This window comes from Callorhinus ursinus, unplaced genomic scaffold (genome assembly GCF_003265705.2).
Source record: "Callorhinus ursinus isolate GAN/ISIS: 27379988/994484 unplaced genomic scaffold, GSC_fseal_2.0 scaffold18, whole genome shotgun sequence".
Classification (NCBI taxonomy): domain Eukaryota; kingdom Metazoa; phylum Chordata; class Mammalia; order Carnivora; family Otariidae; genus Callorhinus; species Callorhinus ursinus.
The window spans coordinates 21,245,134-21,387,170 of record NW_027397080.1 but is presented as its reverse complement, the minus strand read 5'-3'; the positions used below and the strand labels follow the sequence as shown (position 1 = coordinate 21,387,170).

The 142,037-nt window shown below is 50.0% G+C and overlaps 2 protein-coding genes across 4 annotated transcripts in view; one reads left to right on the top strand and one right to left on the bottom strand.

Annotated features, from left to right (window-relative positions):
- The window catches only part of ECE1 (endothelin converting enzyme 1), a 113,551-nt gene extending 104,565 nt beyond the window's left edge, over positions 1-8,986 (bottom strand). The window contains exon 1 of one of the 2 annotated variants that reach the window (XM_025855654.2): positions 8,609-8,986. In XM_025855654.2, the coding sequence (XP_025711439.1) occupies positions 8,609-8,611 (3 nt within the window). In that variant the 5' untranslated portion in view covers positions 8,612-8,986. The remainder of the gene's footprint in view (positions 1-8,608) is intronic. The other variant, XM_073903238.1, reaches the window with a different exon arrangement.
- A 70,672-nt stretch (positions 8,987-79,658) lies between these two features.
- On the top strand, positions 79,659-134,813 carry ALPL (alkaline phosphatase, biomineralization associated). Of its 2 annotated transcripts, none has more exons than XM_025856436.2 (12): positions 79,659-79,829; positions 116,815-116,981; positions 120,101-120,220; positions 120,575-120,690; positions 121,836-122,010; positions 122,794-122,969; positions 126,093-126,236; positions 128,109-128,178; positions 130,287-130,421; positions 132,325-132,516; positions 133,020-133,139; positions 133,814-134,813. In XM_025856436.2, exons 2-12 carry the CDS (start codon positions 116,921-116,923, stop codon positions 134,077-134,079), a joined length of 1,575 nt encoding a protein of 524 aa, XP_025712221.1. In that variant the 5' UTR covers positions 79,659-79,829; positions 116,815-116,920; the 3' UTR covers positions 134,080-134,813. The 2 variants fall into 2 exon arrangements, with proteins under 2 accessions (XP_025712221.1, XP_025712222.1); XM_025856437.2 differs by lacking the exon at positions 79,659-79,829 and adding an exon at positions 105,906-105,924.
- Positions 134,814-142,037: the final 7,224 nt, after the last annotated feature.

The window sequence follows — 142,037 nt, the reverse complement described above, 5'->3', positions numbered from 1 at the left end:
TTTTCTTTCCTTTCTCTGAAGTGATCCTTCTGGTTGGCTGGGTTGCCTGTGTAGTCCCTCTCCTACAATACATCTCCTTAAGGGCAGGGATTTTGCTGCCCCATCCACTTTGGTCCCTACAGTGAGGTGGGACCTCATTTTGTCCTTACAACTTGGCAGGTGAGGATGCCAGAGTTCACAGAGGTAGACTGACTTGCCCAAGGTCACACAGCCAGGAAGTAGCAGGAATGAGACCCAGGTCTGCCTGATGACCCAGGCCATTTCTGCAAAGCCTCCATGGGTGACACTCTCACTGCCGGGGGCCTACTTTGGGGGGCTCTCACCCAGAGAGGACTGATTCACAGTGGGGCTCTTAGCAAGGGTACCAAGAATGAAGGGCCTGTCCCACTTCCTCAATGGTCCTTCCTCAGAGATACTGCCGGGGCTCACCAGTGGGGCAGGCACAACCCTGGAGGGGAAGAAGCATGAGCGAATGCCTCCCAAATGAGGGGAGCCCATCAGACACTGGGGAGCTGGGGTAACCTTCAATCCACCCAATGTTGTGTAGAAGGGGAAACTGAGGACAAGACAAGGAAGGGCTTTACCTAAGGTCACACAGACTGGTCAAGCCTCGTGGCCTAGGGTCTCCACACCCAGGAACCCCTCCTTGTGATGAGAAATGAGAAGTAAGACCCAGAGCCCAGGTTCTAGGAAGAGTGCCTCCCAGAGCTGCCAGGCCCCGAGGGCAGGGGCAGGGCCAGCAGAGTGGATCTGAAGCATTAAGACAAAGAAAGGTCTCAAATTCCTTCCTTCTTTCAGAAAAGATTCATCAAGAGTCTACTCAAGGCTAGACCTTGGGCCTGTCGGCAGAGGTGAACAATACCCTGGGAAAATGGACACATCCCTGGAGAACCACCCGGTAGTTTCTCCGAGAATGAAAGACACACAGACCCTCAGACCCAGCAGGCCCCCTCCCAGTACCCACCCCCTGGGGAGAAATGAATGTGTAGGTCCACCGAGAGACACACAGGAATGTCACAGCTGCCCAGACAGGAACGTCGTCCATATGTGTGCATCTGCCCAGAGGGCCGCCAGGCAGCCTGCAAAGGAGCACATTCTGGAACGTGCAACGACACAGGCAAATGGAAAACCGGTCACTGTTGACTGGAGCTGAAGGAAACCAGACCCAAGAGTACATATTATGAATTTGTGCAGATAAAGTTCAAAACCAGGTGAAATTGGGGTGACAGAAAGCAGATCAGCAGCCACCTGTCGCAGACAGTGATGGAAGAGGGCACCTGAGAACTTTCTGGGGAGGTGGAAATGTTCTGTATTTTGCTCTTAGGTGGCAGTTATGCAGGTGTATAAGTTTGTAAAAACAACTGCACAAGACGTGTGCATCTTACTTAAGGAAATTACACCACGACTTTAAAAATGCCCAATCTTGCCCTTAGGAAGCACACAGCCCCACAGAACAGGACTGGCAAATGGTTCTCATGACCATGATCATAAGAGAAGCTGATATCGACGGAGCCCCGCTGTGTCGGGATTGAGCCGGCTTCTTCGGGTAACACTTCCAACCACTGCACAGCAGAGGCCCCAATATCTCCACGTCAGAGTGAGGAAAATGAAACTCAGAGAGGTGACGCGGGGCATCCAAAGGGACACAGCAAAAAGGAAGGGAGCGGTCCCCACCTCCCTGTTCTCTCCGCCCCACACCGTGAGGTCGCTGGTCCCCACGTGGCCGCCTCCTCTCCGGGGCTGAAGGGAACAGTGAGTGTGGACTGGACTTCTGTGAACGAGCTGCTTAGGAAATGAGTTCTTCCTCCGCCTTCCGCCCCCTCCCTCACCCCCTCACTGACACAGATCTCTGAGGTCAGTGCAGCCCTGGCCTTCCGCCCGATGACAAGGAGCCCCAGAGGCCGGGCAGCTGTGTGTTGGGGGCGAGGGGGGTTGTTGACCAAGGGGCTTTCTCTACTCCTGGGCTCCCCCTGACCCAGCCTGTGGCCCCAGAGGGCCGGGAGGGCTTGAGGTTAGAAACCCCACCCTTGGCTCCAGCTCCCAGGTGACGTAACCCAGCGTCTGGACTCTGAGAATCATAAAATGTTGGTTTGGAATAACAACCACCACCACCATCACCACTGCTTACTCAGTTCTTATCCTGTGCCAAGAGCTAGAGCTTGTTTCATGGATCCTCACCAGTGTCCCCCCAAAGTAGGTAGAGTTAGGATCTCATTTTACACAGGAAGAACCAGAAGCTCAGAGGGGTTAGGTGACTTCCCACAGCCTCACAGTGAGGAAGTGGTGGCACGGGGATTCAAACCCAGGTCTGCCCCGCTTTGGGCCTGTGCTCGGAACCAGAGCATCATGCATGTAATCCCGCCCGTTATGGCCGAAAGCCCCCCTGAGTAGGTCCGTTCCAGCCACATGGCGCTACAGACGGGAGAACTAAGGCCCAGGAAGAGAGAGTCTCTTGCTCGGAGCCACATGAAAAGTTTGTGGCAGGGCTTGGCCGGGAAGCTACATTTTTACCCTTGGCCTGGCTTTCAGTGACCAGAGCCCCGGAGCAGGCCACATGCACCTGGATGGGCAGCGTGTGGGACGCAGGGAGGCCTGGTTCCAGGCAGAGGTAAATATTGACATGGTGGTGTTTACACTGTAACCCTACTCCTCAGGGCTGCCTCACACCCGGCCTGTCCCCGCCAAGGAGGAAATGGAGCTTGTGGGGAGGAGCATGGGGGAGGAGGCTCATGGGCCAGGGGCTGCTCCTCATGCTCCCTGGGGCCAGTGGGCAGGAAGCCTGGCACATCTTCAGGCAGGGGGCTGCCGCGGCCCACAGGGTAAGGCCAGGAGCCTGGGAGATGGCAACTGAACTGGGAGTCACAGGCCTGCGTTTCAGTCCTAGCCCTGCCACAGACTGGCAGTGGGACCCAAGAACAGTCGGTGAATGGGGAGGAAAGGGCCTGGGTAACTGTCAAGGGCTGTGCAAAGGTGAAAGATAAATAACAACATTTCAGCCTGGTCAATGTCTGGCCCCAACCATCTCCCAAAGCCTCTGGCTGCTACCCAGCAGTCCCATCCCTGTCCCCAGGGGCCTTTCCTCGGAAGGCAGAGTTCCTGCTGAAGTGGGTGGCAGCTTGGAACCAAAGCCAGAATCTTGAGGAATCAGGAGGCTGCTGCCTGGTTTCAGTCCCTAGTTCCCTAAGTGATCTCTGAGTGTCAGCTTCCATAGCTCTGTGCCTGGGATAAATCTACTTCCTGGGGTTCCAGTGAAGGTCAGAGAGGTTTACATTTAAGTGCCAGGCACATGGTAGGTCCTCATTTTGCCCCTCGGTCTTCCCACCTATGAAATGGGGAAGTTGAATCAGATGGTTAGAACGCAAGCACTCTACAGTTTTAAGTTCTAGCAGCCAGGGCCTCCTCTCTGTCTCGGAGCCCTGAAGTTAGATCCTCCCTCAGCTAATTTCCTGAATGTTCTCCAGAAATTTGTTCCTCTGTTGACATCTCCCCCAAGAAACGCCCCCCCCCACCTCAAGGGCTCTGTGGGGAGGAGGGAGCTGTTCCAAGGCTTGTCAGTGAGCCAAGACAGGCCTGTGGATCTTTTTGCCACCTCTGCCCTTGGGGATCCCTGGGGAAAGGGCAGAACTCCGAGGCCCTAGACCCCCAGTGCCACTCACTGACTGTGGAGTTATATCAGCGTTGGTCATTCATTAAACTTCACCCCCACCCCCAGACTATAATTCCTTAAAGACAGAAGAGTATCTCCTTACTTTCATTTCTCTAAAACGTGGCACCTAGGAAACATACCATCCCACTAACTGTTGCCATAGGAAGCACAAACACCACCTCTTCTGGGAAGCCTTCCCTGATACATACTCATGGCCAGGGTGACTCTGGAACTGTGTCCCCAGATTGGCACTATCATCTTCTACCCGGGTTTAGAGCTGTTTGGAAATTTCGTCCTTCTCATTAGACCAAAGTTCCTTGAGGCCAGGAGCCCCACTGGTTGTTTGTATGAAAGGACGTGGGGAGGATGGTCAATGTCCACAGGGAAAGGGGCTTTGTGCGACCTCCGGGGCCACAGCCTCCCCTCTCTTCACTGCCTATTCTGGGCAACATGTTGGGGGTATGGGGTGAGGTAGAGGGGACAGTAACTAGTATCTAGACCACCAGTGGCCCTCCTAGGACTACTCCACCTGCTTCCTAACTGGTTTTCCAGCTTCCGGCCTCACCCCTCCTACCCTGAAGCAGCCTGCTGACCGTCTCAAAACACAACTCTGACCACATCACTCCCCGTACTCTAAACTCCAGAGTGGCTCCCCACTGTCCTTAGGATCGAGGCCCCAAATCTTTAACAAGCCCCTCCCTGCATGCACCTGCCCGGGCTACCGCCCATGCATCATCTTCTCAGCCCCCAGACACCATAATTCCTGAAAGCACCATGTTTGGTCCCAACTCTCACCTACTGCTCCCTCCGCCTGGAACTCATTCATCCTTTAGACCATGCCTTCTTGAGACCACAGCTTTAATGCCATGTCCTCAGGGAGCCTTGTCTGATCTCCAGGTGAGGTTCCCCTATCTGTTCTCCAGCACCCCGCATGTCTCCTTGGCAACCGCAATTGCACTGCTAATTTCCTGCTCCTTATCCGCCGGTCCGCCAGACTGTGGAAAGAGAGATCTATCGCTCACGCGGATGGCAGCCCTGACACCTGGTACCGTGCCAGGCAGGCCTGTTTGCTGAATGAACGAATGAACGCAGCACTCTGACTGTGGCTGGGGTGCTTACCTAGCTGACGAAAAAGAAAAAAATGGAGTGGAAATACAAAAAGTCGTAAATCTTTGCCAAAGGCTCCTCCCTCACAGTAGACATCAAAGTGTGGACTTTAGCCAAACGGGTTATGTCGTGGCCAATGCTTGAAACTTTCTGCTGAACCCACCTTGGAGGCAGTCCTCTGACTACTCAAATCTTGCTGCTCCCCAATGGGGCCTGGTCTTTCCAATTCTGTCTAGGAAACAATCTACTTCGTCGTTAACAAAAATTAACGACACAACTGCTTACCAAAAATCTTCGCAATGTCAGGAAAGCTGAGTGACTCAGGTACCAGCGTAGATGCTGACCCACAGAGGGAAGGGTACTGCCGGGCTCTGGGAAGCCGGAGCGAGCCCAAGCGGACAGGTGCAGGGGGCATGTGGCTGGCCTCCCATCTTCAAAGAGTAATACCTTCCCTCAAGTTCTTAAGCATTTCTACATTGTATCCTAGATTATACCCTCATGATATCCTGCCAAGGAAGCAAATCTGCCCCACTTGGTAGGAAAGGAGGTGCACAGAGGGGGAAGAGTTGACCCGAGGTCACACAGCAAGCCAGTGGTATACCTGGCGTGGTACATCTGGCGTTCAAACCCAGGCAGTGGACCCTGTCCTCAACTCAGCCACTTAAGTAAAGATGATTCCCAACCCTCAGCCATGGCTTTAAGCTCAGCCCCTCGGCTGGAATGTGGAGGAACACTCTCAAGCCGCCACATCGGCAGACAGGGAACATTGGGTTGGGCCTCCTCTCCCCCAACCTGTCTGCCTGGTGACCCTCTAAACATACCAGAGGCTTGTGCCTGCTCTGACCCCATCTTGTTGTGTGACCCTGGGCAATCTCCTTCACCTCTCTGTGCCTGTTGCTGCGTGGTATGAGGACAACTGAAGACAGGAGATATAAAAAGCCTTCTCAGAACCTTCATCCCAAGCCTGGGCTGGGGGGTCCAGTTGAGGCCTTTAAGAACTGCACTGACTCCCCACCAAAGAGTTAGAGCCCTGGGTGGGGAGCTGGGGACCATCAGGGGACACTCAGCCAGGACAAAAGGAAATAGCCCACCCCCTCTCCAAAGGAGCCCTGTTAGGAACCTGGGGGCCAGGGGAAACTTGGCCACGCTGGAGGGGATGGAACGCGGGATTTGTTTAAAACCCACGGAAAAGGAGATCCAAGGAATAAACTCCTTAGCAGCCCAGAATCACCCCCACCTCAGGAATGAGCACAGGGACTAGTGTTTAGGGGAAACCAAAATGACAGGGAGGCCTGACATCAGCCTCCACACCCCCACACCCCACACACATGGTGGGTCAATAATCCCCAGTGGCGCTCCAACTCCTTAGCCCAAGCGTTCGGCCATCTGGCCCCAGCCATGTCCCTTGGCCACTTTCTCTCCTCTTCTCTGGCTCTCTCATGTCCAGGCGCCAGGCAAGCCCCAAGAGTGTTCCTCATTGTTCTCCTGCCCCTGGTCCTCTGTTCACAGAGGTTCCCCTCCCTGGAAGTTCTTTCCAATTCAGATGCCACCTGCTCAGTGAAGCTTTCTCTCATCTCTCCAGCCAGGAGGAACTCCTCGCCATGATATTTCTGCCTCTTCCAAAGATATGCCATCTGGCCTGAGGATCCTTACAGACATTTATGAACTGGCAGAAGCTCCCCTAACACTGTGTTGATGACAGTTTTTCGTCCTTAGCATAGGGTATATAGTAAGTGTTCAATAAATCTTCATTGGATGGGGCGCCTGGGTGGCTCAGTTGGTTGGGCGACTGCCTTCGGCTCAGGTCATGATCCTGGAGTCCCGGGATCGAGTCCCACGTCGGGCTCCCTGCTCGGCGGGGAGTCTGCTTCTCCCTCTGACCCTCTTCCCTCTCATGCTGTCTATCTCTCTCATTCTCTCTCTCTCAAATAAATAAATAAATAAAATCTTTAAAAAAAAATCTTCATTGGATGATGAACAAAGGAATGGTTTTCTAAGTATCACTGTCCCCTTCTTCTCCCTTCATGATAACCTGTAATTCTTCTTCCCAACTAGCAAATAGGTTAGATTCACACAAAACTTCCCAATTTGAGCTTCAGTATGTAAAGAAAGGAAATAAAGCTGCATTGGAGCAAACACTCTCACTGGGTTATCTCACCAAATTGCCACACCAACCCTGCAAGCAAGACCTTCCATCTCTTCTCACAGATGAGGAAACTGATGGTCAGAGGTGAGCGTTCAACTTGATCCAAGTCCCTGCGGGAAAGTGGGAGAGCCAGGCTTTGAACCTGAATCTGTTTGATACTAAAGCCTGGAAGGTTTCTCAGGTTGTAAGACTCTGAAAAGTATCTCCAAGGCAAGGTGCCCTCTCTCCTGCTTTGGTGGTTTCTAAGGAGGAAAAAGTTCTCTTTCTGAGTAACTTAGGTCAGGGTGGGTTTGAAGGCATAGTGAATGATATGACCTCAACGTCTCACCCCCTTTTATTACTTGTATGCGGAGACCTTAAATCAAGGACCAGGCCACAGGGTGTGAGCTCCCTGCCACCAGAACTGTCCCGGGTAGAGCATTCCAGGGGAGAGATTCCTGACCAAGGAGGTAGGCTGGGTCCAAGACACAATTTCATTATTACTTACTCTGGACAGGCAAATGGCAGAGGGGGAGGCAGATGTTGGTGGGGAAAGGAGAGAGGAGGGAAAAGGGATGTTAGAAGGGGACTCCGGTTCTGGGCAGAGCAGAGGTTGGTCCTGGGGCATCACTGGGGGGCTCTTCACACCTACAGGGGTCCCATCTTGCCCCCGCCTGGTCCCTTTCCGGCTTGACAGCATCATCACAGAGAAATGGAGGTGGCTGTATCCCTGGGACAAGCAGCCATCATCACTGGCACATGCCCATCTCAGGCACTACCTGGTGACTTGTACTCAATTCACAGGACACAGAACAGGACTAGGAGAGAGAATCAGAAGGGCCTGTCCAGGGGAAAGCAAAGAGAAGTAGGTGGCTTCCACCCCCATGATGCAGAAGTGATCATCAAGCCCTAGAGAGATTATTGAAAGGTCCAAGCTTTCCTTCAGAGAACACACCTCGCCCTAAAACAGCCCCAACAAGCCCAGCCTCAACCAAAAGGGTTTCTTTCCTGGGGCTCCAGACACCCCCATGAAATCCCCTTGCCAAATCCCTTCTCCCTGGTGTTGCTGACCAACCCCCTCAGCAACCCCCTCCTCTGAGGACCCATTACTGGGAGATGCTGAGGAGAGCGGATCACTGAAAGCAGGGACCCCAAGTGTTCCCTGGTCTCTGACAGCCGCCAACCTAGCTGCCTCCACTCTCCATTCCCTCGGGCCATAGTGGGATAGGCAATCCCCGAGCGCCTCGACCTCTACGGAACCCTCAAAAATGAGCTAGGCTCGGCCACCCCCGACGCCCCAAGCCCAGCCTCAGCCCCAGACCGACCTCGGCATCCCGGGACATTCAGGTCCAACTGGATCCAGCCGCTCGGAAATTGTGCCCGACCCCAGCATCGGACCCAGCCCGGATGCCAGGGGTCTCCACTCCCTGCTCGGACTTCCGAACGCCCCAGACTAGAATTGCACCAACTGTCCCCGAACCGAATCGGCCACCCCGAGTCCTCCAAACTCGGCCGGGGCCAGCTGCCCAGATCCAAGCTGGGCGCGGCGGCCTCCGACGGAACCGCGGCGGCGCCGCCCGGCCAGCCGAGCCTGGCCCGCGCGCCCCCCGACTCCACGCCTTCCGAGCGAGAGCCGCAACCCGCGCCCAGCCCCCCGCGAGCCCGGCCGAGTCCCACCGCGGCGCGGCCGCCGGGGCCGTAGAGACGGGGCCGGGCGCGGCGGCACTCACCATAGCTCGCGCGCTCCGCTCCCGCACCGCGCCGCTCCCGCACCGCGCCGCTCCCCGGGCCCGATCCCGGCTCTCGGCTCCCAGCCGCGCTCTAGGTACGGCGCGGCTTGCTGGCCCCGGCCGCGCGCTCGGCTCCCCGCGGGCGAGCGCGGCTCCGGCGCCTGGTCCTGGGAAGGCGGGCCCGCCGAGCGGCCAATGCCGGGGCGCGGGGGCCGGGCCGCGCAGCCAATCACGCCCCGAACCCGGCCTCGGCCCCGCCCCCTTCACCTCCTTAACCCCTGGCGCGCCGGGCAGGGAGCGCGGGTGCGTGCGGACCGCGCAGCGGGAGCGGGCGGGGCCCCGGTCTGCGGGGTGCGGAGTGGGGACCTCGCCGAACCCGGCTTCGGGGGCAGGCGGAGCCCGAGGAGCGGCTCAGCTGCGTCTGGTGCGCGGCGCCGGGAGCCTCGGCGACCTTTGTCTCCTGCCTGGCGCCTGCTCGGGAGTGTGACCCAGGGCGCTGCAGCTGCGCGTGTGTTTTTGTGGTGTGTGTGTGTGTGTGTGTGTGTGTGTGTGTGTGTGCGCGTGTGTGTGCGTGTGCGCGCGCGCGCTGGAGGGGAGGAGTGTGGGGAGGAGGACAGAATAAGAGGGGGAGGGATGGAACCCGCGTGCCTGAGTGTTTATTTGTGACGGAAGGACAGAGAGTGACTATATTTGGGGTTTGTTACTTGGAGCTTCCGTGTGTGCGTGTGTATGTGTGTGTGTCGATGTGTGTGTAAGAGAGAGGGGCAAGAGAAGGCGGTGAGAGGGAAGCAGAGGGAAGGACCGACGGCTCTCCGTGCCCGTGAGTTTTCTGTGTCCAGGGTAGAAACTGTCTCTGCTGGGTGCTGTGTAAGAGAGTGGAGGAGGAAGAAGGTGCAAGGGTGTGTGTCTGTGTATTTGTATGATGTGTGACCTGTGCGTTATGGGCCTGTTGCACATGCATGGCCCTGTGGTGGAAAGAGACTTTGTATCCCTGTTGCAAACAGAGACCAAATCCCTGTGGTGTTGTGATGTTGCGGGTGCTTGTGTTGGTGAGCACACATAAGGGGGCATGGCTGTGATTTGGGACACTGTGGATGTAGCCTAGTTTTTGAGAAAGAGAGGTGAAAACCTTGTGTGTGCTGTGAAAGTGTTTCATTTGTGTGACTTTGTGATCACTTATATTTGTGTTGTGTCCAGAGAGAGAAACCAATGTGTAAGAGGCATGATGAGTGTATTTTCAGGAGAGACAAAGCCCTCCGGGTGGAGATGAAGTCTGGGCTTTTTGAAGGAGGTATAAGCCTTCATAGGGCAAGAAGGAATGGGGGGGGGGAATCTTGCCTATCGGCCATGGGATTGAGAACAAGGGAGTTGAACTGGCAGGGGACAGGTGGATTCTGGAAGAGAGGAGGGAGTGTAGGAACCGCTCACAGCAGCCCCTGCTCCGGAGCTGGCTCACATCACTGTGGGCACACAGGAGAGAGGAGATCTAGGCACATAGTGCCAGGTTCCAATGGGGACCGTCCCTTCCTGGGCAGTGTGTGTGGCTACCTAGAGGCGGCGGGGGGCTCTGTGGAAATAAATCTCCCCCCTTCCATTCAATAGCACTCTGAATTCTTTAATGTGGAGGGAAGGACATACGGAGGAGGGTCACTTGTCAAAATTCACAAAGCACGTTGAGTGCAGCAGACAGGAAGCGGGGGGGGGGGGGTTGGGCCCTGCCCTAAAGGTGACCAGACCTTCTCTGTCCCAGACACTCTCTCCCTCCTGGAGGTTGGGTAACACACCATCAGCTGCCCAGTCCGGGGCTAGCTTCAGATTCCTGACCAAGCGTCTTCCTGGGAATTGTAGCCTAATGCCTGGAAAGACATTCTGAGATCCAGGGAGATGCAAAAACGGAACCCACTTATCCTGTCTCCCCTTGCCAGCAGTGTGATTGTGACGGATTCCCTTCCCTCAGTTTTCTCCTCTGTAAAATGGGATTTGTCATTCCTGCCTCCCCTCCCCATACTTATGTGAAGACTTACCAACTTAATGTACATGCAGGTCCCTTGTAAACTACAAACCACTGGAAAATATTAAGCATTGTTCCATTTATATAAAGTTCAAGAATAAGCAAAATGAATCTATGCTGTTGGGAGGTCAGGCTACTATTACCTTTGGGGAGGGAATAACTGGCAAGGGGGAACCAGGGGCACTTCTTGGTGCTGGAAAGGTGGTTTCAGGACCAAGGGGCTGGGTACGGGGATGTGCTCAGTTTGTGAAGCTTCCTGAGGGTCTGTATATTCTTCAGACACGCATACCTTGGAGACATTGCAGGTTTGGTTCCAAACCACCACAATGAAATGAATACCACAATAAAGCGAGTCAAATGAATGTGTTCGTTTCCTAGTACATATAAAAGTTAAGTTTACACTATACTGTAGTCTATTAAGTGTGCAATAGCATTATATCTAAAAAAAAACAATGGTTGTACTTTAATTAAAAGATACTTTTGGGGTGGGCTCCTGGGTGGTTTAGTCGGTTAAGCCACCGACTCTTGATTTCGGGTCAGGTCGTGACCTCAGGTCGTGAGATTGAATCCTGTGTCGAGCCCACATCGGGCTCCAGGCTCAGCGCAGAGTCTGCTTGTCCCTCTCCCTCTGCTCCTCCCCAGCTTGCGCTTGCTCACTCTCTCTCAGATAAATAAATCAAATCTTTTTTTAAGAAAGTAAATTTAAAAAAAGATACTTTGGGGGTGCCTGAGTGGTTCAGTTGGTTAAGCACCTGACTCTTTTTTTTTTTTTTTAAGACTTTACTTATTTGACACAGAGAGAGGCCAGCGAGAGAGGGAACACAAGCAGGGGGAGTGGCAGAGGGAGAAGCAGGCTTCCTGCCGAGCAGGGGGCCCGATGCGGGGCTCGATGCAGGGCTCGATACGGGGCTCAATCCGTAGGACCCTGGGATCAGGGCCTGAGCCGAAGGCAGAAGCTTAACGGCCGAGCCACCCAGGTGCCCTTAAGCATCTGACTCTTGATCTGAGCTCAGATGTTGATCTCAGGGTCTTGAGTTCAAGCCCTGTGTTGGGCTCCACTCTGGGCATGGAGCCAACTTTAAAAAAAGGTACTTTATTACTTTATTGCTGGAAAATGCTAACCATTACCTGAGCTTTCAGCAAGTCATAATCTTTCGCTGGTGGAGGGTCTTGCCTCGATGTTGATGGCTGTCCACTGATCAGGGTGGTGGGTGCTGAAGGCTGGGGTGGCTGGGGTAATTTCTTAAAATAAGACAACAGTGAAGTTTGCCACACTGATCGGCTCTTCCTTTCATGAATGATTTCTCTGTAGAATGGGATGCTGTTTGATAGTATGTTACCCACAGTAGAACGTCTTCCAAAATTGCAGTCAGTCCTCTCAAACCTGCCACTGCTTTATCAACCATGTAATATTTCTGTACTCTTCTAAATCCTTTCTTGTCTTTTCAACAATCTTCCCAGCACCTTCACCAGGAGTAGATTCCGTCTCAAGAAACCACTTTCTTTGCTCATCCAGAAGAAGCAATGTCTCATCTGTTGAAGTTTTGTCACAAGATTGTAGCCATTCAGTCCCATCTTCGGGCTCCACCTCTCATTCTAGCTCTCTTGCTGTTAATACCACATCTGAAGCTACTTGCTCCCATGAAGTCCTGAACCCCTCACAGTCATCCATGAGGTTGGGAATCAGCTTCTTCCAAACTCCTGTGAATGTTGATGTTTTGACCTTTTCACATGAATCATGAATGTTCTTAATGACATCTGGAATAGCAAATCTTTTCCAGACACTTTTCAATTTACTTTGCTCAGATCCAAATAATTTGGATAGTATTAAAGAATCTTCAATATTAAATAAGCATATTAAATAGCATTAAATAATCTTAAATAATAACACCTGAAAGTCAAAATTACTCCTTGATCCAGGGGCTGCAGAATGGATGTCGTATTAGCCGGCTTGAAAACAACATTCATCTCGTTGTCCATCTCCATCAGAGCTCTTGGGTGACCAGGTGCATTGTCAATGAGCAGTCATATCTTGAAAAGAATCTTTTCTTCTTGAGCAATAGGACGCAACAGTGGGCTTAAAACATTCAGCAAACCATGTTGTAAACAGATGTGCTGTCATCCGGGCTCTGTTGTCCCCTTCGTAGAGTGCAGGCAGGATCGATGTAACATAATTCTTGAGGGACCTAGGATTTTCAGAATGGTAAATGAGCATTGCCTTCGACTTCAAGTCACCAGCTGCATGAGCCCCTAACAAGAGAGTCAGCCCATCCTTTGAAGCTTCTAAACCAGGCTTTGACCTCTTCTCTCCAGCTATGAAAGCCCTATGCGGCATCTTCCCATAGAAGGCTGTTTCATCTACACTGAAATCTGTTGCTTTAGCATAGCACCATTCTCAGTATCTGAGCTAGATCTTCTGGAAAGCTGGCGGCAGCTTTTATGTCAGCTCTTGCTGCTTTACCTTGCACTTTATGCTATGGAGACGGCTTCTTTTCTTAAGCCTCACGGATCAACCTCCGCTAGCTACAGACTTTTCTTCTGCAGCTTCTTCCCCTCCCTCACCCTTCATAGAATTGAAGAGAGTTGGGGCCTTGCTCTGGATGAAGCTTTGGCTTAAGGGCATGTTGCTGATCTTCTATCCAGGTCACTCGCCCTTTCTCCTTACCAGCAATAAGACTGTTTCGCTTTCTTATCATTCCTGGGTTCACTGGAGTAGCACTTTTAATTTCCTTCAAGAATTTTTCTTTTGCATTCGCAACTTGGCTACCTGGTGCAGGAAGCCTAGCTTTCAGCCTATGTCAGCTTTCAACATGCCTTCCTCACTGAGCCTAGTCATTTCTAGCTTTTTATTTAAATTAAGAGACATGCGACACTTCCTTTCACTTGAACACTTTGAAGCCATTGTAGGCTTGTTAACTGGCCTAATTTCAATATTGCTGCATCTCAGGGAATAGGGAGGCCCGAGGAGAGGGAGAGGGACCGGGGAATGGCTGGTCAGCAGAGCAGTCAGAACTCACACAACGTTTATTGATAACTTTTGCCGTCTTATATGGGCACAGTTCATGGTGCCGCCAAACAATTACAATAAACATCAAAGATCACTGATCGCAATTCACCATAACACATATAATAATGAAAAAGTTTGGGGCACCTGGCTGGCTCAGTCAGAAGAATGTGCGACTCTTGATCTTGGAGTCGTGAGTTTGAGCCCCACGTGGGGTGTAGAGATTACTTAAATAAGTAAAACTTTACAAAAATATAGGGAATGGGGCACCTGGGTGGCTCAGTCATTAAGCGTCTGCCTTCTGCTCAGGTCATGATCTCAGGGTCCTGGGATAAAGTACCACATCGGGCTCCCTGCTCAGCGGGGAGCCTGCTTCTCCCTCTCCCTCTGCTCCTGCCCCCTGGCTCGTGCTTTCTCTCTCTCTCTCTCTTTCACTCTCTCTCTCAAATGAATGAATAAAATCTTTCTAAAAAATAAAAAAAATATAGCGGCACCTGGGCGGCTCAGTCAATTGAATGTCCGACTCAATGTTGGCTCAGTCTTGATCTCAGGGTCGTGAGTTTAGGCCCTGAGTTAAAAATTAACTAATGAATTAATTAATTGATGAAAAAGTTTGAAATCTTGCAAGAATTACCAAAATGGGACACAGAGGCACAAAGCGAACAAATACTGTTGGAAAAATGGCACCCATAGACTTGCTCAACACAGGATTGCCACAAACCTTCAATCTATAAAAAACAAAAAAACAAAAAACCCATGCAGTTATCTTCAAAGCACAATAAAACGAGGCATGCCTATATATTATATTGCGACAACATGTTCCAAAAACAAAAAAGAGAGGTCGTGTGTCCTAACCACATTTTCCTCAGTCACGCAGTGGGCATTCTGAAATGCTCCATCAGTGAGTCAGGAACTGGGCTAAGCTGTGGGGAGACAGCAGGGAGCAAGATTGGATGCTGGCTAATTCACTCCCCAGGCCGGCAGCAGCGGAACCAGGATCAGAAACGAAGCCTCCAATGGTGTGGCCCAAGTCCTTTCCATTCCACCAGTCTCTGGTCTTAGGCTTGCCCAGGGAAGAACAAGGAAAAAGGTTTGCTGTGAACTCTGACCCCATCCCCCAACTCCTTTGGGGTCCCCAGAGCTCACCTCCTCTAAACAGTGTTCTCGGAACAATTCTGTGTAGTAGATGCCACCCCACCCCACATTGCAAGTGAGAAAAATGAATGTTCAGAGAAGGAAAGTGACTTCCCCAAGGAGGCACAGCTAGTCGGAGAAGATTTGCTCCTTTGCCAACATTGTGCCGCTGCTTTGGCATTTGTGGGCAGAGACATGCGTGTTTGTACGGCAGGAGAACATGTTTCCCTTGTTAGATTCCTATAGATTGAGAGGTGAGGGGTGTTTCCTCCAAATATTCATTCAGGTCTCTGGGCACTGTGAAGGCTCAGTCAGAGCCTCAGGGCTCAAAACCCTGGTGGAAAACCCAACTTAAACTGGAATACCGAGGTAGAGCTAGCTTTAGGCATTGGATGCCCTGAGGAACTGACATGAGGTGGTCAGGACTCAATGTCACTACCCATCTCTCAAGACTGTTTTCCTCTCTGCCTGCCTCATTCTCTTTCCTCATGATCACAAGACACCTGCCAGCAGGTCCAGGCATGCATCCTAGTCTCTCAGCAACTCCAACAGGAATAAGGACTCTCTTTTCCTAACAGTTCCAACAAAATTCCCCAAACTGAGTCTCATTTGCTCTTATTGAGACATGTGTCCACTCCTCTGCCAATCACAGGGTTCTGATTGGCCAAGCCACAGTTAGTGAGGGCCTCAGAGGTACCTAGCATTTGAGTCTGGCTGTGGTTTCCAGTCATCTCAGCTTCAGGATTCACCAGAGTCCAAGAAGAATGCCCCAGAACTTGTGGAGAGGCTTACATTGCACAGGCCTTCAATAAAGGGTAAGGATTGCTATTGGCATTATTCTTCTCTGTTTTGCCTATGTCATCATCTTGTACAGAATAGATGTTCAGTAATGTCTAGTATATACTTGGTGCCCAAAGAATCCTTAGCGGTTGACTGATTTCGTGTGTGTGTGTGTGTGTTTTCATTGATATCGTGGACCAAGTCAAATAGGGTCCAGACAAAATGGACAGCCCACAGGCATGCAGAAACAGAATGAGACTCGTAATAAGGGCTTTAAATTTTTTATTTTGTTTCTTCTTCCGTAACTGAACAGCTACTACAGTCTAGAGCTCCCAGAGAATACCAGACGCTCCAGAAACAGACTCTCCTGATGTACACAGACCAGCCTGTCAGAGAGGATAGTCAGGAAGGAGCCCATTAGGATGCTGGCAGGGGAGGAGGCAGGTCGAGCTTGTCAGACCCAATTAAACTATTTCTAGACTCATCTAACCCTGCAGAGAGGTCGCCTGGGGACAAGGATGTCCCAGCCTGACCCCTACCCCTTGGGCCACCAGCTACTCTAATTCATGGGCAGTGTGAGTTTCTGTGAGGAATTGGAGGTCCATTAAGACCTGACCAACAATAGGTGCTATTTATCAAGTATGTGCCGGGCCCCCTACTGGGTACTTCAGGTGATTTAAATACAACACCAACAGAATATCTTTTGGACACTCACATTAACCCTGCGTTTGCTTTACCTTTTCTACTATTTTCTGCCTTTGCCCTGATTTCCCTACTTAATTTCAAAAATAAAATAAATCTGTGTTTTTTCTGATTTCAAAGCGAATGAGGGGCGCCTGCGTGGTTCAGTCGGTAAGTGTCTGCCTTCGACTCAGGTCATGATCCCAGGGTCCTGGGATCGAGCCCCGCATCGGACTCCCTCTCCCACTCCCCCTGCTTGTGTTCCCTCTCTCGCTGTGTGTCTCTCTGTGTCAAATAAATAAATAAAATCTTTCAAAAAAAAGCGCAAATGAATACATGCTCATTTTAAAATAATGCAGGGCGCCTGGGTGGCTCAGTCGGTTAAGCCTGGGTGGCTCAGTCGGTTAAGCGTCGGCCTTCGGCTCACGTCATGATGCCAGGGTCCTGGGATCGAGCCCCACACCAGGCTCCCTGCTCAGCGGGGAGCCTGCTTCTCCCTTTCCCTCTGCCTGCCACACCCCCGCTTGTGCACGCTCTCTGTCAAATAAATAAATAAAATAAAATAAAAAACAATGCAAATAATGCAGAAATGAATACCATAGAAAAACGTCCCCCATTTGCCACTCCTCTGATATTAACCCCAGCTAATTCCTTGATGTGATTCTGCCTTGAGCTGTATTAACCGATGTGTGTCCATTTTGTGAAAGGAAACACATTACCCACCTGTTCATAGCCTCCCCTCCTCCCCTGCTTTGAGGAAAGAAACTGTAGGTCAGGCAGCTGCAGCCTGGCTTTATCCTGCTGATCTGGGGAAGGGGTGGAGGGAGGGGGGAGGAAGCAAGCCTAGGGGAGCAAGGGTGGAGATGGCTGGGTTGAAGAAGATGGAGAGATGCTGGTGCAGGGGGCCAGTGAGCTGAGAACCAGCACAGACTAGGCTTTGAGGGAGTCAGAACACAGATTTGGGGGCCACTGTGCTGTGCAGAGGGTGAGAGGGAAAGCCAGGAAAAGAAAGAGAGGGAGAGAAAAGTGAATTTTAGCAAGCTTTATCGAGATTATAAGTGAGACCTCCCTTAGCATTTTCAAAAGATTTGAATACATATTTAAATTGCTTTTCAAAGAAAATTTCCTTTTCAATGTTTTTTGGGAGGGGACCTGGCGTTCCTAATTCAATAGGAGGCTGAGACTAGCCTCAAGGTGGTCCAGCTTTTTCCCAGATTAATTTTTTATAAACAAAAATTGAAATTATATAATAACAATAACTGCTAAAGTGTATTGTCTATTTACTCTATGCCAGGAACTGCACTAAATACTCTTCCACATTAACATATTGAATTCTACAATAACTAATGGGGGGGCAACTACTAGTATCCCATCCTACAAACGAGGAAGCTGAGGCTCAGAGTGGGGAAGCAACTTGCCTGAGGTCACACAGCCAGCAAGTGGGGATGCTGAGATGAGATACTTGGTCAATTATTTTAATCTTCTGGTAAATGTAATTGTTTTATTTGGGATTTGGGGGGGGTTTTGTTTTTGTTTCGGTTTGTTTTCTTTTAAGATTTAGTTTTTAAGTAATTTCTATACCCAATGTGGGGCTCGAACTCATAACCCCAAGATCAAGAGTCGCCTGCTCTACTGACTGCGAGCCAGGTGCCCCTGTGCCCACTCCCCCCAAGCAGTTTCAAACCCCTTTCTGCTTGTGACCAGGTAGGGATATACATAAACAAAGGCAGGCACAGACTGCCACTAAAACCGCCCCCGATTCCTTGCAGTGGTGTCGTGAGATTTGAACTGTGTTGGAGTCTCAGTTACCCGGACACAAATTCACAGACCCTGAAGGCTGGACCTGAACAACATATGAAAAGTGATCTATTCCAGTCCCTTTTGCAGTTTATGAATCTCCTTGGCAGGTCCCCCCCCCCCCCCCCCCCCCCCCAGGTCACCTGGCCCAAATCTGAACACCTCTGCTGATAGGAGACCCACTACTTTTGCAGAGCCCAGAGAGAAACAGCTGAGAAACTAGGCCAGGCTGGAGCAGTGAAGCAGAAGAAATGCCTGAGAATTAGCTGAGAAGAACACAGGGAGACCGCCAGAGGGGCCAGGAGTGCAGAGAGAGTGAAAACCATTTCCTCAAAGGCTTCCCTGCCAATAGCAGCACATAAGAGTGGCCAAGGTGGGGGAAGGTGGATCAGGTCGGAGGGAGAAGATGGCAGGACCAAATTAGCAATGATGATTGGTTACGTGGAGAAGAGGTTCTTGGGGCTAAAGATATTTGACCTGGTGGAAGGTCAAGGGCGCTAAAGAGGGAGTAGCTGAGTGTGAAGGAAGGAGCATGCAGGTCAACAAGGAAGGGAAGGGTGCTCCAGCAGTGGGAAAGGCCTGTGTAAAGGCCGGGACATGGGAAGGGAGCAGGACCACAGGAAGAAAGTTCCATGGCTGGAGCGCCTAAGGCAGTAAGGACAGTGGTGGGCTGGGGAGAGCTGGGCCAGGCCTCACCACTCAGTGAAGTGGCTTTCATCCTTAAAGCCTGAAAACTCCCATTCTCAGGAGCTTTCCTGGGGAGCTAGGCTCAGACGCAAGGCCGGGCCTGGCAGTCCCAGGCCAGGAGCTCTATCCCACACTTGGGTGTCTTTGTCCCATGTAGCTACCACCTTTGGGCCAGTGGTACAGGTAAGAGGGCAGGAGAAAGACATGGATCCAGGGGCCCTTGAAGCAGAACTGGCCTGCTCAGCTCTGCCGACTCACGTGGGAACTCACCAGGGGCTGCCCAGACAGGCAGGGCCATAGATGAACACTCAGGGCTCCAGCCAGGCCAGTGGGTGGGCCGGGATCCACAGAAGGACCATCTGACAAGGGCTGGGGACCATGGGATGAGCTTCCACTCCAGAGTCAAACTCTCCAAATAGATTCTGGCCTCATGTGAGTGAACCTGGACCAGGCTCTTGTCTTAACTTCATCTCTAAAATGGGAGGGATATTATCTGCCCTGAAGGCGTGTTTTGAAGTTTAGGTGAGTTAACAATGCAAAAGATTTAGCATAAAGTAGTTAGTAAATAAATGCTCATTTTCCAAATCCGGGGGCTGGGGGGAGGCCCTGGATGCCACTACCCGTGGGCCGCACACTCCCTTCCGTGTCTCGAGTCCAATTAGGGCTCCCACACCACGTCACTGCTCACGCAGTACCTCCTACTCTGTCTTGCCCAGTCTGTTCACTCTGTGCACTCTGTCGATCTCCCCTGTCTGACCCCAGCTCTGCAACCCCAGAAACAGGAACCAGTCTGGGATCGGTACCCGATAAATGTCTATCAAACTGTACTGAAGTTTCCTGCTGGGGAATGCAAACTGTTTAACGAGCACCCCTGCCCCCCGCCGCCTACCCCATCTTGTTTAGCCTTCACATAACCCCTGTCTTCATAGATGAAGATCCTGAGGGTCAGAGAGGTGAAGTGACTTGCCCCATGTCACACAGCCTGTAAGTGACAACCCAGGATGGAACTCACCTCTCTCTGATTTCAAAGATCCTGCTCTTCCTTGTGGCTCCAAACATGCTCACTGCAGGTCTTCTACGTGGAGGGCAGAGTTCAGAGGCTCCAGCTGCAGCTGCAAAGGGCAGGAGGACCTTGGGATGGAGACTGTGACTCGGAATTTCTGGGCATCCATCTCCTCACCTATAAATTGAAGGGGTTGGATCAGTGATTCTCAACCTTGGCAGCCTAATCAAATTGTCCGAGGAGCTCCTAAAATGTACCACGGCCTGAGCCTCACAGGTGAGTTAAACCTGGATCTCTGAGAGTGGGTCCCAAAGCTGACAGGACTCCCACATGATTCGGTTGCACAGTCAGGGCAGAAAACACTGAACCAGCCTCTCCCTGAGGCCTACAGCAAGAAGCCACTCTGTCTGGCAGGGCTTTGGAACCAAGCAGATGTGGGTTCTAATCCCAGATCAGCCCTTCCCCATACACCAACATCACCTAGCCGAGGAGGAGAGTGAGGCTCAGGGAAGTTCAAAGCCACGCAGCTAGGAAGCGGCACAGTGGGGAGCTGAATCCATGTCTTCCCTCAGGAACATTAGGTCCTGGACAGGTAGAGCAGGTGCGGGCGGGTCCACTAAGAGCCTGTGGCCCCCTTGGCACCCTGGACTGCCCACACCTGGGCAGGGCACATGGGTGGTGGTGGTGGTATAGGCGGGGGGGTCCTACAGCCATGCCTGCCCCGTGACTCACAGCTCGGGCAGCATGAAGTCACCCATACCCCAGCCATCTCACCTAGCACGTGTCCAGGCACCTCTGCTAGCTGCCATGTCCCACACCCAGGGCAGCGACGGGCCAGTGTGGACAGAGCGGGCAGCTCATGTGTGGCTGGGGTGTTGGCACTGCCTGTGAGAACATGCTGGCCCGGAGGCTGATGTCAGCTTAAGGCACAAGCGGAGCTTGTTTTACACACCCACCCCAGGGCGCCTGGGGGGCTCAGTCAGTTGAGTGTCCGACGCTTGATTTTGGCTCAGGTCATGATCTCGGGGTCCTGGGATCGAGCACCGTGTCGGGCTCCGTGCTCAGCGGGGAGTCTGCTTGTCCCTCTTCCTCTGCTCCTCCCCCCACTCTCTTTCTCCCTCTCTCTCAAATAAAAAAAAATCTTTAAGCACCCACCCCAACACTCATGTGCCACGTGGTCTTAACAGGTCAGGGCACTTTTGTGAAACGCTACAAAATGGGAGTAAAAGCACAACTCACAGGCTCCCCGCCAGGCCCGTGACCACGCCGGTCCCTCACCCCAGCACCTTCCCCATCTCTCTTCCTTGCAGGCCTGAGTCCCACGGTCATCCTTCAAGAAGCCTTCTCTGGCCCCCCTCTCTGAGGAGGCTCCCCCTTTCTTCTCTATCACTGTTCCCCCGTCCTTCCTGCATTCCATTCATCAGAACTTATCACTCTGGGCTTAGCTGTCCATGACTTCCCTACTGTCTCTCTCCAGTTAGACTACAAAGCCTACAGAGGTGGGGACCACCGTGTCTTTTGTGTTTTGTCCTGGCTCTTCACAGGGTATACCTTACATGCCACAAAATGCACCCATTTTAAGTGTATAATTCAAGGATTTTTAGTAAACTGATGGAGCTTCATGAGCATCACCAGCAGCCAGTTTTAGAACTTCCATCACCCCGAGAAGTTCCCTCGGCGTGCCTGCGGGTCGTTGCCTGCTTTCCCCCGGCCCCCAGGCAGTCACCGATGGGCTTTCTGTCTCCCTGGTTTCGCCTTTTCTGGAAGTGGCGCACACACACACGGAACCACACGGTATGGGAGCTGGGTCTGGCTTCTTCGCATGGCGTCTTTGAGCTTCACCCTGCTGTCGTGTGGCAGTGGGTTGCTCCTTTCTATGGCTGGGGAGTATTCCTGGCGTGGATGTGGATTTGTCTACCCATTCATTCACCTCTTTGATTTTTGGATTGCTTCCAGTTTTTGCCTGTAGCATTGTGCTGCTATGAACGTTTGCTTACAAGTCTCTGTGTGGACAGACGTTGCATTTCACTCGGGTACGTACCTCGATACCTGTGAGTGGAATTGCTGGGTTATATGCTAAGTGTATGTTCAACTTCTTCAGAGACTACCCAGCTGTTTTCCAGAGGGCTGTACCATTTGACATTCCCACAGCAATATATGAAGTAGCACCACGTCTTTTTTTTTTTTTTTTTAACCAAAATATCCTCAGGATGTAGCCTGACTACCTGGCAAATAGTAGGTACTCAATAAAGTGAATGAGTAAAATAAACCCTGGCTGAATCAGCATGTGGTCAGGCCCCTGCTAGGAGCCTAGCACTTTCCTGATCACAGTCCTTAGGAGGCTGTGTGAGGCTCCGAGTGGCTATCCTCCACTGGAGTTGACATTAAACCAGCTGAACTCTTTTTTTTTTTTTAAGATTTTATTTATTTATTTGAGAGGGAGAGAGCACAAGCAGGGCAGAGGGAGACGGAGAAGCAGACTCCCCGCTGAGCAGGGAGCCTGATGCGGGACTCGATCCCAGGACCCTGGGATCATGACTTGAGCCGAAGGCAGACGCTTAACCATCTGAGCCACCCAGGCGCCCCCTAGCAGAATTCTTTCTACCAAGGCTACATGGGTGGAACCCCTATCCTCATCCCCAAGAAGGACCCTTACAGAATGATGTCTTAATACAATGCCCTGGGCTCTCTGAAAGATGATGGAGAAATTAACTCCACCCAGGACAGAGCATCTCTGCCCTGTCCGTAAAAGGCTGCTAAAGAAATCATCCCAAACACAGGTCCACACGGCAGCGCCTATGTGACAAATCATTCTTGTACTGTAACACCGGGGTAAAGCATCTTTCCCATCTGAAATGGCCTTCGTTCTTCGATCAGGAATCGGAGACTATACATTATGTTTCCTTTTTTTGCCTTGGCTGAGAGGATGCTCCGAGTAGCATTCGGTTGACTGTGAGCTCCTGGAGGGCAGCGGCTGGGACTGCTTGCCTCTGGTCGCCTGCAGCCAGCACAGCCCTGTCCCAGGGAGCTTTCCCAGCAAATGTTCGCTGGGTAGAATGAAATGGAAACACAGGAACTTCATTGACTTAGAACACTTTATCAAGTATTTCCACTGGTCCATGTATTTTTTTTTTTAACGGTCTGTATGTGTAGTTTCCTGTATGTGCTGTAAATGTTACTTAGTGGCATATAAATTGTGAAAGAATAATAATGAAGAAAACAGAGTTCCTGGTATTAAAATGTTTACATCTGGAGGGAAAGATAAAACACAGTCCAGTGACTGCAGAGGAAATGGGGACGTGATGGACGCCATACAGCAGTCATTAAGGGCTAAGGAGTCCATGGGTCAGAGTTTGGCATGGGGACCAGGAGAAGGGTCAGGAGAGGCAAGGGTATTAAGGACAGGTAAGATTTCCAGAGGCCAATGCTTGTAAGGAGTTAAGTAGGCTAGATTTGTGGGAAACAGGCCCTCTTACTCTTGTAGGAGGTGGAAGTTGGTGGAAGGAACAGTAGGTTCAAGAATTCTCAAAAAGAAAAAAGAGAATTCTCGGGACACCTGGGTGCCTCAGTCAGTTAAGCGTCTGCCTTCAGCTCGGGTCATGATCCCAGGGTCCTGGGATCGAGTCCTACATCAGGCTCCCTGCTTAGCGGAGAGCCTGCTTCTCCCTCTGCCTGCCGCTCCCACTGCTTGTGCTCTCTCTCTGACAAATGAATAAATAAAATCTTAAAAAAATCTGTTTAAAAAAAAGAATTCTCGGGGAAGTTGGTCTTGAAAACACATATCCCTTTTGATCCAGAAATTCTACCTTTAGGAATTTCTCCTACAGAAATAATTAAAGATATGCACAAAACTGTAGCTATAAAAGATAGTCCCTCGCAGAGATTTTATTGGAACTAATTATGCCTATCATAATTATGCTGAGAAATTTTTGGCAGGATCTCTATAGCCACTAAAAATATACTGATGGGGTGCCTGGGTGGCTCAGTTGGTTAAGTGACTGCCTTCGGCTCAGGTCATGATCCTGGAGTCCCGGGATCAAGTCCCGCATTGGGCTCCCTGCTCAGCAGGGAGTCTGCTTCTCCCTCTGACCCTCTTCCCTCTCGTGCTCTCTAGTTCTCATTCTCTCTCTCTCAAATAAATAAATAAAATCTTAAACAAACAAACAAAAAAATATACTGCTGTAGGATATTTACTGAAATGGAAAAGTATTCATGATTTGTGGGTGAATTAAGCAAAAGGAAGGTTATGATATTCCATGTGCCCTTGTGCAACTCAGCAATGCTTTCTTGGGTATTTATCCCAGAGAGGTTTATGTTCCCATACACAAGAAGACTTGTACCAGAATGTTCTGCAGCATGGTTTGCAAAAGCAATCATTAGTGGAGTAAGTAAAGAAGCTGGTCTAGTCATTCCCCAGAATCGGGGATGGCATATGAATGAAAAAACAAAGGTGACAAGGATCAACACGAACATATCTCTAGAACCTAATGTTATAAGCCCAGAAGCAAGTTGCAGAAGGATATAAGCAGAACTCTGCTATTCATCTGAAGTTTAACAATATCCAAAACATGCATGGGAAAGATAAGCCCCAAACTTGTGAGAGAGGCTGACTTGGGGTGGAAGGGGTACCTGGGAGGGACCGCAAAAGAGCACCCAGGGGGCTTCAACCATATCTGTTAGTTGTTATTTTTTACGGGGGCGGGGGGCTGAAGCAAACAGGCTAAAAATGTTAATATTTGTCAAAACTCAGTTGTGAATATAAGTGTATGTTATAGTATTCTCCATATTTTTGTTTGCTTATCATACTTCATTTAGAAACCAACATTCAGCAGCCCCTGGGTGGTTCAGTCGTTCAGTGTCTGCCTTCAGCTCAGATCGTGATCCCGGGGTCCTGGGATCGGCTCCCTGCTCCGCGGGAGGCCTGCTTCTCCCTCTCCCACTCCCCCTGCTTGTGTTCCCTCTCTCACTGTGTCTCTCTCTGTCAAATAAATAAATCTTTAAAATAAATAAATAAATAATAAATAAATAAATAAATACCAACATTCCGGGGCACCTGGGTGGCTCAGTCAGTTAAGCGTCTGCCTTCAGCTTGGGTCATGATCTCAGGGTCCTGGGATCAAGTCCCAAATCAGGCTCCCGGGCTCCCCGCTGAGAGGGGAGTCTGCTTCTCCCTCTCCCTCTGCCCCTCCCCCTGCTGCGCTTTCTCTCTTTGTCTGTAATAAATAAAATCTTTTTTTAAAAACCCATTCATGGGATGCCTGGGTGGCTCAGTCGGTTAAGCATTTGCCTTCAGCTCAGGTCATGATCCTGCAGTCCTGGGATCAAGTCCCGCGTTGGGCTCCTTGCTCGGCGGGGAGCCTGCTTCTCCCTCTGCCTTCCGCTCACCCTGCTTGGGCTCTCTCTGTCTCTGTCTCTCTGACAAATAAAGAAAATCTTAAAAAAAAAAGTAAAAAAAACCCCATTCATTATGTTTTGTTAATATAAATAGATACGTGGAGATGGGGTGCCTAGTTGACTGAGTTGGTAGAGCATGTGACTCTTGATCTTGGGGTTGTAAGTTGGAGCCCCACATTAGGTATAGAGATTACTTAAAAATAAAATCTTAAATATATATATATGGAAAACTAAAATTTAAAGAATACCGTATATAATAGCAAATAAGCAGTTAATCATGATTATTTCTATGTGATGAGATCACCATTTTTATTTTCCTATATCTGTACTTTCTGATTTTCCTATAAGTGAACAGGTATTATTTGTGTAATTTATTTTATTTTATGTATTTATTTGAGAAAGAGAGAGAACACAAGTGGGGGGAGGAGCAGAGGGAGAGGGAGAAACTGGCTTCCCACTGAGCAGGGGGCCAGAGGTGAGGCTCCATCCCAGGACCCGAGATCGTGACCTGAGCTGAAGGCAGACACTTAACAGACTGAGCCACCCAGGCGCCCCCACCTGTGCAATGTTTTAAAATCTTAAAGAAAATAAGAGTCTAAAAACCCTGCAGGGAGGGCATTCTGGGTAGCGACAACAGTAGGGCCAAAGGATGGCTGTGGAGAAACTCCTAGCACATTTGGGCACCAGATAGGGGAGGGATAGGAAGAAAAACCTCTGGAAAGGGGCACTATACAACACGCAGGACTTGGGAGCCTCAGGATGCCCAAGGCTCATGCAGGACATGGGGCCTCAGACTGGGCTCTCTGGCTACTAGGAGCCTCGGGTTCAGTCCCAGGAATCTGGCTCCACTAGGAGTTTAATAATTGCATTTTAGTGATAATGTAAAAACAATGAGTATAAGAATAGTCTGGCTCCTCCGAATGACCCAGGCCTCATAACCCAGAGGTGCCAACCCTATTTCAGTGCCCACGTTGGTCTGTGCTCAGGGCCTGGTGAGTGCCAACAACCCTACTTTAATTGTTTTGGGCGGGTGACAAGAGAAAGAAGCAGGCCTCAGCTTGGCCAGTTTATTTGCCAGCGCCATGAGCTCAGCCCTCGGGCCTGGTAGAATTCCAAGGGCCTAGGAGATTTTCAGACCCGAAAAATAAGTGTTATTGACCCTAAAACAACAACAACCAAAATAACACACACACACACACACACACACACACACACACACACAAAAACTTCCACAGAAGAATTGTAAAAATAAATTCCTTCAGTGACTGGGTTGTTCAGTCAGTTGAGTGTCTGCCTTCGGCTCAGGTCATGATCTTAGGGTCCTGGGATCGAGCCCCGTGCTGGGCTCCCTGCTCAGCAAGGAATCTGCTTCTCCCTTTCTCTACCTCCTGCTCGTGCTCTCTCTCTCTCTCTCTCTCTCTCAAATAAATAAGTGAAATCTTGAAAAAAGAATAAAAATTTTAAAAATAAAAGAAATAAAAATGAATTCCTTTTTAAAGCAAAAAAATATTTATATTTGGGGCGCCTAGGTGGTCCAGTCAGTTATATGTTGGATGCTTGATCTCAGCTCAGGTCTTGATCTCAGAGTTCTGGTTTCAAGCCCTGCACTGGGCTCTGTGTCAGCGGGGAGTCTGCTTGTCCCTCTACCTCTTCCCCTGCTCTTGCTTTCTCTCTCTCAAATAAGTAGGTAAAATCTTAAAACACACACACACACACACACACACACACACACACACACACACACACACAAAACCAGTCCCGGTTAAATCTTAAAATATAGAAGGATGACACTCCCACAGCAAGGGAGGCCAAATGACAAGCCCATGTACTCGCCTGATGAGAGGACTTCCCTTGCCCAAACGGGAAAAGAAGTGGCCCGATGGAGTCAGCCCACACAGCTTTGTAGAAACTCCAAAGTAAAAACAAAAGCCAACAGAAAAAAAAACACAATGCACTAGCAGAGCCAGTAAAACCCTCATAATTCCAAGGCGTGATTTCGATTCCACAAAGCATCATCACCCAGCACACGAAACGAAGGGCATTCATCTGAACGTTAGGTTTGCAGCTGTGTTCGTGACTCATCTGCAACTTGGTCTGATGGTTGTACCAAAGCCCGAGGAGTTTGTACCTCATTTTCTGTTGTCAGGAACAGCATAATAAAAACAATCCCACTCCACACTGTCTGGCGGGGAGGATCTCCTTCCTTTCTGGGAGAGCCTATTTATATATGGCTCAGGTTTGGGAAACACTGGGAGGGGCCCAGGGACCTACTGAAGGCTGGGGGGGGGGGCAGGCAGGGCGAGCTGGCCGGAGCATGGCTTCAGGGAAATAAATGGCTGACGGCACATAATATATCTGTTCTGGTCCCGGTGGGTCCCGGACCCTCTGCCATGTCGAATCAGTACATGGAGTCCTCGCTGCATGTTTATTGAATTGAGGGGGGCCGGAAGGAAGAAGCTGTTCCTCCTGTCTTCAGACCCTGCATCCAATCCACCCCTAAATCATTCTGCTCTGCCTCCAAAGCAGATCCAGCCCCAGCCCCTCCTCCTAGCCTCCACCACCCTTCCCCTGGGACTGCATCCGTGGGCTCCCCACCCTCTCCCCGCTCTGCCCTTGTCTCCCGAGAGCCTCTTCTCTACCCACAGAAAGAGGGAGAGTTTTAGAGCCTAAATACTCTGCTTCAGCGGCTTCTCACCAAGTTCAGAATCAAATTCCAACTCTTCGTGGTAGCCTAGCTCTACCCACCTCCGCCCCTCCCCGGCCTCCATTAGTCTGTTTCAAGGGTTCATAGCACTTAAACTGCTGCCTGGACTTCTCCTGTCAATGTACGCATTATTCTTTCATAACCCAATCTGCAGGAGATCTCGAGCCCCCGGGAGGGCAGGCCCATCTCTGTCCTGTTCACCCGGAAGAGGGCCTGGCACACTGTAGGTGCTCAGTAAAAGTTTACTGAGTGAACCACGAGATCACATTTCATACTGCTACAATGGCTCCAAGAAATAAAAGGTGAGGATGTGGGGAGCTGAGAGCTTTGATACCTTGCTGGTGGGAACGGGAAACGGTGCAATTTGAGTTCATCAGTCCTCAGAAAGATTTCACATACAGTTACCATATGATCCAGCAATTCCCGTCCTAGGTACAGACGTGAGAGGGATGAAAACATATGCCCACACAAACACTTGTTCATGAATGTTCATAGCAGCACTGTCTATAATTGCCAAAGAGTGAAAAATGCCCAAATGTCTGCCAGCTGACAAGTACATAAATAAAATGTGGTATATCATTACAATGCAATATTATTTAGCAACAGAAAGAAATGAAGTAATGATACAGGCTGTAACACGGACAAACCTCAAAAATACACAGCACTAAATAAAAGGAACCAGACAGAAAAGACCACTATTACATGATTTCATTATATGAAATGTCTAGAACAGGCAAATACATAGAGACAGACAGAAAGTAGATTAGTGGTTTCCAGGGTGTGGGGGTGGGGGGAGGGGGTGGGATGGGAAGTGACCACTAATGAGTATGGGGTCTTTTTTTGGGATGATGCAATGTGGCCTTAGAGTGGTGACAGCTGCACAACCTTGTGAATATACTAAGAACCACTAAATTGCATTCTTTAAAAAGGTGAACTGCGGGGCTCCTGGCTGGCTCAGTCGTGAAGCTTCTGCTTTCAGCTCAGGTCATGATTCCAGGGTCCTGGGATCGGGCCCCACAGTGGGCTCCCTGCTTGGCGGGGACTCTGCTTCTCTCTCTCCTTCTGCCCCTCTCCCCACTCATGCTCTCTCTCTCTCTCTCTCGCAAATAAATAAATAAAATCTTTTTAAAAAATAAAAAATAGGGGCACCTGGGTGGCTCAGTCATTAAGCATCTGCCTTCGGATCGGGTCATGATCCTGACGTCCTGGGATCGAGCCCCGCATCGGGCTCCCTGCTCGGCGGGAAGCCTGCTTCTCCCTTTGTCTCTGCTCCTCCCGTTTGCTCGCGCACGCATTCTCGCTCTCTCTCAAAATAAATAAAATCTTAAAAAAAAATAACAAAATAAATACAATTACTTAAAAAATAAAATAAAAATAAAAAGATGAACTTTATAGTATATGAATTATAAACAAATTGTATACAAAGGTTCAGAGCAGCATCATTCATAATTGCCAAAAAGTAGGAAAAAACCCCAAATGTCCACCACCTGATTAATGGACAAAGTATGGTCAATCCATACAATGAAATGTTATTCAGTGATAAAAAAGAAATGAGTACTGACATATGCTACGGCCTGGGTGAACCTTGACAACTTGATAGTAAGTAAAAGAAGCCAGTCACAAAAGACCACATTCTTTAAAAAAAAAAAAAAAGTTTTATTTATTTATTCATTTTTAAGATTTTATTTATTTATTTGAGAGAGAGAGACACGGCGAGAGAGGGAACACAAGCAGGGGGAGCAGGAGAGGGAGAAGCAGGCTCTCTGTGGAGCAGGGAGCCCGATGTGGGACTCGACCCCAGGACCCTGGGACCGTGACCTGAGCCGAAGGCAGACGCTTAACAACTGAGCCACCCAGGCGCCCCCCCCAAAATGTTTTAAAGATCTTATTTATTTATTTGAGAAATAGAAAGAGAGTGCATGAGCGGGGTGGCGGGTGGGGACAGAGGGAGAAGCAGGTTCCCCGCTGAGCAGGGCTCGATCGCAGGACCCCAAGATCATGACCTGGGCTGAAGGCAGCCGCTTAACCGACTGAGGCACCCAGGTGTCCTAAGACCACATATTCTATGATTCCGTTCATAGGAAATGTCCAGAGTAGGTAAATCTATAGAGACAGAAAGTAGATTGGTGGTTGCCTAGGGCTGGGGAGGGAGAGGAGCAGAGGGTGGAGGGCTGGAGGGTGATTGTGTGGGTACAAGGCTTCTTTGGGGATGAAAATGTTCCACTACAGGTTTATGGCAAAGGAGGCACAGCCCTGCAAGTGCGCTAGAAATCCTATTGCCCACTTTAAGTAAGGGCGACTGTTCATGGCCTATAAATTCTACCACAATCAAGTTATTTTAAAAGTTTATTGAATGAATGAATGATCAAGCACGAGGCGGATAAGGGAGGGAAAACAACTGAGAAACACTTCCCCAGGTCTGGACACAGCCGATTCCCTAAGACACCCCAGCTGTGGACCCCAGGGCACCTTTTAGTCCCCTTCTCTCGCCTCTTTCTGCTTCTCTTTGAAGCCCCACACCCCCAACCCCAAGTCTGAGATTCTGGTGGCACCAGGCCGGCGCTGGGCTGGCAAGGGACCTGCCAGAGATGGAGCACAGCTGCCCCCTGGTGGTGAGCTGGAGTGAGCACTTGGGAATGCGCTCAGCCTTGGGAAAGGGGCCGGCATCAGCCAGCTAGGGAGGCCTCGGGGACAGGCTGGGGACAGGAGAAACTTCCAAATGCTTGGAGGCAGGGAATACCATGATGACGCCTAGGACACTTGGCTAAGTTTCTGAGGCTGATATCGGGATTCATAATTATTAACGGACGTTTCTCTCTGTTTCCTCCTCCTCCCACAGGGATGTGGGCACCAGGAGTGCAGCAAAGTGTCTGCTGGTTCTTTCTGCTGCCCCAGCTTCCAGCACGGTGCCTGGCCGTTAGTCGGTACTCCACAAAAGTGTGTGTGCTGTAGTTTGTTGTAGTAGAAAGAACAGATGGACAAGCCAGGGTGTGAATCCAGGGTCCACCTTGCTAACCCAGTGACTTTGGGGAAGTCACGGGACCTCAGTGGGGATGGTGGGGGAGCACTGTATCCAGGGGGGTCTACAGACCTGGGGTGAGAGCCCAGATCTCCACTGACTTGCTGGGGGACGTCAGGGAAGTCCCTTTACATTTCTGGCTTCTATTGTACCCCCCTTTAAAAATTGGGAGAGTAGGGGCGCCTGGGTGCCTCAGTCGTTAAGTGTCTGCCTTCAGCTCAGGCCATGATCCCAGGGTCCTGGGATCGAGCCCCGCATCGGGCTCACTGCTCGGCGGGGAGCCTGCTTCTCCCTCTCCCACTCCCCCTGCTTGTGTTCCCTCTCTCGCTCTGTCTCTCCCTGTCAAATAAATAAATAAAATCTTTAAAAAAAATGGGGAGAGTAATACCTTTACCTCTGCTCCTTGGATCTCTTTAATGAATATGTACTAAGAACCTACCACGTTGGCCGTCGTCCTAGTGCTGGGTTCACAGAGAACAAAGAGCCACACCTGCCTCTGCCGTCAGGGAGCTTATATTCCAGTGAACAAAGCCAACAACAGCCAATTATCACACACCTAAACATATTATAAATGGAGACTGAAGTTTAGAAAGCACTGGCAGCTATGGGCGAGGATAGAGTAGGTTAGGCCCAAGAAACCTCCTCTGGAGAGGGACATTCAAAGTGAGGCCCAAGGAAGGTGAGCCTTGGTGAGAATGTTCCAGAGATGTGTGAAGGCATTCAGGAGGGAAGCAGCCCCACCACCTGTCATGGGGTGTCACGTGGAAGCCAGAGCCATCCAGAGAGAGGCAGGCAGGGGGGGCCAGATCACGGGGTGGCGGGGAGAGGGCCTAGCGGGCCACCTTCAAGATTTGGATTTCATCCTAAGTGGGACAGAAGCATACGAAGTAAAGAAATGAAAACCCTCCTTCCCTCACCCACTGCCTCACCCCTTCGGATCCAGTCCATACTGAGTCAACTATGGAGAAGAGACCTAGCTGACTGAAAACTCCAAGCAGTTTGGCAGTTTGGCTCCATCGACCTTATCATTAGCCACCTCGGGAATCAACTTTCCAAAATAACCTAGAACATTTGCTAGGGCCGGCATAAGGTTCTAATTGCTGCACAAGAAATGACAAAATGTTGGATCCTCCCTTTGTGGCAAAAAAATGGAGGATTTGGTTCAACCCGTGGTTCCTAACCCTGGTGAGCCTGTCAGAATCTCCAGGGGGAAATTTAGAAAGCAGCAATACCTAGGACCCAAGTCAGAGTCTCCTGGGTGTGGAGTTTGAAATCTGTATTTTAACATGCTTCCCAGCTATTCTAACACATTAGGCCCATTGAGAGAGAATCTCTGCTCTTTACATATAGTGGGATACTTTGCAGGAAAAACAATATTACAGAAATATACCCCCTGAAGCCCATCTGTACCCTATTGGTCCTGTTCTATTGCTCAGGGATTAAAAGTAGTCTGCAAGGGCGCCTGGGGGGCTCAGATGGTTGAGCATCTGCCTTCGGCTCAGGTCATGATCCCAGAGTCCTGGGATCAAGTCCCGCATCGGGCTCCCTGCTCCTTGGGAGCCTGCTTCTCACTCTGCGTCCCTCTCTCTCTCTCCGCCCCCCGCCCGTCTCTCATGAATAAATAAATAAAATCTTTTAAAAAAAAAGTAGTCTGCAAAATAGTATAGGAGTAGATCTTCCTCCTTTTGTTTGTTTGTGTTCTTGGATTTTCCATAAGAAGCATGGGTTGCTTTGGTAACAAGCAATCAAACGTGAGAAAGAATGGCAGCAAAGCCTTTGTGGGGGAGGGGATAGGATGACTCAGATACTTCTTGGTGTGATCATTGTGTGGCCAGGTGGAAAGATCGGGTATCACTCACTCTATCCTTCGGAGATCGAACTGACCCCCTTTATGCGACCTGCCTGCCTGAGGGGCTGGTGAGCAGGCGCAGATGTGGTCTCATCCTGGTAGGCACAGAATCAAGTCCGAAGACAGACATTAATCAAGTCATTGCATGAATGGGTTGAATTACAAGGTAAACTAAGTTTCTGGTAGGAAAGAAATGTGGCTTTTTTTTTTTTTTTTTTGGCTGGGCATGGAGCCCAATGAGGGGCTTGAACTTACAACCCCAAGATCAAGAACTGAGCTGAGATCGAGAGTTAGACGCTTAACCTACTGAGCCACCCAGGCACCCCCAGACATTGCTTTTTGAGAAGGCTTATCATAGAACTTGACCTAGACTCCAGAGTCATGTAGGGCCCTGCTGAGGAGGTGACCTCTGAGGTGAGATCTAAAGGGTTAATATATTGTAGCTAACTAGGTGAAGGAGTGAAGGTGGGAGGGAGCCATCCAGACAGAGCAGGAACAGCATAGGCAAAGGCCCAGGGGTGGGAGAGAGTCCAAAGGGGGGTGTGGGTAGAGGCTCTAAGAGACACTGGGGAATTACCAAGGGCCAGAACATGTGCCTTGCTGGCTGTGTTAAGGTTTGGGGTCTTGATCCAAAGAGCAACGGAAAGCCATCAGTGTTTCAAATTCAGAGATGTCATAATCTGATCTGCACTGTGACACGGACCCCTCTAACTGCTGTGTGGTGAAAAGTCTGGAGGTCCCCCCTCCCGCCGAGGCAGTGCTGGGAGGCCAGACAGGATGTTTTCTCATAAAAGCCTAGGCCAGAGATGATGGTACCTGGAGTAGTGCTGGAGATGCTGATGGAATGGATGGTACCTGGTGTTGGACTGCATATTGAGGTGAGGGCGAGGGAGCTTTCCAGGATGGCTCGCAGGTTTATGGTGGGGAGGATCGTTTCGAGAATCAGGCGGGGGGAGATAGTGAGTTCCATCAGACAGGTTGGGCTTGAGGTATGTTTGGGGCACCCAAGGGGAGATGGGGTACAAGTGGCTGGATGTTCCGACCTGGGGTTCAGAGGAGGAGCCAGGCTAGCATGGGGTCCTCAATCTTGGCATTGCGGACACTGAGGCAGGGTACTTCTTCGTCGTGGGGGCTGTCCGGGGTGCTGTGGGGTGGGTAGCGGCATCCCCGGCCTCTAGCCACTAGACGGCAGGAGCACCCTCCCTCGCGGTGGCCATCACAAAGGTCTCCAGACCTTGCGGAAGGGCCCTGGGAGGCCCAAGCCATTGAGACACCCTGGACTAGACGAGTACATTCGGGAGTCATCGGCAGCTACGGGGGTGTGGCCTCGACAGCCCGAGGAGAGAGAGAGTGGGATGGAAGAAGAGAGTGCAGGACCCAGCGCTGAGGAGCACCTGCGGTTAACACCAGCTACTGTGCTGCAGGGTGTCACAGGAGGCCAGGAACAGAGAGGGTCAAGAGGTGGGAGGAGGACCAGAAGCCAAAAAGTCAAGTGAGGGGGTGTTTCCGGAAGGAGCGGGTAGCCAACAGCGCCAAGTGCTGCCAAGAGACCTGGAGTGGCCTGAGCCCGAGCGATGTCCGATGTCCGTGGGGTTTGGTGACTTGGCCTGTGCGGTGACCTCAGGGTGCTTCGGTGAAGCTGGGGGAGGGGGCAAAAACCCCAGCGGCCCAGGCTGTAGAAGAATGAGGAGGAAGAAGGGAGGGGAGCGCAGTGAGTGAAGACAGCTCTTCCTGAACTTTTGCTGGGAGGAGAAATAGGGGGGTAACTTGAGTCCTGGGGTGGGGGTGGGGAAGCGAGGTTGTGTGCCGGCACTTTTAAGATGAGAAAGACTTACGCATGTTAAACATCTGGGGACCGCCTGGCTCGGAGGGTGGAATGTGCTGTAGGGAAGGGGATAATGAGGTGAAGACAGGAAGGAATGGGAGCGGGGTCTGGGACCCACCGGCCAGTGGTGGGGGTGGGAGGGGGGCTGGGGAAGGCGGCAGGTGTGGGCGGTTTGAGGACCCCCAGCTGAGGGGGGAGGCCTACAGGCTGGGTTTGTGGAAGGAATGTTGAAGGCATGGAGCAAATGGAGAACCTTGATAACTTTGATACCAGGTTGTGGAAAGTGGGAGAGAGGGTTTAAGGAGATGTATTTAAAGAGCCTGGTGCAGTTCTGGATCCTAAGGAAGAGCCAGGTTATGAACCGCTCTCCTCGTTATTCTTTGTAGGGGGTTCAAAACTGTCCTACCCCTTAGTTAAGGGGCTTGCCATCTCTGTCTTAGTTTCCAGCATGTAAAATGGTGATAGTAACAGAACCTTCCTCATAAATTTGCTGTGAAGATTCAATTAGATAAAGTGTGATAAGTGCTTACAACTTGTAAGAGTTGCACACAAAGAGTGGCCCCATCTCTGGGCCTAGAGAACCTGTTAGGTTTTATAACAGACTGACCAGCAGGGGGCAGCATGACCACGCAGGGAAGGCCTTGCTCCGTGACTTTAGGTTAAGGCACCTAAGCCAGCAATGCTGCAGACTCCAGGGGGGCCCAGGCCAGCATGGAGCCCCCTTTGGTGGGGGATAGTGTTAGGAGTGGGGTGGGGTGCCCCAGCTCAGGTGGGATGGGGAGCAAGCAGTGTGAGGGCTACTGGCGTGTCTCCAGCAACAGTAAGGACAGCTTTGTGAGCAGAGGGAACAGCCTTGATGAGCCAGAAGGAAAATCAACAAATTGATACTAGCTATTTCCCCCGCGCTCAAAGCCAGACCAGGCTGGGTGACCAGGGATATTCTGGGGGAAACGGGATAAAGAACCCAGTCCAGCTTAAGAAGGAGCCTTGCTGGGGTGCCTGGCTAGCTTAGTAGGTGGAGCATGTGACTCTTGATCTCAGGGTTGTGAGTTTGAGCCCCACGATGGGTGTAGAGATGACTTAAAATCTTAAAAAAGAATAAAGAAAGAAAGAAAGAAAAAGGAAGGAAGGAAGGAACAAATGAACAAATGAACAAATGAACGAACTCGGGCGAGTCTGGGGAAAGAAAGGGAACTGTGCTGGCTTGAAGAGGGCAGAGTTCAGTCTGGGCTTTGGGCTGGGAGTTGGGAAGTGAAATGACTGTGAGGCTTTGCAGGATGGGAGTTAGAAAGCAGGGCGAGGACCTGGGGCCGAGAAGTCCCATGGGGCTGGGGGTGCCGAGGGAGGAAGGATGGGGAGAACCAGTCAGACTCCCGGAGGACCAGGGCCAAGGACACAACCTGCTGTCAGAGTCTCAGACCCAGCCGCCAGAGGCAGGCTGAGCTGGCCTCACCTGGCCTCAAGTCCTCCTTTGCATAAATGAAGCCTCTGTAGACCCAGGGAGGTCTTGGGGTGGGGACGCTGCCCTCCAGGCTTGACTCCCCTGCCAGTAAGTGGTAAGGCAGCCTCTTCTTTTTTCTCTTCTTTCTCCCAGGTCCCTTTGCTCCCCTGCCTGTGGTCTCAGAGGACATATCACCCCTAGCCTATCCTCTCAGGCATGGAGGATCCATACCAGGCTGCAAATGTGGGCAAGACTGGGATTACAAACAAGGCCAAGGCTGCTGTCTGTAGACCATGCTCCCACCATGTCCTCTTCTCCTTCCCCAGATTCTATCTGTGCCTCTGAAGCCTGGCCTAAAACCCCAGGAGGCTGCCTGAGAACGATAAAGGCCTTAATGGTTCAGGATAGAGCAGTGCTCAGGGCTGCCTGATCCCATGCCCTCATTTTACAGAGGAAGAAACCAATGCCTAAGATCACAGAGGCGAAGTCTTGTAGCAAAGCAAAGACTCAAATTCGATATCCCAGTGTTCTTTTCCCTGATTGGCGGAGCTAAGAACAGATAACCATGTAGTGTCTGGAGCATTCTTGCCTGACAAAAGAGCCCAGGCTGAGTGTCATCTCCAAGAGGAATCTTCTTCAGGACAGAAAATGTCCCTAACCTACCGTGTGATCTTTGTCAAATCCATCCCTTTCTCTGGGTATCAGAGTCTCAACTCTAAAGTAGGGGAATCAGAAGGGAGGTGGGGGGCTGTTTAACACATTTTATTAGGTGTTATAATCTTACTTCCAAAATTGGAAAAACAAACAAGACAAGAAAAGAAAATTACAGGTTCGTTTTGCCTATGAACATAAAGACGAAAGATAAAAATCCTAAATAGAATCCTGGCTGACTGAATCCTATGTTTTTTGTTTTTTTAAATTATGGCCAGGGGCGCCTGGGTGGCTCAGTTGGTTAAGCATCTGACTCTTGATTTCAGCCCAAGTCATGATCTCAGGGTCCTGGGATCGCCCTGCATCGGGCTCCATGCTCAGCAGGGAGTCTGCTTGGGATTCTCTCACTCCCTCTCCCTATGCCCCTCCCCCTGCACGTGCTCTAGCTGTCTCTCTAAAATAAATAAATAAATCTTCAAAAATATATATTAAAAAAATTTGTTTGGGCTCCTCCCCCTTGGGCTCCTCCCCCTCCTTGGGCTCTCTCTCTCTCTCACTCACTCTCTCAAAGAAGTAAATAAAAATCTTAAAAAAAAAAATTAAAGAATACTGGATGGTGCAACTTTACAGCCTGGCATGAGGGACGTTGGTTTCTTTCCTTTATTTTTTATTTTTTTGAGAGAGAGAGAGCGAGAGTGCATGGGGTGGGGCCGGGGAGAGGGATGCGGAGGGAGAGAATTTTAAGCCGACTCCATCCTGAGTGTGGAGGCGGAGGCGGGGCTCCATCCCAGGACCCTGAGATCGCGACCTGAGTGGAAACCATGAGTCGGAGGCTTCAACTGACTCTGCCACCCAGGCGCCCGGGGACTTTGGTTTCTAACTGTGCTCCACGGAAGTTATAGTAGGGACAGCCAGATTACCTGGGCTAAGATAATGCAAAACGTACACAAGGTAGACAGAAGTGGAACCATCTGAAAAAGGAAGATCTGCTTTCTTGGAGTTGTTCACCATCTTGCCTTTGATCCCACTTGCTAGAAATGCGTGGCCTGGCCCAGCAGCCCTGGGTGCACATAACTCCGTTCAAGAAGTGTGACCCGAGGGCGCCTGGGTGGCTCAGTTGGTTGGGCGACTGCCTTCGGCTCAGGTCATGATCCTGGAGTCCCGGGATCGAGTCCCACGTCAGGCTCCCTGCTCAGCGGGGAGTCTGCTTCTCCCTCTGGCCCTCTTCCCTCTCGTGCTCTCTGTCTCTCATTCTCTCTCTCTCAAATAAATAAATAAAATCTTAAAAAAAAGAGAAGTGTGACCCGAGTCACACACTTCTGGACCACCAGCAAGGCGCTTCCTGAGATGCTCTCTCGTGGTTGGTCATGTCAGTGAATAATGGCCCTTAAAGACATCCACCTCCTAATTCCCTGTGAATATTACCTTCTGTGGGAGAGGAAATTTGCAGGTTTGAGTTAGTTCAGGGTCTTGAGATGAGTCTGGATTATCTGGGTGGACCGATGTCATCTCAGAATGTTCCTATAAGAGAGAGGCAGGAGGGGCCAGGAACATTGGAGAAGGCAGAGTTTGAAGTGATGCACTTCAAAACTAAGGGAGGGACTGCAAGCCACGGAATGCAGGCAGCCACTGGAAGCTGGAAAATGCAAGGAAATGGATTCTCCCCTCTAAGCCTCCAAAACGAAACTGCCCTGTCGATACTTTGATGTTAGCCCAATAAAATTAATTCTGAATTTCTGACTTCCAGAGCTCTAAGAACAGATTTATATTGTTTTAAGCCACTGAGTATAGTGGTGATTTAAGAACAGCAATAAGAACCTATTACCGTTGGGGCACCTGGGTGGCTCAGTCAGTTAGCGTCCGACTCTTGATTTCAGCTCAGGTCCTGATCTCAGGTCCTGGGGTCAAGCCCCACGTCAGGCTCCTTGCTCATCGGGGAGCCTGCTGGAGATTCTCTCCCTGTTCCTCTGCCCCTCCCTACCCCCCAAATGAATAATATAAATCTTTAAAAATATATATATTAAAAAAATTTAATAAATTATGACCAAATGGGGTTTATTAGAGACAAGAAAGGAGAACTAATAATCAGAAAATTCATCCATTAAATTTTCCATATTAATTAATATACCGAAGGAGAAAAATCACTATAGGTGATTCATTATAGGTACACCTACACAAAAAAGGCTTTTAATAAATTCAATAATAATTTATGACTTTCATTTTTACTTTTTTTGAGATATATTTTATTTTAAGATTTTATTTATTTGTCAGAGAGAGAGAGAGCACAAGCAGGGGGAGCCTCAGGCAGAGGGAGAAGCAGGCTCCCCGCTGAGCAAGGAGCTTGGGTGTGGGACTTGATCCTAAGACCCTGGGATCATGGCCTGAGCTGATCCCAGGCGTCCCAATAATTTATGATTTTTAAATTTTCTTAAACTAGGAATAGAAAAGAACCCATAACATTTGATAAAAATTATATGCCAGGGTGCTTGGGTGGCTCAGTTGGTTAAGCGACTGCCTTCGGCTCGGGTCATGATCCTGCAGTCCCGGGATCGAGTCCCTGCTCGGCAGGGAGTCTGCTTCTCCCTCTGACCCTCCCCCCATGTGCCCTCTCTCTCTCTCATTCTTGCTCTCTCAAATAAATAAATAAATAAATAAAATCTTTTTAAAAACTTATATGCCAAACATTTAGAGCAAATATGTTTGTCTTAATGGACAAACTTTAGGTGCCCCTAGGATCAGAGACAACTCAAAGATGCTTGATATCATAGCTACTATTTAATTTAGCCCTGGGGGTGTAGCTGACATTACAAAGAAAAGGAAAAGAAGTGTAAGGATTAGAAGATAAGAGGTAAAACTGTCATTATCCACAGAGTATATAGTCATTGACAGAAGAAAAGAAAAACCACAATGATTACCCAATAAATGACCTACCTATAAATTTTTTAAATGTCTTATTTATTTATTTATTTTTCTATTTTTTAGAGAGAGAGAGTGTGAGCTGGAGGGGGTGGGGGGACAGAGAGAGAACCTTAAACAGACTTGGCACTGAGTGCAGAGCCTGATGTGGGGCTTGATCTCACAACGCTGAGATTATGACCTGAGCCAAAATCAAGAGTCAGAGGCTTAACCGACTGAGCACCCAGGCACCCAGACCTACCTATAAAAATTAATAGCATTTTTCCATATCAATAATAACCAACTGGTAAATTTAAAGGAAAATAAGATACTTAAGTATCTAAGGAATTTGTTTCTTCTTCTTTTTTTTTCTTTTCCCTTCTGTTCCCAAAAAATTCAGTCCTAAAGCCATTAGTTGGGGTACAAGGTGACATCCGTGCAGAGGGGTGGCCTATTGGGGTGTTGGGGCCCAAGTGGGGCGAGGAGGGCATCCAGCATAGGGGAAGCCTGGCATGAGATGTCGAAGCCCAAGCAGAGTGGAGAGTGACCTATATTCTCTTGCTCCGTCCACTGAGGACTTGGGGGCAGTGATACTCCAATAGCAATGAGCACTCCTAGTACTCAGATCTTGGCTTCTAACTATCATTCTCCACTAAAATGAACCAGGTCTCCTTGGATAAATGACTGATTCCAGGATTGGGGCAGAGAAAGTAGAAAACAAACATAGATCATGTTGTTATAAGAGAAGCAAGGAAGTGCTCAAAGAATGATGGGGACATGTCAAATGGACATGTCCAACTTGGAAAGGCTCCCAGTAGACAAAAATGAGACAATTTGAAAGCAAAATAAACATTAGTAGCAGACTGAGTAAAATAGAAAACCATGACTCCATATTGCTATAAATAAATACATGAATAAATTGAAAGTTTGATGAAAATAGAATATTTATATATTTTTAAAGAACCACTCCAGTGGCACCTGGGTGACTCAGTAGGTTAAGTATCTGCCTTCGGCTCAGGTCATGAACCCAGGGCCCTGGGATGGAGCCCCACATCGGGCTCCCTGCTCAGCGGGGAGTCTGCTTCTCCCTCTCCCTCTGCCCCTCCCCCATTTGTGCTTTCTCTCTCATTCACTGTCTCTCAAATAAACAAATAAAATCTTTTAAAAAAAACACTCCACAAAATACTTTTAAATATTTTTAAAAAATTTTTTTTATTTTTTGTTAAAATTTTTAAAAACTTTATTTATTTATTTGAGAGAGAGAGAGCACGAGGGGGGGCGGGTCAGGGGAGAAGCAGACTCCCTGCTGAGCAGGGAGCCTGATGCAGGACCCAATCCTGGGACTCCAGGATCATGACCTGAGCCAAAGACAGTCACTTAAACAGCTGAGCCACCCAGGCGCACCACAAAAAAACTTTTAATTAAAAAGGTGAAAAGAATAACTTGACAATAGCAAAACCTGGCAGATACCACCTTAATCAGGTGATCAAAGTAAACACCATCAGCAATGGGACAAATTGAAATTATGTGCCATCTGCTAGGATGCCATGGGAAGGCACAGCATCACTTCTGTGATGTTCCTGCCAAGGATGCACAATTTGAATCCAATTGTGAGGAAACAGACAAAGCTAGATTGAGGGACATTCTGTAAAGTAACTTGCTTGTGATCTTCAAAAATATCAGGGTCATGTAAGTCAAAGAAAGACTGAAGAATTGTTCCAAACGAAGGGGGATTAAAGAGACATAAAAAAACAAATGCAAGGTGTGGTCTTGAACATATGATTCCTTTTGCCATAAAGAATGTGACTGAGACAATTGAAACTTGAAAGAGGTCTGGAGATAAGATGGTACTAATGAATCAATGTCAATTGCCCAACTTTGATAGTTACATTGTGGCTACATATGAGACTGTTCTTGTTTATAAACACTCAATAAAGTATGTGGGAATAATGGGGCATCATACTGGCAACCTCAAGTGGTTTGAGAAGAAAACCTATTTGTATTGTTCTTGCAACTTTCCTATATGTTTGAAATTGTTTCAAAATTTTTAAAAACCTGAAAAAAATTTAAAAGACCTAAACTTTACATTAAAGTACCAAAAAATTAATTTAAGGAATGGAGAAGATCCCTAAGGTGAAAATTTAAAAATTCTATTAAAGAGGTATGCCTGGCTGGTTCAGTCAGTAGAATGTGCCACACTTGATCTTGGGGTTATAAGTTTGAGTCCCACTTTGGGTGTAGAGGTTACTTAAAAATAAAATCTTTGGGACGCCTGGGTGCCTCAATCATTTAAGCGTTTGCTTTCAGCTCAGGTAGTGATCCCAAGGTCCTGGGATCAAGTCCCGCATCAGGCCCCTGCTCAGCAAGGAGTCTGCTTCTCCCTCTGCCTGCCGCTCCCCCTGTTTGTGCTCTCTCTCTCTCTCTCTCTCTGACAAATACATAAATAAAATCTTAAAAAAATAAAATCTTTAAAAAAATTCTATTAAAGGACATAAAAGAAGACATAAATAGGTACCTAATTCCATATGTGTTTAGGGAGACTTAACTTCATAAAATTACTGGTTCTTCTCAAATTCATCTACAAATCCAGTACAATCCCAAGCAAAATTCTCGATGGACTTTGTTTAGAAGAAAACCAATGAGATTATTCTAAATTATATATGGAAGAATGAAGAATGAAGCCCACAAAGAACTAAGTCAGTCTGTGAAAGAAGAACTAAATGGGAGAGATTGCATCTTATCAGATATATAAATATAGAAAGATAGATAGACAGATATAGACATAGAAACAGATAACAGATGATAGATAGGCAGCTGGGCGCCTGTGTGACTCAGTCAGTTAGGTGGCTGCCTTTGGTTCAGGTCATGATCCCAGGATCCTGGGATCGAGCCCCACATCAGTCTCCTTGCTCAGCGCAGAACTTGCTTCTCCCTCTCCCTCTGCCTGCCGCTCCCCTTCCTTTTCTCTCTCTCTCTGTCAAACAAATAAATAAAATCTTAAAAAAAAAAGAAAGGTAGGAAGGTAGATAGATCTGATATATAACAAGGGTGGCACCATAATTCAAAGAAGGAAGGAGGACACTTTTTAGTAGATGGTATTGGGAAAACTGGCTCACTATATGGGAAACAACAAAACAAAACTGGCTTCATACCCTTACCCACCACAAATGTAGATTCCAGATGTTTGAAAGACCTAAATGTGAATGGTAAAAACATAGAATATCTTTGTGATCTAGACATGAGAAAAGTACCTCTTAAATTAGACCCAAAACATAAGCCATAAGGCAAGAAATGCTGGATTTGATTATATCAAAGATTTTTGCTGAGTGAAGGACCCTAAAAACAAAATTAACAGATGGAAAACTTGTAAGAGATGTTGCTATGTCGAAAGCCAATAAGGGACTAATACCTAGAATACACAGAACTCCTGCAAATCAACAAGAAAAGGAACCAAAACATGAGAGAAAATGAGCCAAGGTTATGAATAGGCAACTCACAGAAGGGAAATCCAAATGGCTAACAAGATGTGAAGAGATGCTTAGATGCATACATAATTAGAGACACACAAAGTAAAGTATCAATGAGATCACATTTCACATCCATCAGGCTGGCAAAAACAAGAGAGCTGGACAATGCTGAGCTTTGGTGAAGACTTAGGGAAACACCCACCCTTGTGAGTTGCAGGAGGGAATGGAGAACAATCAGGTAGTATGTAAGTGAAATTAAGCATGCATGTGCCCTATGACCCAGAAATCCCAATACTGAGTTGATACCTGTGTGGATTGAATAATGGTCCCAATTTTTCACTCTCTATCCTTGTCATATCCTTAAGATGGGCAGAGAGAATTTCTCCAATCCTAGATGTGGGGCTTGGCCATGTGAATTGCTTTGACCAATAGTGTTAGCAAGTGAGACACATGTGAATGCATGAGAAAGGCTTGTGCAGTTGAGCTTGTCACTGGAGAAGCCTCCTGCCCTTCCAGCCTAGGCTGGGGAGACTGCCTGAGAGTGCAATGAATGCAGAAAGAAGAGGAAAGACGTGAAGAGCCCTTGCTGCAACTCTGTTTGAACACGTACGGTCAACTGTGCCTGAAGCCAGAACTCCCCCTAGGATTTTCAATTATGCAAACAAATAAAGTCTCTGCTTAAGGCAATTTGATTTGGGCTCTTTTGTCACTTACAACAGATTCCAGACTAATTCATCTCCCTGTATAGTATTTCAACACCAACCAAACTGACTTACCCATCAGTCCTTAAGCATTCAGTGTCTCTTTGACCTTGCTCAAATTCGATGTAACTGATACTTTTTTAAAAAGATTTTATTTATTTATTTATTTATTTATTTATTTATTTATTTATTTAGAGCATGAGCAGGGGGGAGGGGCAGAGGGAGAGGGAGAGAGAGAATCTCAAGCAGACTCTGCGCTGAGCATGGAGCCTGACACAGGGCTCGATCTCATGAGATCATGAGCTGAGATCATGACCTGAGCTGAAATCAAGAGTCAGATGTTCAACCGACTGAGCCACCCAGGTACCCTAATGTAATTAATACTTTCATATTTTTATATCATATAAAATATAGAAGTTTCTAGAACTAGATACTACTGGGGCATGTGGCTGGCTCAGTCAGTGGAACATGCAACTCTTGATCTTGGGGTTGTGGATTCAAGCCCCATGTTGGGTATAGAGATTACTTAAAAAAAATAAATAAATAAATAACTTAAAAAAAAGAAATAGATACTACCTGGCACATGTTTTGTTATGATCTAGCCTATGGTAGATACAACTTACTCAATTTTATTAATTATTTCAAAGAACCAACTTTTAGTATTATTGATTTGCATTTCTGCTCTTCTTTATTATTATTTCCCTCCCCCACAGGTTTGATTTGCTGTTCTTTTTCAGCCTCTTGATATGGACACTTTAATCATTAATTTTCTTTCTTTCTCTTTTTCTAATATATACATTTTTTTAAAAGATTTATTTATTTATTTTAGAGAGAGAGAGAGAGCACACACAAGTGGGGGGGCAGAAGGAGAGGGAGAGAATCTCAAGCAGGCTCTGACTCCCCACTGAGTGCAGAGCCTGATGGAGGGCTCAGTCTCACCACCCTGAGATCATGACCCGAGCAGAAATCAAGTTGGATGCTTAACTAACTGAGCCACCCAGGTGCCCCACTAATATATATGTGTACATTTTAGGACTACAAATTTTCCTGCAAGAGTTGTATTGGCTGCACCCCACAATTTCAGTATGTCATATCTTTATTATCATTCAGTTCAAATGTTTTTTGATTTCCATTTTGATTTCTTCTTTGACCAGTGTAATGTTTAATTTCCAGGCAGTTGGGGATTTTCTATTTCTCTTTTGTTATTCATGTATAATTTTATTCCCTTCATGGTTGGAGAATATAGTCTGAATAATTCCCATCTTTTGAACTGTGTTGTCTTTTCTTTAATAGCCAGTTTATCTCTGATTTGGGTAAATGTTGCACATCCACTTGCAAACATGTGAAATTTGAGTTCTCAGCTCAAATTTGTTTAAAAGACAGCGCTAATTGATCATAGCCCTTCTTACATTATATCTCAGAGACAACCTCAGAATCCTTCTCGATGCCAGGCTCCAAGCAGCCACTCTCAATTGATAGGAATAGGCACTGTATGTGAAACCTACTTCCTTCCTGTACAGTGTAGGGGTGAGGGGCGAGGTTTCAATGCTTGCATTCAAATCCCAGCTCTGCCACCTTCTAGCAGCATGATCTGGGGTAAGTTGACCTAACCTCTTTGATTCTCAGATTCTGGCCTGCAAAATGCTAATAACTCCCCTGCTACCTGCAGTTGTGAAATTAAATAAGAATGAAGTGTTTAGCTCAGTGATTGTCATCTAGCAAACAGATATACAGGCCCTCTAGCCAGACAGATAGGCCCCTGTCCAGATTCTAAACTCCTCCACCCTTCCAGCTGAGGTCGGCTCACCCTTCATGGCCCTAGGAGAATCTACCCCTCCTCTGGGAAGCTGGTGCTACTGAGCCTTTGCCTGTTCTTTCTGTTTTGGCTGTCTGACAACTGACGTCTGGTTCCTATTCTACAAGAATCCCTTCCTTAGGAGTCATGGCAGGAGGCAGAAATGCCTCCCGTTTTATTTTATTCTTATTATTTTAAGTAGGCTCTAGGCCCGGCGTGGAGCCCAACTCGGGGCTTGAGCTCACAACCCTGAAATCAAGATCATCAAGATCTGAAGAGATCAAGAGTCGGTTGCTTGACTGACTTAGCCACTCAGGCGCTCCCCATTTTATTTTTTATTTAAAAAAATTTTTTTAAGATTTTATTTTTAGGTAATCTCTACACCCAACATGGCGTTCGCACTCACAACCCTGAGATCAAGAGTCACATTCTCTTCCCACTGAACCAGCCAAGTACCCCAATGCCTCCCATTTTAAAAGCAAAAATCTTTAGATGTCTGTTCTCTCAGCTTCCCTTGCAGATTGGGCATTGTCATGTGACACTGGTTCTGCTGATCAGACATTCCCACTTTGAATTCAAAACAGAGACGGAGAGGGGCACCTGGCTAGCTCAGTCGGTTAAGCGTCTGCTTTCAGCTCAGGTCATGATCCTGGGGTCCTGGGATCGAGCCCCTCATCAGGCTCCCTGCTCAGCAGGGGAGTCTGCTTCTCCCTCTTCCTCTCCCTCTGCCCCTGTTCACTCACCCTCTGAAATAAATAAATAAAATCTTAAAAACAAAAAACAAAACAAAACAAAAAAACCAGAGATAGAAAGTGCCCTGTGGGGGCAGCAGCAGCTAGGCAGAAAGTGGTCTCTGGTCAACTGGGGTCAGTTGCGCATCAGGATTGGCATTGCAGGCTGTGGCCTTGTGGCTGAGCAGTTACTCACCTAACCGGTTCTGTGGGTGATTTGGGTGGCAAAGGGGTTCACGACATCCCTCCCCGACTCCAGAATGTACCACTTTGGCCATGGATTATTTAGAACTGAAGGCACTTGAGACCCCGCAGGCTCAAAAGAAATGTGTCCCTCCCATAACCACGTAGTAGAATCTAAATTGGGGGTCTTTCCTAGAATAAGGATTATTAACAAAGATAAATTTTATCTCAGTGACCCATCTGTATGGCAAGGCAAATATTTTCCTTCTAAACACCTGCTTTTCTTCTTGCACTGTGACGTTCACTCCCTTCCTCTGAAATCCCAGACCCCTATTCCCTTCCTCGTTCAGAATGACATGTATACCTCATTTTGCCTGACTGTTTTTGGAATTTCCATGTCTGTGTGGATTCCCTGTACATCCTTTATTCATTTGATTTTCTCCTGGTAATCTGATTCATGTCAATTTGATTCTTAGTCCAGCTAGAAGGACCTTTGAGGGCACAAGAATTCTCGCTCCCCAGCAGTGACTTCTTGGCCCTGAGGCCTCTGAGTCTGGTTCTCCCACATACCAATACCCTGGGACAAACCCAGTACCCTTCCAACAAGTTCCTTTGCTGCTTAAATCAGCCAGAGCCCGTTTCTGTTATACCCAAGACCTCCTCTGATAGGTCTTCCTCCCTCTTCTTTCTCTCTCCCCTCTAAGGCTCCTGCAGCACCAAGGGTCTCCCCATGGCCCACAGTCAGGTAACCCTGGCTTTGACCACAGCCATGTCATTTTATGCCCCTACAAGCTCAAAGTCCTCTAACCAAAACTCTATTGGTCAGAGGTGATTCAGAATTCCAAAAATTTACAGATTTTAGAAAGGTGATTTGGTGCATATTCTGTGGCCATATCCAGTAATCAACTACATTAATATGTTCATAATAAATGGAGGTGCCTGGGTGGCTCAGTCAGTTAAGCGTTCAGCTCTTGGTTTCAGCTCAGGTCATGATCTCAGGGTCGTGGGATCGAGGCCCACATCGTGCTCCACGCTCAGCGCAGAGTCTGCTTCTCCCTCTCCTTCTGCTCCTTCCCGTGATCTCTATCTCTACAATAATTAATCAACTAATTAATTTAAAAATGTTCATAATAAATGCGTTAACCCTTTAAGACTTGGCATCAGTTTAGATTAAGTTTTGCTCTCAAATGTGTTTTGATGTTTTGTGTTTCAAAAACACTTGAATTTTCAGAGCTTTATAAATTTCAGACTACAGATGATGGATTGTAGATCTGTAGAAAAAAACTGTTAAAAGTAAAACTCTACCAAGTAGAGTTTGCTTAAAGATCTAATTGGCTTTATTAAATGATTCATGAGTCAGGCAGCATCCCATTTAGCAAGCAGAGGGGTGCTCCAAGGAATTTTACAAAATACAAAGTTTTTATAGGAAGCAAAGGGGCAAGGAAGTTGTAAGCAAAAGAAAAGAAAGGTTTGTTCTAGCAAGATCACTTTCCCTAAGGAAAAGAGGCAGGGGATCTTATCATGCAGATTACTTCTTCTGCCTTTGAGGGGGTTGGAGATGGCCCATGTGACAGGTTACTTCACTGGTGCATGTCAGAAAATTCCTGGGTGCTTGGGTGGCTCAGTCAGTTAAGCATCTGCCTTCAGCTCAGGTATTGATCCTGCGGTCCTGGGATTGAGTCCTGCCTCGGGCTCCCCACTCAGCCAGGAGTCTGCTTCTCCCTCTACCCCTCCCCACTGCTCATGATCTCTCTCTCCCTCAAATAAATAAATAAAATCTTAAAAAAAAAAAAAAAGGAAATTCCTGATTGATGGGTTAAGATTTACATTTCTGGGGGAGGTTGAAACTGCAATTAGTTTAAGTACTAAGCTCTGGCTTGGTGATTGGGCCTGGCCCAAGTAACACCATTTTGAGTCTGTGGTTTTCTTTCTTTTTTTTTTCTTTAAAGATTTTATTTACTTGTCAGAGAGAGAGAGTGAGCACAAGCAGGGGGAGCGGCAGGCAGAGAGCTAAGCAGGCTCCCTGCTGAGCAAGGAGCCCCATGCAGGGCTCAATCCCAGGACCCTGGGATCATGACCTGAGCCAAAGGCAGACACTTAACTGACTGAGACACCCAGGTGCCCCTTTATGTCCATTTACAGCTGAGGTAACCAAGCCTTAAACTTGAGCATAAGCGCAGAAACTATCTGACGTTGGGAAGAGATGTTATTTTAATGGATGAGAAAATGGAGGCTCAGAGAGGTGAACTGACTTGCCCTAGGTCGCAAAGCAAGGAAGTCACAGGGCAGGGTCCGGAGCCATCCCGCAGTCTTCCTTGGAAAGAGAGCGCTCCAGCGCCCCTAGGGGTCCAGCCTAGCCCATGTCCCCCCTACCTTGCCTCTCTCCTGCTGCCTAGAGCCTCACCTCACCCTTGCCCTTTTTCATCCCAAATCTGGTAACAAGGAGCTGGCAGGCACAGGAAGGAAATGCCAGCTCTCCACCACCCCAGGCAATTGCTCAAACAAAAGATAATGCAAATAGTTCTCAGGAATTCTGGAAGGCAAATGTCCACCGCTTCCGGGACTAGTTATAAAAATGCAAATGTCCGGGTCAATTCAATTTATAGACTCCTGGGCTGGGCTCTCTCTGGCCACTCCCCACCCCTCAGCTTCAAGTGTCTCTTGAATCAGTGTTTCACAGACTTGGGGTTTCACAAAGCTGCATGCTATCAAAAGAAAAGACAGGGATGGATATAGAATTACCACTAAGGGCGTTAAAAACCACAATTCCTGGTAACTTAGCACCCTCATTCTAGAAACTAAGGACATTTAACACCAGAAGAGGGGCACACTTTACTTTATTGAATAGCCACAACTCTTGTTCTTTTTTTAAAAAAAAAATATTTTATTTATTTATTTGAAAGAAAGAGAGAGAGAGCACAAGCAGAGGGTGTGGCAGGCAGAGGAAGAAGCAGACTCCCTGCAAAGCAGGGAGCCCGATGTGGGGCTCAATTCCAGGACCCCGGGATCATGACCCGAGCCAAAGGCAGACACTTAACCGACTGAGCCACCCAGGCACCCAATTAGTGCTTATTTTGTGCTAGGACCAAAGATAAGAACCTTCCATAATGTGAGAGGCAATCGCCATTCTCAGCCTCATTTTACAAGTGATGGCTAATTAAATGACAGGAGGGATTTAAACGTGAGTCTCTCTAGCTCTAAAACTACTACCCTATCATACCTCTCCAAGAAATGTGGATGAACAGGGGTACAAAGAGCATCACACACCAAACTTTAAGGATAGGATCCTAGGAACAAAGTGTTGAACAAACAGAACAGACTGTTGGGACAAGGATCTAGAAGTTTCCAAAGAACTTGGATTCACATGGTGGTTAGGCCCATGGAATGCATATTGGGAATTCTTTGCCATGTTATTATCCCTCTGTTGAAAGAAGAATACAAGGGCGCCTGGGTGGCTCAGTTGGTTAAGCGACTGCCTTCGGCTCAGGTCATGATCCTGGAGTCCCGGGATCGAGTCCCACATCGGGCTCCCTGCTCGGCAGGGAGTCTGCTTCTCCCTCTGACCCTCTTCCCTCTCGTGCTCTCTATCTCTCATTCTCTCTCTCTCAAATAAATAAATAAAATCTCTAAAAAAAAAAAAAAAAAAAAAGAGAGAAAGAAGAATACAAGAAACTGTAGAGGTCGCTTTTGGGCAACAGATTCGAGCAATGGAAGCCTGAGTAAGGTACAAGGGTCCACAGTGACCACCTGGCTGAATGCAAACAGGCTCATTAGGTGACCCACCTCAAAATAGCCATACGCCCTCGATGACCAATGGGCTACTTACAACCAGGCACAGGTATCAAAAAAATTAAATTCTACACGCTCCCATACCTCCTTACTCGCCCTCTTAGAAATGAGCAGCCCCCACCACTGCCTCCCGGCAGAGAGGCAGTGGTGCCTTTGCAGTCTGGCCCACCACTCCCTTGCGGTGTATTCCATAAACTCCTATGTCCTTTGTTCTGCCTTGAGTGAATTCTTTCACCACCCATGCCGCTGGCCTCCACCCCATCCAGTCATCCCATAGAAAGCCCTATATATGTTTTACCAAGATTTCTCATTTGCTAACATTTTACCACATTTGGTTTATCTTTCTATATGTCAGCACTGGCCAGTAGGAATTTTTCATGAAGAGGGACACCAGCACTATCTGATACTGTAGCCACTAGTCACAGGTGGTTGCTGAGCACTTAACACGTGGTCAGTGTAACTGAGGAACTGAGTTATTTATTTTTAACTAATTTACATTTAAGCGTAAAGAGCTACATGTAGCTAGTAGTACTGCTTTGGATGGCATGGCTTTATGTGATGTAGGTAGGAAAGATGTTAGGGTTTGAAGCCCATGGCCGAGAAAGAACTCTTGAGATGTCTTTGGTGCAAAAAGGTGGTTTTATTAAAGCATGGGGATAGGACCTGTGGGCAGAAGGAGCTGCACTGAAGTTGTGAGGAGTGACTGATGATATAGTTTCAAGTTGGGAGGGGGTTAGGGATAGTGTAACCCAGGTATTTTGGAAACAAGGTTTCCAGGATCCTGAGGGGTTTAGCTATTATTAGGAAAGGTCATTTATTATTGTTTAGTGATGTGGGAAACAAAGGCAGAAAAGAAATTCTTAAATTTCCTTACTGCCTACAGCCCATTGACAAGTCCTTGAAACAGGCAGAGTGACACTCCTCTAGGGACTCGACTGCCTTGATGTTGACACTTTGCTAAGTAAGGGCAAAAGGCAATCCTAGCCCGACCCCCCACCCTCACCCCATCCTGTAAGTCTACTTTAACATATAAAACTTCTTGTGGAAACTTCCTTTTTCTCTACCCCCCAAGATACGTGTTGGCAATCACCCCCTAAGCATATGGCCCACCGATATACACCTGAAGGGTCTCATGACTCAGGTTTTATTAGTCGGTAATAAATGACCTTTCCCCAACAACAGCTAGCCCCTTCAAGGTCCTGGAAACCTTGCTTCCAGAATTCCTTAGAGACTTAAACTATCCCTGACCCCCTCCCAACTTGAAAGTATATAACAGACCACTCCTCGTGACCCTGGTGCAGCTCCTTCTGCCCACAGGTCCTGTCTCCATGCTTTAATAAAACCACTTTTTGCACCAAAGACGTCTCAAGAATTCTTTCTTGGCCGTCAGCTTCAAACCCTAATGTCTTTCCTATATCATTTAGTAAACCCTAATTCATGAGACCCTTCAGATGTGTATCAATGGGCCAAATGCTTGGAAGATGATTCCTAACATGTATCTGGAGGGGTGGCGTAGCGATAAAGGGAGGTTCCAAAGGAGTTTCTATATGTTTAAAGTAGACTCACAGGATCCTGGAGGGTCAGGCTAGGATTGCCTTTTGCCCTTAGCAAAGTGTCAACACCAAGGCAGTTGAGTCCCTGAAGGAATAACACTCTGCCTGTTTCAAGGACTTGTCAATGAGCTGTAGGTAGTAAAGAGATTCAATAATTTTTCTTCTCCCTTTGTTTCCCACATCATATGTAAACACATTCTTTTATTTTGCTGAACCACTTGAAAATAAGTTGCAGATCACTATATTGTACCCCTGAAACTAATATCACACTGTATGCTAATTATACTGGAATTAAAATATAAAGCTTAATAAAAAAAAAAGAAAATAAGTTGCAGACATCATGGCACCCCATCCCTAAATATTTCAGTTTATATTCTTTCAGAACAAGGACGTTTTCCTATATAATTAGGGTACCAATATCACAACTGAGAATTTTTTTTAGTTAAGTTACTGAGATAGAATTCACATACAATACAGTTCACCCACTGAACACAGTTCAGTGTTTTTTGGTGTATTGACCAAAAGTTGTGAAACTGTAGGGGCCCAGGGCAGGCTGCCCCAAGATGAGCCACTTTGGCATAAAGATTTTGAGTAATCAACTGCCTAAATTTACATTGGAAAGGAAAGCCTGCACTGGGAAGAGAGCTATTAACAGAGGCTCCCCTTTACCTGAGAAACTTAACAGCAACCCTTGTTTTTCCAAACATCTGCCTTCACATTCTTGTTAATGGTCTTCCTCCCCTTTGTAGCCACAGGCCCCTACACCGCTCCTGGGTTCATATAAGCTTCAGGTTGCCACAGTCTTTGGAATTTCCATGTCTGTGTGGATTCCACCTTACGTAATCCCTCTCATGTCATTTGATTCTAAGTCTAGCTAGAAGGATCATAGGGCAGAGGGAGGTCTTCCTCTCTGACAAAACTATCACCACAGTTAATTTAATTTTACTTTTTAAAAGACTTTATTTGTTTTTGAGAGAGAGAGAGAGAGAGGGAGAGTGCTTGCGTGTGCTCGTGGGAGTGGTGGAGAGTGGGTGTGCAGAGGGAGAAGCAGACTCCCTGCTGAGCAGGGAGCCTGATATGGGGCTCAATCCCAGGACCCTGGGATCATGACCTGAGCTGAAGGCAGATGCTTAACCAACTGAGCCACCCAGGCACCCTCACCACAGTTAATTTTAGAACATTTTTATCCCCCTAAAAAGAAACCTGTACTTATTAGCAGTGACTCCCCTCTCTGATCCCCAATTATCCCCCTCTGTCAACCCTAGCCCTAGGCAACTACCAATCTACTTTCCGTCTTTATAGATTTGCCTGTTTTGGACATCCATGAATGGAATTATACAGCATGCGGCCCTTTGTGACTGGCCTCTTTCTCTTAGCATAATGTTCTTAAGGTCCACCCATGTTGTAGCAAGCATCAGACCTTCATTCCTTTTTTTTTTTTAAATCATTAGTGAGGTAAAATTCACATAACATAAAATTCACCACTTTAAACTGTACAATTCAGGGACTCCCAGTAAATTCACAGCTGGGCAACCATAACCACTTTCTAGTTCCAGAACATTTTCATCAACCCCAAAAGAATCCGTATACCCATTAAGCAGTCACTCCCCATTCCCTCTGCATCTGGAATGTATACACAGCATTCTGTTTTTATGATAGCACAAGTTCTACCATGTGCAACAGTTAAAACATCTAATGTCATTCTATTTTGTAAAGCTGCTTTACACATTTGTTATTACTTTAGTATTTAATAGAGAAACGTAGAGTGCCATTTAGGTCTTTCTTTTTTTAAAGAATTTATTTATTTATTTGAGAGAGAGAATGAGAGACAGAGAGCACGAGAAGGAAAAGGGTCAGAGGGAGAAGCAGACCCCCCGCTGAGCAGGGAGCCCGATGTGGGACTCGATCCAAGGACTCCAGGATCATGACCTGAGCCGAAGGCAGACGCCCAACGACTGAGCCACCCAGGCGCCCTAAGGAGAACAGATTCTTATTGAACTTATGCAAATGACTATGATTGCCATGGAAGAAATAATATTTACTGAGACCTTTTGAATTTCAGAGAGTTCAGGTAGAGAGAAAAGTTAGAAGCTTTAATTTGTTTTATTATTTCTGCATATCACTGATGTCTTAAGAGAAAGATTCCTTAGCCTGGAAGAGCCAATATTAGAGAAGCAGCAATGTTTCAACCAAGAGTCACAAGAAACTATAATCTTTTTTTCCCAATTCACTTAGTCCCATGTTACTATTCTTGTTTAGTTTGAATGCAGCTTTAGTTAGTTCTGGAAGTTCTTATCCATTTCAGTTTTATAATTTTATTTTATTTTATTTTTATTTTTTAAAGATTTATTTATTATTTCACAGAGAGAGACACAGTGAGAGAGGGAACACAAGCAAGGGGAGCGGGAGAGGGAGAACCAGGCTTCCCGCGGAGCAGGGAGCCCGACTCGGGGCTCAATCCCGGGACCCTGGGACCATGACCTGAGCCGAAGGCGGATGCTTAACGACTGAGCCACCCAGGTGCCCCCAGTTTTAGAATTTTATTTTTTTTAATTTTTTTAAAAGATTTTATTTATTTATTTGAGAGAGAGAATGAGAGACAGACAGCACGAGAGGGAAGAGGGTCAGAGGGAGAAGCAGACCCCCCGCTGAGCAGGGAGCCCTCCCGGGACTCCAGGATCATGACCTGAGCTGAAGGCAGTCATCCAACCAACTGAGCCACCCAGGCACCCCCCAGTTTTAGAATTTTAAAGATACTAAAAACCTGTATTTGTCCTAAGTCCTTTATAGGAATCTCGTTGAAGGTGAACCATTTTACAAGAGAATAAAAACAATAACTATAAATGACAAAAGACTCAAAAAATGGACATGGTTAAAGATCTGATGAGAGGCTACAATATAGCTGGCAAGGAAATCCGGTTATTTCTGTGACACATAACACTTCAATAAGCAAAATATCAAGTGATGACCTTATATTAAAACATCAGAACTTTAGGAATTGCATATTATCTCTAGAAAAGGTATGGCATTTACCCAAATATAACCTAAGGCCATCATTTGTTTAACAGTGCTTCCAGAGTAACTTAACAGACCAAATAAAAAGGCCTGATGAGTTAAAGAGACTTTATTTACAATTTAAATCTTGGGAGTTTGTTAAAACCTTAGGAAGTTTTAGAGCACAGGCCTAAATAGGATTAGGGATGGTCAAAGACCTGATAAAGGCAAAACATAGAAACTGGTTTTTCTGGGCAAAGAGAAAACAACTGTTTGCATTTTCTTATCAAGAGCAGACCAACAATTCCAGAAAACTTTGTCCTTTTAACAGAGAGAAAGCAGACTTTCAAGCTTACACCAATGTACTTTTAAAATCCATTTGTTTCAGGATGCCTGGGTGGCTCAATCGTTTAAGCGTCTGCCTTTGGCTCGGGTCATGATCCCAGAGTCCTGGGATCAGGTCCTGCATGGGGCTCCCTACTCAGCAGGGAGCCTGCTTCTCCCTCTCCCTCTGCTGCTCTCCCTCCTTGTGCTCTCTCTCTGACAAATCAATGAATAAAATCTTTTTTAAAAATCCATTCATTTCAATCTTAGTCCATCCTGACCACACCTAAAATTCCTTTCCAAAGACTTCCCATTACAAACCTTCTACAACTTTCTTTTGCGTTCAGATTTTGTCCAAGCCTTTTCTCTCCAAACAACCATCTTATTTAGGACAAAATTACCTTCTTTTACCTTCAACAAAAATGCATTCCCATTCCTTATATCTTTCTTACATATCTACTTTTCTACATACAGAGTTGCTTCCTTTATTTCCATCAGGCTTTATTACATTTAGTAGAATTTTGCATTTTTTTAGAAACCTTAGTCTCCAGTGAAGATTAAGTAGTAACCAATTGTGAACTGTTATACCAAAACTCTTTTTTTAAAAGATTTTATTTATTTATTTGAGAGAGAGAATGAGAGATAGAGAGCACGAGAGGGAAGAGGGTCAGAGGGAGAAGCAGACTCCCCGCTGAGCAGGGAGCCCGATGTGGGACTCGATCCCGGGACTCCAGGATCATGACCTGAGCTGAAGGCAGTCGCCCAACGAACTGAGCCACCCAGGCGCCCATACCAAAACTCTTTGATGGCAAATCTGTGAATCAGTTAAGCACAAAGCATGTTTACCAACAGACTCAATATCCTTTGTTTTTTCCAATAAGTAGTCAAAAGCACAAACCTATGTCCAGTACTCAATGCTTTAGCACTTTATCCTATTTGGAAAAGACCTAGCTGTCCAGTGAATTTTTTTTTAAGATTTTATTTATTTATTTGAGAGAGAGAGAGAATGAGAGATAGAAAGCACGAGAGGGAAGAGGGTCAGAGGGAGAAGCAGACTCCCTGCTGAGCAGGAAGCCCGATGTGGGACTCGATCCCGGGACTCCAGGATCATGACCTGAGCCGAAGGCAGTCGCTTAACCAACTGAGCCACCCAGGCACCCTGTCCAGTGAATTTAATCCCACTTATCATCCAAGCAAAACTTTAAAGTTTCAGGTTACCAAAGATTTTGAAAGCTATCTTAACAATTAGCCATGAAAACTTTGAGACAGACAAGATTAACAATCATTTTAGATCATCTTTTCACTAACAAATTGCAACAAAGATAACACGAGCTTATTTGACCTTCAGTAAATCTTGGTAGAATAAAAGTTTCACATTGAATGCTGACAACCTTTAAGACAAGTCTCTCTTAAACTCATAAACTTAGGGATGTCTGGGTGGCTCAGTCCGTTAAGCGGCTGCTTTCAGCCCGGGTCATGATCCCAGGGTTCTGGGATCAAGTCCCAGTTGCTCAGCAGGGAGCCTGCTTCTCCCTCTCTCTCCCTCTGCTTGTGTTCTCTGTCAAATAAATAAAATCTTTAAAAACAAACAACAACAACAACAAAACCCATAAACTTAAATCCGTTTATATACCGAATTATGTTCCACCTGGATCCTCCCCATTGTCAATTTTTACCTAAGACCCTGGTGGGGAAATCTGGAGTGGGCGGTGTTAGGTCCAGGGGGTGCTCTTTGCTCCTTGATAGCGAGGGGAGAAGGAGCCATGGTGCCTGAGGTACCGAGGATGGTGTAAGAACCAGCTATGCAGGCTGCACCCAAGGTGGTGCACGAACAGGAGGTGGGGGGCGGAGGGTGGGGGAGAAGAGGCCAAGTGCTGCTGGAAGGCAGAGAAGGTTCCCGGTTTTAGAGCTCATCACTGCCAACAGATGAGCAGACGCCATGTTTTCCTGCCAACAAGTGGAATTAGGCAGTCCATGTCAGGGAGGAAAAGACGGGGAACTTCCCTAAAACAAAGAGAGTTTTGGCAGCTGCTTGGGAATATTCCTTAAAGTCCCCGTCCCGAGGTAGACTAACCACAGGTGGCTCCAGTTCTAGCCATTAACCTGGGAAATGAATGAGGGAGAAGCCCCCACATCTAATAGGAGGAGGAACAGAGAGAGAGAGAGTCAAGAGTCTCCTTTGTCTGGGATAGCTTGTGTTTCCTCCAGCAACCTGGGTTTACTCGGAGGAGGCCTATTTAGGTAATTATCATCCAATACGTCAGGAGGGAGTTTATTTATTTATTTATTTTAAAGATTTTATTTATTTATTCATGAGAGACGGAGGGAGAGAGAGAGAGAGAGAGAGAGAGAGAGAGAGAAGCAGAGGGAGAAGCAGGCTCCCAAGGAGCAGGGAGCCCGATGCGGGATTCGATGCCAGGACCCTGGGATCATGACCTGAGCCAAAGGCAGACGCTTAACCATCTGAGCCACCCAGGCGCCCACGTCAGGAGGGAGTTTATTAGCCAAACGCGTACTGCAAGAGGCCCATAGGTCTGATTTAGAGCCCTGAAAGCCTGGATGGGCCTAGAGTACCTCTGTCTATTTGCCCTGTTTCCCGCAGAAGAGATCTGACAGATCCCACTGAGGCCATGCAGTGTTACAGGAGATCAGTCCTTTCCTATATTTGGCAATCTGAATTGTTTCCAGTGGATTAAAAAGGAATCCCAAGGGAGAGTCCTCCGGAACTGAAGAAGCCTACTGAGGCCATGTTTCCAGGAAAGTAAAGAAGGTCCATTACCAAAATCCCCCCAACTCCCAGGTTGTCCCACGCAGCATATGTCAGAGGTTCCGTGTGTCAAAAGCCACCAGGGGTGCCCCTCAAACAAAAATCACTATTGATCACCATCCTGCCTTCCTGTGAAGGCATTCCTGCTGTAAAAGACCCCAGAGGGATGCCGGCATCCCTCCCCTTCCCCATTGCATCCTAGGTTGCCGATGGGTGCCTGGTGAATGGACTGAGATACCGTGCCGTGCCATTCTATGCCCTGAAACCACATTATTGCCCTGCCATTTTTAACCCCATGGAGAACACTAGAAAAGTTTTACAAGGGGAAATTACCCAATTTTGTAATTTAAGTAGTTAATAGAGGACATTGACGGGAAACAGCAAAGATAGAAATCCATCATGGTTCTAGCAACATTCCAACACATGTGGTCCTTAGAGCCAACTTCCCTAGGAAACGGTCCTCGGTTGGGCTTTAGTTCAATCGGGTACTGGTTTCAGCCAGCTACCAGTGGAGGTCCCGTGGCCAGAAGTGGCTAGACCAGGGATGTGAAGGGGATCAGGAGTAGAGAAGGCATCAAGTTTCTGGGTATTACCATACTGGCCAGGCTACTAACTTCCAGACAAAAGGCAGGCTTTCTCCTCCCCGTGGAGTAGCCACGAGCTAAAGGATTGTGGCCTGAGGGGTCGGCATGAAAGTGTTCCAATAAGACTATACTCCTTAAAGAGCCCCAGAAATGAGAGTAAAGGAGGAAAGAGAAAGTACTCACCAGGTTTTCACCGAAGCTCAGAGTCCGGATGAAAAGACTCGGAAGCCCCACATTGGGCGCCATATGATGAGGTTTTAGAATATAGGTGAGGTTTAGTGAAGTGAGATCTAGAGCCAAAGACCAAGAAAGAATTCTTGAGACATCTTTGGTGCAAAATGGTGGTTTTATTAAAGCATTGGGGACAGGACCTGCTGCCCCAGGGTTGTGAGGGTGGCTGATTATATACTTGGGAGTTGGGGAAGGTAAGGAAAAGGGAGGTTTCAAAAGGATTTTCATATGTTAAAGAAGACTCACAGGTTACCAGAGGCCTTGCCATTGTCAAATTCAGGTTGTTTTTCCCTCTAGCAAGGCATTAACATTAGGATAGTAGGGAGCTTCCTGGAAGAATGTCACACATATCCTACCCAGAGTGGGGGAGGGGGTTTTGCAGGGTGTCAGCTTGTGCTTTGTCCTCAGTTAGCCTTCTGCTCCCTCATCACATTCATGACCTGATGGACATTTGGGTTTTTTCTACTTTTTGGCTACTGTGAATAATGGCGCTGTGAACATTGGTGTGTACATTTTTGTTTGAACACTTGTTTTCAATCCTCTTAAATCACTGGTCACATCACAATTCTATGCTTAACTTTTTTTTTTTTTTTTTTTTTTTTTTTTAGGGATGCCTGGGTGGCTTAGTCAGTTGGGAGTCTGTCTTCAGCTCAGGTCATGATCCCGGGGTTCTGGGATCGAGTCCCGCATCGGGCTCCCTGCTCAGCGGGAAGCCTGCTTCTCCCTCTGCCTGCCATTCCCCCTGCTTGTGCTCTCTCTGACAAATAAATAAATAAAATCTTAAATTTTTTTTTTTTTTTTTAGAGAGACAGCACTTGAGCGGCGGGGTGGGGGAGAGGGAGAGAGAGAGAACCCCAAGACTCTACTCTGAGCACAGAGCCCTACAAAGGGCTCAGTCTCACAACCCTAAGATCATGACCTGAGTGGAAACCAAGAGTCAGACGATTAACTGACAGAGCCACCCAGGCGCCCCTCTATGCTTAACATTTTGATTAATTGTCAAACTATTTTCCATAACAGCTGCACCATTTTACATGTTCCACAGCAATGTGTCAGAGTTCTGATTTCTCTACATCCTCACACTTGTTATTTTCTTTTTCATGTTAGGCGTCCTGATAGGTGTGAAATGGTATCTCATTGTGATTTTGATCTGCATTTCCCTAATGACTAATGATAGTGAGCATCATTTCATGTGCTTATTGGCCATTTGTATATCTTTGGAGAAATGTCTGTTTAAGTCCTTTAAATTTTTTAAATTGGGTTGTTTTTCTTTTTGTTGCGTTGTAAGAACTCTTTTTTTTTTTTTTTTTAAGTAGGCTCCATGCCCAGCGTTGGGCTTGAACTCAGGACCCTGAGATCAAGACCTGAGCTGAGATCAAGAATCAGATTCTTAACCAACTAAGCCACCCAGGTGTCCCTGTAAGCATCTTTATATATTCTGGATACTATACCTTTCTCAGATATATGATTTACAAATATTTTCTACCATTCTGTGAGTTATCTTTTCACTTTCTTCATGGTGTCCTTTGATGCACAAAAGTTTTTCTTGCTGATGAGGTCCAATTCATCTACTTTTTCTTTTGTTGCTTATGCTTTTGGTATCATGCCTAAGAATCTAGTACCAAATCCAAGATCATGAAGATTTACTCCTATGTTTTCTCCTAGGAATTTTACAATGTTAACTCTTACATTTAGGTCTTTGATCCATTTTCAGTTAATTTTTTGTACACGGTGTAAGGAAAGGATTCAACTTCATTCTTTTGCATGTGGATATCCAGTTTTTCCAGCACCATTTGTTGAAAAATCTATTCTTTCCCCATTGAATGGTCCTGACACTCTTGGAAAATAATCAATTGACCATAAATGTGTGGGTTTATTTCTGGACTCTCAATTCTTTTTTTTTTAATGATAGCATATTTTATTTATTATTTTTTTTAAGATTTTATTTATTTATTTGAGAGAGAGAGTGAGAGAGAGAGAGAGAGAGCCCAGGGAGGGGGTAGGGTCAGAGGGAGAAGCAGATTCCCCGCTCAGCAGGGAGCCCGATGTGGGACTCCATCCCAGGACTCCGGGATCATGACCTGAGCCAAAGGCAGTTGCTTAACCAACTGAGCCACCCAGGCACCCATGGACTCTCAGTTCTATTCCACTGATCTCTGTCTATCCTTATGCCAATACCACACTATCTTGAACACTATAACTATGTAGTAAGTTGGGGGTTTTTTGTTTTTGTTTTTGTTTTGTTTTGTTTTGTTTTAAGTAGACTCCATGCCCAGCGTGGAGCCTAGTTTGGGGCTTGAACTCATGACTCTGAGATCAAGACTTGAGCTGAAATCAAGAGTTGGACACTGACTGAGTAACCCAGGTGCCCCTGTAATAAGTTTTGAAATCAGGAATTGAGTCCTCCAATTTTGTTCTTTTTCAAGATTGTTTTGGCTATTCTGGGTCCCTTGAGTTTCTATATGCATTGTAAGATCAGCTTGTCCATTTCTGCAAAAATGGTAGTTGGAATTTTGATAGGGAATGCACTGAATCTTTAGATCATTCTGGGAAATAATTACCATCTTATAAATGTGAAGTCTTCAAAACCATGAACATGGGATATTTTTATACTTATTTAGGGGTTAATTCTTTTAAACAATGTTTTGTAGTATGTATGTATGTTATTTTTCTTTCTTTTTTTAAAATTTATTTATTTATTTGAGAGAGCGAGAATGAGAGAGAGAGAGTACATGAGAGGGGGGAGGGTTAGAGGGAGAAGCAGGCTCCTCGCTGAGCAGGGAGCCCGATGCGGGACTCGATCCAGGGACTCCAGGATCATGACCTGAGCCGAAGGCAGTCACTTAACCAACTGAGCCACCCAGGCACCCTGTTATTTTTCTTTCTTAAGTAAGCTCTGTGCCCAACATGGGGCTTGAACCCACGACCGCAAGATCAAGAGTACCATGCTCCATCCACTGAGCCGGTTAGGTGCCCCCATTTTGTAGTTTTTAGTGTACAAGTCTTGCATGTCCTTGGTTAAATTTATTTCTAAGTATTTTATTCTTTTTGATAATAATATAAATGGGGTTATTTATTAACTTCACTTTTAGAGTATTTATAGCTTAGTGCTTAGAAATACTATTTATGTTGTCAGGACGCCTGGGTGGCTCAGTCGATTAAACGTCTGCTTTTGGATTGGGTCATGATCCTGGGGTCCTGGGATTGCGTCCCACATCGGGTTCCTTGCTCAGCGGGGAGTCTGCTTCTCCCTCTGCCTGCCACTCCCCCCTGCTTGTGTTCTCTTTCTCTCTCTGACAAATAAATAAATCTTTAAAAAATACTATTTATGTTTTTATATTGGTATTTTGTATTGTATTGTATTTTGTATCCTCTAAAACTGTATCTTGCTAAACCTGTTCATTAGTTCTAAGTAGATTGCTTAAGATTTTCTATATACAAGATCATGACATTTGAGAATAGAGCAAGTCCCACTTGGTTATAATATATTCGATTTGTATTTGGTTTGCTATTTTTATTTTTTTATTTTTTTTAAAGATTTTATTCATTTATTCATGAGAGAGACAGAGGGAGAGAGAGAAGGAGAGAGAAGCAGAGGGAGAAGCAGGCTCCCAAGGAGCAGGGAGCCCGATGCGGGACTCGATCCCAGGACCCTGGGATCATGACCTGAGTCGAAGGCAGACGCTCAACCATTTGAGCCACCCAGGCGCCCTGGTTTGCTATTTTTAAAAAATATTTTATTTATTTATTTGAGAGAGAGAACACATGAGCAGGGAGAAGGGCAAAGGGAGAGGGAGAAGCAGACTCCCTGCTGAGCAGGGAGCCCAATGCGGGGCTCGATCCCAGGACCCCAGGATCACGACCTGAGCTGAAGGCAGATGCTTAACTGACTAAGCCACTCAGCGCCCCCTGGTTTACTATTTTTATTTATTTATTTATTTAGTTTGCTACTATTTTTTTTTAAGATTTATTTATTGGGGGGGGGCAGGGGCAGAGGGAGAGAGAGGGAATCCGAAGCAGACTCCCCTCTGAGTGCAGAGCCTGATGCGGGGCTCAATCTCATGACTCTGAGATCATGACCTGAGCTGAAATCACCAGTCAGATGCCCAACTGACTGATCTACCCAGACACCCCTGGTTTCCTACTCTTTTGTTGAGGATTTTTGCATATATATTCACAAGGGATATTGGCCTTGTTGTTTTCTCATAATGTCTTCATCTATCGTTGGTATCATGATTATACTGGTCTCATAGAATGAGTTGAGAAGTGCTCCCTCCTCTACTTTTTGGAAGTGTTTTGGAAAGACTGCTGTTAATTCTTCCTTAAGCAGTTGATATAATTCACCAGTAAACCATCTAATTCTGGGCTTTTCTTTGTTGGAATATTTTGACTACTGATTTATTCTCATTACTTGTTATATGTCTATTCAGGTTTTCTTTTGTTTTTCTTTTTAATTCAGTTTTGGCAAGTTGCGTCATTTTCTTTTTAAGATTTATTTATTTATTTATTTGAGAGAGAGAGAGAGAGAGAGAGAGAGAGAGAGAGAGAGACCATGGTGGGAGGAGCAGGAGAGGGAAACTCTGAGCACAGAGCCTGACGTGGGGCTCCATCTCAGGACCCTGAGATCATGACCTGAGCTAAAATCAAGACCCAGCCACTCAACCAACTAAGCCACCCAGGTGCCCCTCCCGTCACTTTTTTAACTTGGAGGCAGACTAGGGAAAGGGTGAGATCATGAGCTTTGGTGGTAAATAGACCCTGCTCTTATCTAAGTCTACCATTTATTAGCTGTGCACTATGGGCTGGTTACCTAATATCTCTGAATCTGTTTTCTCAAATGTAAAGTGTATCATTAGTGAAAATTAGAACAACATATCTAAAGCACCCGGTGCCATGTGATCACATACCAAATATTAACTCCCTCTCCATTTCACCTTCTTTCTTCCTTATTTAATTCTCAAAACAACCTTCATTCAATCATTTATTTACTCAACAAACTTACTGAGCATCAACTGTGTGTCAGGTGCTAAGCTCTGGGGAAACAATGTGAATTAAAATAGCCACTGTCCCCGCCTGCCTGAAGGTTACCGTCAAGAGGGAAAGATGGAAGATGAGTGGTAATCAAATAACCATACTGGGGCACCTGAGTTCCTCAGTCAGTTAAGTGTCTACCTTCAGCTCAGGTCATGATCTCAGGGTCCTGGAATCAAGCCCTGCATCAGGCTCCCTACTCAGAGGGGCGTCTGCTTCGCCCTCTTCCTCTCCCCACACACCCCCCCCACCTGCTTGTGCTTGCTCTCTCTCTCTCTCAAATAAATAGATAAAATCTTAAAAAAAAAAAAAAAACAGACGAAAGTTAGGAAGATGAACCCAGCTCACTATAAGGGTAGAATGGGAACCTGAACTCTCTCATGGCTGCTAATCAGAGAGGGCATCTGGGAGGAGATGACCCTTTAGCTGAAAATGGAGTAAATAGGAGAAAATGAGGCAAGGCTTTCAGGGAGTAAAGAGGGCTTTCCAGGCAGAAAAGACAGGATGTACAAATGCCCTGTGTCAGGAAAGAACATGATGCATTCAAGGAACCAAAGGAAGGCTCGGGTAGGCACAGCAAGGAGCCAAGTGTAGCTAAGGTGGTGAGGGCCAGACTTTGATAGGCCCAATCAGCCAAAGGAAGAAATCAGGTCTTTAGCACAAGAGCAGGGAGGATCCATGGATGGCTTTTTGGCAGGGATGGAGGTGGGAGCATGATGTGATGAGGTCTGCCCTTAGAAGAGAGAGCAGTGTTACATCCTGAGACCATGGGGAGGCCATGCAGTCATCCTGATGAGGAACTGGTTGCCCTGAGTAGGATGGTAGGTGGGGAGATGGAGGGGAGTGGTCAGAATTTAGAAATACTTAGGGATTTATCATGTAAAACAAACAGGAGCTGGAGATGGTCTGGACATAGGGAGCGCGGGACAAGGAGCACAACCAGGTTTCTCGTGTGATCATGGCTGAAAGGCAGTGCCAGTGAGACAAGAACTCAGGGGACCAGGATTGAGGTGTCGGGGAAAAGTCGGGTCCTGTTACCTCCATTGAGGTTCTATGAGGTAGAGGGACTGGTTATGGCCAGGTAGCTGGATAGGCTGAGAAGGGGTAATGATGCTGTTTTGAGCACCTGCTGATCCAGAGGAAAATTCCAGCTACTGTGTGTGTGACAGAGAGTGGAGGGGGTGGTTAGAAATACTCCATTGCTTAAGATCCGGGAACATCCACGTCTGGGCATTCTGGAAAGGATTTCATACCCCATATGGAAGACAGAGCCAGCCAGAATGAAGCCAGGAAAGCACCGAGATGTTCTGGGCAGCAGTCACCCTGCTGACAGTGTGTGGTGTGGTGCCTGGCATACAGTAGGTACTCAGTAACTGCTGAGGCTGGCCTAGCACCTGAATGCGGGGGCCACGGAGGGGATGCTTTACCCACTCACTCACTCTTGTCTCCCTCAGCTTCAGGGATCAACCTGGGAATAGTGGTCCCTTCCTCAACTGGGAAAGCCTAGGTGTCAGGACAAAAGGGAAAGGAAAAGTGAACTTTTTTGAATACCCTCTATGTGCCAGGGATACCTTTACAGCTATTGTGCAGATTTACTTGCTAGATTGACTTGAAGAGTAAATGAATTCCCATTTGAAGTTCAGAGAGGGCAGTACTTCTGCACAAGTACACACAGCCAGTGAGGGTGGCAAAGGTGTGATTCCTACTTGGCTGTCCGACCCCTCAGGCAAGATAGAAACTAGGTTTCAGAACAAAGAGATCCAGGTTGGTTCTGAAACCTCTCGGGCGTCAGGGATTTGAAAAAAGTGAAACCAATGCTGATGTAATTGGCAAAGCCGAATTTCAAAGCACCCCTCCACCCAAGGATGGGGAGGGGATAAAATTCCTAAACTGGGAAAATATTTACATCCCATTCAAACCCTTGGCACTTTGCTCCCAAAGGTAATTAAGCACTGAATGCTGAAAACAGGGAGAAAGCACACACTGGCGAGGGGCCCTGGGAGAAGCATCAACAAATTATTGTTCTTTGAGAAGTACAAATATCAACAGGCCAATTCAGGGATTGCGTTAGAGACTTGTGCTCCCAGAGAAGAGCTCTGCTTCGCGCTGCCCTCGGGTTCAGACTAGGGTGATGCAAGATCCTAGTCACACCCTGCTGTAAGACCCCAGGACCCAGGAGCAGTTCAAGACAATGAAACTCTGCTCCCGCCCTTCTGCACAGGCTCCCCCACCCCTCAGCAAACTGGACTTCCAAGGGAAGACCTGAAGGAGGGGGGTCGCTGCCATGGTAACAAAGGACATCCACCTACCACTCTCCCTCAGGGTTAGCAGCCTCATAGAACCCAGGGTAGGAAACTATTTGAGGTGATACCCAGATTGGGGTCTTAAGTAACCTTGAATCACATATTAAGAAGGCTTTCCTCTTTCAATTTTATTTCAGGCTATCAATCTATCAAGATATCTTCAACACCTCCCTACCACTGGCTCAAAGTCTGGCAGGCAACAGATTTCAAGCTAGAATTCACTCAATCTATGGTCATGGTTACCTTCTATTTAGGGCAAATGAGATTGGTTTTTCCATCTACAACAGAGATTTAATTCTAAAATAAATCGATGGGAGTCAAAACAAAAACAAAAACAAAAACAAACACTAGGGGCTCCTAGGTGGCTCAGTTGGTTAAACGGCTGCCTTCGACTCAGGTCGTGATCCCAGAGTCCTGGGATCGAGTCCCGCATCGGGCTCCCTGCTCAGTGGGGAGTCTGCTTGTCCCTCTCCCTCTGCCCTTGCTCATGCTCTCTCTCTCTCAGTCTCTCTTCTCTCTCTTAAGTAAATAAATAAAATCTTTAAAAAAAAAAGTAAAAGTGAGTGTCCTTGAAGAAGTATATCAGCCAGTAGGAGCACAGGTGCTGACACGTGGCGTGCCAGCAACTCTCTCGAGGTGAGCACGAGGAAACACACTGTCCCCAGCCCGTGCCATAGACTCAAAACCATCCTGTGGAATCTGTGTCCCACCTATTTCCAAAATACCCTAGAGAGTAATTTTCTTTTGGTCCAGGATCAAGTAGCAAAGGATCAGCCTGGAATAAAAAAAAAATAATTAACAACTTTGTTACTGTTTTCTTTGGGGACTGTTTTCCTTCCTCTCACCCCACCCCCTGGGGAAAAAAATAATATAAACAAAACTACTTGGACTCAGTTGATACCGTGTGAGTTGAGCATTATTTTGCAACTAAGGTCTTAAGATATTTTAAGAGACAGTGATAAGGAAACAGTCAAGTCCTTCCACTCAGAGAAAGATGATGACTTGGGGCCACCAGTCCCAAGGTTAGGGACCTGACTCCCAGCATCAGGACTCACTTTGCACCTTTAGATGCCTGAGCACTGTGGTGTCCCTTACCAACCTCTTCTCATGAGATTAGAAGTATAAATAACATTAAACCACAAACATATACCTAGCAGGTATACCAAAATTAAAACTATACTTCTGTATTTTATTTTATTTTTAAAAGATTTTATTTATTTGAGAGAGAGAGAGAGAGCATGAGCAGGGAGAGGGAGAAGCAGACCCCCCACTGAGAAGGGGGCCTGACACAGAGCTCAATCCCAGGACCCCAGGATCATGACCTGAGCCAAAGGCAGATGTCCAACCGAGTCACCCAGGCGTCCCTATGCTTCTGTATTTTAAATTAACTGATTGCAAAGTTCTGAATAAGATTGTCAAGATGGACTTTTGTTCTTGGGTTGTTTCAAGATTTTATTTATTTATTTATTTGACAGGGAGAGAGAGAGCACGCAAGAAGGGGGAGCAGCAGAGGGAGAGGGAGAAGCAGGCTCCTTGATGAGCAGGGAGCCCGATGTGAGGCTCGATCCCAGGACCCCAGGATCATGACCTGAGCTGAAGGCAGATGCTTAACTGACTGAGCCACCCAGGTGCCCCATGTTCTTGAGTTTCGTTTGGACTTGGGAGATTGTTTTACTTTCCTGGTGTCCTGGACACATTATTAGCCTATGCACTGCTTACTAAGGGAGGGTGGGGCAGGGTGGGAGTATGACCTAGTATGACTGCTGCTGCACCCAGGATCAGAATGTTGGTGTGTCACCTGTCAGGGTCATTCGGTGCTGTTTGTCTGACATTATTAGCCTTTTAGCCAGCCAGTCAGGACCTTGCCTTTTGTCCCGGGATTAGCTGGATTCTTAGCAAACAATCCCAGTTTACTTCACACACACCCTCTGTGTTGGGGACATGGAGAGATCAGGAGACGCAGGTATGGAATAAGAAAATAGTCTACCAGTGATTATCATAATGCAGAGTTGTGACGAGACACCTCAGAGTGTATCAGAGCAAGGCAGGGCCCTAGACCATGCCTTCTCCAACCTGTCATTTCATAAATAAGATTTCAGTGTCACCAGCGGCTCCTGAAAAGGAGTGACTCGGGGCATTTGGCTGGCTCTGCCAGTAGAGAATGCGACTCTTGATCTCGGGGTCATGAGTTCAAGCCCCACGTTGCTCGTGGAGCCTACTTTATTTTTAAAATTTTTAAAAAAGATTTGATTTATTTATTTTAGAGAGACATAGAACGTGTGAGCAGGGGGAGGGGCAGAGGGAGAGGGAGAGAGAGAATCGCAAGCAGACTCCTGCTGAGCCCGGAGCCCAACACAGGGCTCAATCCCACAACCCCAAGACCATGACTCGAACCAAAACCAAGAGTCAGATGCCCAACCGACTGAGCCACGCAAGCACCCTCTGTGGAGCCTACTTAAAAAAAAAAAAAAAAGAAAAGAAAAGAAAAGAAAGGAGGGGGCGCCTGGGTGGCTCAGTCCGTTAAGCGTCTGCCTTCAGCTCAGGTCATGATCCCAAGGTCCTGGGATCGAGCCCCGCATCGGGCTCCCTGCTCAGCGGGAAGCCTGCTTCTCCCTCTCCCACTCCCCCTGCTTGTGTTTCCTCTCTCGCTGTGTCTCTCTCTGTCAAATTAAAAAAAAAAAAAGATTAAAAAAAAAAGGAGGGACTAAGTTTGTGTATAATTTAATTATAGACACACAGTAGGTGCTAAAAAAAATCTTCACTGAAGACCCGCTGGAGGAGAGAAGAGGGTGGCAGCAGGTCTAGGTTGAGCTTCTTAGGCGGTGGGGAGATTGTGGGGGAGGAAGAGAGCTGGGTAGAGTCATTCCCAGGCAGATGGAGTATTTGCCGGTTAGCGGTTGCCTGGTGCCCAGTAGCTTCTATTATCAGCTTCTGTATCCAAGTGCAGAAGCACTGAGACTGGTGCTTGGAGGAAATAGTTTCCTGAAAGTCCTACTCTGGCCCTGCTTTGACGTGCCATGGACCAGCCCAACTCTGAGGCCTGGAGAAGGTCCCGCATCCTAAAGGCCCTCTCGTGCTGCCTTCAGGAACGCGGTGCCCACGCTCTGGGGTGCGAGGCCACACTGTTCATTTCCACAGGCCATTTTGGGCAAGTCGCTCCCTATCCCCTCCCTCCTGGTTAGATCAGGTGATACGGAGACAAGAAGAGTATTGTGGTGCGAACCAGCGTTTGGAGTGTCCTTAAATGGATGTGATTCTGGTGCTCGCTCTAGGCACACACATGAGCACATGGCTGCACATCCCCCAGCGGCTTTAAGCAGGAGAAATAAGGCGGTGGGTGGGTTCTCTTCCCCCCCGTGAAGAAATGAGGAAGCTGGATGATTTGTGGCTCATCTTAGGGAGAAATGAGGAAGGGAATTTTCCCGGGTAGGGCATTTTTGCAAACACAAAAACTGGAGTAAGAGGGAACTGTGAGGCTGTCACTGGAAATTCCAGGGATCTCCATGAGCCCAGGAAACTAAATGCTGTCAGGCTTCTTATGCTGGAGGCAGGGGCTGGAGAGGCGAAGGCTGGAGCTACTCGCTCAGTGACTCGGGCAGCAGGTCAGTCTTACCTCAGATCTGAGGAACTGCGCCCTTCTCCTCCCTCCGCGGGCATGCTCCACGTCCTCAGGTTCCACACGGCTCCACACAGCCCCCCGGGAGAATCTGACCTTCCCTCTCTCTCGATCTACGACTGCCCTCCCCTCGCAGTTTCTTAGTTCAGATGGAGTTGGGAGACAAGTCTAGGTTCTGGCTGAACTTGAGGCAGTCAGCTGTGTGCAGGGGCGTGCGCGCGCGCGTGCGCGTGCAAGAGTGGCCTGTGGGGGCTACGTAGAGCGGTGGGTACCGCAGTCGGGCTTCCCCCTGGGACGAAGGAAACTGCAAGCAGGCCCTCTACGTAAGTGTGGAGTGAGAACGAGAGTATGGCTTCTCACTTTGAGAATCAAGGAGTAAAAGTGGTTTGTGAGGAAGAAAGTGGGATGAGAGAATCTCATCACCTGGGTATCTAGTCCCACCCCCAAACCCATCCCCGCTTCCTCAAGAGCTGCCCTGTCGGCCCGGCGCGGCCCCGCCCCACCCGGAGTTGATTGGCCCAGGAGTGGCCATGTGACCCAGCTGGGCCAATCCGATTCTCTCTCCTGGGCACCGGCACACCACCGCCTGCTGCCCTTTGGTAGGCAGCCCTGGGGAAGCCAGGTCCTGCTGTAAAGACTGGGGAGCGGGGCGCGGGGTCCTCAGGGAGAGGAGCGTGAAGCAGGTGAAGAGAAATTCAGAGAAGGGAAGTGGTTTGGATTGGTGACTGATCAAATCCCTGCCTCCTGTTTCTTCTGGCAGCCTCCCTGCCCGTGGCTGTCAGGGACAAACCTTTTAGTAAATTACTCTTTTCTGTTCGTCCGGCGGGAGTGGTTTTCTATTGCCTGCAACTAGAATCCTCATTACGGATAGCTAATAAAATGATAGTAGTAATAGCTGATATTTATTGAATCCTCATGATGTACGATACACTCTTCCAAAGGGGCTTATATACATTGTCTTGAACTTCTCAACAATTCCATGTGGTATGTATTATGCCCATTTCACGGCAGAAGGAACTCAGGTCACACTGCTCACTGGCTCAAGGTCACTCACATACGTGAAGCCAGATTTGAACCCAGGCAGTCTGATTCAGACTCTTGGTCACCATCCATCACTACAGCCTTTTCAGTGGAAGGTGCTGGGAGGTAGGGGCTCAGGCCTTCTGACGCCACCTATCACATGCTCACTCCAGTCCTACACCCACACAGAACAATGCAAGCTGGGGGAGTTGGCAGCTGAGGTGAAGTGTTTGCCCTCTGCCCTACCCCCAACACCACCCCCACCCTTCGAGGTAGAGGAGGAGCCTGGAGTCCCTCAGTTTCCATGACACAGCACTTTGGAGTGGTAAAGATTAAACCACTGGCTTTCCTTCCTCTGAGTGCTTGGAGCCCTCTGGAACCACCACGGAGGAGGCTGGAAAGGAGACTGAATTGTCCTGGAGGTGTGACACATGGTCACTCTCACTTTCCAGGAGCACTTGCTGGGCACTTCGTGAATGAGCAGTAGCAATCCTTCCTCTCTCACTCGGAGGCTGTGAGGCACCAAGGTCGGGGGCTAGGAATTGCATGCTGGCTGCCTGCTCTTGATTTATTCTCCAAGCCTCTGTTTCATTAGCTGTAGCAGGGGATCATTCATAATAACCCCTATCCAGAGGAAAAAATTAGATAATGCATCCAGAGGTTTGAAAACCTGGGAGGGATTGGGAAAACATTTACATTATTACATGAGAAAAGCAGGGACCCTCGGTGTGTATCCTATGATCCCATTCTTTTTTTTTTTTTTTAAGATTTTATTTATTCATTTAAGAGAGAGAGAGAGAGACAGAGAGAACACAAGCAGGGGGAGAGGGAGAGGGAGAAGCAGACTCCCCGCTGAGCTGAAGGCAGCTGCTTAACCATCTGAGCCACCCAGGCGCCCCCTATAATCCCATTCTTTTAGTTTTTGTTTCAGTTTTTTTTTTTTTATTGTGAAACACTCGTCTTTTTTTATTTTTTTTTTTAAGATTTTATTTATTTATTTGTCAGAGAGATAGAGAGCACAAGCAGGAGGAGTGGGAGAGGGAGAAGCAGGCTTCCTGCTGAGCAGTGAGCCCGATGTGGGACTCGATCCCAGGACCCTGGGATCATGACCTGAGCTGAAGGCAGTCGCTTAACCGACTGAGCCACCCAGGCGCCCCAGTTTGTTTTTAAATCTGGAAAGATAAATACCAAGGTGTTAAATGGGGTATTTCTGTGTGATAAGATTACAAGGTATTTTGATTTACTTTTTCCTTATGCATTTAAACTTTCTAGCTTGGGGGCACCTGGGTGGCTTAGTCAGTTGGGCATCTGCCTTCAGCTCTGGTCATGATCCCAGGATCCTGGAATCACTACCCCTAATTGGATTCCTTGCTCAGCGGGGAGCCTGCTCCTCCTCTCCCTCTGCCTGCCACTCCCCCTGCTTGTGCTCTCTCACTTTCTCTGTCAAATGAATAAGCAAAATCTAAATAAAATAAAATAAACTTTCTAGCACGAACATATATGGTTTATATATTTTAAAAACAGATCGTATGGGGCGCCTGGGTGGCTCAGGCGTTGAGCGTCTGCCTTGGCTCAGGTCATGATCCCAGGGTCCTGGGATCAAGCCCCGCATCGGGCTCCCTGCTCAGTGGGAACCCTGCTTCTCCCTCTCCCACTCCCCCTGCTTGTGTTCCTTCTCTCGCTGTGTCTCTCTCTCTGTCAAATAAATAAATAAAATCTTAAAACAGATCGTACTTTACACATATAAAATATGTTTATTATTATTTACTTCTAAATGCTTTGGCAAGTATAAAGTCCTCCATAAATGCAAGCATGTGAGTACTTGCCTAAGTCCTAAAGCCATTGCGTGGGGGGTATTTGTGAGTTGCCTCCCCAGCACTCACTCCCCTCTTCTTTCAGAGCAGTTTGGATGAACTGAGTCTCATCCCATCTCCACTGGTGGGCCTGGATTGGCTTGAACCAGTCATTGTGGTGACTGTGTTAGGGAGCCCATGAAGGAGGGTGGGTCCATCCTAAGACTTGGGTCTGTTTGGGGAAATAGATTTCCACTCTTTCGGATATATTAAAGGCTGCTTCTGTAAGCTGGTAACGTTGGCCTGGGTGAGAATGGAACCAGGACAAGAAGGAGGAAGGGGAACTGAGAAATGGAAGAAGAGAGGAAAAACCAGGTCCTGACTACATCACTGGGCCACTGGGAAAAGCCTCTCTCCTGAATGTAGACTTTTTCATTCCGTGTGCCAGTGAATTCCCTGATTTCAAAACCCTCTCTGAGAAGTTGGATTTTCTGTCAGTTACAACCTCCTAGCCAATAAAGAAACTGGGACCAGAAGTGAGATGTTGTGAGTAATAGACCCCAGAGCTTGTGGGGCTGAAGAGGTAGGGGGAGCATAGGGGGCCCGCCAGGCTCCTGGCTGAGAAGTTGGCATTTCTCAAATAGCTGGTGGTGAAGGAGTCTGTTGAATCTTAGCATTCAAGCCAGGTACCTCTAAGGCTCTCTGTAAGGAGACTTGCGGGAAAATTTCAAGATTTTGGAATGGTCGTTCCTTTCTTGTAGTCATTAGTAAATTCCTGCAAGAGAGACAGGATTCCTTGGAAATAGGCCTGTTTGAAAGGAGGGAAGGAAGTGTGAGGGCTTTGTTAAGATAAGCTCTTTTTTTTTTTTACGATTTTATTTATTTATTAGAGAGAGACAGAGCCCAAGCAGGGGGAGTGGCAGGTAGGGGGAGAGGGAGAAGCAGGCCCCCTGCTGAGCAGGGAGCCCTACGCTGGGGCTCAATCCCAGGACCCTGGGATCATGACTTGAGCCAAAGGCAGACGCTTAACCAACTGAGCCACCGAGGTCCCCCAAGAGAAGCCCTTTCTACCTGAGGTCTGCAATCCAAGTTGACAGCGAGTCCAGAATTCCTGTCGGAAAGGGGAATTTTCTATGTCAAGCTGTATTTAGTGTAAGCGCACTCCAGGAAGTGGGAACCTTGGCACAAGATAAAACCGAACACCCCTCAGGTCCCTCCCAAGCATATCCTGTCAGGCATTCTTTGTCTGACAAAGACGCCCAACTCCTACTCTTTTGCTTCTTCTGGGATGCAGCCTTGGGACAAGAGGCAGATCAGTGGTACCTCTCCACCCTTGCCATGGTTTTGAGATGTCAAGGTGAAGGCCATCAGTGAAACCAAGGGCAGGAGGATGCACTGAGCCCAAGGCCAGTTGCCAGGAGATAGATATTCTCAGGCCACGTTCTGGACACAAAGATGTGGCAGTCTCTGGCTTGGGTTACTAGTCCATGTATTTGACTAAAAGCAAATAGATTAGACACCTGCTAAGCCTTTAAGAATAAAATTTAAGATTGTTTATTTGTAATGCTCAAGCTACCAATGTTGGCCTGCCATTGTCCACGCCCTAAAGCATCCTCAGGTCCCCCACTACATCTGACAGGAAGTGAGAGGCCAAACTGGTGCAGGTTCCAGGAGGAGCATCTCCAAGAGCCATCTCAGATGTGTCCATGGAAGACAGAGAGGTGGATAGATAGGCCGGTGCTCAGGCAGGAGGACGGATGAATCTTCAAGGAAGATTTTATCAGAGATAATGAAAATCTTATGTGTTGGGGTGGTTTGGAGAATGATCTTTTCCTTGCTATTCTGGGGATAGCCAGCTTTTCTCCTACTTATTAGGGATGGCTTCTCTCTTGCCTCCATTCCGGAAATGCCACGGGACTGCTAAGGCCAGGCCTGCCTGAATCTACTCTGGCCTCTGGAATCCAGCCCCCAGAAGATGGCCTTGACCCTTCTTTTTGGCCTACAGCCTTCTCCAGGGCTGAGAATAGGAAGCAACATGCTCCCTTTCAGAGCTGGGAACTCAGAGCTCAGAGCCTGCTCACAAGTCCTTTTAGAAATAAAGGACAAAATAGGGACATTGTTCCCTGGACAATGGTGTTTCTCACAAGCAGGCTTCCCCTTTTGTGAGGAGAGCTCCCTTTAAGAGCAGCTGGGACTGGCCAGTTCTTAGGGTACTGAGCTAGGAGAGACCTGGAACTGGGGACGGAGCTGTACGTGTGAAGGGGCACCTTGGGTTAGGACTGCCCAAAAGATTGGACTAAGAGAAGATGGGGGCTGGAGCAAGGGTAGGCTCCAGATGGGATTAAGGCAGGGGCTGGGGCAGGATTAGGGGGTAAACCTAGGACTGGAGCGGAAGCCAGTAGGGGATGAGGCTTGGAGGGTAGAACGGGTCCTGGGAGGGCAGGTCACAGACAGCTCAAAAGCCCGGGCATCCGACCTAGGCAGCTCAGGTACCCCTCTGACTGTCTGGGGGCGGGGGGGCTCCCGGCTGGCTCTCTCTCTCAACTTTCATCTTGGCTCCAGTGTCATCTTCTTGCCCTTGAACGTCTTATTTACTGCCACAACCTGCCCCGACTTGGCACTCTTGTTCCTGCTTGTAGCTCTTTATCCACTCCCTTAACATCTTCTAACATACTTTATGATGTACGTATTTATAACGTTTATTATGTCCTCCCTAACTAGAATGTCAGCTCCATGAGGACAGAAATCTTTTATTCACTCGTGTCCCCAGCTCCTAGAACATCTAATAAACATTGGTTGAATGAACCCAGTTGTTAAGCTTCTCTGATCTGAGAGCTTCCTCCTTTGAAAAGCAAGGAGAGACATTCACCAGGCAGCCTCAGCGTTGCAGAGAGGGACACGTGAGATCACACCCCCCACCGGGCTGGTGGGCCCTTCAGCCAATGACCGCTTGTATATGCCTCTGTTTCCTCATCTGTAAAGTGGGAATGAAGTCCTACTCTATAGGGTTGTTGCGGTGTAGGAGTAGGTGGGTAAATAGGTCCAAAGGACTTCGACCAGGGCCTGTCACAAAGCCAGTGTTCGGTAGTGGTGGGCATCGTGTTGGTTTAATGAAAGTGCCTTCTCCTCAGTCTTAGTTTATTGTTCCACAGAGTTGAAGGTGGGGCTGGAGGGAGCACTGGGAGGCAAGTGGCTGAAACTTTGGTGATGCCTGGGCTTGAAATAAAATGATACTTTGTTTTTTTTTTTTAAAGATTTTATTTATTTATTTGAGAGAGAGAGAATGAGAGATAGAGAGCACGAGAGGGAAGAGGGTCAGAGGGAGAAGCTGACTCCCTGCTGAGCAGGGAGCCCGACGTGGGACTCGATCCTGGGACTCCAGGATCATGACCTGAGCCGAAGGCAGTCGCTCAACCAACTGAGCCACCCAGGCGCCCTAAAATGATACTTTGAATACAAGGGTCAAAACAGAAACAAAGCGGTTCCCGACCCCACCCTTTAAATATCCTCCTAGACTTCAGGCCTTGTTGCCCCAGCGCCGGGTCAAAGCCGACTCCTCACCGCCCCCCCCCCAAAACAGACCTGAGTTTCATCTCTTCTCTCTCTGTTCTTTCTGCTTCCTCCCTCTCCACCCATGGCCTGACCCACGTGTGCCCTCCATCATAGCATTTCCCACTGCAGGAGGCTCCCCAGGAGCAGTGGAAATGAGAGTTAACTCTGGGTTCCTTGCCTTCTCACCTCAAACTTGGCTTTTTTCTTTTTAAAGATTTTATTTATTTATTTGACACAGAGAGAGAGAGAGAGAGAGAGAGAGATTGAGCAGCAGAGAGAGAAGCAGGCTCCCCGCTGAGCCCAATAAGGGGCTCAATCCCAGGACCTTGGGATCATGACCTGAAGCTAATGGCAGACGCTTAATGATTGAGCCATCCAGGTGCCCCAACTTAAGGCCATGTTAAAAGCAGGGGGCTCCGGGCGCCTGGGTGGCTCAGTCGTTAAGCGTCTGCCTTCGGCTCAGGTCATGATCCCAGGGTCCTGGGATCGAGCCCCACACTGGGCTCCCTGTTCAGTGGGAAGCCTGCTTCTCCCTCTCCCACTCCCCCTGCTTGTGTTCCCTCTCTCTGTCAAATAAACAAATAAAATCTTTAAAAATAAATAAATAAATAAACATCTTAAAAAAAAAAAAAAAGGCTGGGGGCCCATAGCATGTTCTTAATAAATATGGAATAAATGAATGAGTAGAAAAAAGTAGAAAAAGCCCAGCTTTGATCCTGACCTTTAGGTAAATAACATCTTTGGCCTTCAGTTTCCTCATCTCTTGTGGGGATTATTAATACTGTTACTATTAATATTAGTAATATTAATACTATTAATATTTGCCCTGTCCATCAAATAAAACTGTTGTCAGGGGGCACCTCGTTGGCTCAGTGGGTTGAACTTCCGACTCTCGATTTCGGCTCAGATCATGATCTCAGGGTCCTGAGATCCAGCCCCGCATCAGGCTCCAAGCTCAGCAAGGAGTCTGCTTGAGATTCTCTCCCTCTGCCCCTCCCCTTGCTCGAGCTCCCTCTTTTTCATTCTCTCTTGCTCGATCTAAAATAAGTCTTAAAAAAAAATAAAACTGTTGTGACGATCATTAGATCATTAGTTCTTAGAGCAAAGAGAGCTTGGAGGTCAAACAGTCCAATTTGCTTATTTTTCCAACAAGGAAGCAAAGCCCCAGAGACAGGGTATGTACAGCTGTAGAGAGACCTAATGCAATAATTGCTTTCTACCAGCCGAGTGGTCCTGGAATCCTGGACTCTCAGCTGGATTTAGAGATTGTCAGTCCAACCAGCCAGAGGGCATGTGAACCTAGGCAGGGAGAGTGATTTTCTCAGCTCCCCCAGAAAGCTAGGGCAGAGCTGGAGGGTGGGGTTCCTAGTTTCCCATCCAGGCCTCCTTCCTGCTAGGCTGACAGAACCAGGAGGGGAGGTACCCAGGGAGCGGGGGCAACGATGGCTGCCGGGTGTCCCCTGCCCCCGCCCCCCAGGGGAAATTTCCCTGTGGGACAAAGCCCAGGAGCAGGACAGGAGAGGCAGGGGAGGAAGGTGTCAGGGCTGCCCAGGCAGCGGTTTCTCTTGTTGATAACCCATCAATGGACTCCCAAGCAGGGGGGGTGGTACCTTGGGGAAAATCACCCAGACACAGAGGCCCAAGTACTGGCCATGTACAACCAGAAGAGCTATTACCATAGCTTTCGGGAGATCAGAAGTCAGGGGCAGGTGCTGGGGGCTCTTGATAGGTGGGATGGGCTTCCCCCAACTTCCTGCTGGCTCAGCCTCCCAGCTCTGCCCAGGCTGCGACCGGCAGACTTTCCATGCCCGCGGCTTTGCCCCTGGCTCCCTGATGATGACACTATCTCAAGCCTCGTGGTATCACTAAACCCTTCCTTGGCATTTGGAAGCAGTGACAGAGCCTCTCCCAGATTCTGGGCTTAGTTCTGGATGTTTTTCACCCACAATGTTTCATGCAAAAGTGTTGTATTTCCTAAACTTCATTCATTTACCACCTCGATGATTTTCACCATAATAACCTAACCCATTAAATACATAAATAAATAATATTTACTCAATGTTTTGATTAACTTTTTAAAAAACATAAACTTATGTCAAAAAGGAAACTTTGTATCATTCCTGTAAATAAAGAAATAGTATCAATTTCTAAAACTAGAGGAAGAAAAACAAATACAAAGACATTCTTGGTTTCTGGTGCCAGGCCCCAGTTTTGGCTCCAGTCTTATTGATAAGTCATATGTTCTTTCTGGGCCTCTCTTTCCTCTTATGTAAAATGGGATTGTTAGGAGATATGATATGCAAGATGCCAGGTCCTGAGCTGCCATGGAGCAGATAAGAGACTTCTGGCTTGGTATTGGTTCTGCTGGTGCTGACATGGTCTCCCCTCTGCTCTGGACTCGATCCCCGCCTCACCTTCAGGAAAAGGTGGCTGCAGAAAGATTGGGGCTTAGATACTGAGAACGGCAGGGATCTGGGGCACTGAAGATCACAGCCTTCAAATCTCTGGCTATTGTGGGTTAGAGACACAAATTACTCCAGGCAGCCCTAAGGGTCACTAAAAATACCCTTTTCTTGGGAGGCAGTGAGTTGTCACTGGAGGCATTCAAACAGAGTTTGGGGGCTTGGAAGAAGATTGTCAGAATTCAAACTCAGTCTGGTTCTCAGGGAAAGGGAGCAAATCCTTCCCCCACCCGCCCATGGGGGCTGGTCCCTGGGGAGTAGGGATGGGGCCCATAGCATTCAGCATCTGGTGCTGTCCACCCCCCTCACATTTATCTAGAATTTTTGAGCTTCCTGTGTACTTTTCAACCACTGTTTCATATGACTCTCCCAGCACGTGGTGAGGGAAGTCAGGGGAGACAGTGTCTGCCTGCTAAGGAACAGGCGGATCCACAGGGGCCAAGTGACTTGTCCAAGGACACCAGGGTGGTCTTGAACCCAGGCTGTCTGACTCCATTGCCTGGGAAGTGTAGCTTCCTCCTCTGTCACCCAGGAGGCTTGTGGCTGGGACTCTGGCTGGGACAAGTCAGTATGATCCCTGGCTGGCCCCTTCCCTCTCAGAAGAAAAGGGGTAACAGCCCCTGTCCTGCAGAGGCTCCGCTCCGGAAGCCACCCCTCCTAGGTCATCCTCTGCTTCCTTTGGCCCTAGCCAAGGAAACAGCCCAAGGGCAGGGAAGAGAGCTAGCAGAGAAGAGTGCTAGCAGTCTGGTATGAAGTGGGAGGAGAGAGGGCAGGGAGAGTCAGACACACAGGTGGACAGTGACAGGAGACACGTGGATAAAGATGGATAGAGATATGGAGAGACCCGAAGAAAGCTAGGTGGACAGACACAGACAGACACACACAGAGGGGCAGACAAGACCGAGGGCAGGAGGAAGACCACAGAGACAGAACGAAGTTGGAGCCAAAGATAAAGACGGCTGGGATACGCACGCAGAGACCGGAATCCGCCCAACCTCGCAGAAAGGGAAGGACAGAGGGCCCCCGCCGGAAGCCGGGAGGTGGAGAGCGCCCGGGAGCGCGGGGAACCGGGAAAGCGCAGGCAGCTGCCGACGCCCCCCCCCCCGCCTCCCCTCCCCCCGCCCCCGCCATCCTTCCCGGAGCAGCCGGGTGTGGGGGGCGGGGGATCGGCCCGCTTCCCGGCAGGGGGCGCCCTGGCCCCGTGGCCCGGTCGGCCGGCGGAGCTCCGGCAGGGGCGGGGCGGGCTGGGGCCCCGGCCCGGGCCGGCGGCGGGGGTGGGGGCGGGGGCGGGGTGCCCCGGCTGCTCTCCGGGCCCCTCGGCCGCCTTTATAAGCCCGCCGGGGAGGTGGCCCCGGCAGCGTCGCGCTCCCGCCACTCCGCGCCGTCGGTCTCAGCGCGCCGACCCCACGTCGCTTGTGCCAGGAGACCCTCGCCCACGAACTCTGCTCAGGTAAGGACTCGGTGCCGTCCTCGGCTCTCCGGGACCCCCAGGGACGGGGTCGATTCCGGCCCCTGCTACATCCTCCTCTCGTCCGGTGGTGGCGGCGAGGATAGATTTGTAAATGTCAGGGCGCGGATCTCCGCATCTCCACACCACCCAGGGCAGCCCGTTCGGGACCCTCAGACACCTGTCCCGTTCCAGTTCTCGCGCGCATCCGGGGCTCCCGGCAGCGCGCGGGGCCGGGCTGGAGATTGGACGTGGCGCCCGCGGGGACCGCGAGCTAAGGGGACAGTGCTCGGGACCGCTGCTGTAGTCCTGGGATCTCCTGCCTCCTGGGTCTCTGCCCGGGACTTACACCTTCCATCTACGCGCCTCTCCCGGGTGTCTGGTGACTGAGCAGCCCTGATGATACCCCCTTGGTGGGAGATCAAGAGACTCAGGCTGCCAACCCCAGCACTCAGCCTGGTGCCCTGCCATGACTCCCACCTGGAAACCTCTAGATCGCGCCACTGCCGCCTGGGGAGGAGGCTGGTGTGTCCCTGTGGGGTCCAAAGTAGTTTGGGCCAGAGCTGGGATGAGTAGAGGGAGAGAGGCACTAGGGGGTCCCAGAGCCACATGGTGGGGGGTGGGGGTGGGGAGAGGGGACCTCTGGCGAGTGGTTGTTTGTCTGGGAGCTGGGGTTGGCACGGTTGGTCAGGGCAAAGCTCTGGAGCCCTCGAAGCCTAGGGAGCCCAGGACTCACCTCTGGCAGTGCTCAGGTGAGTGGGTCATCCAGGGTTGGTTCCCATGCCCAGTTTAAATAAAAAACAGTTCAATGCCTGGTCACAATGGTGGGGTGGAAGCTGAGAAAAGGCCCATCATTGTTCCTTCTGACCCTTTTCCAACATAATGGGGTAGGGGCCTTTACAAAGGCCTCTGGCTGGTGGAGGAAAAATCTGGAGATTGAAAGAGGGGGCCATTCTCAGGCCAGAAGGGGCTTTGGGCCCTAGGGAAAACTGTAGATGAGCAGGCTTCCCAGGGAGGCAAGGGTTGGTTCCCACACTAGCCGGGATGAGAGCTGTTCGTTGAGTGCCTGCTGTGTGCCAGCTCTGCTCCCAACACTTCACATGCATCATCTGGTTTACAGATGGGAAAACTGAGGCTTACAGACATTAAGCAAGTGATGAAACTAGGATTCGAACCCAGACTCTAACCCCCACAACCTCAGCTTCCTGATTCCATTCTCCCGCCCAAGGGATGAAGGAGCAGACCCTCAGTTCTGGGCTCCATTCCTGCCCACCCTCCAAACTTGCTTTCTCCAAGTGTGCAGTCCTCCCCACCTGCCCATCTTGGCCCTCTGTCCCTTTTTTTCTTACTAAACTTCATGCCTCTGAATTCACTAAGCAGAAGAGGCCCCTGAACACAGCTCCCCAACTTCCCCGCCCCTGGAGTGAGACCAGAGTGAGTGTCCATGTCCGCGGTACCATCTGTAAATGGGGAGTGTGCCTCTTGTGTAAGACTCTTGTGAGGAATAAAACTGAACTGAGGCCAGAAACAAAATACTCTCTTTATTCAACAAATATGAAGCTTTGCGCCAAGCCCTGTTCTAGGTGCTGGCCAAGGAGCAGCGAAGAGAACAGAGTGGTATTTGGACATTCGCATAGAATTGCAATCAAAGGAATTCACAAGGGAGGAGATTAAAATGCAATAACACGTGTAAGATTGGTCGGCCAACATTTTGTTCTCACTCATAGAGCAGGCAACCTAGCTGTGTGACCTGGGACATGTTCTGTCCCCTGTTGTGCTTCAGTGTCTTCCTTTAAGCTGAGGATATCAATAAACTACCTACCGGTGGTGAGTTCTGGGTATGACTAATGCGTGCAAGGTGTTTAGCTGGTGTCTGTGCTTAAGAAAATATTGGCTACAGTCAGCTCTAATCTCAGCAAAAAAATGCAACCCTAACCCTGGGTGTACGGTTATGTCACTCACTGCCCCTGACCCCTGGTCACCCACCTTATCTGGGCTCTGCCCAATCTGTGATGGGCTGCCCTAGAGGGTGGCACGGTGCCTTTGCCCATACTCAAAAGCCACCTCCTATCATCCTGGACGCAGCCTTGGTCAGGAGCCTGGAGTTCTGTGCTGGGCACAGGTTTGGGGCTGTTATCTCTGCAGGACCTCCTGCCCCCTCTGCCTGTTCTTCTGTCTGTGTCCCGGCTTGGAAACGGAGCGAAACGGCACTCAAGCCCTGCCTGTCCAGTGGCTTACATATCCGACATTCGCTGTAAGCTAGATGTTGTCCTCCCCTTATGTTTCCTAGGAGGAAGCTGGTCTTAGGGGAAGGGATTTGCACGAGGACACACAGATGCTACCGGCGGAGCTGGGGTGAGGGACCAGGTGGTGAGAATTCCAAGTCTGGTGATCTCTGTGTTCTACCCATCCCTGGGGATGAGGTCCTCTTCATCCAGGAGCAGGATCTAGCAGCACAGCCCAGAGTTCTCACCTTGAAATAGGCCCGACTGAAGTTATCGATACAAACCCTAGAGCTGGAAGAGAGCATTTCGGGGAGAGTGAGCAAGCTGGGTTGAGAACCAGCGCTCATGGGGCGCCTGGGTGGCTCAGTTGGTTAAGCAACTGCCTTCGGCTCAGGTCATGATCCTGGAGTCCCAGGATCGAGTCCCACATCGGGCTCCCTGCTCAGCAGGGAGTCTGCTTCTCCCTCTGACCCTCTTCCCTCTCGTGCTCTCTATCTCTCAATCTCTCTCTCAAATAAATAAATAAAATCTTAAAAAAAAAAAAAAAAAAGAACCAGCGCTCAGAAATCTGCACGTGGCCGCAGGAATGCTGACTCAGCTTTCCCAAGGCAACGTAGTCACGGGCAGGCTGGAGCTAGGCTGGGCCGTATGGCTTCATTTTTTGTTTTTGTTTTTTTTTTTTTTTTTCCCCCTTCTAGAGGTATCCTGACTTTTAGAGGGCAGGGGCAGTAGCTTCCTGGGGGCAGTAGATTGGAGGTTCGTTCCCAGCATTCCTATGTGACCCTGAACAAGTCACTTTCCCTCTGAGCCTCAGAAGAGGAAATCATCTGTAATGTGGGTTAATAATGTGTACTTTGCAGCTGCCATGAGGGGCCAGCAAGATCATAAATGGTTTTCCAACACTGGGATGAACCAGTGTTCCCGGGGTATTTTCCTTCACCCCTAGCAGGCGATCCATAGGGCCTGAGAGAGGCCCTGTTTAGGTTAAAAGGCCCGGACAACAGGGGAAATCCTGGCTTCAGGGTTGGCATCTTGGGTTCCAGTCCTTGCTGTGTGACCTGAGACAAATCACTTGGCCTCTCTGAGTGTTGGGTTCACAGTAGGCCCTTAGCAACTTTGGTAGAATGTTCAGTGTCCAAAGAACATTCAAGAACAGTTTCTATATTTTCTACCTCCCCATACCACCCCCCAACATTTCATGATTGCTCCCAGAAAAAGTTCATGCTTCAAGTTTTCCATGCTGAAATTCTCAACCTCACTGTGGCATGAAATCAATTGTTTGCATTTAATTTGACTTCTCAAATTAAGGGGTAAAATTTGAGATGAGGGTAGGGGGTTGGGGGAGGAGATGAGGAAAACGAAGTTAAACCAGATGTGTTTTTGTTTAACTGTTGGATGGTGGTTAAACTGCCTGAGTATTACCATGGTTCTTTCTGGATTCTAGTAACCAGGAGTCAGGTTTCACTAAAAATTGTAGTGTTCCTTCTCAGCAAATGTGGGCTTGCCCTCCCCATTGTTATTATTATTATTATTATTCTTTTATATTCATCTGCAGCCACAAAGTACTGCGCAGTGAGAATACCTCACAGATGCCTGGGATTTCAGAGCTGGAAGGTGTTTAGCAGCTGACTTGGTCAGCTGGCTGCTTTGCAGACCAGGGAGACTGAGGCCCAGAGAGGGGAAGGAGCTTGCCCAGGGTCACTCAGCTGCTTAGGGCAGAGTTGGACTGGGAATTCAGTCTCTCGGCTCTAAGGTCCATGACTTTCCTAAAAGTAACTGCTGTCTTGAATTTGGTGTGTCTCATTTCCATAGTACATCCATAGTGTATCTATCTTTTGAAAAGAAAGTTGTCCAGGGAGGATGCAGACAGTGTGTATTGGTAGGAAAAGGATCTTCAACTCAGGAGAGCAGGGTTTGAGTCCTGAGCTGTTGATAGACTACCCATATGACCTTGGGCAAGTCATTTCCCCTCTCTGAGCCTCGGTGTCCTTGTTGGTAAGCCCAAATGCCTGACATCCTCAAGACTAGGAACGGGTCTAATTCAGTCCATTGGCTTTCCCATATTTATGGCCTTGGTTATGGCAGGTCTGTCATAGACTGCCCTCCAAATGGGGCAGGGGACAGCTGTGGCGGATTGTTGACTCCTGCAGTGATTTAAAAACATTTATTTAGTTGTTGCTGTTACTCAGCCAAGTGATTACATTTTACTTCTTTAGAAAGATGAGAAGACGTGGCCACACTGGGCCGCATCCCGGCCTGGCCACCATGGGTGCAGCTGATTAGCAGCTGCTCTGTCCGCTTGACCGCAGTCCTCACAGCTCCCTTCTCCCTCATGCTCACTGACCTCATGGACATGATCTGCCTGCCTTCTGAGTTTGCAGTTTCTGGGCGAGGTGCTGTGAGGCCTTGGAAGGAGGGCTCAAATCTCATCTGAACAACGGCATGAGGCTTGGGCCAGCCCTTGGGGGGCTCACGGTAGGAATGTGGGACACATGGACATAAGTCCCTCTTCTGTGGCTACATGGAGGCAGCTTTCTTCCTGCTCTGGTGTTCCCCGGGAAGAGGCTAAGGGCTCTAGAAGTCTAGGGGTGACGGCAGCAGCCTGTCAGGACTTAGCTGGGCCTGGGGCCTACCCAGTTAGGGACAGGCAGCTGTGGGTGCTTCAGGGCACAGATCACACAGCTCCCTCAGGGAAAGGACTCCCTGGACTAGTAGCAGCTCACCTAAATGCTCCCAACAGCCCTGCGTGCTGGTGTCACTCACTTCCGAGACAGGAAACACCATCTTGCGCTCTGAACCCAGGGCTCTGTTGGGCCCCCTTTGCTGAGTGCCAAGGCCTAGCCATGACAGGCAGGCGTCATGGTGACAACACAGACCTCCAAGTCACTGTGACTGAGCTTGAGGGCAGTGTGGCAGGCCATGAAGCCTCATGGTCAAATACAGGGGGTCTGGAAGCAGCTGCCTGGACGTGAGATTCTAGAAGGTCTCCACAACTGTTCTAGGGGTACAAGATGAACAAGGAGGTCAGTTACCCCACCTGACAACCTGATAGTAACCACAGCCCCCTCCCCCCGCCCTCCCGCCCTTGCGCTTGTGGAGGAGCTCAGAAATGTGCCCCGCGTGGGTTTGCATTTTCTAAGTACCCGCCAGCAACCAGGCACCTTCAACATTATCTCTGATCCCTTACCTCCTCCCCACGTCCTGCCCTTTTGCAGATGAGACTGAGGTTCAGAGGGTAGACATGCTGGGTTCAAACCCTTCCCCAGTTCTTCTGACCCAGGGAAGGGAGGCGATGGGAGGGGAGGCTATTTCTGGGAAAAAGACCTCCATGACACCTCCCCCACCCCGCCGGGTTCCAAAGAAGTATCTTCATTCTCCCAGACCTCAGTTTGTGGTTCGGGTGGATGAACTTCACCAGGTCAGGTATGCAGGCTGCCAGGCAAAGCTCAGCAAACATTTTATGTTCCTTAAAAAAGTGTTTAGGTGGCTTTTATTTGAAAAGCCATAAATCCAACCTTTAAAAGGATCTGCCATGTGACTTCTCTTGCCTTCTTTGATCCACCTTTTCACTTTGTCTAGGAAACAACAGGGTGGGTGTCCTCTCTGATCCCAGGCTGAGGCTCCCAGTTCTCTGGGAGCCTCAGGCCTCTTGTAGGCTGTCCCTGAACTGTGTCAGGCTTGGCCTTTCTGCGTATCATTTGTCAGTTTCTCCTTCCACCTGTCCCCACACTGACTTACCACCGGCTTCTTAACATACAGGAGTTAATAACTTACCCATCTGCCACCGTTCTGGGCAGAAAGTGTCTCAGCAGATTGAGTCTCCCTCCCCTCCCTCACTCCTACTTAGCACTCACTGCTGCACCTACTGTTTTCTCTGCCTCCTTAAGCGAGTGCTCCCACCCCCCACCCCCCCACCCCCGCCAACACGTACCAATGCTAACTAATACCTGCAAATATTGCGAGGCCAGGGGTGACCTGGAATTGCTCATTGGTCTTAACAGCAGCCCTGTGTGGCCAGTGCTATCATCCCCACATTACAGAGGAGGAAACTAAGGCACGAAGTCACCCAGCTGGGAACTGGGAAGCAAACACGTTTGTCCCCTGCCATTGCCAATCCACCCAGTCAGGGCTGCTTCCTTCTCTGTGACATAAATGATACAATCCATTTTCCTAGAAGAATCTGGTTCCTTATTTATTTTGAAATCATCAGATTTGGTAATTCATGTTTCAGTTCAGCTAGCCAGATAGCAAAGATGAACAGGGCTCCTCTCAACAGCCGGTCCAAACCCTTGCCTGAATCACCTGGATTTTTTGTGTGTGTGTGAAAATGATGTGTTTTTTTTTTCCTCCTGTAACCTAATCCTGATAATTAACATCTAAGGGCTTCCTCTGCCTCAGGAACACGGAGCTAATCACGTTGAACGGTTGTATTGTATTTTTGCCTCTTCATTTTACAGAAGAGCAAACTGAAGCTCAGAGAAGCTGTGTAACCTTTCCTATGCCACACAGCTGGAAAAGGGCAAGAGAACCAAGTCCAGGTCTCCTGCTGTCTTGCTTAATCAGATTAGCATCTGAATTCAAATCTTCTGTTTGTATACAAGCCCTCAGGGGATGGTGCATTTGTTTTCACTGGAACCATCTGCCTCTGGGGTTTGGGAAGTGTGGTAGGAGGCCTGAGGGGTAGGGGTGGGAACCAAGTAGGCAGTCCTGTTTGGGCAGCAGCTCCTGTTTTCAGACAGTGGGTCTCAATGGGCCTGGACACCCCCTCTTATAGTCCAGAGGAAGGATGTGGCAGTCCTGGCAGGAAGCACCCTCAGAAAGCCAGAGGAGGGCGCCTGGGTGGCTCAGTTGGTTGGGCGACTGCCTTCGGCTCAGGTCATGATCCTGGAGTCCCGGGATCGAGTCCCGCATCGGGCTCCCTGCTCAGCAGGGAGTCTGCTTCTCCCTCTGACCCTCTTCCCTCTCGTGCTATCTCTCATTCTCTCTCTCTCAAATAAAAATAAATAAAATCTTAAAAAAAAAAAAAAAAGAAAGCCAGAGGAGCCTGAGTTTGAATCCCAGCCCTGCCCTTTTTCATGCTGTGTGACCTTGGGTAAGTTCCTTTCCCTCTTGGCTTTCAGTTACCCCACAACCGGGGCTTGTATTGAGGCAAGGCCTTCGGGCTTTTCTAGTTCATGTATGGCAAGTAGTTACACTCGTCAGGTATCACTAATCAACCACTGCTCTTTTTCCTTCTGAACTTCAGGGCCTTCTAAATGCAGTCCTCCAGGCAGCCCTTATCAACAAATTAGAGTCGGCACCCAAGACTGAAAGATACCCCAGATCCAAATTAGATGTTGTCATTGTGTGGAGGGTGGAGAAAGGACAGGCCCAGGGTAGCCCCCAGGTCAGTGTCCCCCTGCTCCTTAGTCTCCTTTTCCTTGTGCAGGAAAGCAGGAGGCGCTCAGAGCTAGACTGGGCCAGAACTTCCCTCTGGTGCCGGGTGGGGACCTTTCCTGGGGCACACAGCGGCGCCCATGTTTAGTCCTCAAGGGGGGGGGCGGTGCTGGCTTTTGGGGCTGGTGACGACCCAGGCTTTATAGTAAGAGTAGAAAGAGGCTGGTTGCAGATAGTCCTGGAGAGTTAGGCTCACCCCTCCCCCACCCTCTGTAATAGTATTAATAGTAGTAATAATGGTAGAGTAATAATAGTGGAGTTATTAACGTTAGGGGCGCCTGGGTGGCTCAGTCGGTTAACTGTCTGTCTTTGGCTCAGGTCATGATCCCGCGGTCCTGGAATCGAGTCCCGCATCAGGCTCCCTGCTGAGCAGGGAGCTTCTCCCTCTGCCCCTCCCCCTGCTTCTGCTCGCTCTCTCTCAAATAAAAAGAATTTTAAATTTTAATTTAAAAAGAATGACTTTGGGGCACCTGGGTGGCTCGGTCGTTAAGCGTCTGTCGTCGGCTCAGGTCATGATCTCAGGGTCCTGGGATCAAGCCCCGCATCGGGCTCCCTGCTCAGCGGGAAGCCTGCTTCTCCCTCTCCCACTCCCCCTGCTTGTGTTCCCTCTCTCGCTATCTCTCTCTGTCAAATAAATAAATAAAATCTTTAAAAAAAAATTAAAAAAAGAATGACTTCTTCGGCTATATTTTGAATATTTTATGAATATTTATTATGCACCAAGCCATTCTGCTAAGTGCTTTATACATACACTTTTTAATCCTTCTAGCAACCCATTCTTTTTTTTTTTATTTAAAAGATTTTATTTATTTATTTGTTAGAGAGTGTGGGCGAGAGAGAGTGAGGGAGAGAGTGAGCGAGAGAGAATGAGCAAGGGTACAAGCAGGGGGAGCTGCAGGCAGAGGGAGAAGCAGCCTCCCTGCTGAGCAAGGAGCCTGAACCTTCTAGCAACCCATTCTTTTTTTTTTAAAGATTTTATTTATTTATTTGACAGAGAGAGACACAGCGAGAGAGGGAACACAAGCAGGGGGAGTGGGAGAGGGAGAAGCAAGCTTCCTGCCGAGCAAGGAGCCCGATGTGGGGCTCGATCCCAGGACCCTGGGATCATGACCTGAGCCGAAGGCAGACGCTTAACGACTGAGCCACCCAGGCGCTCTAGCAACCCATTCTTGAGGTGGAGATGACTCAGGTGAAGCAATTTGCCTGAGTCTCCTGGGCTGGTGAACTCAGTGGGGCTGCCCAGATTTTAATACACGTTTGGGCAACCCTGCAGCTGGCTCCCTGCCTGGCTCCCTCCCTGGCTCCGTGCTCTTTCCCAGCTCCCCATCCTCACTTCTCCTTGGTGACCGTGCCACCCCTTTACCTGTGTAGAGCGCTCTTCCCTGTGTGGCACCTCCCACAGACCGATGGGGATGGCACAGCAAATGGCATCTCTGCTTTGGCAGGTTAGAAAATTGGGCGTGGAGTCCAAGGAAAGCAATGGTAATCCCTGATCCAAGGGATTTGGTGTTCTACCTGTTCCCTGGGCCTTGCTGAACCGATGGCCCCAGGGAGCAAGGGCCGGAGGCGGGAATTCAGGAGCAGGCAGCTGACTGAGATGGGGCAGGGCTTGGCCTTCCTAGCTCCTGTTCTAATCAGCCACATGACCCTGGATGAGTCACTATGATACTCCCAACCTCAGTTTACAGGCTCCTATCATACTTTTCCATTTTTAAAGCCCATTTATTTATTTGTTTGAAATCTCTACATCCAACATGGGGCTCAAACTCGTGACCCTGAGATCAAGAGTCGCATGCTCCTGGGCACCTGACTGGCTCAGTCGGTGGAGCGTGCCACTCTTTTTTTTTTAAATTTTTTTTTAAAGATTTTATTTATTTGAGAGAGAATGAGAGATAGCACGAGAGGGAAGAGGGTCAGAGGGAGAAGCAGACTCCCTGCTGAGCAGGGAGCCCGATGTGGGACTCGATCCTGAGACTCCAGGATCATGACCTGAGCCGAAGGCAGTCGCTTAACCAACTGAGCCACCCAGGCGCCCCGCGTGCCACTCTTGATCTTGAGGTCGTGAGTTCGAGATTACTTAAGAAAAAAAGTCACATGCTCCACTAACTGAGCCAGCCAGGTGTACTTTTAAAGGCCTTTCTTTATTCATGAACTAACTGAATCCTTAAAACAGCCCCCCAAAAATATTGTCTTCATTTTGCAAAAGAGGAAACTGAGGCTCAGGTCAAACTGATGGCAAAATCAGCCCTCAAATTCAGATCAGGATCCCAGGCTAATGGTCTTTCCCCAGATGTGTTCCCCAGACTCTTGCAATCTGATCATCTATGGAGTGTCTGCCTCGGAGTATGAGTTCCCGGAGGGCAAGAACCCCATCCGAATCCTTGGTGAATTCCAGTGTGTGGCAAGGTGACTGCCTTCAGTAAGTGCATGTCATTCTTGGATTAACGAAAGGCTGCCACACCCGGCAAGGCTTTCCCCAGCCCAGCTGGACTCTGTTACCATGGGGAAACTTGTGGAGGCTGCCCTGCTGGGTTTGACACCTGAGCCACCCCAGGATGAGCCCGGCTGCCCTGCCTACGTGTCCATTGGTGTCTTCACATCTCCGCTGATGACACTGACTCATGGTTTGGTAGTGATTGGCAGCAGGACAAGCCAGTTTCCTTATTGACAGCTCAGGCCCTTAGTTAGGTATGAGTTCTCCCAACCTCTGACTGGTCTTTTCATCCGTTTTGTTCAGAGATGTACCCTCAGTGCCAAACAACCTTAATTTCTTTAGTAATAATAGTAACGGCCGTCATATGCTACATTGATGTGTACCATGCTTTTTGGCACATGGTGCACACTTAATGAATGCATATTTGGTGAATGAATGAATACTTGTGCATCACACCCTGAGGCAGGGCCTAAACAGGTTTCCAGGAAGGGAAACCAACCTGTCACCTCCTGGGATAGCCCTAGCCTGTCAGCTCCCTAATTGCCCAGCACTGTCCACAGCCAGCAGCAGCGGAGACTAGCACCTCTCCCGGTGAGGAAGGACAGTGACCGCTCTGAGGGAGGTACTGCTGTGATCTAGAGCACACAGGCAGCAGTGAGGCTCAGCCCAGTGAAATAACTTGCCCAGGGTCACAGAGCTGGTTGGTGGTGGAGCTGGGATTTAGACCCAGAGGCTGAGGTCTTTCCCCTTTCCCTCCCAGTCGGCTGAGCAGATTGCTTTTGGCTCTGGTGTGTCTTTCTGGAGATGTCTAGTCCAGAGTTCCAGGCCTGGCTCCAAACAACCTCAATGTATTTAATAATGACAGTAAGAGTGGCCTTTCACCAAGTGCCTATGTGTAGTGTGCCCTGCTAAGCGTTTGACACACCCTTCTCTGTTTGGGTGTCTTAGCCTCCTCACGGAGTAGGTACCCCACCGAGTAGATACCCCACGGAGTATGTACTAGAATCCCTGGGGTTTTTTTTGTTTTTTTTTTTTAAAGATTTTATTTATTTATTTGAGAGAGAGAATGAGAGAGAGCACGAGAGGGAAGAGGGTCAGAGGGAGAAGCAGACTCCCTGCTGAGCAGGGAGCCCGATGTGGGACTCGATCTCGGGACTCCAGGATAATGACCTGAGCCGAAGGCAGTCGCTTAACCAACTGAGCCACCCAGGCGCCCTAGAATCCCTGGTTTTAAAAGTAAAGAATAGAAGCCCAGAAAGGGACTCAAGATCCTGCAGCTCATAAGCAGTTAAGCCAGAATTTGAACCTGGGCAGCCTGGCTCCAGAGTATGGGCCCGTAATCATTTAAAACTAGATAAATCTCTGGAGGCCAGATGTGTAAACTCCTGAACCTCCTGGTTCTTCTGGAGCCAGACTTGGGGAGGAGGTGAAAGGCAGGAACAGACTGCATGACGCTTCCCGGCCCCCTGAGCTGAGGAGTGCAAACTTTATCTATCCCCTGTGTGATTCCTGGGGACGGGGAGGTGGGGGTGAGAGGCACAGCAGGGTAGTCCTGGTGTTTCTGGGAACCAGGGTCAGGGGGAGGCCAGGGCAATTAGCCTGGCTGAAGCCACTGCTAACTCAGAAACGTCAGTGGGAGATTGGCCCCAGCCTCCATTCGGGGATCTAGCCTCAGGCCTGACCTTCCTGGGTTTCTTCTATCCCAGCCTTCCAAGGTCTTCCTGGGTTGGGAAATGCCAGAGCACTGGCTTGTGTGAGAACTTGGCATTGATATTTCCTCCGACACCGAATCCCTGGGCTGTGCTGGCCAGCCTGTCCCACTTCCCCCTTTTGGAGGAAGTGGAACGTCAACGTAATTTGAGTAAGTGAGTGTTTCCCAACTGGCACCTGGCCACGGATTGCTCCACTGTGCAAGGCCTCTAGCTGGGGCTCTGAAGCAGGCCCACCAACCTCCTCAGCCAGTCATGGAGGGTGAAATATGGGGAGAACGCCTGTCTTGTTGGTTTGGCCAGGGCAGGCCCAAGAGGAGGATTCCTGTGAGAGGCAGTGCTGGCCTTCAGCTTTGTCCCCTTGCGGCCTGAAGTGGCTCCTGGGCAAGGGGGGAAGAAAGTGGCTTCCCCTACTTCAGGATATTCCTGCTGGAGTGGCCTTGCTCATCAACTCACCTGGGTGTCAACTTCTTAGCACCTGTCAGGGTGGAGAAAGCAGGAAGCTGAGTCAGGAAGGGGGAAAAGATGAATGTGGGGGACACTCACTCATTCATTCATTCTACAAACATTTTCTTAGTCCACCTGCCTGCTGGACCCAGAGCTAGGTGCTGGAATTCATGCATGAATCTGGTCTAGTTTTTGCCTTCAGAGAACATCCAGTGTTTGGGGGAGATGCTTATGTAAACAGACCCCTTCCCAGGTGGTGTAGGATTAAGGAAAGTTCGAGAGCCATGGGTCCATTCTGCCACCAAGCCTGGGGCAGAATGACCACAAGGGATCTCTGGAGGAGGTGGCGTTAGGTGTTTTATCTTTTTACCCCTCCAACAAATATTTACTGAGCATCTTCTATAGGCAGGTGTGGTTCTAGGTGCTGAGTATACAGCAGCGACCACCACCAAGTCCTCTAGGAGCTCCATGGTACCGGAAGAGACACACCATAAAGTAATTAAGTTAATTTCAGACAGTGGGAGTGCTGGGAAGAAAATGGGAATGTGAAATAGTGGGAGACTGGGCAGGAGTGGGGGCCTCTTCACCTGGAGGGGCAGGGAAGGAAAGGATGCATGGCCTTTGACCTGAAGGAGGAGTGAACCCAGCATAGTATTGGAGGAAGGGCCTTCCAGGCAGAATGGGCCAGTGCAAAAGCCCCGGGCGGGGGCGGGGGAGCAGAGCAGAGAAGGTGTGAGTGGCGAGTGGTGTGGGCTGGGGGCCAGGAGGTGATGTCAGAAAAGTGGGCAAGACCCAGACTTGTAGACCTCCCACCAGCTGTGGAAGAATGAGGGGAGCTGGCCAGGACAAATAAGGGATTGGGTGACCTCCCATTTGCTGGATGGCCCCTTAGAAAGTTTGAGTAGAAATGGCCCCTGGGACTTGCCATTGCAGCCCTCTCCAAACACAAATGAATGGGTGGCTGAGGCCCAGAGAGGGAAAGTGACCCTCCCGAGGTCATAAATGGAGGTGACGGGACTAGATCTAGGTCCCCTAGCCATCAACCAGTTTTTCGCCAATATGCCCACACAGCCCCTCTGAATTAAGGCGGGCATTTATTAAGCACTTCATCTTTGCCAAGAAAGTTATGAACATTGCCTAGTCTGACAGGAGGAAGGTGAGGCTCAAGAGCAGTACAGGGACCCGGTGAAGGGTCATTCAGACCTGGCTTCCATATAATTGGCTCTGGCCAAGTGACTGAGCCTCAGTTTACTCATAAAATAGGGACAGTAATAATGGTTTTCTAGCTCATAGACTGTTGAGGGTGCAATGAGATAGTATATGTCCAGCACTGAGCATTTTTTGTTTTCATTTAAGTGATTGTATGGACCCTGGGATCTTTCAATGGACTAATCATGATCCTTGTATCAGGCAATCTCATCACTGGTTCACAATGGACCTCTGTCTATTTTATTATTAAAAGTAAATTTAAGCCTGGGTGGTTCAGTCACTTAAGCATTTGACTCTTGATTTCAGCTCAGGTCATGATCTCAGGGTCTTGGGATCAAGCCCCATGCGCTCAGCAGGGAGGCTGCTTTGAGAGTCTTTCCCTCTGCCCCTCCCCCACCAGCACTCTCTCAAATCAATCAATCAATCTTTAAATAAATAAACAAGTAAATCGATTTAAAGCCCCTATGAACTATCATCCACTACCAGGACTAGAATATTGACGGTAATTTACATCTTTCTCTGAGCTCCTTCAACCTCCTCCCACAAACTGTCTTCATGTGGGGTAATCTCTCCTGAATCTAGGGCTTCTCATTCCCAGTTTTAAATTTTTATTTATTTATTTATTTTTAAAGGTGTTATTTGAGGGGGGGAGAGAGAGAGAGAGAGAGAGAGAGAGAGAGAGAGAGAGAGACAGGAAGAAGCGGACTCCCCGCTGAGCACAGAGCCTGCCCCAATTCCAGGACCCTGAGATCATGACTTGACCCCAAGTCAGATGCTTAATTGACTGAGCCACCCAGGCACCCCTATATGTACTTTACAAAGGTGTACCATCCTTTATATAATCTCCTTGGACTTGGTTTTCTCACTGAATCTTATATTGCTGAAATTGATCCAACTGTTGCATGTAGCTGTAATTCTTCTTTTGTTGTTTAAGTAGGCTCCACTCTGGAGCCAGACTCAGGGCTTGAACTCACAACCCTGAGATCAAGACCTGAGCTGAGATCAAGAGTTGGCCGCTTAAACGACTGAACCACTCAGGCGCTTCAGTAGTTCTTTCTTTCTTTATTTTTTAAGATTTTATTTATTTGACACAGAAAGAGAGCACAAGCAGAGGGGGGAGTGGCAGGCAGAGGGAGAGGGAGAAGCGATGTGGGGCTTGATCCCAGGACCCTGGGATCATGACCTGAGCCGAAGGCAGACGCTTAACCAACTGAGCCACCCAGGCGCCCTATTTCACAATTTTATTTAATTTCTTGTTGATGGCATTGGGGTTGTGTTCAGGTTTTTGCTAGTGTAGAAAAAGTACCTATGAATATTTATGTACATGTTCTCTAATACATGCAGATAGGACTTTTCTCTTGATATATACCTAGCCACGGATTATTGGGTCATAGGGTACTGAGAATTTGTTCAGCATTACAAGATAAGAGCAAAATGGTTGGATCTCTTTGCACTCCCGCCAGTAATGTATAAGAAGTCCTGCTGTTCGTGTCTTCTGTAACACATGGTGTCAGACTTCTTAATTTTTTCCAATCCAGTAAGTATAACAACTTCTCGTTGTAGACTTGATTTGCATTTCCCAGATTACCAGCGAGGTTGAGTATATATGAGTATGAGTATGTGTGAGTCCTCTTCTGGTAATGCCTTTTGCCCATTTTTCTATTTCTTTTTTTTTTTTTTTGGCATTTTCTTACTGGTTTGTCATAGTTCTTTATATTCCTGAGTCTAATCATATTTTGGAAACTGACATTCTGAAATTGAATATAGGTCAATTTAGCAGTCTTTATTTATTTATTTATTTTTAAAGGATTTTATTTATTTGTTAGAGAGAGAGAGCACAAGCAGGGGGAGCTGCAGGTGGAGGTAGAAGCAGGCTCCCCGCAGAGCAGGGAGCCCGATGTGGGGCTCGATCCCTGGACCCTGGGATCATGACCTGAACTGAAGGCAGATGCTTAACCGACTGAACCACCCAGCATTTTTTTTTTAAGATTTATTTATTTAAGAGAGAGCGAGCGAGCAGGGGGAGGAGCAGAGGGAAAGGGACAAGCAGACTCTGCACTGAGCAAAGATTCCAATGTGGGGCTCAATCCCTGGACCCCAAGATCATGACCTGAGCCAAAACCAAGAGTCGGACACAACTGACTGAGCCACCCAGGTGCTCTGAGCACCTGACTCTTGATCTCAGCCCAGGTCTTTTTTTTTTAAGATTTTATTTATCAGAGAGAGAGCGAGAACACAAGCAGAGGGAGCGGCAGTCAGAGGGAGAGGGCAAAGCAGACTCCCCACTGAGCAAGGAGCCTGATGCAGGACTCAATCCCAGGACCCTGGGATCATGACCTGAGCCGAAGGCAGATGCTTAACCAACTGAGCCACCCAGGCGCCCCTCAGCCCTGGTGTTAATCTCAGGGTCATGAGTTCAAGCCCTGTATCGGGTTCCACACTGAGCCTGGAGCCTACTGAAAAGAAAAAAGGAAAAGAAAAGAGATGGGGCACTTGGGTGGCTCAGTCGGTTAAGCCTCTGCCTTCGGCTCAGGTCATGATCCCGGGTCCTGGGACTAAGCCCCGAATCAGGCTTCCTGCTCAGCGGGAAGCCTGCTTCTCCATCTCCTTCTACTGCTCCCCCTGCTTGTGCTCTCTTGCTCTCTCTGTCAAATAAATAAATAAAATCTTAAAAAAAAAAAAAAAGAGAAAGGAAGGGAAGGGAAAAAGGAAAAGGGAAAATTGTATCCCCTTTTCCATAATAGTTGTGTCTTATATCTATTTTGTATTTTTTTAAATTAATCTTCAAGTTTTGACTTTTTTTAAAGGACGTGGCTTTGATCTTTTCAAATGAATCTTTGTCTTCTGTTGTGTTGATTACTATTCTTTATAATCTTATTTTCTTTGGGTTGCTGTTTTTTCTAACTTCCTAAGTTAGATGCTTAACTCATTAATTTAAAAAAATCCATTTATTTGAGAGCCGAGGGGGATGGGCATAGGGGCAGAGGGAGAGACTCTTCAAGCAGACTCCTCATTGAATGGAGCCCCATGAGGTGCTCAATCCCACCACCCATGAGATCATGACCTGAGCTGAAACCAAGAGTCCGATGCTTAACCCACTCAGCTACTCAGGCGCCCCTTAACTCATTAATTTTTACCCTTTCTTTGCTGTGTTCTATACTTTCTGATATATAAATGTTTTTGTTATCACTCAGTTCTCAGTAATTTCAAATTTCTACTACGACTCTTCTTTGATCCATGAGTTATTTAGAGATGCTTTTAATCTGAGTGTATAGGGAATTGTTTGTCCTTTTAAAAACATGATTTCTAAAGAACATAAAACAAAAGAACATGACTTCTAACTTAGTTGTACCATTGTCAGAGAATGTGGCTATGTGAAAACCGGTCATTTAAAATGAGAGACTTAGAGGGGTGCCTGGGTGCCTCAGTCAGTTAAGTGTGACTCTTGATTTCCAGCTCAGGTCATGATCTCAGTGTTGTGAGATTGAGCCTGGAGTGGGGCTCTGCACTTAGCAGAGTCTGCTTCTCTTCCTCTCCCTCTGCCCCTCCCCATGTGATGTCAATTTCTTTCAAATAAATAAATCTTTTAAAAAATAAATAAATAAAGCATCCTTTAAAATCCTTTATTCCTTTAAAATAAAATAAAATGAGAAAGTTGGAGCACATGGCTGGTTCATTTGTAGAGCATGTGACTCTTGATCTTGCGTTTGAGTTTGAGTCCCATGTTGGGTGCAGAGATTACTTAAAAATAAATAAAAATAAAAGAGACTCGCTTTATGGCCTGGTATGTGATGATTTTTAAAATGTTTTGAGTGTTCCTGAAAAGAATGTGTCTATGTACTTTTGTTTCTGCCTTCCTACATTTTTATTTCAATTTATCTTGCTTTTTCTTTCATTTTAATGTTTTATTACTTAAAGATTGCCGGCTATAATTTTTCCAAAGACCAGGTCTCCCTCTTAAGCCCCCATAGTCACTGACTTGACCTTCAGCCCATGTGACATCACATTTAAAATTTTCCAGATTTTTTAGCCACTGAGTTATTTTTAGAAATATGTTCCTCTTGTTCTTTTCTTTGATCTGGGAATTTTTTTTAAAACACTAAATTTTATTCGTTATTTGCTCTGCCTTCACATACCTTTAGTATCCGCTTATGTTTGTATGACTTAAGTAGTTACCGAAAAAGGCTTTTAGGGATGCCTGGGTGGCTCAGTAAGTTAAGCGCCTGCCTTTGGCTCAAGTCATGATTCTAGGGTCCTGGGATCGAGTCCCACATCAGGCTCCTTGCTCAGCAGGGAGGCTGCTTCTCCCTCTGCCACTCCCCCTGTTTGTGCTCTCTCTCTCTCTGTCAAATAAATAAATAGAATCTTAAAAAAAAACTTAAAGTTTTTTAGAGGGTGTCTTTTTGGACAAATGTGAGCCCTTCAATGTAGACTTTAGCATCTGAATGACAGTTTAGCTGGACATAAAATTCTTTTTTTTTTTAAGATTTTATTTATTTGCTAGAGAAAGAGAGAGTGAGAGTACAAGCAGGGGGAGTGGCAGGCAGAGGGAGAAGCAGGCTCCCCACTGAGCAAGGAGCCCGATGTGGGACTCGATCCCAGGACCCTGGGATAATGACCTGAGCCGAAGGCAGACACCTAACCGGCTGAACTACCCAGGCATCCCTGGATATAAAATTCTTGGTTCAGATTCTTTTCCTTTGGTACTTTGGTCAATTCAATTTGATACCTATTCCTTTGTAAGTGATCTGTTTTTCTCTAGACTTTAGAATGTTTTTGTTGTCTTTTGATATTCACTGTAATATTTCTAAGTGTGCATTTTTCCTTCTCTGTCTGGTTTGGCATATTTGGGGCCTTTTCAAAGGGAGATCTTTGATCTTTCTTTAGTTCTAAGGTTATCTTCATTATTTCTTGAAATATGTAGATGTTGGCACTTACACTTCTTTCTGTTAATGTACAATTTCATACAATAAAATGCACAGATGTTAAGTGTGCAATTCCGTGTGTTTTGACAAGTATACATTACCTTGTAACCTGATCCCAAACCAAATTTAAAAAAGACATTTCTATCTTTCCAGCAATTTCCCTCATGCCCCTCTCCAGTCTGTTTTGCCTCCCAAATGCAATCTTTATTCTGATTTCTTTCACCATAGATTAGATTGGTCATTTCTGGAGTTTCATATAGTTGGATTACACAGCATGTACTCTTTTTATGTTCAGCTTCTTTCACTTAGCATAATGTTTTTGAAATACATCTGTTTGTTGTGTTCTTTGTTCACACATCTTTTGCTGAGCACTTTTCCCCATGTGTGTGTTTGTGTGTGTGTGTAGGAGGGGTGGTTGTTAATCATTTGATTGTCAACTTTAGTAGTTATTTACTGGATACAGTCCTTTGTAAGTTATATGTATTATGCATGTTCTTTTCCATTATATGTCTTGTCTCTTCAGTTTTTTTTAAGATTTTATTTATGTGTGAGTGGGGGAGGGGAAAAGCAGGACGGGGGAGGGAAGGAGGGAGAAGCAGACTCCCCACTCAGTGGGGAGCCTGATGCAGGTCTGGATCCCAGGACCCTGAGATCATGACCTGAGCCGAAGTCAGACACTTAATGGATGAGCCACCCATGCACTCCGTCTATTCAGTTTCTTAATGGCATCTTTTTTTTTTATGGTATCTTTTGATGGGCAGAAATTTTAACTATTGATGAAGTCCAGTTTATCAGTTTTTTTGTTTTGTTTTGTTTTGTTTTCCTTTTATGAGGTTAGGACTCTTTGTCTTCCCCAAAGTCACAAAGATATCCTCTTATGTTTTCTTTTAGAAGCTTTGTGGTTCTGGCTTTTATAACTAGGTTTATGATCCATTTCAAATAATGGAGTAAGGTTAGGGTTGATGTTTTAACGTTTAACTGATGTTTTACCCTCTCTTTAATCTTTTCTGTTTCTTTTTTTTTTAAGATTTTATTTATTTGAGAGAGAGAATGAGAGAGAGAGAGCACATGAGAGGGGATAGGGTCAGAGGGAGAAGCAGACTCCCTGCTGAGCAGGGAGCCCGATGCGGGACTCGATCCCGGGACTCCAGGATCATGACCTGAGACGAAGGCAGTTGCTTAACCAACTGAGCCACCCAGGCGCCCAATCTTTTCTGTTTCTTAATCCTTCCTGGCTTCTTCCTGGAAGTGTCTGTTTCCTATTTCCACTCTACTTCTTACCTTCGTTATTTCAACTGGTTTTTCATACAGAATATTTCCACTTGGGTCCTCTAACACTTGATCTGTTTTAGATCGCTAATACCTTTCCTTACTTTCTTTGTGTGTTTGTAATGCTTATTTAAAATTCTCAGTCCATCTGTTGAATACAACTGATTCCAGTGGTATCTCTAATCAGTTTGTTTTGAAGCCACTGTGTTCCTTGGATTCCCTGTTCTTTAACTCGTGATCTAGTTTCTCGGGGGGTCGGGTGTGTGTGTCAGGGGATAGGTTCAGCAGTTCTGTCTGGTGCTGCATACTGGGCTAGGAATCTAAGCCTGACCCTAGTCTCTGTCAACACCAATGAGCCCAAGGAGATGACAGCCTAGAGTGGAGACCCTCAGTTGGGCATTGCCACTCCCCTCCCCAGGTAACCCAACGTCCCAGGACTGGGCCTCACTTCCAGCACCCCAGGGAGCAGCGGGCAGGGAAGGGGGCTATCTGGTTAGGCCAGAATCCACCAGCCCTGAGGTCTGGAAGGGAAGGGGTAGATGGTGGAGAGACCGGAGGCCTGTGAGTTTCCTCTTTTTTTTTTTTTTTTTTTTTTTGTGAGTTTCCTCTTGATTCCTGCAACCTCACGTTGCCTGCTGCCCTGCCCTGATTTCGCGCCAAGGTTGTTGAGTGTGGTTTTCTCTCTTTCTTTTTTAAGATTTTATTTTTGGGACGCCTGGGTGGCTCAGTCGGTTGAGCATCTGCCTTCAGCTCAGGTCATAAACCCAGGGTCCTGGGATCAGAGTCCTGCGTTGGGCTCCCTACTCAGCGGGGAGCCTGCTTCTCCCTCTCCCTCTGCCCCTCCCCCTGCTTGTGAGCGCGCGCGCTCTCTCTGTCTGTCTGTCTCTCTCTCTCATTGTGTCTGGCAAATAAATAAATAGAATTTTTTAAATATATATATATATTTTGTTTTTAAGTAATCTCTGCACCCAACTTGAGGCTTAAACTCACAACCCTGAGATTAAGAGTCGAATGTTCTACAGACTGAGCCAGCCAGGTGCCCTCGCCCTGGTTTTGCCCCAGCAGACACTCAGGCCATCTGCCTGAGCAGACACTCAGGTCCAAGCAAGTGGTCCAGGGCAGTGGGTGTGCTGGGGAAGGGAGTGTCTACTGGGGAAGCCTTGATGCAAAGGGGTAAGAGCAGAACTCAGACCTGATTTTCTTTTCTATTCTAATGTGTCCCACCACCCTAAAGCCTACGTACCCCTCTTCTATCTGCCACACCAACCCCCTCCACACATCAGTTTAAAACCCCCTTGGATCTCCCCAGGAGATTCTGTTTTCTCCATAATTTCCTAGGCTTAGTGACGTTTTGCTGTTTTGCTGTTTTGTTACTTGGGTGTTAGTTTGAGGAAGAGGATCCAGGAGCTGGGCGTCTTCCCTTTCTGTTCCTTTCAGGACCCTGTGGCAGCCCTGCTCCCACTGCACGGCCAGCCACTGCGCCACCAGCTGGAGCACAGTGGCTGCAACAGAAAAACAGCACATTGATTAGGGGTACCGCTGAATCCATGGTATTAGAACAGATGGACCAAGAATTTGATTTTATTTATATTTTTTAAGATTTTATTTATTTATTTGAGAGCGAGTGAGCGTGTACTTTGAGCAGGAGCTGGGGGGGTGGGCACAGGGATTTGCTGAGCGTGGAGCTGGACTTGGGGCTCCATCCCAGGACCCCGGGATCATGACCTGAGCCGAAGTCAGACGCTTAACCGACTGAGCCACCCAGGCAACCCTGGACCAAGAATTTTAAATAAGCATTAGAAGCGTGCAAAAGAAATAAGGAAAGATATTGGCAACATAGAATAAGAAAGTATTGTGCCTGGGTGGCTCAGTTGGTTAAGCGACTGACTACCTTTGGCTCGGGTCATGATCCCAGGGTCCTGGGATCGGGCCCCACATTGGGCTCCCTACTCCGCGGGAAGCCTGCTTCTCCCTCTCCCACTCCCCCTGCTTATGTTCCCTCTCTCGCTGTCTCTCTCTCTCTGTGTCAGTTAAATAAATAAATAAAATCTTATTAAAAAAAAACCAAGGTGGAAGTATTTAATATGAAAAACCAACCTCATCATCTGCCCCTGCCCCACCCTTTGCATGCACCTCATAGCTTACTGTTCTCCAAAAAAAAAAAAAAAAAAAAAAAGACTTTCATGGCTCCCAGAACTTTGCATGGGCTATTTCCTCTGCTGAGACTGCCTTCCTTCCACTTCTGCTGGAAAAATTCTGGTGCATCCTTGAGCCACCTTCCCTGATGGCCCCTTATGGTCAGTGTGATACCCAGTGATGGCATGGGATTCTGGAGTTAGGAAACCTGGCTGCTTGTCCTGATTCTTCAGCTCACTGGCTGTCTGACTTGGGTGTGGGGTGAGGGGTGGCGGCGGGGGGAGTCATACTACCTCTCTGGATTTTAGGAACCTGCTGGGAAAAAAATATGAGAGTGTCAGGGTAGATTGATTATTCCTAGAGTCTCTTTTGGCTCTGACAAGCTGATGGGGTAGTTAAGAGTAAAGGCTCTGGAGTGGGGCTGCCCATGATCCCTTTCTGGGTCAGCACTTAATCACTGTATTTCAATGCCTCAGTTTACTAACCTGGTGTAATGGTTGAAAGTTTGTACTTCAGAGGTGGACATTCCGGGTTCCTAGTCCCAGCCCTACCACTACCTGCTGTTTGATCATAGGCAAGTTACTTAACCTCTCTGTGCTTTTTTTTTCCTCTTCTGTAAAATGGGGTTGGTACTGAGGATGCCTACCTCAGAGGGTAGGAGCATAATGAATGCAGCTATTGTTCTGCTGCTGGTGGTTGTTCACCATTATGCAAACTTCTCTATTCAGTTCAACAAATTCTTGATGTTTGTCTGCCAGGCCCTGCTAAATGTTTTTTAAATACGCTTTCTATTGAGTTTTATCTCTTAACAGATACTCTCCTTGGCATCTTATCTTTACAACAACCTTGCAAGATGGGGTTGACTAACCTTGTTTGACAGATAAGGAACCTGCAGCCCCAGAAGTAGAGTTACTTTCAAAGTTGCACAGACTCAACCCATGGCCGCCTCCTCCATGGCCAAGGTCTTTCCGCTATGCTCCGGGGCTCAGGAAGATTACACAGGGATTTTGGGGGATTCCCAGACAGATCCCAGATGGGAAGGCTGAGTGAGAAGCTCCCCACCCCCTTACACGTGTATTCCAGCTGTCTGGCCGCCCTTGGCCATACACAGGATGTCTTAGGAGGTTTCACACAAATGTGGGTTTAGTGATGGGCCAGAAGTTAATTAGGGGCTCATATGACCTGGGATAGAGAGCCACGGGGGCTCTGGAAAGGGAGGGGGACTCTTGGAGGACAGGGAATCAGCAAAGAGGAGGCTTGAGTTTCAACAAGCCCGGAGCTGAAGATGGAAGGCGAGGCCTGCGGAAGTAGATGTGGGCCTTGCCCAGAGGCAGCTGCAGAGTGTGGCACCGATGCTGAACCCCGGCCTCTTTGTGCACCTGCGGGCCTGGGCTTGAGGCTTTGCCTCTCAGAGCCCTGCTTGCATCATCTGCAAAAGGGCTGCTAGTGCCATTTGGTAGAGTTAGGGGAGAGGGCATTGGGGAGCCCAGCAGCCCCTGGTTAGATTAGCATATGTAGGCGGACACCAGATTTAATCCTGAAGCTTCCTGAAGTTTCCTTATCTGCAGTTTGGGAGTCACATGCTCAAGCTGCGAGGGATTACTGCAAGGGCAAATGAGATGATTCCTGCGTGAGCCTTTCTCTGATCTCTCTGTTTAAGACTGCTCCCACGGGCGCCTGGGTGGCTCAGTCATTAGGTGTCTGCCTTTAGCTCAGGTCGTGATCCCAGGGTCCTGGGATCGAGCCCCGCATCGGGCTCCCTGCTCCGCGGGAAGCCTGCTTCTCCCTCTGCCACTGCCCCTGCTTGTGTTCCTGCTCTCTCTCTTTCTCTCTCTGTCAAATAAATAAATAAAATCTTTAAAAAAATAAATAAAACTGCTCCCACCATCTCCTGCTCATCCTCCCTGCCTCCTTTTTCTCTGTCAGGCCTAGCACCACCTGGCATCCTGTTGACTTTATTCCTTCTTTGTTGTCTGCTCACCCCAGCAGGGATTTGGGTGGCTCTGTTCAGCACATAAGAGTATCCTCCAGCCATAGTAGATGCTCAGTAAACAGCGGTCCACCGAATATTGGTTGAATAACAAATAGGGAAGGCCCCAGTGTGTAGGCGATGCTCAGTCAGTACCAGCTGGATCTTGGAGATGCAGGGCAGAGGCTGGGACAGCTCATTTGGGGTGCCCAGGGCTGCCTGTGAAAGCATCTGGGCCTAGATTTCCAGGTGGTGCCTGGTCCCTCTCTGGCCACAGCCTGCAGGAGGAGAGTCCCAAAGGATAGTAAAGCTGGATGGGTCTGAGCACTGGGGCTTCTCACAGAGCCAAGAGCCTTGGGCAAACAGGAAGCCCATGATACTTGGCTTTCTTTAGATTTTTTTTTAAATTGCAGTTATTTTATTTATTTATTGTCTTAAGTAATCTCTACATCCGACGTGGGGCTCGAACTCAATGACCCTGAGATCAAGAGTCACACTCTCTACTGACTGAGCCAGCCAGGCACCCCCTCTTCTTCAGCTCTTTAAGCCACTCTGACTTCTGAGGGCACAAGCTGCCTCAGAGCAAGGACAGCCCCTGTGCCAACCCTGTACCCCAAGGGCTAGGAGAAAAAGCACTGGGTCTGGAGCCAGTCAGATCCCAGAGCATGGCCTGGCCTGGCCCCTCCTTAGCAGAAGGATCTTGGGCAGGTCACTTCACCTCTCTGCATCTCCATTTCCTTCTCTGTGAAATGGGTGTAGCAATATTCCCCCCCAGTACCCCGACCTCCTGGGGCTTTTGTATAAAACCCAGTGAAAATGTGTTCACTAGACTGAAGGGCCTTCAAGGCAGAGCTTTGCACCTGCAGTGCCTAGCGTAGGGCCAGGCACACAGACACTTGGAATGGGTCAAAGAGTTAAACTCCACTGACAACAGCTGTTGGAAGGGGAGGATCTCAGTCCTGCCTGTAGTAGGGTTGTTAGGTCCTGTCCAAGGACCTCCTATGGTTCTAAGGGTTTATAGATTCCAAGAAGAAAACCTAACTTGTATTCAGTTGGACTCTTACGTAACCATGCACTTGAAATGTATTGACCCATTTTTAGCTTGTTTGCAAACTTTTTCCTTTGGTAAGAACAGCTGGCTGAGCATGACATAATGTGGTTGCTTACATTATAAGGGGCTCAGAAAAACTTACTGGAGTTCTGAGGTCAGACTGTGTTCCAAGAAACAGGAAATCCAAGGCAAGCAATAAGGGGAACGAATTGGCTCATGTAACCTGGATGTTCAGAAGTGAGCTTCAGGCACAGCTGCATCCAGGGACTCCAGCAATGTTACCCAAGACTCCAGATTCTAAGGAGTTGCTCCACCTTTAGGCTCTACACAGTGCTCCCTGCCACTGGCCTCAACCTTAACAACACACCATCCTGGTGGAGGATCTTCCAGTGTAAGCCAATCAGGACCCACCTGGAGCTGCCGGGGCTGGGGATCAATCCCATCCAAACCACGGGGCTGAGAGGGGGAGGGCTGCTGTCCAAGGAGACTGCGGTATTGTCAGGAAGGGGGAATGGATTCCAGGTGGCCAGAGATCCCAGCAGATACCCACTATGGTCAACAGAAGGGGAGCCGTGGAAAGCCGTCACAACATCTGCACAGCACTTTACAGTTCGCAAAGTTCCTTACCTCCCAAGAAGCTGATCGTGGAGGCAGAGTGGCATGCATTATCCCTGCTTCACAGAGGAAGAAACAACTCTTGACTATTTGGCCAGGACTCTGACTTGTACCCCTGGGCTGCTCCCTGCCCATCTCAGCCTCTCCGAGGAGTTACAAACCCGGAAAGGGTGGGAGGGAGACAATGTGACCAAGCGTAGCCCCTCCCCTTATGGAGGCTGCCCAAGGGGAGTTGGCAGGGGGCGGATGGAGCAGCCTGACTTCAGGGCCGGTGGTGGGGTGGTGGGGCAGTTGGGGCAGGGGCCGGGCACACACACAACGGATGCCCTGCAGCAGTCGGGGCCAGGACTGCAGTGCGCATGCATATGCAGGCGGAACGAGATCATCCGGCACGTTGACGCGGGACTCCCTGCACCTGGGGTGGCAGAGGCCTCGGCTCTTGCCACCGGTGATGGAAGTTGTCCTGGCAGATGGCTGGGATGGGGGCAGTAGCAAGTACACTGGCTGTGGAGCCAGCCAGGCCTGGCCTAGATCCCAGCTCTCCCACGCGATGGCTGTGTGACCCTGCTCCTCCCTCCTACTTCCTGAATCTCAGTGTTGTCTCCTGACCCAGAGCTGATAATTCCCACCTCATAGGATCCTTGGAAGGCGGAACCAAAAGCTCCAGCACATAGTAGGTGCTCCATTAAGAGTCTCTCCCTTTCCATCTCCATAGTGTCCTGTTCATAGCTGTGTGACCTTGGCCAAGTTACTGAACTTCTCTACCGTGCGAGCAATGATGGCCCATTCGGGAGGGTTGCTGTGCGGGTTAGGCGAGTCAGCGCATGTGAAGCGCTTTGAAGGGGCCTGGCATGTTTGTTCTGCCCGTTACTACCAGCTAGTGTTGAGTGTTTTAATGTGCCAAGCCCGGGGCATTTATTATCTCCCGGTTTATTGTATTCTTGTGCTTACAATCGTACAGCGACATAGGCACACACGGTGATGGTCTGCCTGGGACAAAGGAGGATACTGAGGCCCAGAAAGGTGAAGTGACGTGCCCAAGGTCAGGAAACCTGTAAGCGATGGGGACTCTGCTGAGCTGTGTGCCCTTCGGGTGGGACCCTCACTTCCGTGGTCTCAGGTTTCCTGCAGGGCGAGGCAGTCTCCCTGCCCTGCCACCTCCTGGGGTCCCCGGCAAATGCACTAGGGGCAGGAGTCTCCTCCTCCTGCTGGACGGTTCTCTGGGAATGTGAGGGACGTGCTTATTCAGGGCCAACTGCAGCATGCTATCTCTGCGGACATCCGTGTACTCCAGCCCTGACGCCGGCGCAGTGCTTGTGAGCCCCCTGCACGGGCCACCCAGGGATGCTGCCCAGCAGGTTACAAGGTCACTGCCTATTTCCCCCATCCCGAGCTGTCGCGGCCTCTCTCAGGGCCCCCGTGGGGGCTAGGGAATGGTGGCTTCCTCTCCCACGGGAAGGCTGCCTGGGGGGCGGGGAGTGGGGAGCGCCAGGGTGGCCCAGTGGACCTGCTCGAGGACCCGCTGGAGTAGGGGTGGGGTGGGGCGGGGAGGAGGTGTGTGTCTAGGCTCACTCACGCCGCGTGACCTCGGGTAAGTCTCCTCACCTCACCTCTCTTCGTAAGTGGGGTTAAGGGGAAGTCCTCCCTCAGAGGACTGGGGTGACATGGGATGAGTGTGTAAGGAGCCCGAGCCCAATAGTAGCTGCATGTGGTCCATTCATCCACAGACACGTAATACCCACGCTGCAGCTGGAGCAAACGTGGTTCCTTTCTAGGCTTGCCGGCTGCTTAGGGGTTTACACTTGGCCCCGGGAAACAGAAACATCCACAAGGAATGCTGAAATCTGGCTCGGCCCCTTACTGGCTGTGTGACCTTGCACAAGGGACTTAACCTCTCTGTGCTTCTGCTCTGTCACCTGCAAGATGGGGGTAATAGTAGTGCCTACGTGGCAGGTGGTTGTAGGGGATTAAATGAGTGGATGGGGGTAAATGTTTTCTGAACAATGGTTGGCAGATAGTAAGGGCTATGAAACAGTTTGCTGTGATTAAGAACACAATGACAAAGTGAAATGAGGGCTTTTTTAGAATGGTCTCAGTTTGAATGGTTCTCTTCAGGTGACACAGATCATTCACGTCTGGAATTCCAAGACACTGGCACTAGGCTCACGGACTGCCTTGTGCTTCCAGTCAGAGCCCCCGCATCGTAGCTGGTTCCTCTGGAGCCCTGTCCCTGCTGTTGATGTGCTGTGTGACCCCGGGGAGGCGTGCACCCTCCCTGTCCTTCCTTATCGTGTTGTCCATTGTGAGCACAAGGATGGGACAGTCCGGTGTCCTGGTAGCAGAGGGGCTCCTGCCGCAGGAGTGCTGAGTGTACCCAAGTATGGGGGTGGGCAGACACCTCAGAGACGACACAGCACATGCCCGCCCCCATGTCCTCTCCATGGGATGGTGGAAGCCTGTGTGCCCATAAAGCAGCCATCCCTGACCCCCTCTGCCCAGGCCTTCAGCCATCTCAGGCCCTAGGCATGAGCTTCTGGGCCCTGCCACCTCTCCCCCTCCACCCCCGTGTCAGCTCCCCTCCCACCAGTTGGACCATGACTGGCACCAGTCCTCTGCCCACCGAGCCAGCTTATGGCATCCAGACCATCCAGATGCCCCAGGGAGCCCCAGAAAAGCTTTGGCTCCAGAACCCAGGCCTTTGAGGCCTCTGATTCCAGCGCTGCTGTGTGGCCTCAGGCAAGTGGCAGACGCCTGAGCTTCAGCGTCCGCACCTGTAAGATGGACTGGCATGTCCTTGTGCAGGGTCACGCAGGACATGCTCTCAACCGGGCTGAGCTCCACGAGGAGAGCCCTTTGTGGCTGGTCGGGGCTGCCCCCCCTGCCCACCTGTCAGGGGCACCCTCTGTCTCTGTTCATCTCAACCCGCCCCGCCCCCAATCCTTCCAGCCTGGCCTTCCTTCCACTCCGTCCGTGGAACCTTCCTGGCTGATCCTGGATGTTCTCTCTCTCGCCTTCGAGGAAAAGAACATGTCAGGCTGCGTGATGGGTTATTTGCTCCCGTGTGGAGACGTGGAGCCCTTTGACTCAAAGAACTGGCACCTTGCTCCCTTCCCCTTCACTCAATACCCCCCTCCTCCTGCCACGTGGAGTTGTGCAGTGGGCCTCTGGTGGGGCCTTCCAGACAAGCAGGTCTGTGGGAAAGCCCTGAGGGTAACTAGCTGCCTGGCCGAGTGAGCAGAGAACGGTCAGTCCATTTCCTGCTCCAGACCCTCATGTGCCCCTCTCCCTGCCCGTCCTTGGCGTATCCGTCCATCCTCCCCCGACTCCTAATCCCTTCTGGCTGGCGGTCACCGAACACTTCCCGTGCCCTGCGGTCTGTTTTAAGCCCCTCCGTCTATTAACTTTAACTCCTACAATCCTTACAACAACGCTGTGGTTTCTGTTAGTCTCCCACTTTGCAGATGAGAAGCCGGAGACACAGAAGGGTGGGATTGGCGGCCCTTAGCTACCCAGCTCGAGGGGCAGAGGCAGGGTCTGAGCCCGGTGCCCCAGCTCCAGGGCTTGCTCTTCCTGCTGCTGAGCTGCGTCTTCAGCCACTTACCCCTTGACCCCACCGCCCTCTCACCCAGCTACCGACATTCCCTGGCTGCCCAGCTATGCGCCCGGCTCTGCCAGCCATGGGGCTGCCACCATCAGCAGAGCTCACGCCATGGTAAGGGGGTGACAGCCAGTGGCTCTCTAAGGCTCTGATGGGGTGACCTAGGTTTTGGGAGCTTGGGGAGGAGTCGTACCCACCGCATGGGCCGAGGCGGGGGTGCAGGGCAGCTCTGCAGAGCTATCAAGGTAGAAGGATGATGGGAAGACTTCATGGAGTGGACAGCAGGGAACATTCTAGACCAGGGAACACTGTGTACAGAGATGTTGAGACTGGAAGTGCTGAGGGGACAGCTGGTGTCTCAGCTGAGCCTTCAAGACGCAACGGCTTGGCAGACAGCAGGGCTGACACCGTGCCTCCCTGGGCACTTGCACATCTGTTTTCTGCCCGCATGGAGGGCTGAGCCTTGCCCTGTCCCCAGCATCTGGCCCAGTGCCCTCAGGGGAAGTCCCTCCTTGGGTCTGACCTGCAGCCCACTCTGACCACCACACATTCCTTCCTGAGCCCTACACCCGGAGGCTGCTTCATGGCAGCCATAAATAACCTACGTCAGTGAATGAATAAAGTCCTGGCCAGCAAGGCTTGCCAGAGACGCCGGGCTTGGCTGAGAGAGGGATTCCATGTCCCCTCTCTCTGACCCTGCAGCTGTAGTGTTCCTCCCCAGGCAGCTGCTGCAGCCCAGTTTGGTGCTCTAGCAGGCCCCCCACCCCCATCCCAGTCCCCAGCCTGCTGGCAGCTCAGGGAACACTCAGCACTTCCTGCGGCCACAGCTCCTTCAAAAGAGCCAGGAAGGCGCAGCGTGACAGCCCAGACAGTGCTGGCTTCCGCCTGTTCTCATTCTGATTGTTCCCTGTGTGTGTCCATGGGAAGGAGGAGCTGGGCAACCGGGGTAAGTCTCTTCTCTTTCAGCCTCAGTGTTCCCATCTGGGCAATGGGACAGTTTGCAAAGCAGTGTTTCCCAAACTCATCTGCTCACAGAATGATTCAGCAGGTCCTGTGGGGAGAATGGGGAATTTGGGGCTTGGTGTGTCTCTTTAATCTCCTTTTAAATTTGAATCAGCCACACCCTTTCTTTCTCTATGCTCCCTTCACGCAAAGCTCATCAGGTCCTCAGCAACTAGCAACACAGGCAGGGCAGGGGCTGTTAGCCCCTGGCTGGAGTTGTACAGATACATAAACACGCACTTTTAACTACCTCCCAATCACTGTAAAGAATACCTCCATCTCTCTTATACTTTTCCCAGTCTGTCCCCCTCCCCAGGAAACTGGGACTCCCCCCGCCAACCCCTGCATTCACCCCCAAGTGATTCTTGTGGCCTGGTTTGGGGAAATCTGCTCAAAGGACCCTCCCTAGCCCAGACTTTCCAGGGCTGTGACTTCTAGCCTGGAGGCTTCCTAGGGACAAATAACTGCCCTCTGGCCCAGCCAAGTCAGGCTAGGGAGCACAAGGTGACACTCTTTGGGTTTCCTATTGATTTGGGAGGCTGGAGGGTGGGGGAGTCTTAGAGCTGTTCCAGCCCCGGGGAGCTGGATGGGACAGGGAGGGTCTCTAGGTCAGCTGTGGTAGAGAGAGCCTGGAGCACGGGTGACCTCCAGGTAGGTTCCTTGAGGGGTCCTATGCAGGGTGTGGTCAGCATCTTCCATTTGTGTGAGCCTGGATCATCTCCACCACCGTGTCCACCCCTCCCCCCACTACTGCCCAGGCCTTCCTTCCCTTGCCTGGGAAGGGGGGACAAATGATCTAGCTTTCAGGGTTGTTAACGAGGACTAAACTAAGGTCAAGCATGTCCCACTCAGTGTCTGGTACACCGCAGGTGCTCTCCCAAGTGGGCGATGGGTATAGGCTCAGAGGTACAGGGACTGACCCAAAGTCACACAGGTGGGGGGGGGTAGCCTGGTGCCTGGCCCAAACGTGCTGGCCTTGTGACTTTACTGATGAGCCTCAGTTTCCCTGTCTGTCAATGGGGCCAATAAGCCAACCGTGCCTGTATCACTGGCGTGCTGTGAGGGTCTGATGCAATCTGAGTGAAGGGCCCATTGAAAAAGAAAAGGTTTTCATGGAGTCATACCACTGGATTTCCTATTTTCATGGTGAGCCTAGTGGCCCTTCTGGGACCAGAAAGAGGGGACCCCTTGGCACGAGACAGTAAAAGCCTCTTCCCCTAACCGTGAGTGCTTTGTACCATGGGGTCTGAGGTGTCCCAGGTGATGGGAGGCGTAGCTGGAAAAGGCCTGGCCTCATAGGCACACAGATGGTGTTGTGTCTGGGCTCTGGGTATGTCTAGTGGCTTCCTTTCTCTGAGTCTCAGTTTCTGAATCTGTAAGATGGGAACTGTAACCCTATCCTGGCTTGATGAGATGTTGTTGGGACCCAAGGGAGATGGATATGGGGAAAGGGGACTCCGGAGCAGAAAGGGACCTTCAGGCAGGCAGTAGCTCAGCCACCTCCAGCCTGTGTGTGCTGACTCTCCAGGGATAGCCGGTGATTTTACTGAAGGCTGCTGTCCGGCAGGGCTGGTGTTATCCCGGTTCTGGGGCCGTGCAGGGGTCAGGGTGGCAGGCAGCGGAGGCCGGCCAATCTGGGTTCAAATCCCAACTCGAAGGTTGCACCTCTGAGCTTCTCTTTCCGTCATCCTGTAAGCGGGGATGCGAATGCCTTTCTCATGGGGCCAGGCACACAGTGGGTGCTCAATAAGAACAGTTCCTCTTATTCTGGACATAGCTTCCCCCTCTGGCTGGTTCAGTGCAGTCTCATTCCCGGGCTTGTAAATGGGGTCGAGCAGCCACTGTTGCTGCTTCAGAGAAATAACGGGTCAGGACCTTGGCCGGCCGGGGATGCCCTTCCTTCTGCGGCTTTTATCCCACAGGGTGACCAGCACAATGGCTACTGTGTAGTAGGTGCTTTTTTTTTTTTACCCTGGCTGGTCAGGAATCTCCAAGAGGACAGAGACCCTGTCTATCCTGTTCCCTCAATGAGTCCTTAGTACCTAGAACAGATACCAGGTACACAGCTGGTGCTCACTCCAATGTTTGGGAATGAAGAATGAATGAACAAAGTTGAACGAACAGGCATTGGGTGGGGAAGGCCTGGCTTGGGGGGAGGGGAGCTTCATGGGCTGTTCCTCACCCCCCACCCATCCCGTTTCATCCCTCCTGGGCTAATCCCTAAAAGATTAACCCCAAGGAACAAAGCCAGGTCACAGCCACTGACCCAAGGCTTTGCAGAGAGCATCCAAGGCTTGTGTGCCTGGGTGTGTACAGGGGGCTCTGTGGGGCCCTCTTCGCCCCAAGATGACTCTTCTGTCCCCAACCCTGGACATGGTCCTCACGGCGGTCCTCAGCCTCCTCCTCCTGATGCTGGCCTTGAGCCTCCTCTGCTTCTTCACCTGCCGCCTGGCCAGGCCACTCAGGTAGGAGAACTCGCCTGGGCCTAACTCCCTCCCCTGCCAGATCTCCTGCCCTAAACTCATTTGGCTACAGTTCACTCTTGGCAGGACAGAGAAAGGGTGGGCACTGGTCTCTCTTTGCTCTCTGTGCTGGGGAAACCAAGGCCCAGAGAGGTTAAGAGTCAGCCTGGGATTGAATCACACTTGGCCACGGACTAGCTGAGATCCTTTGCTCAGTTTCCTAAACTGTAAAACAGGCTAATGACACTTGCTGTGAGGATTAAGTAAGACCACAGATGTCAATAGTTAGCACAGTGTTCGGTACCAAATGAGTGCCCAAGAAATGGTATAGTGATTTGTATCTGTCAATTGCCGTCAACCTTTTGGGACCCAGCCACCCAGGACTGGCTTTTTGCCTGGCTCCAAGGGGCTCCCATGCCCTCTGCCCCGGGATGCTGAGTCAGTCCTCAGGGCTAAGGCTCAGCCCCTCTGCTCCCCTCTCCTGACCTGCCAAGAAGCTGCTCCTCCTCCAGGGGCCAGAGCCCAGTTAGGGCTTCTGCATACTTGTCATGAGTAATCCGAGCACGTAGCTGGGAGCCTGGTGGAGATGGTCCAGCTGGGAGGTGGGGGGTAGTGGGGCTGGCACACACTCTAGACTCCGTTCTGAGCTAGTAGAGCATTGGCAGAGGGTGGTGGGCAGCCGGGGCCCCTGCAGCCCCAGACTGGGCCCCACTGAGCCCATCACCAGGGCCAAGAGAGCAGGCTTGGAGCCTCTGGGTGGGGGTGGGGGCCAAGAGGAGGAGCCCGCAGAGCAGACTCTGGCTTCTGAAGGGTCTCCTAGGTTCCAGCCCCCTCTCCTTTTCAGGCAGAGGCAGTGGGAGAAAGCACAAGGAGAAGGCACCTGTCTGTCTCTAGGACAGGGGGTCTCAAAGCCACATCCCTGGGGCCAAAATTCAGAGCATTCCAGCCTGAATCTTGAGGCTTTTCATTAAGTTAGCATTTACAGAGCTGCTTCTGTGTGCACAGGGTTGGGGATTCAACAATGGGGAAAATGGTGTTTACTCTCCCAGAGCATCAGGCTGACAGAGGAGAGAAACAAATAAGAATAATCATGCAGGCCGGATGAGCCCTTTAGATCTCCTGGGGCCACCCTTGACTTTTCTTTTTCCTTATTTCCTTGTTTGTATTGGGCCCAAGGGGCAGAGAGGATTAAGTCCTATTTTTCAGTGCATGGTGAACTATCATGAGCCTTGGTTTTCTCACCCGCAAAGGAGATCACAGGCCTGCCTCTGTCCACTGTAGGGGTTATTAGTGAGAAATCATGATGGAAGCCTTCATAAACAGTGACGTGCAGTACATAGGTCATTTGCATTCTGTCTGTGTTTATAGATTGTTTACCTAAGCTCTTAGTATTGTTTTTATCTTCTTGAAATAAAACACACACGCATTCATGCAGGAAAGTGTCAATATTACACATCAACTGCTTGTTTCATTTTCAGATGGAATCCACCCATGTAACTGGGCTGCAGATCAATCACAAGTCCCTTGTGCCCCCTTCGGTCTCCACACCTTCAAGTATAACCTTTGTCTTGTCTTCTAACCCCTCGCTTTGTCCTTAAACTTTGTATCTTGGGAATTACTCTCTATGTACTCTTGGATTGGCTTCCGCCAGTCAACTTTACCTTGGCAAGATTCATCCCTGTTGTGTGGAGTTGTTGATCATGATCATTCATCCTGACTGTTGCTTAGATTTCCATTCTGAGAACTCACACAGCGTATTTCTCCATCCCGCTGAAGGTGGAGCAGTTCTGAGGCCGGATGAACAGAGGTGATGCGAATGTTCTCATACTGGTCTTTTGGTGAACGCACATGTGTGCATTTCTGTTGGAGATAGATGGGTCAGAGGGCATATGCATGTTTTCGCTTTGGTAGATGCCGCCAGTTTTCCGAAGGGGTTGTACTGATCTACACCCACTCCTGGCAGTGAATGGATACCCTAGTTATACTCTACGCACTTGCCAATACGTGCACTTCTCTGCACACACAAAGGAAGGATTTGGGGGTGGTTCTTCCCTTCCCCCTGCCTTCCTCCTTAGAGCATTTGCTTTCAACTGATGTCAATATTTACTAATATTGCCAAGCACTGGAGTATGGACAAACAAGGCAAAGTCCCTGCCCTTAGAAACTCCCAGTGTGGTGGGGGAAATGGACCAGAAAAGAATTACTTTCAAAACAGGGACATACACACAATGGTAGAGGTGGTATGAAGTTCAGAGGTAGCATCCTCAAATGAGTGGCCATCTGGGAGGCTTCCTGAAAGAAGCCTTTTTAAGCCGGTTTTTAAGCTATTTTCGGAATAATATTGTGGTGTATTGACACTGTATATCAATTTAATAGCATTCTTTCTGATGTTAGGGTTTACTCTAGAAACATTTGAAAAAGGGGCACCTGGGTTGTCAGTTAAGTCTGCCTTCGGCTCAGGTCATGATCCCAGGATTGTGGGATTGAGCCCCACATCAGACTCCCTGCTCAGTGGGGAGTCTGCTTCTCCCTCTCCCTCTACCCCCTCCCCACCACTCCTGCTCTCTCTCTGTCTCTCTCTCTCTCAAATAAAATCTTAAAAAAAAAAATTGAAAAAGGTAGAGTAGGGGCGCCTGGGTGGCTCAGTTGTTAAGCGTCTGCCTTCGGCTCAGGTCATGATCCCAGGGTCCTGGGATCGAGCCCCGCATTGGGCTCCCTGCTCGGCGGGAAGCCTGCTTCTCCCTCTCCCGCTCCCCCTGCTTGTGTTCCCGCTCTCGCTCTGTCTGTCTCTGTCAAATAAATAAATAAAATCTTAAAAAAAAAAAAAAGAAAAGAAAAAGGTAGAGTAAAAAAAAAAATCAGAAGTCATGCCTCTCAGAGTTAAGTGCTGGTAGATGTCAGATGTAGTGTTTCCTTTTAGTTCCTGCCTGCTCTACTGCCTCCCATTAAGGAGCCAGGTGGATGCGGAAGCAGGTGGAAAAGCATAAGGGTGCAATTGGATGGTGCTTTTGGTGAATTCTGGGTGTTTTGTGGGTGGAGGTGCTGGTGAGCCCTCACCTCTGGGCACTGAAATGCAGTGTGTATTTTCCCTTACGAGGGAGAGAGAGGGAGAGAGCGCGTGTGCGCATGAGAGCAGGGGGAGGGGCAGAGGGAGCTGGAGAGAGAGAATCTCAGACTCTCCGCTGAGCTCGGGAGCCCGACGCAGGGCTTGGTCTCCGGACCCTGAGCTCCTGACCTGAGAGAAACCAAGAGTTGGACTCTTAACCAACTGAGCCACCCAGGCGTCTCCAGCATGCACGTTTTTGAGGTTGAATAGAGATCCTCTTTGCTAACAGCAGAGTGGTTTCTTAACTGACATGACACCCAACGGTAGAACGTTGTACATCACTGCTGCTTCCCGCAACAAATGGAGAGTATTTGTTACCTCGGTTTTGGTGGAAATATATTTTCCTGTGAAACTTGCCTTTTGAAAGCTCTCCTCTTTCAGCAACATTTTTGCACAATGGGGTTAGTGCATTCTCAGCTGCAATTGGGGTTACCCCTTGTGATCCTGACAGGATAACCACAATTTAAAAACTTTCTTATGCCATCGAGTACATGCTCATTTTAGGCAATTTGGAAAATTAAGTAATAATAAAAAGAAGAGGAAATCATCATTCATAGTCTTACTGCCCAGAGAAAACTACAGCTAACGTTTTGGTGTATTTCCTTCGTGTGTGTGTGTGTGTGTGTGTGTGTGTGTGTGTGTGTGTGTGTGTGTTTTAACAGTTTTTTTTAAATTATAAAGGTAACATCTCAACACAGGAGAAAATTTGGGGCAGAAAAGACAGGGAAAAGGCAATCAAATCCTCCGAAATGTCACCACCCAGAAATGGGCACCCTTAGCAGCCAGTCTTCTTTGGGTCACTCCTATAGGTTTTATATCTCATACGGATATGTATATATCCGTAAATGCCAAGTTCTAGAAGAGAATGTGGCAAATGTGGTTGTCCCTGTAAGAAAGGGTGGACTCTGTTTTGTCTCTGTTGTGCTTGGGACACGGGTCATTAAAAGGCTGCAGACTAGTCAGAATCAGGAGCAGGAGTAGCCTCACCTGGGAGCTTGTTAGAAATGCACTCAGGAGTCTGGGTGAGGGCAGGTGGACCCTGGGCCTATTTCCTTCTAAGAGATTCTGGTGCATGCTGCAGTTTGGGAATCATTACCCAGGAAGACCGAACTCTGGTGGGGTTCAGGCTCCAGATGGACCGGAAGTGGGAGTTCACCTGGGAAATGGGGAAGGAACCACTTTGCAGCATGAAGCTCATTATACTTACATGACCGTTTGCATGATTGAGCTTCCTGAGGGAGGGACTGCCTGGGTTTCCATCCCAGTGCCCAGCCCCATGCCGGGCCGGTGATCAATGTTCAACAAATAATGAATGAATTAGTGAATGTATAAGTGGATGGACGAATGAATTCTGGAGCTATGGCCCACATGTCTTTTTTTCCCTTTAATTTCTAGGATTGGAACATCAATTAACATCTGACCACTGCCAGCCCATCCCCTCCCACCCACGTTGATCACACCTCTGGGCCGGAGAGAGAAAGCAGGTCTTGGAGAGGGCACCATGATTTCTCCCTTCTTAGTGCTGGCCATTGGCACCTGCCTTACCAACTCCTTTGTGCCAGGTAGGCTGGAGGACCCAGGCAGAAGGGCGGGGAAACTTGGTGCCAGTGGGGTAGGAGGAGGGCAATATCTCTGTTCAGGGTCATAGAACTATCCAAATGATCTAACAGCTGGAAACACATGTTCCCAGAGCAGGAGGTCCCAGCTCTGCTCTTGCATGTGCTAGTGTTGGACAGGCCACTCTTTTCTCTTTAGATGATCCTATTCCTTAATTAGGGTATAAACTATGCCAAGTCTTGGGTTGCTAAGCCTCCTGTTGGTTTTGTCTAATTAATGCTCCCCCGTGGTGATAACATTTCCTTATAGCTCATAATTTTTGCCGGTGAATTCAACAGGAGTTTTGTTTGGTTTTGTTTTGTTTCTTATTGGAGACTCACATGGAAGTGTTTCCATGGTGCAGTGTTGTTGTGTTTGATTCTTCAACTAATTCTAGACAAGTTTTTATGTTAATTCTTCAGTTAGGGGTTCTTACACTGTAAATTCAGACCTCCGCGGAGACTGGGCTTAGATTTGGAGTTGCGTTCACCTTTCTCAAGACTGGCTTTCTTTCCCCATCCCTTCTATAGTAACACATGCACATTATCAACCTAGATCTGTATCTGGTTGGACACCCCAAGGGCCGCCCAGCCTCAGTCCCAGCGGGAGAGGGGAGCCCACCTTGGCTCAGTCCATCGCGTGGAAGTTCTCTACCTGTCTGGTGGAGAGAGTAAATTCCTCCTCTTTAGGGCTGTTGTGGGAATCCCACAGTATAGTCAGTGTTAGGCAGGGAGTGGGTGCTCTTAGGAAGAATATTTTCAACAGATGAGGAAATTGGGGTGCAGGGAAGGGACTGGCCCTCCCCTGGTGACACAGCAAGTCAGGGTTGGGGATGGAACCCAAGCTGCCAGGGTCTCAGGCTGTGCCCCCTCTCGATCCCATGATGCCTTTCAGTGTGGATCCTTGGGGATCTCCAGTCACTCTGTGGGACCACGCCCCTGCTTTCTCAACACTCACAGCCCACCCGAGTGAAAGCTAAACAGGTGGATGAAAAGTGAAAAGGTGAACAAGCAACAATGTAAAAAATCTTCAGATATTCAGCAGTTCAGTCTTTTGTATTTGTTCCTTTTTAGCCATTCTGATGGGTGTGTAGTGGTGTTACACTGTCTCCTCTTTTTTTTAAATTAGGTATAACTTATAAAGTGCACCAATTTAAAAAATGTATAGCCTCATGAGTTCTTACATATTTTATGCCCATGCAAGCACCACCCAGATTAAGAGAGAACATTTGCAGTCACGGGACGCTAAGGGCTTTCCTATGCACTCCCCAACCAAGCCCGCCCCCAAGCCGAAGGAAGTGCCCTAGGCTTACTCCTGCCACCACACATGAATTGAGCCTGTTTGGAACTCATGTACATGGAATTGTACAGTACATACTGACAAGTACTCTTCCCCTAGCATTATATTCTGAGCATTTGTGCATGTCATGTAATGTTCTCTAAAAACAATGGCCTCCTGATACTCAGTTGTCCAAGGCCATGATTGCTTAAGCCAGTCCTCTGACAATGAAGTCAGTTTCACAGCCACTAACCCCTTCTCAGGGTCAGGCCCTGGGGGGGGGGGCGCTGGTGCAATAGACAAGGGCTCTCGCCAGTCTTCTCCAGTCTCACAAGGAGCATCCAGAGTAGGGAGCCTGGCAGAGTGGGACCACAGCTGGAATCAAGAAGGAATGGATGCAGGGCAGGCTGATGTCGGCCCAGCCCCTGGGGGAAGGGGGGTTCTGCCCGGATGTTCGGGAAGGGGCGGGAAGGACTGGTTGTCGGTAAGTCAAGACGGGAAGAAGTGCATCACCACCCAGATCGCACCCAAATGGCCAGAGAAGCTCCTTGACCGACGCCTTGCCACTGTAGTAGGTGTGGAGGAAGGCAGGAGATGGGAACCAGCCCTGATCAAAACCACCACCGGCTCTGGAATTTGTTGAGACTGGATCTCAATCCTAAAACTGCCTCTAGGAAGCTATGGACTCCCATTTTCCTCGGGGCAGAAACTCAGATGGTGGGAATTTGCCTCAAGGTGCACAGCTGGATGGGAGGGCCAAGGCTCCCCAGCCTCCAGCACGGGGCTCTGCCTGTGAGGCCTGAAATGGGTGAAGTTGGCAGAGCCCTGCATTAGGGCGATGGCCCCGGAGGCTGCCAGGGGGAGGCGGCGCGGACTAGTGCGCGGGGCCTCTGCTTGGAAGAACAAGGGATTCCAGGTCTGGCATGGAATTATTCCTGGGGGTGGGGGATGGTAATCTCCTGGGGGTCAAGTATGTCATTTATTGAACACGGCCGCCCCCCTCCCCCCACAGTGACCCTGAGAGGAATCTACAAACAACCGCATTTGACAGTGAAGGAAATGGGAGTTTCAGAGAGGTGTGACCTGCCCCCACGGGGGTCCTTGGCACAGCTGTGGTTGTCCCTGAGGTCTGTCAGGCACTGCAGCTATGTTCTTTCCATTGGAGGATTGACTGCTGGATGCACGGGGGCAGGGTGAAGGGTGCGGGGGCGGGGGAGAAGAGCGTTTTCTCAAGACTAGGGACACGGGACATCCTCCTCTTTGCTAATTTCTCCTAACAGGGGTGAGATTGTGCATGATGGCTTGAAATCGGATTCATAAAACAAAAGGCAGTCTTGCTTTCCAGTGCTGCTGTTGGTGCTGTTGCTAAGTCAGGTTTCTGCTGACTTTAATGAATAAGCCAAGCAGAGTTTATAATTGATGGCTGGATACCTCTGGGGACTCCTGCAGGTGAAAGTAGTTTGTTCTCTTGAACAGATTAAACATTACCCTCCTAATTGTGCTTGCACAATTCATTTGCTGCCTTAGCAGAATGTCTCTGTATGGGGTGGAAAGAAACAGCGTGGGCTCTGGGGGGTGAAGCCAGAGCTGTGTGGCCCTGGGCACATTGGTTGGTATCTCTGAGCCGTGGGCTGGCCCAGGTCTACAGACCATACAATGGCTGGCGGACACAGACAGCCCCGGCTCCCTACCCCCAAGTCCAGGCAGCCCTGCCCTCAGGCACGAGAAGCTGGGGTATCTGTAATGTCTGGGGACGGGAAGCTGCCCCCCACCCCTGCCAGAAAACTCTGCCTCTCTGTCTCTACAGAGAAAGAGAAAGACCCCAAGTACTGGAGAGACCAAGCTCAGCAGACCCTGAAATATGCCCTCAGGCTTCAGAAGCTCAACACCAATGTGGCTAAGAACGTCATCATGTTCCTGGGAGATGGTGAGGCCTGGGGGTCCCCAAGAACACGGCTGGGTGGGGGCACCTAGGTAGGGGCTCAGGGAGCCAGGCTGTGGTGGAAGGAGGCTGTGTTGAAGAGGCTGGGGCCTGGGGGGTGAGCATGTTTAAGGGGATGGGGGGCCAGGCTGTGGACCCAACAGGTCTGTGTGCTCTGCCAGGCAGTCCCTGAGGGTCTGGGGAGGGGAGGGAGAAAGGGGCCACCGAGTCACATCTACAGAACTGTGCTCTGGTGCCCACGCCCCAGCCAGCCTTGGCCCCAAACCAGTGAAGTGTAGGTACCCAAGATGGAGAGGTGAGGAGCCCGAGAAACTGAGCCCCCCGCTTCCCCTGCGGCAGGGATGGGTGTCTCCACGGTGACGGCTGCCCGCATCCTCAAGGGTCAGCTCCACCACAACCCCGGGGAGGAGACCAGGCTGGAGATGGACAAGTTCCCTTACGTGGCCCTCTCCAAGGTGAGTTCCGGCCGCCCTGGGCCCAAGCCTCCCACCTCTCAGCTTGGCCACACCGAGGAAGGGCAGGGGAGTCGGGCCTGCGGGTGAGGCGGTCAGCCCTCCTGGGGTCTCCGTGGCCCCACCGTGAAAGGAGGATAGCATCAGCTGCTCGCCAAGACTTGATCTTGAGGGTCTTCGTCGTTGATTTAAAAATCGATTGATGCATAACCGGCACAGAGGAAAGCACACGTGCCCCAGCGGGCAGCTTGAGTTTTCACAGACTGTACCTGTCTGCATAGCCGGTGTCCAGGCTAAGTGACAGCAGCCGGCAGGCCCCCCAGCTCTCCCCCAGTCCCTTGTCCCGCCGACCCCCCTGGCTTCCAACACCCCCGAGGAGCTGTTCTGCTTTAGTCCTTGCTGTCTGCGGAACCCCGTGGCGCATGTGCTTCTGCGCCGGCCCTGCTGCATTCATTCCCTCCCCAGGCGCCTCCGGTGATAGATTAGCGGTGGCGGTTCTTGTTGCTGGGGTCCCCACTGGGGTCCCTGCTGGGGCCGTTATGTACTGAACATCCTCTGGACACCCTGGGTCGGGCCCAGGGCTCACTTCTGGGAGAACGGCAGGGGCTGGGATTTTTTTTCTGTGGCTCACAGGCTGGTGGGGAAGGAAGACAGGCAAACAGTTTTGGGGTCTCAACTAGAGGTCTGAATGGGGGAGGGAGGGGGGCCTTTTTCCCCATTCTAGATCCTGCTGCCCCCTCCCTTTCCCTCCCTTTTTCCCAGCCTCCCGCCCCCGTCACTTTTTCAAGGACCCGCTCCCTTCTCCAGGACTCACCTTCCTCCCCCATCCCCTTGCCGGCTCCCACAGCCCCAGGCCCAGAGAGAGGCCTGAGTGACCCGGCCCCCACCCCCCTGCCTGTTTGTTGGAGGGCTGCCCTCACCCCTTCCCGCTGCCCTGGCCGCCAGGGCACAGGGAATGGGGGCAGGACACAAGTGGCTAGGTGATACTGTGGCTCTGGGGGGATCTCGGGAGGTAGCGGGGCTTCGCCAAGGCCACAGGAGGCCCCTCTGTCTCCATCATGCCCCAGTCCTCAGGGTGTGAGTGGGGGTGAGGTGAAGGCCACCAGCAAGGCCTGGCCGATTCCTGACGCCCCCTTTCCCACCCGCAGACGTACAACACCAACGCTCAGGTCCCTGACAGCGCAGGTACTGCTACTGCCTACTTGTGTGGGGTGAAGGCCAATGAGGGCACCGTGGGGGTGAGCGCAGCGACCCAGCGCGCCCAGTGCAACACGACTCAGGGGAACGAGGTCACCTCCATCCTGCGCTGGGCCAAGGATGCTGGTGAGTGGGGGTAGTGGCAGGGAGTAGGGCCCGGCTCTGTGTTGTCTGGGCCTCAGTCTGCCCCCACTGGATAATGGGGAGAGGGCAGAGAAAGATGCTCTCCAGGGCTTTTCCAGCTCTGGTGGCTGGGAGCCTGGGGGATATTCATGGAATCCCTTCCATGATCAGGAAGGCTAGTGGCTTAGGGGGTTACTCAGATGTGGGTTCCAGTCCCGGCTCATTTCCCTGAGTCTATTTATTTGACAATAAAATGGCCGTGAAAACATGGCCCCCTTATCCGTATGATGTGAGGAAGGTAAAGAACGTAGCCTGGTGCTGGCCCCATGGGAGATCAGTGTCTACTTCGCCCTTCCTCCCTGGAAGTGGGGGCCCTAGCTGGTGTCCTGGGAACTTTGGGGTTAGGGTATGAGGTTGACTGACAAGGTGACAGAGCCACACCACCTGAGAGCCCTTAGGAGGTCCCCTGTGTTCTTGCAGGGCAGCCGGGGGGCTTCCTGTGGAGGGGTGGTTCTGCAGGGTGCATGATGGAAGGGAGGACCCCGGCCCAGGTGTTCACAGCTCAAGGGCCATCAAGGAGGGGAGGGCCACAGAGGTAAAGGGAGCTGTGCTGTCGGGATCTTCAGAAGCCACCGCCCCCCACTCCACCAATCCCCGCAGGACTGGTGGGGAGACTGAGGCCCAGGCAGTCAGTGGAATGGATGGGAGGCCAGTCTTTAGTCAGGAGAGGGAAGGAGAAGACAGCTTGGACAGCCCCATCCCCAATTGTCCTCTCCCACATGCCAGGGAAGTCTGTGGGCATTGTGACCACCACGAGAGTGAACCACGCCACCCCCAGTGCTGCCTACGCCCACTCTGCTGACCGGGACTGGTACTCAGACAACGAGATGCCCCCGGAGGCCCTGAGCCAGGGCTGCAAGGACATTGCCTACCAGCTCATGCACAACGTCAGGGACATCGAGGCGAGTGTGGGGGTGCAGGCTGCTCAGGGATGGGCGGGCTTGTGAGGCGGGGCCTCTGCTGGGCCTCAGGCCTCTGCTGGCTCAGGAGAAGCCGCCCAGCCTGGCTCCCCACACACCTGGGAGGCTCCCAGCCCATTAGGGGATTTGCGGTTGGGGCAGGGAGCATTGGAAGCTTTCTCCGCGGTGGGGCTGAGGGATAAGCCCTGATGTGGCTGCCACCATACCCCAAGAATCAGGCGCCCAGGGATTATTCTGTAAGTTGAGATCTGGCGCTGCACCATCAGCCATGCCCGCCAGCACGGTGGAGGTAGGGGTGACCCCGTGGCCATCTGAGGGGAGCACCTGCCCTGCACATTCCCACAGGCACAGACAGGCCCGTGTCCCGTGCGCCCGACCAGGAAGCCCGGAGAGGAGATGGTGTGGGCAGTGGTTAGCACAAGCGCTCATGTTTGAACTTCCAGGCTTCCAATCCTTGCCCTACCGCTTACTAGCTGTGTGACCTTGGATCAGTTAAACTCTGTAGCTTCCCTTTGATGGCCCGTTTGTGACATGTGCCTCCCTCGTCAGCCCATTGCAACATCCAAATAAAATAAGCCCTTGGAGTTTAGTAAGGCCTGACACCTAGTGGGTTCTCAGAAGGTGGTGGCATTCTGCACAAGCCACATAGGCCGGCCCTGAATCCCAGCTTTGGCATCCAGGCCAGCTCGTGTGCGCAGGTGTGAACACACAGCCCAGATACTGTTCCCTTGGTGCTCAGAGGGGCCCCTACTCTGTTCTTAACTGAGGCCCTCCTGCTTGTTCCTTTTTTTAGGCTCTTGCTACCCACTTCTGTGGTCTGGAGAGGGGGCAAGGGGATTTTTAGCTCCCTGAAACTAAGATGGGGGTTCAGTGAGGCTCAGAGAAAGCCCCAGGTCCCACCTACCCCTCACCTGTTTCTACCACCACCAGACAAACGGACTGGCTCCCGGACCCTCTGTCCCCCATGTACCAACCCAATTCCCAAGGCCTGTCTCCCCACCCATGACTTCCCTTTCCTAAGCAGTGGATTGAGCACCCCCCTTTCAGGACAAACAGTCTTGGCAGTCCCTCCTAGTGAGCATGTATCTGAGGCCAGGCCTCTGTCCTGACTTTGCCTCCACCTGATGCACATCCTGGGGCAAGTTGCTTCCTCTTCCTGAACCTCAGTTTCCCCACCTGTGCAACAAGAATAGAGAGCCCCACCTGCCCCCTCCCAGGGCTGCTGGAGGCCAAGATGAGGTCATGGATGTGAGAACATTTGTTGTACAAGTGCAGGGTGTAATTACGGGGCTGCTTCTTGGGGAGATGTGCCAGGAACAGCCTGAGAGGGGGACAGGAGCTTAGGGAAGGCTTCTCCGTGGGGGGAGGGTGGACTGGGGTGCTCGGGTCACTGGGGGTTGAGCCGGGGCATGAGTGAGGGGGTGGACCGGGGTGAACACTGCTCCCCTTCCACTCTCTTCTCCCGCTTTGCCCTCCCGTCCGCTCCTGCATCTCCACCGCCCCAAAGCCCCCCAGCCCCCAGGCTGCACATGAAACACAACTCCTGGTGTCCGCCCTGAAAATAAATATCTTTTGCTAAAAAAAAAAAAAAAAAAAGGAAAGAAAGAAAGAAAGACACAAACCCAAACCCCAAAGCCAAACAGCAAGTCTGTTATTTGGGAGTTTAATGAGCGTGTGAAGTCCCTGCTGGGGCTGGAAATGATGAGGCTCCAGGCAAGAAGATTGGGGGCTTCATTTTCCACTCTGAAAATGCCAAGGGGTCAGGTTCTGTGGGAACGGGGGTGGGGAGCCGGGGGCCGGTGACCCAGGGTCCCCTTTCCTTCGCCTCACAGCCTGCCCCACCCCCAGAGCTCCTGGCTGGGGCCGGCAGGGAGGAACTCGCCTCTTTGGAAGTACTCTGATGTCCACCACGTTGGCCAGTGAGAACGGCTTCAGCTGGGGCCGCCCGCGGGTGTCGGGACTACGTTGTAATACTGCATGACTGCATTTCCTTCTGTGGCCATCCTGACCATTTGACAGATAAGGAAACGGAGGCTCAGAGAGGTGAAATGACAGGCCCTCGGCCCGTAAGTGACAGAGTCGGAGTCAAAAAACCCAAGTCTGACTTCTAAGCCCGTGCCCTTTCCAGTTCCCTATGACCCAGGCTGGCCCCAGGCACCTTCCCCACCCCCACCATCCGCCTGGACTTGGGATGAAGCGGAAGGCAGAGCAGAACATAGGAAATGTCAGGCCTGGGGCGGTGGATCTGAGGCCAGCCATAGCTGGGCTCCACTCTCCCAAGGTGTCCAGGGGCGGCGGCCTGGCCTGGCGCCCGCGGTGACAGGAGGACACCGGTGTGGCAGTCACTGCAGGTGGTGGCTGTTATGCTCTTGGCCCCATTTTAAAAATAGTCAGGACTTCAAACATGGACTCCCAAGGAAAACAAACAGCCCCGCGTCCGGCCGCCCGCGCACGCCAGCCGTGGTGAGCAAAATTAGCCTGGCAAGGACTACACAGACGTGAACGCTGGCCACTGTTTGCCCCAGTTCCCAGCCGGGCTGCCCCGAGACCTCCCTGGCAGAGGCTCTCGCCTGCGACATGCTCCTTCCCACTGGGGAGAGGAGGCTCTACAGATGTACCAGGGCCCCCGTGCTGGGGTCAAGGAAGCCCCGGGTTCGAACCCTGGCTAAGGCCGTGTGGCCTTAGGGGGAAAAGAAATCATGTATCTGCTCCCATTTCTTTAGTTGGAAAATGGGGACACGGGTTCCCTGGCAGCCTTGGTAATGAAGTTGATTAAGATGACGTATCTGAAGTGTTTAGTGCCTGACACACTGTGAGCGCTCCGTAGATGGTGTTATTCTTACACGAGTGGGAACAGAGTCAGGCTTCTGGAAAGCCAGGTAGGAGAAGTTATCAGTATTTCACCCAGAAGCCCCAAACCGCCGTCCTAATATATGCACGATTTCATCTCCCCAAGTGGAAAAGCAAAGGCTTGGGGTGGGCAGTGTGGACCAAAACCAAGACTCTCCGAGCTGGAGAAGCGTCCACACTATGCCCTGCGCCTCCGGGAGCCCAGCTCTTGAGGCTTGGAACCCTGGGGTACTGATGGCTTCTGTCCCCCGTTAGGTGATCATGGGGGGCGGCCGGAAGTACATGTTCCCCAAGAATAGCACCGACGTGGAGTATGAGATGGACGAGAAGTCCAGGGGCACGAGGCTGGACGGCCTGAACCTCATCGACATCTGGAAGAACTTCAAACCGAGACACAAGGTAACCCAATCAGGGGCCACGAGGCTACAGGGCTGGCTTGTGGTGGGAGGGGCTGGGCGACCCCTCTCGAAATCTCAGTTTGTTTCCTCCTCTGTGGGGAGGGCGTTGTAATTCTTACCTCGATGGAGCCAAATGGTCTAACAGATACATGAATGGCACATAGTAGGTGATCAATCAGTTCCTCCCTTTGGGGGGCGGGCCCCCAGGGGAGCTAGGAGGGTGGGCCACGGAATCACCTGCATGGACATTCAGGCCACTTGAGCTCCTACTGTGTGCAGGACCCCTCACTGGGCATGAATTCCAAAGGATGAATCAGATGGTCAAGGGATTGTGGATCACTGTGTGCTTGGATGGCAAGAAGCCCAGGAGCTACGGGAACCCGGAGGGGACAGAACACAAGGGGGGGCTGACAAGCCCTGAGGAGGAGGAGGAGGAGGAGGGGTGGAGGTGGCAGGGAGGGGAGTGTGCTAGCTCTCCATCGTGACTTGGTTTGGCCCCCGCGAGTGCACGTGCAGGGGAAGGAAGCCTGGAGCACTGGACGGGCCTGAGTGCTGGCTCCCAGGAGTGGCTCTGGCAGCCGCTGGGCCCGGGGCAGATGGGTCTGGAAATGACTGTGGTCAGGACTGAAGACAGTGGGGAGCAGCCTGGGAGCCACTTTGATGTCACTCTGGGGTTGGGTTTCTGAGGGTTCTAGGACTGGCCCCCGGGGGGAGCCTTGTGGGATGGGGCTGGGCCAAAAGCAAGGTGGGGGCAGGGGCCTGAGGATGGCCCCCACAGGGTGGATGAGGGTGGGACTGCGCTGCTTTGAACCCTTTCCGTTCATCTGAGTCAGCCCCAGCCAGGCCAGAGCCCCTTCCTGGCCCAAGCCAGAGAGACACTGCTCCTCCTAGCCTCAGTTTCTCTACGCGGAACATGGAGCCAGGGTTTAACCCTTCTAGCCTGGGTAGCTGCTTAACCCTGGAGCTCCGTGTAGACACCAAGAGGGAGAGATTGGACCCTTCTAGAGTCAGACTCCCCTTCACCACTGGGTGGCTCTGTCGTCTGTGTCTCAGTATCCTTGTCTACAAAATGGGCCTAACAATACTTCCCTCGTAGGGCTGATGTGAGAACCGAATGAGGTAACACAGGAGAACCAGCTCAGCGAAGCAGGGCAGGGGAGCCCCACTTCCTCACCCTCCTTTCCATAACCACCCCTGAGGCTCCAGAACCACAGATCCCGATGTCATTGCCCAGAGCAGGGCAGTTTTCCTCATCCTCATTGCCCTGAGGATGCACAGCTGATTCTTGGCTGTGCCATGACCCCCAGCCCAGCGCTGAGTGGTGCCATCTCCAGATAAGTCGGCCAGCTTCTTCCTGTGGCCTCTGTCCTGGGGAAGCCGCACTTCCTTCATCACCCTCTCCGATGGGGTCTCTGGGGCAGAGTAGGGCTTTACTTCCTCCTTGGCTGTCCATAGCTTCCATAACACACCCAGCCCACGTCTCTTGATGGGCACTTCATACCTGGTGACCCACAGCTTCCTCTTCTTGGCTCCATGATCCCTCCCTGCTGTTTGAAACTCTCCTTCCTGACCCCAGGCTGATCACTGGCTTCTTGTCGTCCAGGGCCCCATGAGGACATCACCTCCACTAGGAGGCCCTCCCTGATGCTGCCTCTGGGCCCACAGCGCCCCCCACCCCTCCATTCTCATTCCCCTGCATTAGACTTGTAGAATTGCCTGTTCGTCATTTCTTAAAGGCAGATAGTAGATCCTCAGGGAGGGATTAGTAAATGGCTGAAGGAAACAAATATATTCCCTGGACCCTGAGAGCAGCTGGGGTCAGTCCTCCCAACCCCCCGGCCCCCATGTGGCTAACACAGGCCCTTCCTCCTAGCACTCTCACTACGTCTGGAACCGTACCGAACTCCTGACCCTCGACCCCTACACTGTGGACTACCTCTTGGGTAAGTGGGGGGGCGGGGTGTGTGTGGAGTGGAGGACACCCAGCTGGGTGCCCTGGGGCTGGGACTGTGAGTCCAGCACCTGGGAGGCCAAGGCCCCGGCCTTGCCCCTACTTATGGGACCTTTGCTCTGAGGCTCTAGGACCCGGGAGAGATGAGGAAGGGGTTCGGGTTCATAGAATTGGGCCTGAAATCTGCTGCTTGTGCAAAGCGAATGGTTCCATTGAGCACAAAGGGAAACAGAAGCTCAGGCTGGGGAGGATACTTTGGTGTGCCACTCGGCCCATTAGCATCCTGGCCCAGGTAAATCTGACCCCCTGGCTGGGGCAGAAGACCTGGAGCCAGCCCTGCCGTGTGGCCTGGGCAGAAGCCCGCCAGACTATCTCTGCTGGTCTTGACTAGGGGTTGTCCCCCAAGGAGTGGGGAGCAGGGTAGGGGCCCTGGCTCGGTGGAATGAGGCCCTGAGCCCCACCATGCCAACACCTGGGTCCCCTGTCCCACCTGGCATTGTGCCCAGTGAGTGGTGGCAAAATCCGTAAACCTTTCCCGAGGGGCACAGCCCCTAGGTCCTGGGTGTGTCATTGGAGGTTATGGGCTCAAAGCTGGGCACCTTGGAAGATCCCCCAGACACACGTACACACATGTGCAGGCACACGTGCGCGCACACACACACACACACACACACACACACACACTGCTTGCCTGGGTCACATGGCAAACACCCTATGCCACTTACAGGCTATGGAGAGCCGTGCAAGTTCCCATGTAGCACATCTGGCCCACTCGTGGATCTTAGAGCCAGAGTGCTGGGTTCAGATCCCACTCTACCACCTGTAAGCTGTCCAACCCTGGGCAAGTGATTTCTCCTCTGTGCCTCAGTTTTCTTCTATAAAGTAGGAATGATGACTGTTCTGTAAGATGGGGCTAATGACCTCAGGGTTGTCATGAGTACACATGAGCCAATGCATTGTATAAGTTGTTATCTCCAAATTATCTCCAAACTTAACAGTTTAAAAGAAGAGTAAACCAAAAATAAAATAAATAAAAAATAAGTAAAAATAAAACGAGTAAACATTTATTACTTCACACAGTTTCTTGGGGTCAGGAATTTCGAGCGGCTTAGCTGGGTCTCCCATTAGGTTGCAGTCATCTGAAGGCTTGGTCCTTGCCACATGGAGCTCTCCGTTGAGTTGGTGGGGTGTCCTTACAACATGGCAGCTGGCTTCAAGGCTAAAGCCATCATATTTTATGCCCTGGTCTGGAAGTCATATAGCATCATTTCTGCAGTATTCTTAGGATAATCTTAGCGTAGGAGGGGGACAATCTTAGCGTAGAAGGGGACACATAAGGGTATAAATTCCAGAAGGCCAGGATTACAAGGCGCCATCTTGGAGGCTGGTGCCTGGGTGCTTCCAAAGCCCCTAGAAGGGCATGTGGCACACAGTGAGCATTCTGTCCATTGGAGCTCTTGTCTGGAGGTGCACATACTCCTGGAAGGGGCAAGGTGTTCTGGATCCAGAACATCTAGGGCAAGAAGCACCAACCTGGTACATGTGGAATCTTGTGACTTGGGCAAGGAATGGATCAATCATATTTCATAAGTAAGAAAACCAAGCTCAGGGAGCAGAAGGGACAGTGAGCCAAACCTTCTGCTACTTCCCTGCACAGAGCACTATGCCTTTCAAGCCTGACCTCTACGTGATAGGTAAGCACACACCCAAGCTGCCCCATTGAGTCCATGGTCCTCTGCCTGGGGGTTGCGGTGCTGTGTCTAAAGCCCTTCAGGCTTGGGACTGCACTGAAGATTTAAATCCTGGATCGCCCACTTAGCAGCTGAAGACACCAGGCTACTGAGCACGTGTGCCTCAGTCTCCTCTGTAAAATGGACGTGGTGATCCCCTCACCATAGTGTGGCTATGACGGGGAAATGAGGCAGTGCTCCCAAGGTGTTGGGCACAGTTCGGACTCACCTGTGGACAGCTTCCTCCCTGCTTGCTCCAACCCCAAGTTGTGTGTGGGGAACGTGTTCCCTGAGACAGCCCAGGCTCCTTGGGGAGGTGGAGTGCCTTGGCAGGGTCACAGGAAAACTCAACTGTCCACATCCTCCTCAGGTCTCTTTGAGCCAGGGGACATGCAGTACGAGCTGAACAGGAACAACGTGACTGACCCGTCACTCTCCGAGATGGTGGAGGTAGCCATCAAGATTCTGAGCAAGAACCCCAAAGGCTTCTTCTTGCTGGTAGAAGGTAGGGCTCCCGGCCTGGCTGCAGGGCCACTTCCCTGGGAGCCTCTGGGTATATAGCCCTGGGGTCCAGGGATGGGGTGCTCCAACTCTCAAAGACAACTGTCCACTTTTCGGGAAGACGGGTTATGGATGGTGTTGAAGCTCCCAGCCCAACAAGCTGTTGTCCTTTGAGCATGAGTATAACCTGTCAGGCCAACTAGTCTGGAAGTCTTCCCGGAAGAGGAGGTGGGAGGCTTCCTTTTGGGGGTCCCTCCCTAAGGCTCCTCAGCTTCACTCCTCCCAAAAGACAGGTCCAGGGTCATCCTCGGCAGATGCCTATCAATCTGAGGAGCCCTCAGCTGGTTGGTGAGCATCTGCTGTTACCAGGCCCTTGTGGGGCCAAAGTCAGATTCATGACCCTGGGACATCCCGGGTCCCCCAGACTGGGAGAGCCAGTCCCTTCAGGAGTTGGCAGTGCTGTATGCCAGTGTTCATGGGGTTTCCTAGCGCTGTTGGGAGGCCCTGGAGTCAGGCCCGGGTTCTTTGCTGGTGCTGTCTGACCTCTGCCTGCACATTTCTATAAGGTGAGGCCAAAAATGGTCTTTGAAGGGTTATTAACATCCATTATGTTCAGAGACATAAAGTACTTGGAACAGGGCCCAGCAGAAAATAAATTTTCCATGTTTCTATTATTACCATTATTATGATTACACAATAGCTAAGTCAATAACAATAGAAGTGTGAGGAAGTGATAAAGTTTCCAGAATCTTCCAGAGTTCTAACAGCCATTGTCTCCCATGGTTCCAGATGTTGCCTCACTGAACTCTTCCTGTACACACACACACACACACACACACACACACACACACATTTGCACATACACTCTCACCATACATATATACACACTCAGGCCACTCTGCCTTCCAGAGGCCAGTGGCCACCCGCCCGGCTTGGCGGCTTTCTTGCCAAACCCTGGGGTTCCCACTCAAGCATGGCGGTTTCAGCCTGGCCCAAACGGGCCTCTGACGCCAAGGACTCAGCCAGGAACCAGTAGTGGTGAGCACGGGCTCCCCCGGGAGCAGTCCTCTTTGTGACTGCTCCCAGAACCACAACAAAGGGAGGACCCACCCTGCCAGCCTGCCAGGCCAGCGTGGTAAGGCTCAGGCCAGTGGGAAGGGAGGACGCCCAGACCCAGGACCCTCAGAATTGGGAGTGTTCACTCGGGCAGCGTCCTCCTATTAGAGACAAGGAGGGGTCGCCTCAGGTCATGCAGCCCTTAGCCATGACCTTGAAGCCAGGCGCAAAGCCAGGCCTCCTGCACCCACCTAGGAGAGGTGGCACAGGCCTCATGCTTCGAGGCCTTTATGGAGGCCTGCCATGGGCACTGCCCAGGCATGGAGAATGAGATTTATGCCCAAGTTCAAATCCCAGCCATCCCACCTTGGGTACATCACTTCTGCACCCGAGGCCTCAGTTGCTCCATCTGTAAATGGGGCTGATTGTGCCCATCTCTGCCCAGGATTGTTGTGAAGGGGAAATGAGACACAGCTTGTTATGCCTGGCACCCAGTAGGCACTTAGGCATGCTGGTTCTGTTTCCACCCGTCGGAGGTCTCAGACTCCTTCGAGGATCCGAGGAAGCTGCTCTGAGAGCCATGCGGGGTGGCAGACAGAGCACCAGCTTTTCAGTTGGGTGGATCTGCCTTAAATCCTGGCTTGGCTCTTTCCATGCTTGGGCCCTTGGTCCACAGGCTGTCCTTGCTGAGCCGCCGTAAAGGTTGAATGGCGGCATGACGTGCCTGGCGTGGTACTTGGCACATGGCTGTTCCCCACCAAAGAATGGTTCCTCCAGCAGTAGCATGGCAGGACCTGGGGGCACAGATATTCCCTCCCCCTCACCCAAGGCCTTTGCCTTGGTGTCTCAAGGAGGAAGGATTGACCACGGGCATCACGAGGGCAAGGCCAAGCAGGCGCTGCACGAGGCGGTGGAGATGGACTGGGCAATTGGGAAGGCAGGCACCATGACCTCCCTGGAAGACACGCTGACTGTCGTCACTGCGGACCACTCCCACGTCTTCACCTTTGGCGGGTACACCCCCCGTGGCAACTCTATCTTTGGTAGGTGGGCTTCGGTTGGGGTGGGCACTGGGCCCACCCAGATGGTCTGCCCATCAGGGAGCAGGGAGTAGGGTTGCGAGAGCCAGCAAGCTCAGGGCCTGGCATGTGTGGGACTGTGTGAGAATCGGGTGAGAAAGGGGAGGTACTGTTGGGGGGGGTGCAGTTACAGGATGAGGGGACAAAGTGAAGTGAGTGCTCGGGTGGGTGGATGCGTGGCTACCTGGCTGATGGGTGGATAGCAGCATGAGGGAGGATGGATGCATGGCCTGGGGAGAAGATGGATGGGTGGATGGACCGACGGACAGGTAGACCAACAGGTGGGAGGGATGTGGGCACAGTGAAAACGGAGGGGTAGTTGGTGGGAAATCAGTCAGGTTTGGAAGGTGGCTTCATGGAGTGGTTCAAGGTTCTTCACAGGGGATCTAGGGATTGCCAAGCTAGGGCCCGGGGACTGTAGTCTTGGCTCTCCAACGTGACTCCTTGGCCGATGCCTTCCCGCGCAGGTCTGGCCCCCATGGTGAGTGACACGGACAAGAAGCCCTTCACCGCCATCCTGTACGGCAACGGGCCTGGCTACAAGGTGGTAGGCGGTGAGCGAGAGAACGTCTCCATGGTGGACTATGGTGAGATTGCCCAAATCCGGGGCAGGGAAGGTGCAGGGCGCCCCGTGGGGATGGGCCTGGGGACACTGTAGCCTCGTGGCCAAGGTCAGGGGGCTCCAAATAGCCAGGACTGGAGTCAAAACATCTCGAGTCAAATCCCCTTCTGCCACTGAGCAGCTCTGTGACCTTGGGCATGCAGTTTTGCCTTTCTCAGCTTCCCTTTCTTCTGTGAAAGAGTTCTACCTCCCAAGGTTGTCTGAAGGACTAAGTGGGTCTGGAGAACTTAACGTGCCCGGCACCTGTTGCTGTTAGACTGTCGTTTTTACTGGCTACGTAATTCCCCAAATCCGAGCATTCTCGGTGTACTCATCCAGTTCCATATTGTTGACCGTTCACTGGCTCACGATGGCCCCAGTAGTCCTTGGGGGTCTAGCTATGCCGCCAATGGCGAGAGGCTCTCCTGGGTTGACTCTTCAGGGATTTTTCTCTTCTGGGGGTCGAGAGGGCAGTCTTCTGTATCAGAACAGACCCAGCCCCAAATCCTGTGGCCCTTGTACAAAGTGACAGCCCTGCCCTGAGCCTCTGTGTCCTCAAAAAGAGGAGAGCCTTTGAGCCGCCTGGTAGGGCAGGGAGAAGCTGCTGCCGAGCCCAGCCCCCCCGGCAGGCTCTCAGCAAGTGTTTCTTCTGGCCTGCAGCTCACAACAACTACCAGGCGCAGTCCGCCGTGCCCCTGCGCCATGAGACCCACGGTGGGGAGGACGTAGCGGTCTTTGCCAAGGGGCCCATGGCACACCTGCTGCACGGTGTCCACGAGCAGAACTACATTCCCCACGTGATGGCTTATGCGGCCTGCATCGGTGCCAACCAGGACCACTGTGCCTCGGCCAGCTCGGCAGGTGGCCCTTCTCCAGGCCCCCTGCTCCTCCTGCTGACCCTGCTCCCCTTGGGCATCCTGTTCTGAGGGCCCAGGGCCCAGACACCCACCAGCCTATGACGGATGGCCAGCCTCCCTCTCTCAGCGGGGCCCACCGCCTGGGAGCCCGCACCTCAAGGGCCAGGTAGGCAGGGACCTTCACAGCCTCTACAGATGCCAGAAAGAGGACCCAGGAAACCAAAGTCTGCTGCCCACCTCACTCCTCTCTGGAATCCTCCACTGGGGCCAGACCAGTTCCTGGCCTCTGGCCTCTGCTTCTTCCCTGCTGCCCCTTTGGCCAACAGAGTAGGTTTCTCTGGGCAGGCAGAGGACGCAGACTGCAGAAATTCTCAAAGCATCTTATTTTTTTAGCAAACACATTTCTCCAGACCTGGAGGCCCTGGAGCTTCCACGGAACATTCCGGATCTGATCTTCCCACTCCCCCTCCCCTTTTGGAACCACCAGGCCCCATCGTGCTCATGTCCATGCACCTGCTGGGAGACCTGGTTCTTCTCTGCAGGAGGGGGGTTGGCTCACTCATTCCAGGACTGCTGGGGGCTCCCAGGAAGTGAACTGGGACTGGCCATCTGACCCCAGGGCTTCCTGGGCGAGGAAGACGATCCTGGACAGGCAGACATTTCTCAGCTCTTGACACACATGCCCACTCCTCTCTGAGGGAACACTCCTGTTTGAAACAGCAAAAAAAAAAAAAAATTTTTTTTTCTCTTTTTGGTGTTGGTTAAAAGGGAACACAAAACATTTAAATAAAACTTTCCAAATATTTCTGAGGACAGAGCTGAGTCTTTGTGGTCAGTGAGGAAGAGAAAGAAACAAGCTTGGTTTCTCTGGGAGAGAACTGGACTCTGGGCCCAGGAATGCGGGTGGTGTCGGGCCAGGAGGAAGGGGCCGCCTGCTGACCTGGGGGCTTCATCACTCCGTACCTGCGTGACTTTGGACAAATTGCTTTGTATCTGTGTCTCCATTTTCTTAACGATAAAATGGGACACAGCCCAGTCCTGGGTTGCTGTGAGAATCCAAGAAGCCTCTGGGCCCTGAAGCCCACAGCAAGAAGGCCTCCAAGGGCCCTATGACACCCTTGTCACACAGACAGAGCCACACGCCCTGGCCCAGTGGAACTCATTCATTCATTCATTCAACGAATCCATCTGACCCTTGAACAACCAGGTTTAAATTGCATGGGTCCACTTACATACAGATTGTTTTGGATAAATACAGTTCTGTAACTGTATTTTCCTTACGATTTCTTTTTTTAATATAATTTATAAAAATTTTTTTAATTTATTTGACAGAGAGAGATCCCAAGTAGGCAGACAGGCCGGCAGAGGGAGAAGGAGAAGCAGGCTCCCTGCCAAGCAGGGAGCCCAATGCAGGGCTTGATCCCAGGACCCTGGGATCATGACCCGAGCTGAAGGCAGATGCTTAACCAACTGAGCCACCCAGGCACCCCTTCCTTATGACTTCTAATAACATTTTCATTCCTCTACCTGACTTTATCGTAAGAATATAGTCTATATTACATATAATATACAAAATATGTGTTAATTGACTGCTTATATTATCAGTAAGGCTTCCAGTCAGTAGGAGGCTGTTTGTAGTTCAATTTGGGGGGAGTTGGCACCCCTTGCCTTCGTGTTCAAGGGTCGACTGCGTTGAGCAGGTGCTAGGCACTGTAGCAGGTCTTATGAATATTGTGGAGAACCACACAGACCTACCCCTTGCCTTCAAGGAGCTTCAGCCTGGCTTGGTGATTGTGATCTCTTTTCCATTCCCGATTATCAGGCCTGGGTACTAGACTTAGGATTGCACCTGACATTGGGATATACCGGGTCCCCAGATTTGCTCCTTGCCTTATTGCAATGACAGTCCTTATAATGGTAATCATCATAATCATTCACATCGATCACTTAACTATCTGCCAAGCTCTGTGCTTGATGCTTTATATGGATTCAGTTCATTTGACCCTCACTAGGAAGTAGGCCCCTGTCGTCCACATGTGTAGATGAGGGGACCGAGGGTGCACGAGGTGGTGTGATTGCTCAACGTCCCCCAAGTTGTGGGGCTGGGATTTGAGTCCAGGTACATTCCATTCCAAAGCTCCTATACTTAATGACATCCTTCATTTGTTTATAATACATTTCCAACCTCCTGCCAACACGGTTCTGACACAGCCAGTACGAGTGACTCAACACACGGGTCAAGTGTGAACTCGGAAAGCTGAGAGACCATGTCTGAAGGGGGCCCTCCTTCAGGGAGAAAATGCAATCGAGCGGGTTTCTGTCTGAACTTCCCGACAGTCCTGACAAGAAGGGAGGCACAGCCATGCCGATGCCAGGTTAGAAAATTTAAACTACCTGCTCCCGTTCTTACCGGGGCAAAGAGTCCCCAACCTTCCTGATTTTTGTCCTATCTCTACTACTATTTCCTAAACACTTGTTTAAATCCACAGGTGAGCAGTCAAGTTTTGAAAGTTCACCAGCACCACACCTGAAATCAACTTACGTGTCTCAGGGTGCAAACTGTACTTTGTGTCTTAGGTTGGGTTTTCTAAGGGCAGACCCTGAGATGTACATGCAAGTGGTTTCTAAGAGGAGCCCAGAAGGCCCCAGGGGGGGAGTGGGGAAATGGGACAGGGAAAGGAAGGAAGCTGATAAAAGGTAAGTTATGAGGGCCGCCTGGGTGGCTCAGTCGGTTAAGCGTCTGCCTTCGGCTCACGTCATGATCCCAGGGTCCTGGGATCGAGCCCTGCATCGGGCTCCCTGCTCGGCGGGAAGCCTGCTTCTCCCTCTCCCACTCACCCTGCTTGTGTTCCCTTTCTCGCTGTGTTTGTCTCTGTCAAATAAACTCTTTTAAAAAAAAAAAGGTTTAAGTTGTGAAGCAGATTGCCATCAGGGGCAACTAGGGCTCAAGCCCACTGGGGCCACCGGGAGACCCCATAGAGGATGCACCTCAATCCTCCCGCCGTGGGGTGAGGGAGCTGGGGCATTTATTCCCCACTCCTCCTCCACTGGCCAAGGGCTGCTTCCTGGAAAGAGAACACTCTGGCACTTCCCAACCTGCCCTTGAAGGGCTGAGAGAGTCCCCCTCCCCCCAGGCATGTGCTGGAACATTAAATGCTCAGAGGATACAAAGAGGGCAGCAACAGCATCTGTTAGACTTTGGAAACACCGAGGGGGTTGGAAAGCAGGGACCGGGAGTCTGAGAGATGGGGGAGCACGTCTCTATGAACCAGGGACAGTTCTTTAACTTTCCTACACCTGAATGGAGGGTGCCCAGTGCAGTGCTGAGCACATAATGAGCATTAGCTCCCACGAGGAGCAGGGAGTTCTTCCCACCCAGAATCTGTGCCGTGGGCTTCAAGATGAATCCATGGTGCTCGGGCACCCCAGGCTCCCCTCACCCAAGCTGGGCCCCCGCACTCTCAGGTCACTTGTCACCTTTATTGTAACTACTTCATGCCAGGGAGCGAGGCAGAGGTCCCAGCCCCACCCACCGGCACCCATTAGAAGCTAAGGGTGACCGTCTGCCTCCAGCACCGGTTCCCAGCGCCCTCAGATACTTTCTCAGGGAGGAAGAACAAAGAGGGGCTAACAAATCCACCTCTATTCATCCACATAACCCTGTCTTCTGTTTAAGATAAATCCAGAATGTAACACAATGAGTTTATTTCTATCTCAAACATCTGGTGGTACCTCTGATCAGGTGCCAGGGACCTAGGCTCTTTCCACCTTGTGGCTCTGCCCTCCTCCGAATCCTGAAAGCTCTGTCTCACCAGAACTACTGAAATTCTGTGAGCAGCGCATCAATGGGGGGGGGGGGGCTTGAGGGATAGAGACCCTTTTTAACCACTTCCTCCTGGAAGTGACACATCACTTCCATTCATGATCCATTGGTGAAAACTAGTCATATGACCCCGCCTAGATGCACAAGAGGCTAGGAAATGAAGTCTCTCGGGCTTTTTCAAAAAAATGGGAAGATCTGGCCAGTATTGTACCACATATCTGCAAGATAATGGCTGATCAGAGCCAAGAGATGGCTGCCCATCCAGGGTACGGCTCTCCCATTTGCCACAGTCCCCAGCACTCTGTTCTCTTACACTAAACACCTTAGGACATACGCTACCCTCTGGTTCCAGCGGAGACCGAGCTCATGGCCCCTAATTCACTCTGGGAACAGGTGAGGCTCTGTCCTCGGAAAGCTCCTGTCTCACGAGACCGATTGCCAGAAGCCATCCCACCGCAGCGGGGGAGCTAGAAGCTGTGGGGGCAAGGAGGGGGCGCTTAACTGGCAGGGGGCATGGCAGGGCAAGCACAGAGACAGAGAAGGCAACAAGTGAGCTGGGGCCTGACAGGCCAAGGAGTACTGAGGTAGGACATGGGGGCACAGAGGGGACTTCGGAGGACATCGTGGGGACAGATGGGCAGGAAGCTCTCAATGCCATTCCTAGAAGCTGCAGGTGGACCGTGAGCACCTGGGGAGCTGGGGAGTGAGCATCATTTTTTTTTTTTAAAGATTTTATTTATTTATTTGAGAGAAAGAGAGAGAACACGAGAGGGGGGAGGGTCAGAGGGAGAAGCAGACTCCCTGCTGAGCAGGGAGCCCGATGTGGGACTCGATCCCGGGACTCCAGGATCATGACCCGAGCTGAAGGCAGTCGCTTAACCAACTGAGCCACCCAGGCGCCCGAGTGAGCATCATTTTTGAAAGATCATCTTGGCTGTCCAAGGAAACTGCTAGAGTAGACCAGGCAGAAGAAACCGGGGCCCTGGAGATGGGGAGAGGGGTAGCAAACCCCCAATATGGGCCTAAGAGTCCCACCCCCGTTTGTCAAGGAGGCTGGACCAGCACATGAATGAATAGGTCATCAGCAAATTGTCTGCTCTGAGATGGAGGGAAGGAGGGAGCATCATACCTACTACACACCACACCCCCATCTAAGCACCCAAGACATGGCAGTGAAGTTGCCACCTCGAGGGTACGTTTGTCACATATACTCCCCCAACCATCCTGTGAGGTAGGCAATATCACCCCCATTTTGCAGATGAGAAAGGAGAGGCTTGGCAGAGCACAGTGACCTGATCAGGGCCCATGGTTGAAAGGGACAGCTGCAAGTTGCACCTAGGTCTGCCTCACTCCCGGCCCATGTCCCCTCCCTGGCCTCTGAGTGCTAATCTCTCCAAGGAAAACAACCCAGGCCCCATCAGCTGCAGAAGCCCTTCGATGGGGTAGTAAGATCCCCAAGCCAACGGAGTTTATAATTAGCCCTGGTGGCTAACACAAGACCTCCCAGCAAGATCTAGCACCAGCCGATCTGGGGGTGGGGGTGGGGGGAGCTGGAGGGATTAAGTTCTCAGAGGGGATTTGGGCTCCCGAGTTTCTGGAGTTTCTGGGTGGCTTCCTGGGACCTCTTTGTGCTGCCGCCCCGAGCGTGGCTCCAGGCCCTCTTCTGGCTCCTCGGCCATCTGCGCCAGCCTCAGGATTGGGGTGGACACGGGCCCCACCAGCCAAGGATGGGGCAGGCCGGGGTGGGGTCCGCCACCGGCCAGGGCCACCTGTCCCTCCTACCCGTTGGAACAGAGGCCGAGGGTCATTAGAAGCGGAGCTATGGGCACACTGGCCAACATTTCTACGGTGTCCCCGGAGTGCCAGGCACTGTTCCTAGTGCCTCGTGGTGCACTGAACCCACTTATCCTCCCCCCCCACTCCCAAAGGGCGGGACTGTGTCTGTCCCCAGTTTCCAGATGAAGAAACAGAAGCAGAGAGAAATTGGTGACTTATGCAAAGCCACACCACTAACAGGGGATGAAGGAGGGCATGAGGCCAAGCACTGCGGCTCCCGAGTGGGGGGTTTAATCATCCCGATCGTTCCTTTTGGCAGGGTAAGGAGCGGCAAGGAGGGGTCAGGAATGTAACTGCAAAGGTGGCAGGGGTGGGACCTCACTGGTGGGGATCCTGTTCTGTGGGGCCTGTGTCCTTGTCCTAGTGGGGAGTGCCCGGAGGCCTCCCGCAGCGCCCCTGCCTCCACCTGCCCAGACCACAGTGGCTGGCTCCAGGGGCTCCGGGGTCAGCTCGGGCTTGCACACTCTGGCCGAGGGCCCTGGAATTAGCCTCCTGCCCACTCAGGTCACCTGGTTGGGAAACAATGGCAGCGGAGAGGCTGTGTCCTGAGGACAGTTGGCCAGGGCAGGGTGGGGGAGGGTCGGGAGGCAGGATCTGGAGGAGCGTGAGATGTGACCATTCACCCCTTTGCCTCCCAGAGCCCTGGGCCAAGGCCTGAGCAGCTGCTGCCTGCTCCCCGGGCATGAGCACGTTACCGTCTTGACATCCACTCCTCGTGGCCAGTTTTGGCACTTCGTGGGCCCTTTGTCTGCCCTCCACGCCTGAGGGATCTCCTGGGGGCACAGGCCTCTTGCCACTGTCCCCCAGACAAAGCTCAGGGCTGGAGGCCAGGGAGGAAGGCAGCCCAGAGAGGATGAGACGCCAAGGTGAAGTCACACAGTAAAATGGGTTAGACACAGAAGGAGATGTGGCCGGGCTCATGCTTTGGAAAGATTGCTCCGGCTGCTGGGCAGAGGAGGGCCCGGGGACGCCAGGAGTGAGTGATGCTGGCGGGCCGTCTGGAGGCCTTTCTGTTGCTGGGGCTGGAGGTGGTGGTGGCTTGGACCAGCCAAGTGTGGCGGTGGGGGGAAGCAGCTGGATCCCAGATATGTTTGGGAGTTACAGCCAACGGGGCTTGCTGATGGGCTCACTGTGGGGAGCAGAGGAAACAGCGCAACCGGGGATGCCCCCTGAATTTTTGGCCTGAGCACCTGGGTGGAGTGCCATTTGTGGATATGGGGGAGCAGATTTGGAGAGAAAATACCGACGCGGTTTGGATCATGTTAGCTTAGAGATGCCCATTAGACTTGGGGGCGGACATGCCCACAGGTAGTTGGGAAGGAAGAGTCTGGAGTTCAGTGGAGGAGCTCAGCTGGAGACAGAGGGAGGGTCATGATGGCATTTAGAGCTGTAGGGCACAGAATCTGATGTGCGCAAGATCACAGCCAGGCAACAGACCAGGATTTGAACTGGGGTCTGTCAGACTCCAAAACCCACAGAAGCCGTTTCCACTCCAGCGGGTGTTCACCTTGGGGTTTTGTCCAAGGTGTGTGTTGGGCAGGGAGGGGATGGTGCCAGAAGCTTCTGGAAATGAATTTGGGAACTACTGAGATCCTTCCAGCCTGGGCTACCCACCCCCCAACTACTACCTACCCAGGCGGAGGAGCTCTGTCAAGCATGGATTCCTGTCCCCTTCCCAGTGTAGAGATGGAGACACTGAGGGCAGAGCTGGGATCTAGGTCTTCTGCCTGCCACCCTGACTTCTCCATCGGGCTCCTGTCTCAATCAACTCAATGGTTGAGTTGAAACCCCCCAATAGAGACAATCCTGGAGGGGGTGGATGTTTCTCTTGAGGCCCTCAGATGGAACCGGGGCCTGGGGCCTTCCCTCCTGGGCTCCCCACAAGGCAACATTTGCCCCACACCTGCCTCTACCCCTCGTCCAGCCATCCCCAGCCTTCAGGACCCCTCCAAGTCCATGGTAGGGCAGCCTCAAGCCTGGCCCCAGTCCCGGCTCCTGTCCTGCAGCCCGGATCGAGCTCCCTTGGCCCCTGCCCAGACCACCCAGCGCCAAGGCCCGGCAGAGCCCAGTGGGGCTGGCAGGCAGTGCTCCCGGGCTGGCCAGCCGTGGTCTGGCTCCACCCGAGGGGCTGTGGCCAGGGAACCGCTAGCTGTCTCCTCAGGGAAGAGGCTGGGATCTCCAGAACAAACAGGGAAACCACAGGCCCCTGCCCCACCCGAGGAGAGGGGAGCTGCCTCTGGCCACGTCCACCAACACCCCGTTCTCCAGGCGCAACCAGCGGGGAAGGAGCAGAATGGCTGTGGTCATATGCGGAGAGAAAAAGCTGCGATGCTTGCTGCTCCTGCAGAGGCCCCCAGGAGGGCAGTTT

Excerpts from the sequence above, each read along its gene's own strand:
- ALPL (XM_025856436.2), top strand. The coding sequence starts at position 116,921 with ATGATTTCTCCCTTCTTAGTGCTGGCCATTGGCACCTGCCTTACCAAC. Across the intron at positions 120,221-120,574 it reads CATCATGTTCCTGGGAGATG|GGATGGGTGTCTCCACGGTG; the intron begins GTGAGGCCTGGG and ends CCCCTGCGGCAG. Across the intron at positions 122,011-122,793 it reads GCGCTGGGCCAAGGATGCTG|GGAAGTCTGTGGGCATTGTG; the intron begins GTGAGTGGGGGT and ends CCCACATGCCAG.